Source organism: Actinia tenebrosa, unplaced genomic scaffold, assembly GCF_029948245.1.
Source record: "Actinia tenebrosa isolate PJP-AT-01 unplaced genomic scaffold, QUT_ActTen_1.0 PGA_scaffold1__47_contigs__length_23844297, whole genome shotgun sequence".
NCBI lineage: Eukaryota > Metazoa > Cnidaria > Anthozoa > Actiniaria > Actiniidae > Actinia > Actinia tenebrosa.
In genome coordinates, this window is record NW_028292578.1 from 12,440,578 (window position 1) to 12,541,689 (window position 101,112).

General features: G+C 37.5%; 13 protein-coding genes and 1 non-coding gene across 15 annotated transcripts; 5 read left to right on the plus strand and 9 right to left on the minus strand.

The window, feature by feature from the left end:
* Positions 1-2,309: 2,309 nt before the first annotated feature.
* On the minus strand, positions 2,310-3,392 carry LOC148909881 (neuropeptide FF receptor 1-like). Its single transcript, XM_089032446.1, has one exon. It carries the CDS (start codon positions 3,390-3,392, stop codon positions 2,310-2,312), a length of 1,083 nt encoding a protein of 360 aa, XP_088888572.1.
* A 2,377-nt stretch (positions 3,393-5,769) lies between these two features.
* On the minus strand, positions 5,770-6,393 carry LOC148909882 (apelin receptor-like). Its single transcript, XM_089032447.1, has one exon. It carries the CDS (start codon positions 6,391-6,393, stop codon positions 5,770-5,772), a length of 624 nt encoding a protein of 207 aa, XP_088888573.1.
* A 2,452-nt stretch (positions 6,394-8,845) lies between these two features.
* LOC148909883 (2-hydroxyacylsphingosine 1-beta-galactosyltransferase-like) lies at positions 8,846-11,927 on the plus strand. The gene is made up of 4 exons (XM_089032258.1): positions 8,846-9,015; positions 9,839-10,670; positions 10,991-11,279; positions 11,348-11,927. Exons 1-4 carry the CDS (start codon positions 8,854-8,856, stop codon positions 11,628-11,630), a joined length of 1,566 nt encoding a protein of 521 aa, XP_088888384.1. The 5' UTR covers positions 8,846-8,853; the 3' UTR covers positions 11,631-11,927.
* A 519-nt stretch (positions 11,928-12,446) lies between these two features.
* On the plus strand, positions 12,447-22,888 carry LOC116295243 (UDP-glucuronosyltransferase 1-2). Its single transcript, XM_089032257.1, has 5 exons — positions 12,447-12,609; positions 20,240-20,867; positions 21,151-21,357; positions 21,825-22,113; positions 22,464-22,888. Exons 1-5 carry the CDS (start codon positions 12,448-12,450, stop codon positions 22,744-22,746), a joined length of 1,569 nt encoding a protein of 522 aa, XP_088888383.1. The 5' UTR covers position 12,447; the 3' UTR covers positions 22,747-22,888.
* Positions 22,889-23,533: 645 nt separating this feature from the next.
* On the plus strand, positions 23,534-27,755 carry LOC116295245 (2-hydroxyacylsphingosine 1-beta-galactosyltransferase-like). The gene is made up of 5 exons (XM_089032256.1): positions 23,534-24,250; positions 24,909-25,533; positions 25,723-25,929; positions 26,665-26,953; positions 27,029-27,755. Exons 1-5 carry the CDS (start codon positions 24,095-24,097, stop codon positions 27,324-27,326), a joined length of 1,575 nt encoding a protein of 524 aa, XP_088888382.1. The 5' UTR covers positions 23,534-24,094; the 3' UTR covers positions 27,327-27,755.
* Positions 27,756-35,773: 8,018 nt separating this feature from the next.
* LOC116304251 (acetyl-CoA acetyltransferase, mitochondrial) lies at positions 35,774-48,138 on the minus strand. The gene is made up of 15 exons (XM_031713959.2): positions 47,992-48,138; positions 47,841-47,894; positions 46,253-46,370; positions 44,673-44,768; positions 43,834-43,934; positions 43,311-43,403; positions 42,603-42,653; positions 42,357-42,458; positions 40,901-40,952; positions 40,258-40,353; positions 39,711-39,824; positions 39,407-39,471; positions 38,695-38,784; positions 37,486-37,553; positions 35,774-36,076 (listed from the first exon to the last, which is right to left on the minus strand). The coding sequence occupies exons 1-15, from the start codon at positions 48,034-48,036 to the stop codon at positions 35,956-35,958; spliced, it is 1,266 nt and encodes a 421-aa protein (XP_031569819.1). The 5' UTR covers positions 48,037-48,138; the 3' UTR covers positions 35,774-35,955.
* A 963-nt stretch (positions 48,139-49,101) lies between these two features.
* Positions 49,102-50,757, plus strand: LOC116304257 (uncharacterized). Its single transcript, XM_031713966.2, has 4 exons — positions 49,102-49,354; positions 49,668-49,763; positions 50,052-50,328; positions 50,558-50,757. The coding sequence occupies exons 1-4, from the start codon at positions 49,235-49,237 to the stop codon at positions 50,755-50,757; spliced, it is 693 nt and encodes a 230-aa protein (XP_031569826.1). The 5' UTR covers positions 49,102-49,234.
* LOC116304254 (uncharacterized) lies at positions 50,505-58,142 on the minus strand. The gene is made up of 6 exons (XM_089032259.1): positions 57,041-58,142; positions 56,623-56,787; positions 55,706-56,098; positions 54,281-54,859; positions 52,531-52,654; positions 50,505-52,155 (listed from the first exon to the last, which is right to left on the minus strand). The coding sequence occupies exons 3-6, from the start codon at positions 55,932-55,934 to the stop codon at positions 51,627-51,629; spliced, it is 1,461 nt and encodes a 486-aa protein (XP_088888385.1). The 5' UTR covers positions 55,935-56,098; positions 56,623-56,787; positions 57,041-58,142; the 3' UTR covers positions 50,505-51,626.
* A 64-nt stretch (positions 58,143-58,206) lies between these two features.
* LOC116304253 (uncharacterized) lies at positions 58,207-77,573 on the minus strand. 2 transcript variants are annotated; one of them, XM_031713962.2, is made up of 17 exons: positions 77,249-77,573; positions 74,536-74,640; positions 72,746-73,549; positions 71,823-72,075; positions 68,193-68,341; positions 67,421-67,484; positions 66,695-66,846; positions 66,333-66,406; positions 65,070-65,144; positions 63,703-64,474; positions 63,324-63,364; positions 62,685-62,918; positions 62,109-62,148; positions 61,956-62,023; positions 61,474-61,586; positions 60,612-60,717; positions 58,207-59,989 (listed from the first exon to the last, which is right to left on the minus strand). In XM_031713962.2, exons 2-17 carry the CDS (start codon positions 74,633-74,635, stop codon positions 59,924-59,926), a joined length of 3,111 nt encoding a protein of 1,036 aa, XP_031569822.2. In that variant the 5' UTR covers positions 74,636-74,640; positions 77,249-77,573; the 3' UTR covers positions 58,207-59,923. The 2 variants fall into 2 exon arrangements, with proteins under 2 accessions (XP_031569822.2, XP_031569823.2); XM_031713963.2 differs by lacking the exon at positions 65,070-65,144.
* Positions 77,574-78,222: 649 nt separating this feature from the next.
* LOC116304256 (vacuolar protein sorting-associated protein VTA1 homolog) lies at positions 78,223-82,537 on the minus strand. The gene is made up of 6 exons (XM_031713965.2): positions 82,409-82,537; positions 82,148-82,242; positions 80,484-80,611; positions 80,341-80,416; positions 79,387-79,644; positions 78,223-79,021 (listed from the first exon to the last, which is right to left on the minus strand). Exons 1-6 carry the CDS (start codon positions 82,500-82,502, stop codon positions 78,812-78,814), a joined length of 861 nt encoding a protein of 286 aa, XP_031569825.1. The 5' UTR covers positions 82,503-82,537; the 3' UTR covers positions 78,223-78,811.
* A 313-nt stretch (positions 82,538-82,850) lies between these two features.
* LOC116304258 (U6 spliceosomal RNA) lies at positions 82,851-82,959 on the minus strand. The gene has a single exon (XR_004198036.1). It is a non-coding gene; the product is annotated as a U6 spliceosomal RNA (small nuclear RNA).
* Positions 82,960-83,738: 779 nt separating this feature from the next.
* On the plus strand, positions 83,739-85,101 carry LOC116304252 (parkin coregulated gene protein homolog). Its single transcript, XM_031713961.2, has 3 exons — positions 83,739-83,921; positions 84,044-84,133; positions 84,213-85,101. The coding sequence occupies exons 1-3, from the start codon at positions 83,838-83,840 to the stop codon at positions 84,828-84,830; spliced, it is 792 nt and encodes a 263-aa protein (XP_031569821.1). The 5' UTR covers positions 83,739-83,837; the 3' UTR covers positions 84,831-85,101.
* Positions 85,102-85,844: 743 nt separating this feature from the next.
* Positions 85,845-89,776, minus strand: LOC116304248 (protein lin-28 homolog). The gene is made up of 3 exons (XM_089032261.1): positions 89,589-89,776; positions 88,990-89,120; positions 85,845-87,294 (listed from the first exon to the last, which is right to left on the minus strand). Exons 1-3 carry the CDS (start codon positions 89,593-89,595, stop codon positions 86,842-86,844), a joined length of 591 nt encoding a protein of 196 aa, XP_088888387.1. The 5' UTR covers positions 89,596-89,776; the 3' UTR covers positions 85,845-86,841.
* Positions 89,777-90,551: 775 nt separating this feature from the next.
* Positions 90,552-97,189, minus strand: LOC116304247 (uncharacterized). The gene is made up of 8 exons (XM_089032260.1): positions 97,138-97,189; positions 97,014-97,061; positions 94,646-94,864; positions 93,889-94,183; positions 93,320-93,527; positions 92,815-93,015; positions 92,068-92,169; positions 90,552-91,699 (listed from the first exon to the last, which is right to left on the minus strand). Exons 1-8 carry the CDS (start codon positions 97,163-97,165, stop codon positions 91,433-91,435), a joined length of 1,368 nt encoding a protein of 455 aa, XP_088888386.1. The 5' UTR covers positions 97,166-97,189; the 3' UTR covers positions 90,552-91,432.
* Between the last annotated feature and the right edge of the window lie 3,923 nt (positions 97,190-101,112).

Sequence of the window (101,112 nt, forward strand, 5' to 3'; positions counted from 1 at the left end):
TAATTAAAAACCTTCAAATATTATCGATACACTGAAACAACCTCTGTGCTGATCTAAGTCAGGGCATGGCTAACTCACAGATCAAACCCTGAAACAACCTCTGTGCTGATCTAAGTCAGGGCATGGCTAACTCACAGATCAAACCCTGAAACAACCTCTGTGCTGATCTAAGTCAGGGCATGGCTAACTCACAGATCAAACCCTGAAACAACCTCTGTGCTGATCTAAGTCAGGGCATGGTTAACTCACAGATCAAACCCTGAAACAACCTCTGTGCTGATCTAAGTCAGGGCATGGCTAACTCACAGATCAAACCCTGAAACAACTTCTGGGCTGATTTAAGTCAGGGCATGGCTAACTCACAGATCAAACCCTGAAACAACCTCTGTGCTGATCTAAGTCAGGGCATGGCTAACTCACAGATCAAACCCTGAAACAACCTCTGGGCAGATCAAAATCAGGGCAACGCAGTTCATTCACAGATGGAATCGACTTCCTCGGCTTTGGCAAAATGTTTTCCCATTTCAGACCACATGACATTCCCTTGAGAATGAGATTCTTTGTTGGAGTCACATCCATATTCATGTGCCTTCTCATGTGCAACCGAGTGCAAACCTTAAACAAAGAAATGATATTCAAGGGAATGACACGTGGTCTGAAATGGGAAAACATTTTGCCAAAGCCGAGGACGTTTATCGTAATTTAGCGTGTTAGGTTTTCCGGGTACAGGAAAACCAGGCAATCCGGCAAAGGAAAACCCTCGAATCAAGGAAAGAGACTAAGCTCTTCTAAGAGTTTAGGCACATGAATAAAAAAGGCAGTGATTAATCAATTAAGTCACCCAAAGTCTATTTTATTATTTATTACAAAAATTTATTACAAATGCTCCCAGACCCTCTCTTGTGTTTTAACCGAGTAAGCTCCAGATCCTAGGTACTTTAGACTAAGCCACCAATAAATACATCTAATCTTCCTCTTTTAATTTTTTGATTCTTTTTTTTTTTTTTTTTTTTTTTTTTTTTTTTTTTTTTTTGTATGAATTTGTGCAATTACATTATTAATTATTGTTATTTTTGCCATAAATAATCTCATAATTTTATTTATATATATATATATATACACACAGCCATTTGCAAAAATTATGGCATATACAAGTGTAGAATTAATTTCTGTGAAACAGTGCTCAATACATGGGTGTAGAGCGTGATATACAGTCAATTCAAAAATGTTGTCGTCAACCAACTCAAGCCTACGCGACTGGACCGAAAGGAACTCTGGGTAGCAATCATTGAAGCCGAGTTGACTCCATAATTTTATCTGACTAGTTATGCCTGGTTTACAGCACGAACCTTCGTAGGCGAGCGGGAAGTGTTGAAGGAGACGTTTTTTAAATGCCTTCATACTTTCGGAATTGTGAACTGAATTATAACTACTTTGTTTTTCTTTCCCTAAACCCAAAGACATGCATTTGATGGATTGTTTCTCGCCATTATTATCTTATTACTAGCGGGAACAATTGATTCAGAACGAATATTTAACCGCTTCAGTGGTTTTTACCCATATTCCTTTCGGTCCAGTCGCGTAGGCTTGAGCCGGTCGACGACAACGTTTTTTGAATTGACTGTATATAGTAAGAAAAGAAAAAGGCAAATGAACTACAATTTCATCCCTACAAGCCTGTTTCGTGGTTGCCCACTCATCAGGGGATTTATATATATACATATATGTATAAATGCAAATATTTTACAATAAATTTTATTATTTTATTCACATCAGCTAATGATGTGTTGACATAAATTCGTGCCATACATTTGTACAAGAGAAATTGATATGTTTTTTGTTGTTGTTGTTTTTTTGTTTGTTTGTTTTTGTTAATATCTTATTTCTTACAGCATTGTTTATCATAAATATAGTGATGTAGCAGGAAGTATCGAAACGAAGTTACCTTTTCCTCTTTTATATTTCAGACATTCCATAACAAATCTTGAAAAGAGAGCATTGAAACACAAGTGAGACAAATATGTTACTTTACTATTAAACATCTTACAAAGCGTTAAATAAATTAATCTTTCCAATTGATAATATTGGGATATTTTGCACCTGAATTAACCGTCTTTCGTGCGTGTAGTATTGATATATGTTCATCCTAGACTGAACGGGTATATTGATGTGAGGATCTGATGTTCTGGTGCATCTAGTGTTGATGTTCATCCTAGACTGTAGTGGTATTGATGTGAGGTGGTGTACATGTTGGGTCCTGGTTACTATCTCCACCTGGTGTTCTGGTGCATCTAGTGTTGATGTTCATCCTAGACTGAAGTGGTATTGATGTGAGGTGGTGTACATGTTGGGTCCTGGTTACTATCTCCACCTGGTGTTCTGGGTCGTCCTGGTATCAGTTCATTTTCTGCTGCAGTTTTCCTGCAGCATAGACTCTTTAGTCCTTGTCTAAAGTCCCTCAGAAACACAAAATAGACGCAGGGATTGATGGCCGCTAGAAGGAACCACATATACCAAAACGAAAAGTACATTATACTGTAAGATTCCCAGTCCATTGAAAATAGTGAATGATGTTTGCTAAAGAGAAGAAACTCAAATATCTTTAAAGGACACCAACAGATGGTAAACATTACAACTATAGTTATTAACATGCTGAATATTCGTCTGTTTCTCCTCTGTCGAGAACGTATCGTTTCTTTTTGCATCAAGTTCATGACCATGTTAAAGTTTTTTTGTAGTTTATAAACTATAATAGTATACAAGATTATGATTATGATGAATGGAATAACAAAGCCAACCGCTGTTTCTATGGAAATCAGTATCATTTCAGCTCTCCAATAGTCAAATGCTGGTGACCATGAATAGTCGCACATCGTGTAGCCCCATTCATTTGTCAGACGATAGGTGTAAAAGTATGGAGAGACGAGAGCCATGGCTACGAACCAAGGGAAAGCAATCGCAATCCATCTTGTTTTACGACTTAAAATCTGTCGTCGAGTTGGATAAACAACAGCGATAAATCTTTGAAAGGCGATAATAACCAGACTGAAAGATGATACTGATGGTGATAATAAAATTAGGAAGTGTACTAATTTACACAGTGCCTCACCAAGTTGTCCATCCACTATCCACTCATCATTTTTTATCACAGACGACAAAATAAACGATGGCATTGCTGCCAACGGAACGAGTAAGTCTGATACAGCCATATTGACAATCAAGTAGTTTATATTTGTCCTTAAGTTTTGATTGCAATACACGACAGCGATAACGAGTACGTTACCAAGAAGAGACCAGACAAATAGAATAGAATACAAGGCTATTTTAATACTATGAGGAGGAATTGCATGTGTCCAATGAGAAGTTATATTTCCTTGTGTTGAGTTGTTCATGTTCGTTGTAAAAACTTATTATCTTGATGATATCTGTTAAAATACAATAAAATATTTGAAGAAGTTTAGAATACTTACAACCAGTTTGTGCTGGTACACAACTTTAAAAAGTGATCAACGTCAAGGTTTCAGAAGGTAATTTCAAGCAGCTCTCACACACCTGATGATCTTGATGACCAATAGTACTATGATATTATCAGTGCAGTAGGTTTGTGCTCGTACACAACTTGTACAATGATCAACGTCAAGGTTTCAGAAGGTAATTTCTAGCTGCTCTACAACACCTGATCATATCAATAACCAATTAATATTCATAGATAATCTTTGGACTTCCTGATTAAATTATTGAATTCTTATTATTCATTTTACAGAAGATTTTATATTATTTAATGTTCAGTCGTGTTTATTGCTAGTTTTAATTGACTTTGAGATCATGCACATCTAACATGACAAAGTTTTTAAGAAACTTCATACTGTCAGCACAGATCGCTAACTTTTAAGGCCACAGCTACCTCACTCGATAATCTTATTGTCTTGACACCCTTAGAGGTATCCACACAACTAAACTAGAAGGGCCTCAAAATGCATTAAGAGATTGAAAGTGAAAATTTCCCCTCATCAGAAACGCTTGCAATTAAACCAATGTGGTCAGCCATTAAACCAATGGAAGAACTCAAGACTCCTTCAGAATAAACGATTTTATGCATTTAGGAATTGTTTTTTCATGTCTCCTTAGAAATTATCACCAAATCATGATAAAAATCATCGTGTAAGTGCTATCCTTGCAGCTCGTAATTGACTAGTCCTTGGAAACACGTTTTGTTTAGTTTCTAACCTTTGTCACATACCACAGCTAGCCCAATCAAGACTATTAAATTTCACGATCTTTTTTTTCGTATCAGTTATTTTACTTGCTTAAAAGTTTGACAATAGACTTCTTAACCGCCTCATACAAAACGAGGAGAGAAATTTGAAACAGTTATTAACACGAAAAATATTTATTTATTTGTAGCACATTTTTCAGTAGCTCCAGAAAATTACAAAATGAAGACGATTTGTCTGCTTTTTATTATTGAATCTTTATTTATTTAATGTTAGTCCAATGATCTAACTGTTGGTAATTAGTCTTTATTAATTGGTCAAGTATTAGTCAAAACTTATTACTACTTAGTCACAGGAGACTGAAGTTGAAAGGGTTTTTCTTCTTGTTGTTCACGGCTTTCGTAGCCATCATTGGTTTATTAAACAGTACAAAAAACATGGCATGTCTTTTTTTTATTTCGTTCTGGCCAGCCAGTCATTAGCGTTACTACTATACCGTGTAAGAAAACTGCATACTCTATTTTCATTCCCCTCTCACCGTACAGCTGAGCGGTGGGCAGACAAAATGAGTTCAATTTCCATTTTGATCTGACAGTACATTCAGTATCAAACAGCGTGAGCAGCATTCTACTTGATTAGAGGTGCGAAGTCTCTTTTAATTATCTGTAGAAATTGTCTTCATTAAGAGATTTAATATCCGAGCAGATGCATCATGATCAAAATAACAAGACATAAAATATGAGATAAGAACCTCATCGTAAGAATAATAATCAGCGGAAAGAGAAAAATTAACTTCAAAAGGTGTGACTTATTTTTACAAATACTATACAGAATTAATTAAGATAACAGCTTCCTCATTTAATTCCTCATAGACATTACATTTTTATGCTAATATATACTTATATATATATACGCTGTGCTTTTTTCTTTTCTTCTTTTTTTTTTTTTTTTTTTTTTTTTTTTTTTTTTTTTGCAATGTTTTGATCACTCTTGTTCTTCGTCTTACAATGATTTTTGCACTTTTAAACATTTAAACCTTTTAATCTTCATTAAATTTTGTTCAATATGTATAGTAGGGTACACGGAATATCACAAGTTTGTTACTTCATGGTTGAGGAAGAGTCTTAAAATTTGTAGATGATTCCAACCTACGAAAACATGTTAGTAGACTTAACAATGCAAGTTAATTGTTTTTACATAGGCCTATTAAAACCTTTTTTCTAAGCAGACTTGTCTTCTTCAGCTCGTTAACTTACTGAGCAGAGTTTATCCTCATAGCTAAAAAATCAAATATGTTAAATTTGAATTTGTTGCATTTCCTCTTGGTTCATGTTCTGGTGTATATAGTGTTGATGTTCATCCTAGGCTGAAATGGTATTGATGTAAGGTGGTGTACATGTTGGGTCCTGGTTACTATCTCCACCTGGTGTTCTGGTGCATTTAGTGTTGATGTTCATCCTAGACTGAAGTGGTATTGATATGAGGTGGTGTACATGTTGGGTCCTGGTTACTATCTCCACCTGGTGTTCTGGTGCATCTAGTGTTGATGTTCATCCTAGACTGAAGTGGTATTGATGTGAGGTGGTGTACATGTTGGGTCCTGGTTACTATCTCCACCTGGTGTTCTGGGTCGTCCTGGTATCAGTTCATTTTCTGCTGCAGTTTTCCTGCAGCATAGACTTTTTAGTCCTTGTCTAAAGTCCCTCAGAAACACAAAATAGACGCAGGGATTGATGGCCGCTAGAAGGAACCACATATACCAAAACGAAAAGTACATTATACTGTAAGATTCCCAGTCCATTGAAAATAGTGAATGATGTTTGCTAAAGAGAAGCAACTCAAATATCTTTAAAGGACACCAACAGATGGTAAACATTACGACTATAGTTATTAACATGCTGAATATTCGTCTGTTTCTCCTCTGTCGAGAACGTATCGTTTCTTTTTGCATCAAGTTCATGACATTGTTCAAGCTTTTTTGTAGTTTATAAACTATTATAGTATACAAGATTATGATTATGATGAATGGAATAACAAAGCCAACCGCAGTTTGTATGCCAGTCAATATCGTTTCAGCTCTCCAATAGTCAAATGCTGGTGACCATGAATAGTCGCACGTCGTGTAGCCCCATTCATTTGTCAGACGATAGGTGTAAAAGTATGGAGAGTAAAGAGCCATGGCTACGAACCAAGGGAAAGCGATCGCAATCCATCTTGTTTTACGACTTAAAATCTGTCGTCGAGTTGGATAAACAACAGCGATAAATCTTTGAAAGGCGATAATAACCAAACTGACAGATGATACTGATGGTGATAAAAAAAATTAGGATGTGTACTAATTTACAGTGCCTCACCAAGTTGTCCATCCACTATCCACTCATCATTTTTTATCACAGACGGCAAAATAAACGATGGCATTGCTGCCAACGGAACGAGTAAGTCTGATACAGCCATATTGACAATCAAGTAGTTTATATTTGTCCTTAAGTTTTGATTGCAATACACGACAGCGATAACGAGTACGTTACCAAGAAGAGACCAGACAAATAGAATAGAATACAAGGCTATTTTAATACTATGAGGAGGAATTGCATGTGTCCAATAAGAAGTTATATTTCCTTGTGTTGAGTTGTTCATGTTCGTTGTAAAAACTTATTATCTTGATGATGTCTGTTAAAATACAATAAAATATTTGAAGAAGTTTAGAATACTTACAACCAGTTTGTGCTGGTACACAACTTTAAAAAATGATCAACGTCAAGGTTTCAGAAGGTAATTTCAAGTAGCTCTCACACACCTGATGATCTTGATGACCAATAGTACTATGATATTATCAGTGCAGTAGGTTTGTGCTCGTACACAACTTGTACAATGACCAACGTCAAGGTTTCAGAAGGTAATTTCTAGCTGCTCTACAACACCTGATCATATCAATAACCAATTAATATTCATAGATAATCTTTGGACTTCCTGATTAAATTATTGAATTCTTATTATTCATTTTACAGAAGATTTTATATTATTTAATGTTCAGTCGTGTTTATTATTAGTTTTAAATGACTTTGAGATCATGCACATCTAACATGACAAAGTTTTTAAGAAACTTCATACTGTCAGCACAGATCGCTAACTTTTAAGGCCACAGCTACCTCACTCGATAATCTTATTGTCTTGACACCCTTAGAGGTATCCACACAACTAAACTAGAAGGGCCTCAAAATGCATTAAAAGGTTGAAAGTGAAAATTTCCCCTCATCAGAAACGCTTGCAATAAAAATCAATGTGGTCAGCCATTAAACCAATGGAAGAACTCAAAACTCCTTCAATAAACGATTTTATGCATTTTAGGAATTGTTTTTTCATGTCTCCTTAGAAATTATCACCAAATCATGATAAAAATCATCGTGTAAGTGCTATCCTTGCAGCTCGTAATTGACTAGTCCTTGGAAACACGTTTTGTTTAGTTTCTAACCTTTGTCACATACCACAGCTAGCCCAATCAAGACTATTAAATTTCACGATCTTTTTTTTCGTATCAGTTATTTTACTTGCTTAAAAGTTTGACAATAGACTTCTTAACCGCCTCATACAAAACGAGGAGAGAAATTTGAAACAGTTATTAACACGAAAAATATTTATTTATTTGTAGCACATTTTTCAGTAGCTCCAGAAAATTACAAAATGAAGACGATTTGTCTGCTTTTTATTATTGAATCTTTATTTATTTAATGTTAGTCCAATGATCTAACTGTTGGTAATTAGTCTTTATTAATTGGTCAAGTATTAGTCAAAACTTATTACTACTTAGTCACAGGAGACTGAAGTTGAAAGGGTTTTTCTTCTTGTTGTTCACGGCTTTCGTAGCCATCATTGGTTTATTAAACAGTACAAAAAACATGGCATGTCTTTTTTTTATTTCGTTCTGGCCAGCCAGTCATTAGCGTTACTACTATACCGTGTAAGAAAACTGCATACTCTATTTTCATTCCCCTCTCACCGTACAGCTGAGCGGTGGGCAGACAAAATGAGTTCAATTTCCATTTTGATCTGACAGTACATTCAGTATCAAACAGCGTGAGCAGCATTCTACTTGATTAGAAGTGCGAAGTCCCTTTTAATTATCTGTAGAAATTGTCTACAATGCAAGAGACTTAATATCCGAGCAGATGCAGGATCAAAACTAGAAGAGATAAGATATGACATGAAAACCTAATTATAAGAATAATAATCAGAGGAGAATTAAAAAGAAGCATTAACTCCAAAAGGAGTGACACCATGCCTAATGTCATAAAACTAAAGAAAATAGGCGATATATTCTCACATAATTCTCGTAACCAGATCCTTCTCGCCCAAAAAATCGAAGTCTCTGGTAATCATATATACAAAGCTTTTTTAATACAAACTGCAGCTCGATGATGCTCAGAAGAGGTGAGACTGTAACCGGTAAAAGATTCGCAAGTCCATGAACAGTTATCAAGCGGTTGAACGTGATAAATGAATCTACTCATAATCCTTGTCGGCCTCAGCTTTATAGCTTTTCAGGTGACTAACTTTATTGAAATAAGTGTATTCATAATGAACAAATGCTGAGTCACGCACAACATGGGTGACAAACCGTGCGTGACAAAATATCCACGACATGGCGGATATCAGGTTCTTTCTCATCTCGTGTCTTAACTTTCTCCTTCTTGGTATCCAACCTGCACATACAGCTAAGATAGTTGGGTACCCAATGTTTGGAGGAAGCCAGTACATCGGAATGAAGAGAATAGCTGAAGAGTTAGTCAGCAGGGGACATGAAGTAAGTACCGTTATTAGCTTCATTTAACTTCATCAGCTACTTTGCCCCTCGGTTCGGCAAAAATATTTTCCAAATTTGCTCCATTAAATAAAAAAAATTAGAGTGGCAATAAGAAAAAGACGTAAAGAGGGTATGACATTAGCCAGTGGGCACGTCTAAGGGCCTTGACTTTCATTATATACTTATATAAGTCTTCTTAGTAGAGTGGAAACAATATAACCGTGAAACTTTAGTAATACTAAATAGCACAATTTCATGCAAGTTCTATTGTTTTCAATTGTTTAATTAGCACTATTTTGTACTATTTAGTACTTTGTGTTTCACGGATTAATTGTTTGCACTCTAAGTATGTTTCTTTTAATGATGACAAGTTTAGTCTAGTTTAGTCTCAGTGAGACCACTCGTGAGAGATCTTTTCAACACTCGAAGATAAATTTCGTATCTCTGCGCGCCCATGTAATATCCCTTATACGTTTCATGTGCAGTGAAGAATAACAAGCTAGCTATTGCATTTAGAGATGAGGGCAAAACAATTGTCATCTCACGGTACCCGATTTAGGGGGGAGGGGTGGTGTTACCTGGTACCCACCACCTCTGGAAGTGAAATATTAGATTTTGTCCCAAAATATCTCCAAAAACTAAAAGCCAAATCGCAGAAATGAATGGACTGTCTGTCTGCATGTATGCTACTGGTAACCACCACCTTATTTCATATAATCGGGTCCCTATTTTGGAACATTGTTTTGACCCTCGCCCCTTATGCAAAGTGCCCCTCAAATCTCGGGAACTAGAAAAAAAGCCAATTTGGTATATTCTTTTCCAGGTCACGCTTCTTGTCAGTTCAGCTCAAAAACTGAAACCATCCAAAGGAATCAACTACTCTGTCTACAAGGTTCCTTTCCAGGAAGGGTTCCTGGAAAAGAGTATGGCGAGCAAGATCATCAAGGAAGGAACTGTGAAAACAATCTTTACAAGTTCCAACACCAGTATGCCTGCCATGGTACAAATATTTTGTGAAGCCTTGCTAAACGACACTAAACGCCTTAACTCTCTCAAGAATTTTGACGTCATCATAACAGACACATCGATGTTCTGTGGTCCGATTATTGCTGATTATTTAAATATCAGGAGAGTTGAATACTGCCCTACGCCTCCTAGACTGGTCTCCCTGTTTACGCCTTATCATTCGCTTTTTACTCTTTCGTACGTCCCACAAGTCATGTCCCGAAATCCTACCAAGATGAACTTCCTCCAGCGAACTAAGAACTCTCTAGTCTTCATGGTTAGCTGTCTAGGTGTTCACTTCTTTTTAGTGAGGCGTTTTGACCAACTAAAACAGAAATACAATATCAAAATGCATAGAGGTTACCTGGAGTCTATGGCAGACAAAGAATTGACTCTATACCTTGGGGATTTTGCATTAGACTACCCACATCCAATTCTTCCAAATCAAAAGATGATTGGTGCATTGAATATCCAGCCCGTCGAACGCCTCTCCCCTGATCTCCAGCAGTTGATTGACAGTTCTGGTGACGACGGTTTCATTATTGTGTCTTTTGGATCGAACGTGGCTTCAGTGTTGGACAAGGATAAAGTAGACATTATGGCTGAAGCTTTTGGACGATTAAAACGGAAAGTTGTCTGGAGACTACAAGGTAGGAATGTCTTAACCAGGGTGCATTGCTAAAGTAAAAAATAAAATATATTTGTAACGTGCATATTTTAATATATTGCATATGCTCACATGCGCGCTTTCTAGATCGAATTAGAATTTAGAAGTGGATTTTTGAGGAGGGAGGAAAACAGGAGAACTCAGCAGAGAAAAACCCTCGAAGCGCAGGAGAGAACCAATAAACAGCTCGACTCACATACGACGAGGTTTGAACACGGGTCGCATTGGTGAGAGGCGAGCGCTACAAACCACCTTAATCAAGTTTTACCCGTGATGCATAGCGGTATTTAATCGTTGTTGCAGGTTATATCCCATCATCCCTCAGTCCTAACATAAAGCCCGTTGATTGGCTGCCCCAGAATGACTTGCTGGCTCACCCAAAGATACGAGTCTTTGTCTCTCATTGTGGTCTTAATAGTCTATACGAAGCAGCATATCGTGGAGTTCCTGTGGTGGCTTTACCATTATTTGGAGATCAGTTCGATAATGCAGGGCTGTTGGTAGAGAAAGGCCTGGGTCTGAGTTTAGACTACGAAACGCTAACGATAGATGCTATTTACAACACTATACAACGAGTCATCCAACAACCAAGGTAACTACTTTCTTTTCGTTTTCAATAGATAATCTGAATATTTGACCAACTTTTTCAACTTTTTTCAGTTTCAAAGAAAACTCTCAGCGAATTTCTGGTCTGCTTAGTGACCGCCCTCGTAGCCCAGCACAGGAGGCAGCTGATTGGATAGAATACACTGTTAGACATGGTGGTCTTGCACATCTACGACCCTACTCTTCTCAACTAGCCTGGTACCAGTATTTCCTGGTCGATGTGGTACTTTTCCTGGTCTTGATAGTTTTTGCAGTGATTTTGTTGATTAAGTACATGATTAGGTTTGTTTGTTGGCTGTGTTGTCGGTCAAGAAACAACAAAGTCAAGACTCAGTAAATGTCACATTATTTAATAGATAATTACTGAGGCACGCAGCATTCGTAGGTATAATGCAGGCAGCTGAGGGCGTAGTGCCGAAGTGATTATCTAGTATAATTATTGTTCTTATCAAAATCCAATTGTTTTCTTTCTAGCTTGTTTATCATAGAAACAAAGCCAATAATGAATGAACTAAATATTTCTGATTTTCCTCTATGCATTCGTTGGGATAATGCAGACTGAAAACAATGGATTTTGATAAGATCAGTAATTATAGTAACTGGTTCGTTGATCTTGGCTGCGCTTTTACAGTACATACGTTAAGTTAGTGATCTTTTTCTCTTCAAAATTTGGTACTTTTCTCCCTATTTGTTATCCCTAGTATTCCAATCCTCGATATTCGTTAAAATGTCATTGTTCTTATATATTTTTTAGTTTATTTTTCCAAATATTGATCTATGATGAACCATAGGCAGCCCAAAAAGAGTATTCTGAAACTTTGACAGCAGGCTGCGAAAACGTTACGAACTCCTATAAGGCTTGTTTGGGCTGCCTGTGTTACATATCTTTATCCTATCTTTGTGTCATATCATTATACTATCCTCCATCCTGCTATCCTATACATCCTCTCAAAAAAACATACACAGAAACCTTGTTTGGGCTGCCTAAGATTTTGGAGACTACGAGTCAATATCTCCATCCCCCCCGCAGAGGTAGTTATTATTGTATTCTAATTTAGGGCATATTATTTTACGGCATCAATATTCATGTTGAAAAAATGCCGAGTCACGCACAGCATGAGTGACAAACCGTGCGTGAAAAAAATATCCATAACATGGCGGATATCAGGTTCTTTCTCATCTCGTGTCTTAACTTTCTCCTTCTTGGTATCCAACCTTCACATACAGCTAAGATAGTTGGATACCCAATGTTTGGAGGAAGCCAGTACATCGGAATGAAGAGAATAGCTGAAGAGTTAGTCAGCAGGGGACATGAAGTAAGTACCTTAACTCCTTCATCATATTAGCTACTCTGACTCTCGTGTTGTTTGTAAAAAAAATCAAATTGATTTAAAATTTTGCATTTCTTTGATATCCAGGTAACCATTAAACTTTACGCATTTTATTGCCCTGCATTTTAACATCTTTTTCTTCAATATTATTTTAATGATTTTTGGTTAAAAGACCATTCAAGGCAAACTTGCTCGTTTTAGGCAAGACATTTCTTTGATATCCAGGTAACCTTTAAACTTTACGCATTTTATTGCCCTGCATTTTAACATCATTTACTTCAATATTATTTTAATGATTTTTGGTTAAAAGACCATTCAAGGCAAACTTGCTCGTTTTAGGCAATTATGCAACTTTATGAAATTTAAACACTGTATAAATGTCTTTGTAATGATGATTGTTATTCAAAATGCATGGCAAGATCATTCAGAAATTTAAAGAAAACAAGGATTTTGTAATATGTTGGCATAGAATTTCTGAAGTCACTGTATGACCTAAATATTTTATAATATGTCATGAATGCTAAATTAGAAGAAAAAAAGCACAATAGCGATCAGTCACTCACAGTCGGATACGGATTCTTAAAACTCAAAAAGAAAAATGGATGTATGGGCTTTAGAACGGCTTGGCTGCTCATATTGCAAGTATTACGACATAGCTATAGAATCCCTCCAGAATCCCACATGAGTCTGTACAGTGTCTGTACTGGCTGGCCTAAAAAAGGCAATTTCAAAGTTGATTGAAGTGTTTGATTTTCTGTAAGGATTAGAGGTATTATTCCTAGAGCTATAAGATAAAATTTGTCGCTAACATACATGTTGAAAATTGACCAAAGAGCTTGGTTAAGTTTTGAGTTTTGTCAAAGATTTTTATCTACCAAATTTGTTTTATTTCTGTAAATCCTTTTTTTTTTTTTTTTCTATAATGGTTTATTTGATTTACGACAACAGATTGTATAATAAATGATAATTATTCACTAATTGCAAATCATTAGTTGCACGCATTGAACCGATATATGTCTATCTTATCATGTATACAGACGATCAGTAACGCAATCACTATAGTATGGAGGAGTCACTGATGCAAAAGTTACATTATACTTATATAGATGATATTATGTAATAATAATGAATAATAATAATTATAAGGAAGATAAGATTTATTTATAATATTTATATTGATAATAATATAATAACGAGACGCATATCTGCGTGAACTCGGGCTTCATAGCAGAAAATCGAAAGAATTCTTCGTGAACACTGTCATCCTTCTGACGTAACCTTGAAAAATTCCGCCATTGCTAGACCATGTGCTTATGTGGCGCATGCTACGCACGCGCATAGAACTTGCGCATGCGCTTTGAACGCAACTGCGATTTGTGACAGAACGCAAATAAAGCCCAATTTATAACTCGGGCATTTCTTTGAAAGCCCGAGTAATAATAACAATAATAATAATAACAACAATAATAATAATAACAATAATAATAATGATAATACATATCATAAAAGTTTTAAGAGCGACTGTCCAGAAATATCGAGCAATTCAAAATCGAAAATTTGTGGCCACAATCAAAAAAATAAAAGTCCTTCATTTTTGGTCTGTAGACACTGTTTGATGAGTTTATGAACGTACTAGGGTCGGTTTTTCGATCTACGTGAAAAATCCGGATTTTTTTGAAAAAAACGATTTCACCCCGTGTCGGTCTAAAAATTGCTCAAGAAACGGCTGCGAATTACGCTTTCAAAAACATTCTCGCTCCAGGTGAAAACCCAAGTTACAATCAAATTTGCAACTGAATTCAAGAAAAGGGGTGTTGAACAATTGTTCCAGGTGATTTTAGACGTTTTAAACTAAACTTTAGATAGAAAAAATTGCATTCTTCCAGCACAGTTATTCACAGTCTCGATTTTACCTCACATTTATAAAAGCGATTTTTCGCATGTGGCCATTCTCCAATTTTTACAAAACTCAAGCTGTACAATGTTCAAATGATAGAATAACACGAACTACAAAAATTAGTTTGGGTTTTTCCACAGGCCGTATGAAAACTTTATGCGAAGTTGGAAAAATTTGCCATGTAAATATGCAAATTAGCAGTTTGTTTACATCTCCACACCACAGATCACGGCCGCGAAAAAAGTCATCTAAAATAGTTTTAACAGCTTATTAATCCACACATCAGCCTATCTAAGGACTATCTAAGCATGATTGGCCTTTGTTATTATTTTAAACGATTATTTGTTGAAGTTAAGCCTACACTTCCGGTGTTGAAGACACTCAGCTTGCTTGCCTCGGTAGCATTCCATCGGTGCGTAGTAAACTTAGTAATCATGAATGACTGTTAACATGCTCTATAAACGTTACTATTCCTCACTAGTGGTATCCAGCTTATCACAGTATTTTCACATACTGAGTATGCTTGAAAAATTGCATTACTTTGTAAATAAGCAGGGATCAAACCTGTCAAAGCGGATTATGTGAGCTGATGGCGTGACAAACGACAGTTTGCGCGGAGCCGGACGTGACGTCGTTTGGTACAGTACGTTTTTTATTGCCTGAACATCTTGTGATTTGGCATAAACTAAAGAGAATCACTCATTATCAAGATTTGTTTTTTTTTTAGCTGTCATATATTTTCTTGCTTGATCGAAGTCATGTTTAAAATTGGTTACATGTATAATGAGTGCAGTTGTAGCCTGATATACAATTCCCCCTCCCCTACCCCACTAGCTTCATGGCTGTACAATAGATCGAATGTATGATAGACTCGCCTGGTTTCGTGGAAGCGTAAATCTGATATAAGACTATGAGAAAAAAGAAAATACATTTTAAAGTATACATACATACATAACATTTTATGTCGATAGTGCGATTTGATAGAACTGTGATCTGAACATGACGCGTGTGTGGCCGAAATGTCCAGAAATTTGATACCCTGGTCCCAGAGGCTCGACGATTTTTCTCCCGGGCACGTATATTTTGAGCCGCGAAGCGGTGAGCGAGCTGCGAAGCAGCGAGACCTCGTCGGAGCCTCTGGTAGGAACCGCATACAACCTCATTTCCATGCTAAATCAAAGTGTCAATCAATCATTTAGAACTAACCAATCACACAAGAGATCCCCGTGGCGTTTTTGGTATTTAGGGAGGGGAGGTTGTAGTTGACCAAAATAACTTTGCGGAGTCCACCTAAGTGCTTTTGTCATGTACACGTGTCCAAATATGTCAAAGTGACAGTCTGGTGTTTACATTCAGCAACACGAATCGCAACCAATTGTGAACGAAATTCAAACAAAAATACTCCATTGAAAAGCGCAATCTCACATCCTTCAAAGTCCTGTCGACTTTGCAAATGTAGTATTACGTCTGGAAGACCAAGAATTCACCTCCTTGGCTTTGTGTTACTGATTAGTTGCCTAGGCCTTGTAGATATTTATTGTATTTTTTATTGTATTTTATCGGTAGTCAAAGGGAGAAACTCGTATAAATGACTACACACACTCACCAACTCTATAATGGATATTGATTTTAAAATCGGCTTTCAATGGTTATTGCGTGAAATTATCAAGCTAACCTCTGTACCCTGTTCAGTTAGTATCGTCAATGACCTTTGTTCTCCTTGTCTTTTGCTCTTCCGATAACGTTTCAATGTTCTCAAACCGTTTTTGAAGCGTTGTTGACAATATTTCGTCGAATAGCGCTTCGGATATACAATGTGGCATCGAGAAATGTTCACTGTAGCTAGAACTATAAAATAACACCTTGAAATCTCTTGACATTACAAACAAACTGACATAAGATAATGAGCAATGTATACTTGTACCTCCCTACCCTTCATTACAAATAATTTAGCCAATCACAAACTGGACTTCAAATCAGCCAATCAGTGAACCAGAACAATTTTGAGCAATCTGTAATTCTATTGGTGCGGCCTGATCAATCAACTATGCGGTTCCTACCAGAGGCTCCGACGAGGTCTCGCTGCTTCGCAGCTCGCTCACCGCTTCGCGGCTCAAAATATACGTGCCCGGGAGAAAAATCGTCGAGCCTCTGGGACCAGGGTAGAAATTTGATAGTTTCAATCAAATTCCAAAAATTTGTTGTACATTACCAGGTAGACAAAAATAAAAGCAACATTTAACAAAGTGTTTATAGTCAGTATAAAAAAAATTTTTAAATTATGGTGAGCATCAGTTATGGAGGCTCGTGAATCATGTTCTTTTCAAGCTATCATTGGTGGTCATTGTGGGTTTGACCCAAAAGAAAGAGGTAGATCTGTCACTAACGTTCCTTTGACAAGATGTAAACGGGATATCGCCGAGGACAAACGATGTTTTAGTATATTTGAAGTTGAAACCGAGGTCGAATTAATTCTCGCAAGAGTTTGTATTTTTGAGCCCTCTAGAAACATAGACAGCCTTACAATCTGTCGGAATCACCGTGCGTTTGGGCGTCAGCTGGAAACGGACATCAGCGAATTGTTCTGTACCCGTAACTCTTTCTCAGCACAAAGCCGATGTCAAAAGGAATCCAAAAGCAGAGTGGGGTTTGAGCAAAAGTGGATCGAAAACTGTGTTAAAAGAGACTGGTGTTTTTCTTACTGTTGGTTCAGGAAGGTTGGTGGATTGCTAGCATTACATTGACTAATATATACGGTCTATACGACGCCATGACTATTTGCGCAGTGCTCAGTCGTGAAATTGTGCAAGCTTGACGCTACTACATCATTGATTAGGGACTGGTCATAAAATATAGGGGGGGTGGGGGTTGGCAAAATCAGAATAGAATCAGTGTTTTTTATCGTGGCCCACATAAAATGATGCTGAAAATCCTGATGACCCAAAACCAGTTTAGAAGCAAAATTGCAGGCCCACCCATTTTAGTTGTCAAATTTTATCAACAGCCCGCCCCTTTTAAGGAGTTCAAAATTATGTGACCCATCCCCTGATTTTGCCCCCCAACCCCCCCCCCCCCCCCCCCCCCCAACCTACCATACTTTATGACCAGTCCCTTACACATATAGAAATAGTCTTGGGGAGGCCAAGGAAGAGAGTGAAGTTATCTTACGAATGGAAGAATTGACTTTGTTAAGTCGAACAACACGAGGGACGCAAGCTACTTGATTGCAAATCGATGTGGGATGTGGTTCGATGATTCCAGTTAACTTATTATATAAACTAGTTCTTTGATGTCTGAATTCCATGAGACATTAGGATGCGTTCATAATGTATTGCAGAGAGTGGTGGTGAGGGGGGGGGGGGCAGATGAAATTTAGGGGGGATCGGAAAACGTTTTACCAATAAAAAGGGGGGGTGGGTGGGTTGAAAAACTTTTTTCAGAGAAATGGGGGGGATGCAAAATTTTTAGAAGAAGCTACGAGAGTTTGCCAGGGGGGGGGGGTATATTATTTTTTGGGAGACTTTTGGGTGGTCTTAAGAATTGTTTTGTCATTTAAAGATTTCATCTGCCCCAACCCCTTCTGCTATACAATATGAACGCAGCCTTATTCAAATCGGGGTCTTTTTGTCGTAAAAAACAATTTCATTGAAAGCTCATAGAGAGTCTTGATAACGAGTGATTCTCTTTAGTTTATGCAAAATCACAAGATGTTCAGGCAATAAAAAACGTACTGTACCAAACGACGTCACATCCGGCTCCGCGCAAACTGTTGTTTTTTTCACGCCATCAGCTCACATAATCCGCTTTGACAGGTTTGATCCCTGCTTATTTACAAAGTAATGCAATTTTTCAAGCATACTCAGTATGTGAAAATACTGTGATAAGCTGGATACCACTAGTGAGGAATAGTAACGTTTATAGAGCATGTTAACAGTCATTCATGATTACTAAGTTTACTACGCACCGATGGAATGCTACCGAGGCAAGCAAGCTGAGTGTCTTCAACACCGGAAGTGTAGGCTTAACTTCAACAAATAATCGTTTAAAATAATAACAAAGGCCAATCATGCTTAGATAGTCCTTAGATAGGCTGATGTGTGGATTAATAAGCTGTTAAAACTATTTTAGATGACTTTTTTCGCGGCCGTGATCTGTGGTGTGGGAGATGTAAACAAACTGCTAATTTGCATATTTACATGGCAAATTTTTCCAACTTCGCATAAAGTTTTCATACGGCCTGTGGAAAAACCCAAACTAATTTTTGTAGTTCGTGTTATTCTATCATTTGAACATTGTACAGCTTGAGTTTTGTAAAAATTGGAGAATGGCCACATGCGAAAAATCGCTTTTATAAATGTGAGGTAAAATCGAGACTGTGAATAACTGTGCTGGAAGAATGCAATTTTTTCTATCTAAAGTTTAGTCTAAAAAGTCTAAAATCACCTGGAACAATTGTTCAACACCCCTTTTCTTGAATTCAGTTGCAAATTTGATTGTAACTTGGGTTTTCACCTGGAGCGAGAATGTTTTTGAAAGCATAATTCGCAGTCGTTTCTTGATCTATTTTTAGACCGACACGGGGTGAAATCGTTTTTTTCAAAAAAATCCGGATTTTTTACGTAGATCGAAAAACCGACCCTAGTACGTTCATAAACTCATCAAACAGTGTCTACAGACCAAAAATAAAGGACTTTTATTTTTTGACTGTGGCCGCCCCGTGCTCGATATTTCTGGACAGCCGCTCTTAAACTGCTTAAAAACAATGAAGATTATAATGCTATATAAAATTTTCAAGAGATCGGTTGTATATCGATTTGACGAGAATTCTCCCAGTTAGACCTAGCCAAGCACGATAGACGTTAACAGAGACCTTTAAAAGCTGCAGGACGGCAACGCGGGAAACAGCGTCGACGAAATCGAGGCGCTTCAACCTTCTATTGTATTATTATTTCGTGTTTACCTAGTATTTTACTCAATAAGCATCCCCGTTTTAGAGTTAAATGACGTCTTTTGGGAGCGCTTGAACGCGGAACGCGGGAAACAGCGTCGACGAGATCGAAGCGCTTCAACCTTCTATTGTATTATTACTTCGTGTTTACCTAGTATTTCACTCAATAAGTATCCCCGCTTTAGAATTAAATGAGCGCTTTTGGGAGCGCTTTACTTAAAACGAAAATTAGCAAACATGAGCATTTGGCGTAGCCGTTCTCTTTACTACGTAAAAATAGGACATTTCACGTCTTACTTTCAGTATAAGACGGCAATGATGTAGAGTATTTCGTACATTCCAACCAGAGTCTATTGAATAGCGCAAGTAGTGCTTATTGTTTGCTTGCCGTTGTCGTCGTCCTTGCCGTCCTGCATCTTAAGGTCCCTGTTTTCTACTGAACAACGCCGTGAAAAGTGTAAGCGCGTGCGCCAATGCGTCCGACACTGAAACAAACATGGCCGCTGTAAAAATGCATATCTAACACGAAAATAGGACGCTTGCACGATGGCGTCATTGACCTCTACTACCAGACTCCCTTGCAGACTTTCTTGTGTTCAGTTAATAGCACCCATTGTCTTACTATTCTCATGAGGGAATACAAATTGAGATAAGAAAGAAAATTCGCGAAGCATCTTGGTAGTGGGAGTCAAATGACGTCATCATGCAAACGTCCAATTCACCAGAACTAAAAGAATTCTTTGACAGTCTTGACTTCATGTTATTTTCAGGTGACCATTCTAGTCAGCCAGGTACAGAAAATCAAGCCAGCAAAGGGTATCACTCATCAAGTCTACCAAGTGCCTTTCCAGGAAGGCTTTCTGGAAAAACTGCTGGTCTCCGCTGTCATCAAAGGAGGCATCCTAAAATCCCTACTTTCGCACTCAAACAACAGTAGTATGATAACGATACAACGCGTCTTCTGTGAGGCCTTGCTTAACAATACGAAACTACTTGAACCTTTGAAGAATTTTGATGTCATCATCACCGATACATCGATGTTCTGTGGGCCACTAGTTGCCGAGTATCTTGGTATTAAAAGGATTGAATACTGTCCTATTTCACCAAGATTTTTGTCCATTTTTACTCCTTACGAATCAGTCTTCACTCTTTCCTACGTCCCACTCTATCTATCTCGCAATCCAGGAAAAATGACGTTCCTACAGCGAACGAAGAACGCTTTGATTTTCACTGTAGGACAGATTATTTTTCCTATTATCGCGCTTAGACCATTCGTAAAGATGAAAGAAAAATATAAGATCAAGCCAGAAAAGAGCCTAATGGAAGCCATGATGGACAAGGAACTGACGCTCTTTTTGGGAGATTTTGCAGTGGATTATCCTCATCCTATTCCACCAAGTAGGTGTGGTCGCAAGTAGGACCTTGAAATAACGACCTCTGGGCTGATCTAAGTCAGGGCATGGCTAACTCACAGATCAAACCCTGAAACGACCTCTGGGCAGATCTAAGTCAGGGCATGGCTAACTCACAGATCAAACCCTGAAACAACCTCTGAGCTGATCTAAGTCAGGGCATGGCTAACTCACAGATCAAACCCTGAAACGACCTCTCACATATGATAATGAGTGGGATAAAATTTAATTTCCACATTTGACTTTTCCAACATTTGATTTGTATTTAGGCTATAAGCTGATTGGTCCATTGAATATCCAGCCCGTCAAACCCCTCCCGCCTGATCTCCAGCAGTTGATTGATAGTTCTGGTGATGACGGTTTCATTATCGTGTCTTTTGGATCGAACGTGGCTTCAGTGTTGGACAAGGATAAAGTAGACATTATGGCTGACGCTTTTGGACGATTAAAACAGAAAGTTGTCTGGAGACTACAAGGTAACATTTTGGGGCAAATTTTGTATGATTGCCAAAATTTTTATGGCATCACAGGACAACCCGTTGAACCAATCAAATAGCGTTTTCCAAGGATGACGTCATAATTGTGCATCATGGAATTGAAATGCGGACAAGCTGAGCCAAGCGCACATGCTATGTTGCAACAATATTTCGATGTCTCGCTTTCAATTCAAGGAAGAACTTTGGTTTTGTCGACTGATATTTTCCTTCTTTTGTAATCAAAGCCTTTTTTCAATGTTTGTCCGCGTTTCGATCTCACAAGGCTTTGCGATGTCTATTTTTAGTAATCGCCAAACATTGCTATTGCTTGGACAATGTGGTTTCATGTTATGAACATAACCAACCTCGTCCTAGACGGTCTTCCCTTCGAGCGCCGCCATCTTGAAAAAAAGCGAGAAGAGAAGGCCCTGGGAATGAGGTTGGAACATAACTGATTTCCGTTGCAGGATATATCCCATCATCCCTCAGTCCTAACATCAAAGCCGTTGATTGGCTGCCCCAGAATGACTTGCTGGCTCACCCAAAGATACGAGTCTTTGTTTCTCACGTGGGTCAAAACAGTTTGTACGAAACAGCATATCGCGGGGTTCCTGTGGTATCTTTGCCCTTATTTGGAGACCAACCGGACAATGCTTTGTTGGTTGAGGAGAGAGGCATGGGATTGAGTTTAGACTACCAGACCCTCACGGCTGATGATATGTACAACACCATACAACGAGTCATCCAACAACCAAGGTATATAGATTGATTTGAAGTTCTATGACGTACTGGTGATTCATACATAGTGCATCCCACATGGACCAATCAAAAAAATGTGCTTGTCATAGCAAGAGCTTAATCAACTACGGTGTAGCTCCTAATCAATCTGTAGATCCTGAGATAACGGTGTCGGGGCCAAAATCCGAAGTCTGGAGGTACTGCTTTAAAAAAACACTAAAAATATAGCCATTATAAAGAAAATTGCAATTCTTAGAGAAATTCTGGTTTTGAAAACCAGTCAGACTTCATAAAGGGAGGACTTAGAGTATTTTTAACAGAAATCTAAAAGTGTTTTTTTATTTTATTTGCAAATGTATTTTTTTCAGTTTCAAAGAAAACGCTCAGCGAATTTCTGGTCTGCTTAGTGACCGCCCTCGTAGCCCAGCACAGGAGGCAGCTGATTGGATAGAATACACTGTTAGACATGGTGGTCTTGCACATCTACGACCCTACTCTTCTCAACTAGCCTGGTACCAGTACTTCCTGGTCGATGTGGTACTTTTCCTGGTCTTGATAGTTTTTGCAGTGATTTTGTTGATCAAGTACATGGTTAGGTTTGTTTGTTGGCTGTGTTGTCGGTCAAGAAACAACAAAGTCAAGACTCAGTGACCTTCCCACTCGTTTATTATACTGGAATGTTCCGATAATCTTTTCAATTTTTTCTGTAGAATTTGAATATCTTCCAAACCTAAGAACTGCATGTGATTTTTAATTGATTTTAATTTTTATCTATTAAATATTGTGCAATCCACTTGTGCTCTACCGTCATGTCATTTGTTACGATTATAAATGTCTAGCCTCGATTTATGTAAAAAGCTTATTACCTAGTTAAGTCATTAGTTAAGGTAAGTACACATTCCTACCAGCTGAATTGTCTCATTCGGTAAATACCGCTGTGTTTTATGACTGAAAACTCATCTGCACAGGCTTAGACTCGTTTAAGAGCAAACCATTTGCAAAAGTTAACTGTAATGTAAAGAATGTGCAAGCTGAACAATACCAATGTTTTGAAAGCTAAGCCTGTACGAATGAGCCTGTGGTCTTCAAAAACAGCGGTTTGCATTGAATACGAAATTGGTGTATGTATTGCGCAAGCGCAGCTTCCTGAAAGGTGTTGGCCAATCTCGTACCCAGAGCCTGCGTTTCTTCTGGCCTGCGTTGAAGAACGAGGGCTCTGCCATAATCCATTTTTTGAGACCAGGATCTTGGACTTCCGGTATAACAGCGCACGCGTTCAAAGACTTGCCAAAAATAAAAAATATTCCCCCCCCCCCCCCCCCCCCCCGATTTTCAATTTATACTAAGATTTTGACTTTGATTTTGACTTCGATTTAATGTTTACTTTGCTTATTTTGACCGTTTATATATCACTTTCCGAGAATTGCGCATGCGCCAAAATATGGATTATGCCAGAGCCCTCGTTCTTCGCCGCAGGCCAGAAGAAACGCAGGCTCTGAGTACGAGATTGGGTAATGGCACAGGCTTACCATTTTGTGTCAGTGTGTTGGTTGGGCTAGTTTTGAAGAATATACAAGAGGAATCTGTGAATTTGAAGCAAGGTGTAGACCATTTTCGAATTCCAAATTAAAAGGAACGGCCAAACCAACACACTGACACACAATGGTAAGCCTGTGGTGTTGGTCAGAGAAAAATAAAAGCAACTGAAACATTGGACAAAGGTCACAAAAGTTCCTTCAAACTAGAAATCATGTTTAAATATGTTTTCATCAGATCGCATGACAACAGCCATAGTGAACTCGTAAATTCTGCACGTATTGGGCACAGCAAATTAATTACGTTACTTCCGGTACATGCGTTGGTTCACTAACAAAAGAATTTCTACGGTCGAGCTGAGATTGCAATATGGCTCACTGCACGTACACTTGACTCAAATACCCTGCGACGCAGACGTAACGTAACAGTGTTTAAACGAACTCAACACGACACGTAAATTAAAATGCAAAAAGTTTTTTTGATCTCGTGTCTTAACTTTCTCCTTCTTGGTATCCAATCAACACAGACAGCTAAGATAGTTGGATACCCAATGTTTGGAGGAAGCCAGTACATCGGAATGAAGAGAATAGCTGAAGAGTTAGTCAGCAGGGGACATGAAGTAAGTACCTTAACTCCTTCATCATATTAGCTACTCTGACTCTCGGGTTGTTTGTAAAAAAAATCAAATTAACTTAAAATTTTGGAATTTTTTTAAAATATTCAGGTACCGTTGAACTTAACGCATACATACAATTGTCCTGTATTGTAGCATTGTTTACTTCAATATTGTTTTAATAATTTAATTTTGACTGTTTTACACAATTGTGAAAAAAAATACAAAATTGAAAAACATATTTTATAGATTTCACGCCTGGTAGGAAGTTTGTAAAAATAATAGTTGAGTCTTTTTGTGATTTTGTGGCATCACACTTTCAAAGCTGCGAATTTCAAATGACATTGAAACTAAATATAGAATCGTATTATGTCATTGATGATGTAAGATAACGTAACGCAATCAAATATAGAGTAACGTGGTATAGTCAAAGTTTCCCGTGAAAAAAGCAAGGAATGTCACGTTGGTCATTCAATTAGATTTCAGGCATTATACGACTGCCAAAAAAACACGGGTTATTATTCCTGGGTTGCCAATTTTTTTAAATTAAAAAAAGCCATTCTATCATGATGATGAGGGAAAATAGCATTTACAGCCTTTGTGAAGAAACCAAGGTGGTTTCCATGTTTTTTGACTCTCTTCTTAATATTTCTTTCTTTTCCAGGTCACTATCCTGGTCAGCCAAGTCCAGAAAATCAAACCAGCAAAGGGCATCACTCACGTGGTCTACCAGGTACCGTACCCTCAAGGCTTCCTGGAAAATCTGATGGTAGCGAGACTCATCAAGGAAGGTCCTGTTAAGGAGATGTTCTCAGGGTCGAACACCTCCATGCCAATGGTGCAGCGTATCTTCTGTGAGGCCTTGCTTAACGATACAAAACTACTTGAACCTTTGAAGAATTTTGATGTCATCATTACCGATACATCGATGTTCTGTGGGCCACTAGTTGCCGAGTATCTTGGTCTCAAGAGGATTGAATACTGTCCCATGTCGCCCAGGATTCTCTCCGTATTCACTCCTTATGAATCGATATTTACTCTCTCGTATATCCCACTACACATGAGCCATAATCCTGGCAAAATGAATTTCCTTCAGCGAATAAAGAACACTATCATGTATATTGCAGGGCGTCTTCTTTTTGATGCCTTTTTGACAAGACACTTCGATCATCTGAAACAGAAATACAACATCAGACCAGAGAGGAGCTTCCGGGATTCCTTGATGGACACAGAACTGACACTTTTCCTGGCAGATTTTGCAGTGGAATATTCCTACCCTATCCTACCAGGTAGAGGGAAAAATCCTTTATTAATTTCAATATTAAATTATTAACTTTTATTTAAATCTTAGGAAATCTTTAAAATACAACAAAAATCCTAAGCAAAGCATGCAAAAGAACAGAATGAATTTTAAGTGTCCCGTTTTGAATTTTGCTCTGCTCTTGGCTTAATTTCGAAATTTTTGACTTTTTTAACAGGCTTCAAACTGATTGGTCCATTGAATATCCAGCCCGTCAAACCCCTCCCTCCTGATCTTCAGCAGTTGATTGACAGTTCTGGTGATGACGGTTTCATTATCGTGTCTTTTGGATCGAACGTGGCTTCAGTGTTGGACAAGGATAAAGTAGACATAATGGCTGAAGCTTTTGGACGATTAAAACAGAAAGTTGTCTGGAGACTACAAGGTAGGAATGTATTAACCAGGGTGCATTGCGGCTGTGCAAGGTATTACCCAGGGTACACTGCCATCCTACCAGTTATTACCAAGGTGCATTGCGATAGTACCAGTTATTACCCAGGATACAATGCGATAGTACCAGTTATTACCCAGGGTGCACTGCAATTGAAAACTTCGGCGCTAGCCATTACGTGGTATAAATCTTATTGGATTGTGTTACGATCACTCAAAAGTTCGAACATTGTTCTCGGATTTCGTTACGAATGTACTTACTTTTAAACAAATTATTTACTTGATTTGTTTAGTTAGCTCTCTAAATACAAGCAAAATATCATTTTGATTGAAACTTTAGAGAAACAGATAAACAAACCAAGTAAATACGGGACGGGAATCCAATACGGTTGTCGGTACGGGAATCCAAGAACAATCCTTCTTGGTACCTCGGGTGCACTGTGATAGTACCAGTTATTACCCAGGGTGCACTGCGATAGTACCAGTTATTACCCAGGGTGCACTGCGATAGTACCAGTTATTACCCAGGGTACATTGCGGTAGTACCAGTTATTACCCAGGGTACAGTGTGGTAGTACCAGTTATTACCCGGGGTACATTGCGGTAGTACCAGTTATTACCCAGGGTACAGTGCGGTAGTACCAGTTATTACCCAGGGTACATTGCGGTAGTACGTTTTGGCCACGACTAATGATACATAATACATAACGACAAATAATCTCCTTTGCAGGATACATCCCATCATCCCTCAGTCCTAACATCAAACCCGTCGAATGGATGCCCCAGAATGACTTGCTGGCTCACCCAAAGATACGAGTCTTTGTCTCTCACGTGGGTCAAAACAGTTTGTACGAAACAGCATATCGCGGGGTTCCTGTGGTAGCCTTGCCCTTATATGCTGACCAACCGGACAACGCTGAGTTGGTGGTAGAGAGAGGCCTGGGATTGAGGTTAGACTACCAGACCCTCACGGCTGATGACATATACAACACCATACAACGAGTCATTCAAATACCAAGGTGAGTACTTTCGATTCGTTTTCAATGAATAGACAAACTGAATATTTGACCAAGTTTTTTGCACCTTTTTTTCAGTTTCAAAGAAAACGCTCAGCGAATTTCTGGTCTGCTTAGTGACCGCCCTTATAGCCCAGCACAGGAGGCAGCTGATTGGATAGAATACACTGTTAGACATGGTGGTCTTGCACATCTACGACCCTACTCTTCTCAACTAGCCTGGTACCAGTACTTCCTGGTCGATGTGGTACTTTTACTGGTCTTGATAGTTTTTGCAGTGATTTTGTTGATCAAGTACATGGTTAGGTTTGTTCGTTGGCTGTGTTGTCGGTCAAGAAACAACAAAGTCAAGCAAAGACACGATAAACTTAGTTGACAAACTTTATATGACCCACGAAGGCCATTGTTTGAAAGGAAAATGCATTGTTGTCTTGTTTGGGTACAGGTCAACTCATAGGAAGTGGAACAAAAGGGTTTAACAAAAACTAGACCATAATAACGTATTCACCGGTTCTAAATTCCAGGACACATCTTAACAAGTTGTAAAAGAGTACATCCTCGGCTACTGAAGGCTGTTTGGTTATAACATTATTTATATCCTGCACAACGATACTACGAACAAAATATTTTTAAACTAATTCAAATTTATCCACAAAAAAGATTGAAACAATACATAAAGTACAAATCTGTAGACGAACTTTAGTTATAGCATTAAGACATCATTGTAAGATCGACAATCCCTTTAAATTCCCTTTCATTAGATTTTATAGTATATCATTTTTCTTAATAACCAAATAAGTAATGTGAATTTAAAATATGCGTGTTTTACCAATAAAATATTATAACCCATTTTCACACCTTTTGAAAACATATGCATTATTCATAAAAGATGCAAAATAGGTCATTTTTAGTCAAAAAGCATTGACTATAGCCCATGTTTTTGGTCGATTTTGACCCATTTTAACACCTTTTGAAAAAATATGCATTATTTATGAAGGGTGCAAAATAAGTCATTTTTGGCCATTTTCAGCCCAAAAGCATGGATTATAGCCCATGGTTTTGTTCGATTTTGATCCATTTTCACACCTTTTGAAAAAATATGCATTATTTATGAAGGATGCAAAATAGGTCAATTTAGGCCATTTTTAGTCAAAAAGCATGGACTATATATAGCCCATGGTTTTGGTCGATTTTGACCCATTTTCACACCTTTTGAAAAAATATGCATTATTTATGAAGGGTGCAAAATAAGTCATTTTAGGCCATTTTCAGCCAAAAAGCATAGACTATAGCCCATGGATTTGATCGATTTTGACCCATTTTCACACCTTTTGAAAAAATATGCATTATTCATGAAGGATGCAAAATAGGTCATTTTTGGCCATTTTCAGCCCAAAAGCATAGACTATAGCCCATGTTTTTGGTCGATTTTGACCCATTTTCACACCTTTTGAAAAAATATGCATTATTTATGAAGGATGCAAAATAGGTCATTTTAGGCCATTTTTAGTCAAAAAGCATAGACTATAGCCCATGTTTTTGGTCGATTTTGACCCATTTTCACACCTTTTGAAAAAATATGCATTATTTATGAAGGATGCAAAATAGGTCATTTTTGGCCATTTTCAGCCCAAAAGCATGGACTATAGCCCATGCTTTTGGTCGATTTTGACCCATTTTCACACCTTTTGAAAAAATATGCATTATTTATGAAGGGTGCAAAATAGGTCATTTTTGGCCATTTTCAGCCCAAAAGCATGGACTATAGCCCATGGTTTTGGTCGATTTTGACCCATTTTCACACCTTTTGAAAAAATATGCATTATTTATGAAGGGTGCAAAATAAGTCATTTTAGGCCATTTTCAGCCAAAAAGCATAGACTATAGCCCATGGTTTTGATCGATTTTGACCCATTTTCACACCTTTTGAAAAAATATGCATTATTCATGAAGGATGCTAAATAGGTCATTTTTGGCCATTTTCAGCCCAAAAGCATGGACTATAGCCCATGGTTTTGGTCGATTTTGACCCATTTTAACACCTTTTGAAAAAATATGCATTATTTATGAAGGATGCAAAATAGGTCATTTTTGGCCATTTTCAGCCCAAAAGCATGGACTATAGCCCATGCTTTTGGTCGATTTTGACCCATTTTCACACCTTTTGAAAAAATATGCATTATTTATGAAGGGTGCAAAATAGGTCATTTTTGGCCATTTTCAGCCCAAAAGCATGGACTATAGCCCATGGTTTTGGTCGATTTTGACCCATTTTCACACCTTTTGAAAAAATATGCATTATTTATGAAGGGTGCAAAATAAGTCATTTTAGGCCATTTTCAGCCAAAAAGCATAGACTATAGCCCATGGTTTTGATCGATTTTGACCCATTTTCACACCTTTTGAAAAAATATGCATTATTCATGAAGGATGCTAAATAGGTCATTTTTGGCCATTTTCAGCCCAAAAGCATGGACTATAGCCCATGGTTTTGGTCGTTTTTTACCCATTTTCACACCTTTTGAAAAAATATGCATTATTTATGAAGGATGCAAAATAGGTCATTTTAGGCCATTTTTAGTCAAAAAGCATAGACTATAGCCCATGTTTTTGGTCCATTTTGACCCATTTTCACACCTTTTGAAAAAATATGCATTATTCATGAAGGATGCAAAATAGGTCATTTTAGGCCATTTTTAGTCAAAAAGCATAGACTATAGCCCATGTTTTTGGTCCATTTTGACCCATTTTCACACCTTTTGAAAAAATATGCATTATTTATGAAGGATGCAAAATAGGTCATTTTAGGCCATTTTTAGTCAAAAAGCATAGACTATAGCCCATGTTTTTGGTCGATTTTGACCCATTTTCACACCTTTTGAAAAAATATGCATTATTTATGAAGGATGCAAAATAGGTCATTTTTGGCCATTTTCAGCCCAAAAGCATGGACTATAGCCCATGTTTTTGGTCGATTTTGACCCATTTTCACACCTTTTGAAAAAATATGCATTATTTATGAAGGATGCAAAATAGGTCATTTTAGGCCATTTTCAGCCCAAAAGCATGGACTATATATAGCCCATGGTTTTGGTTGTTTTTGACCCATTTTCACACCTTTTGAAAAAATATGCATTATTCATGAAGGATGCAAAATAGTTCATTTTTGGCCATTTTTAGTCAAAAGGCATGGACTATAGCCCATGGTTTTGATCGATTTTGACCCATTTTCACACCTTTTGAAAAAATATGCATTATTCATGAAGGATGCAAAATAGGTCATTTTTGGCCATTTTCAGCCCAAAAGCATGGACTATAGCCCATGGTTTTGATCGTTTTTTACCCATTTTCACACCTTTTGAAAAAATATGCATTATTTATGAAGGATGCAAAATAGGTCATTTTAGGCCATTTTTAGTCAAAAAGCATAGACTATAGCCCATGGTTTTGGTTGTTTTTGACCCATTTTCACACCTTTTGAAAAAATATGCATTATTCATGAAGGATGCAAAATAGTTCATTTTTGGCCATTTTTAGTCAAAAGGCATGGACTATAGCCCAAGGTTTTGGTCGATTTTGACCCATTTTCACACCTCTTGAAAAAATATGCATTATTTATGAAGGGTGCAAAATAAGTCATTTTAGGCCATTTTCAGCCAAAAAGCATAGACTATAGCCCATGGTTTTGATCGATTTTGACCCATTTTAACACCTTTTGAAAAAAATGCATTATTCATGAAGGATGCAAAATAGGTCATTTTTGGCCATTTTCAGCCCAAAAGCATGGACTATAGCCCATGGTTTTGATCGTTTTTTACCCATTTTCACACCTTTTGAAAAAATATGCATTATTTATGAAGGATGCAAAATAGGTCATTTTAGGCCATTTTTAGTCAAAAAGCATGGACTATAGCCCATGTTTTTGGTCCATTTTGACCCATTTTCACACCTTTTGAAAAAATATGCATTATTTATGAAGGGTGCAAAATAAGTCATTTTAGGCCATTTTAAGCTAAAAAGCATAGACTATAGCCCATGGTTTTGATCGATTTTGACCCATTTTCACACCTTTTGAAAAAATATGCATTATTCATGAAGGATGCTAAATAGGTCATTTTTGGCCATTTTCAGCCCAAAAGCATGGACTATAGCCCATGGTTTTGGTCGTTTTTTACCCATTTTCACACCTTTTGAAAAAATATGCATTATTTATGAAGGATGCAAAATAGGTCATTTTAGGCCATTTTTAGTCAAAAAGCATAGACTATAGCCCATGTTTTTGGTCCATTTTGACCCATTTTCACACCTTTTGAAAAAATATGCATTATTCATGAAGGATGCAAAATAGGTCATTTTAGGCCATTTTTAGTCAAAAAGCATAGACTATAGCCCATGTTTTTGGTCGATTTTGACCCATTTTCACACCTTTTGAAAAAATATGCATTATTTATGAAGGATGCAAAATAGGTCATTTTAGGCCATTTTTAGTCAAAAAGCATAGACTATAGCCCATGTTTTTGGTCGATTTTGACCCATTTTCACACCTTTTGAAAAAATATGCATTATTTATGAAGGATGCAAAATAGGTCATTTTTGGCCATTTTCAGCCCAAAAGCATGGACTATAGCCCATGCTTTTGGTCGATTTTGATCCATTTTCACACCTTTTGAAAAAATATGCATTATTTATGAAGGATGCAAAATAGGTCATTTTAGGCCATTTTCAGCCCAAAAGCATGGACTATATATAGCCCATGGTTTTGGTTGTTTTTGACCCATTTTCACACCTTTTGAAAAAATATGCATTATTCATGAAGGATGCTAAATAGGTCATTTTTGGCCATTTTCAGCCCAAAAGCATGGACTATAGCCCATGGTTTTGGTCGTTTTTTACCCATTTTCACACCTTTTGAAAAAATATGCATTATTTATGAAGGATGCAAAATAGGTCATTTTTGGCCATTTTCAGCCCAAAAGCATGGACTATAGCCCATGCTTTTGGTCGATTTTGACCCATTTTCACACCTTTTGAAAAAATATGCATTATTTATGAAGGCTGCAAAATTGGTCATTTTTGGCCATTTTCAGCCCAAAAGCATGGACTATAGCCCATGGTTTTGGTCGATTTTGACCCATTTTCACACCTTTTGAAAAAATATGCATTATTTATGAAGGGTGCAAAATAAGTCATTTTAGGCCATTTTCAGCTAAAAAGCATAGACTATAGCCCATGGTTTTGATCGATTTTGACCCATTTTCACACCTTTTGAAAAAATATGCATTATTCATGAAGGATGCTAAATAGGTCATTTTTGGCCATTTTCAGCCCAAAAGCATGGACTATAGCCCATGGTTTTGGTCGTTTTTTACCCATTTTCACACCTTTTGAAAAAATATGCATTATTTATGAAGGATGCAAAATAGGTCATTTTAGGCCATTTTTAGTCAAAAAGCATAGACTATAGCCCATGTTTTTGGTCCATTTTGACCCATTTTCACACCTTTTGAAAAAATATGCATTATTCATGAAGGATGCAAAATAGGTCATTTTAGGCCATTTTTAGTCAAAAAGCATAGACTATAGCCCATGTTTTTGGTCCATTTTGACCCATTTTCACACCTTTTGAAAAAATATGCATTATTTATGAAGGATGCAAAATAGGTCATTTTAGGCCATTTTTAGTCAAAAAGCATAGACTATAGCCCATGTTTTTGGTCGATTTTGACCCATTTTCACACCTTTTGAAAAAATATGCATTATTTATGAAGGATGCAAAATAGGTCATTTTTGGCCATTTTCAGCCCAAAAGCATGGACTATAGCCCATGCTTTTGGTCGATTTTGATCCATTTTCACACCTTTTGAAAAAATATGCATTATTTATGAAGGATGCAAAATAGGTCATTTTAGGCCATTTTCAGCCCAAAAGCATGGACTATATATAGCCCATGGTTTTGGTTGTTTTTGACCCATTTTCACACCTTTTGAAAAAATATGCATTATTCATGAAGGATGCAAAATAGTTCATTTTTGGCCATTTTTAGTCAAAAGGCATGGACTATAGCCCATGGTTTTGATCGATTTTGACCCATTTTCACACCTTTTGAAAAAATATGCATTATTCATGAAGGATGCAAAATAGGTCATTTTTGGCCATTTTCAGCCCAAAAGCATGGACTATAGCCCATGGTTTTGATCGTTTTTTACCCATTTTCACACCTTTTGAAAAAATATGCATTATTTATGAAGGATGCAAAATAGGTCATTTTAGGCCATTTTTAGTCAAAAAGCATAGACTATAGCCCATGGTTTTGGTTGTTTTTGACCCATTTTCACACCTTTTGAAAAAATATGCATTATTCATGAAGGATGCAAAATAGTTCATTTTTGGCCATTTTTAGTCAAAAGGCATGGACTATAGCCCAAGGTTTTGGTCGATTTTGACCCATTTTCACACCTCTTGAAAAAATATGCATTATTTATGAAGGGTGCAAAATAAGTCATTTTAGGCCATTTTCAGCCAAAAAGCATAGACTATAGCCCATGGTTTTGATCGATTTTGACCCATTTTAACACCTTTTGAAAAAAATGCATTATTCATGAAGGATGCAAAATAGGTCATTTTTGGCCATTTTCAGCCCAAAAGCATGGACTATAGCCCATGGTTTTGATCGTTTTTTACCCATTTTCACACCTTTTGAAAAAATATGCATTATTTATGAAGGATGCAAAATAGGTCATTTTAGGCCATTTTTAGTCAAAAAGCATGGACTATAGCCCATGTTTTTGGTCCATTTTGACCCATTTTCACACCTTTTGAAAAAATATGCATTATTTATGAAGGGTGCAAAATAAGTCATTTTAGGCCATTTTCAGCTAAAAAGCATAGACTATAGCCCATGGTTTTGATCGATTTTGACCCATTTTCACACCTTTTGAAAAAATATGCATTATTCATGAAGGATGCTAAATAGGTCATTTTTGGCCATTTTCAGCCCAAAAGCATGGACTATAGCCCATGGTTTTGGTCGTTTTTTACCCATTTTCACACCTTTTGAAAAAATATGCATTATTTATGAAGGATGCAAAATAGGTCATTTTAGGCCATTTTTAGTCAAAAAGCATAGACTATAGCCCATGTTTTTGGTCCATTTTGACCCATTTTCACACCTTTTGAAAAAATATGCATTATTCATGAAGGATGCAAAATAAGTCATTTTAGGCCATTTTTAGTCAAAAAGCATAGACTATAGCCCATGTTTTGGTCGATTTTGACCCATTTTCACACCTTTTGAAAAAATATGCATTATTTATGAAGGATGCAAAATAGGTCATTTTAGGCCATTTTTAGTCAAAAAGCATAGACTATAGCCCATGTTTTTGGTCGATTTTGACCCATTTTCACACCTTTTGAAAAAATATGCATTATTTATGAAGGATGCAAAATAGGTCATTTTTGGCCATTTTCAGCCCAAAAGCATGGACTATAGCCCATGCTTTTGGTCGATTTTGATCCATTTTCACACCTTTTGAAAAAATATGCATTATTTATGAAGGATGCAAAATAGGTCATTTTAGGCCATTTTCAGCCCAAAAGCATGGACTATATATAGCCCATGGTTTTGGTTGTTTTTGACCCATTTTCACACCTTTTGAAAAAATATGCATTATTCATGAAGGATGCAAAATAGTTCATTTTTGGCCATTTTTAGTCAAAAGGCATGGACTATAGCCCATGGTTTTGATCGATTTTGACCCATTTTCACACCTTTTGAAAAAATATGCATTATTCATGAAGGATGCAAAATAGTTCATTTTTGGCCATTTTTAGTCAAAAGGCATGGACTATAGCCCAAGGTTTTGGTCGATTTTGACCCATTTTCACACCTTTTGAAAAAATATGCATTATTTATGAAGGGTGCAAAATAAGTCATTTTAGGCCATTTTCAGCCAAAAAGCATAGACTATAGCCCATGGTTTTGATCGATTTTGACCCATTTTCACACCTTTTGAAAAAATATGCATTATTCATGAAGGATGCAAAATAGGTCATTTTTGGCCATTTTCAGCCCAAAAGCATGGACTATAGCCCATGGTTTTGATCGTTTTTTACCCATTTTCACACCTTTTGAAAAAATATGCATTATTTATGAAGGATGCAAAATAGGTCATTTTAGGCCATTTTTAGTCAAAAAGCATAGACTATAGCCCATGTTTTTGGTCCATTTTGACCCATTTTCACACCTTTTGAAAAAATATGCATTATTCATGAAGGATGCAAAATAGTTCATTTTTGGCCATTTTTAGTCAAAAGGCATGGACTATAGCCCAAGGTTTTGGTCGATTTTGACCCATTTTCACACCTCTTGAAAAAATATGCATTATTTATGAAGGGTGCAAAATAAGTCATTTTAGGCCATTTTCAGCCAAAAAGCATAGACTATAGCCCATGGTTTTGATCGATTTTGACCCATTTTCACACCTTTTGAAAAAATATGCATTATTCATGAAGGATGCAAAATAGGTCATTTTTGGCCATTTTCAGCCCAAAAGCATGGACTATAGCCCATGGTTTTGATCGTTTTTTACCCATTTTCACACCTTTTGAAAAAATATGCATTATTTATGAAGGATGCAAAATAGGTCATTTTAGGCCATTGTTAGTCAAAAGGCATGGACTATAGCCCATGGTTTTGATCGATTTTGACCCATTTTCACACCTTTTGAAATAATATGCATTATTTATGAAGGATGCAAAATAGGTCATTTTGGGCCACTTTTTTGTGGGGAAAAGGATGATTCATAGTTTCTTTTACAGCATAAATATTATTCACAAGGAAAAAACTCTTTATTCTTTCACTCTATTACATAACGTACCCTATTTTGGGCAATTTTAATGCCCTATAAAATGAAAGCACTCTGAGTGCATTGCAGTTTTTTCAGGATTTTCTTCCCATTAATTAAAAATATACATGAACTCGTACAAGATTTTGATTTTGATTGAAATTATAATTTCCTGATAATCATAGCGGAGGCTCCGCCTCCTCCATTACAGATGCCAGCCAATCCGAGTGCACCAGGTGCTAAATTATGAACCAGATGGCAGATGAGACGCGCGCCAGACATACTGGAACAAAATAGATTGGTAGATGGTTGTTAGTATTATCAGCATCATTAGCATAATTATTAATTAAAATTGTCATCATTGTAATGACATCATCAGATGATAAGCAATGACTCTAACATTACCATCGTGATAATCACATTCATCACCATCATTGATTGACATCATCATCATCTTCATCCTCAACATCATCGACAACATCATCATAATCGACACTCATTATCATTACGATCATCGACACCTTTATCATTTTCATCATCATTATCATCATGATTACCATCATCATCATCATCATCATCAATTTCACCATCATTGTGACCAACATTGTTGTCACTACATCATTATCATCATCATCGACACCTTCATCATCATCATCACACTTTCATCATCATCATCGACACCATCATCATCAACACCTTCATCATCACCATCATCAACACCATCATCATCATCATCAACACCTTCATCATCATCATCATCAACACCTTCATCATCATCATCAACACCTTCATCATCATCATCATCAACACCATCATCATCAACACCTTCATCATCATCATCATCAACACCTTTATCATTAACATTACATCATCATCATTGTTGTTACCATCATCACTGTCGACATCATCAAGATCAACATCATTATCAACATCATCGTCATCACAAACATCATCACCATCATCATCCCAAAGACAAACAAATCTTATCCACACCTACAAAATCATCTCCCAACACTCACTCCAACCCCCACAACTAAATCACCATCATCATCACCACCATCAACATTATCCCTTCTCCAGCATATTCCAGCAACATATCAAATGTTACAGTATACAGCTAATATAAAACAGTTTGGTGAAAGTTCTGTTGCATGTTGCGCCAAAGTTCGGATTGCATAAAGGCAATGTGGATTCAATCAGCGAAAAGTCACGACAATATGATCATTTTCCTTAACTTTGTCTGCAAATATTTTCTTTGGTGCTGAGATTATTTACATATAAATAAAATACATTCTAAGCTTAGCAAGCAACAAGCAAGATGTAGCATGAGGCGTGTGACAAAACCTTCACCAACCCTATTTATAAAATAGCTGTTATAAATGTTGCGTTCTGATTGGCTGGGAACACATGCTTCATGAGAGCATGCATCACACGCACACACTTTCAGTTGCGTCATTCCTATCTATAATAATGGTTATTGTAATTTGTATTTCATATTAAAAAAATAACTTGCTGTGCTGTGTGGAGTTATTAAGCACTTGGGGATTGACAGAACATTTCAGAAGTGTCGAGAAACACCCCGCTATGCGTCTTTCTTCTCCTAACATTTCTCTCGTGTTCTGCCAACCCCCATGTGCTTTATGACTGCACAAAGCATGCGCACCCATGCATATCAAATATACATGTACTTACCCAATAGGATGTCCCAGAGAGACAGCCCCTCCATGGATATTCACTTTACTGGGATCCAAGTCCATAATCTGGAACAACACACAGTAACGTCAAGATGATTCTTCTCATGGTGCCCTTCACATCAATTTATTGTCATGGTCCAAAAACATCGACCTGCGACTTGAGAGTTGTATGTATAGGAGTTCAATTCATGGTAGCGTGTGAAAGAAAGGCCAATTCAGTGTGAATTAGACAAAGGTCAAATGTCGGACTTCACATGAGCCGAACCTAATGAAAGAGACTGCCTTGTTATCAATTGTTTTTAATGCATATGACTAATGTAGTTCAATGTTTGACCTGAGTCTAATTCACACCAATTTGGCCCATCTTCACTCACACACACACACCACCATAAATTAAACTTTCATAAATACAACTCTTAACTCCAGAGGTTGAATTTGATTAGCGGCCTTTTAGCCCCAAGCTCACACTTGTTCTAATAGATTTCTGACTTATTTTCTTTTAATGAAAAAGGGGATGAAATATACTGTAATTGTTTTGGAAGTATGGTGTTCCATAAGGGTTACAACATCAATTAATGAACACGTTCATTTCCCGTGTACATGAGACCTTGTTAAATTGGTACTGTTAAATTTACATTAGCCATTGGCTGATGAAGGCAGTAGTATGTGACCGGACACGATAATAACTTATTATTATTTGTTGTGAAGTGTTCAGTGTGAAGTGTTTCCTCCCTCCATAAAAATCAACATGTAAGTTGAGCGTTGTGTGCATAGAACATTAAATGTAGTGGTAGTGCGTGTGAGTGAAAAGTGTCCCCAATTAGTGCGAAAGCGCTAGAACGACTAGACACTTAAATGAAAGTGATTTATTTATTATTTTATTTTCAGGTTGTCCAGGTGAGTGCAGTCCTGAGAAAGAATGTTGTTGGTGGTGACTGACGTTTCGAGAAAATGATTTCTCACTGGCTCTGAACATAACTTCTGCTCAGGTTGTCGAAACGTCAGTCATGCACCACCAACAACAGTCTTTCTCAAGACTACACTCACCTGGACAATCTGAACACTTACTTCATAACAAACTTCAACACCTAGGTTCAAATCATTTACTTTTATTATTTTTGATCAGTGTCCACTATAATTTTCTGTATTTTAATGCTATGCCTCATTACGAAACCTTAATTATAAACACTATAATATTCATATTTACCTTGATGTTAGCCAAGGTGACAGCACTGAATGCTTCATTGATCTCCCACATAGATATATCCTCCTTCTTAAGGTGTGTTTGCTTTAATACCTGCAAAAAAAAAAAAATTTAAGGTATAATTTATTGAATCACAGAAATATTAAAAAGATAAGCCCTGAAAGTACAACATCAAATACACGCTTCTTAAAATTGTCTCGAATGTGAGACTAACATGGAAATACAAAAAAAAAGCAAATTCGGTCAAAAATTAGTGTGATTTAATTGAGTTGCCATCTTGGATTCAAATCGAAAAGTTTTCACCAGATAAATTCTACTTTTTGTTATTTTTTAAAAATCAAAAACTTTCAAAATGAAAATCCATTTCCAATGAAAAAGCAATTTGAACGTTATATGTAACAGCCTCATATGTTAAATAGGCAAATTTATGCGTGGACAAAATTGCATAAGCAAAAATTTTCCGTGTGCGAAAATACTGTAATTCTCTTGGGTAACCACCTTGGTTTCGTTTCCAGTTGTCGTTATCCCACGAAGGGTTTTTGCACTGATTTATACCTCTATTTAGCAGCCATATGTCAATTCCCCCAAGGGTGGCCAGAAATACAACCATGACTCAGGTCAACTTAATCAAATTGAAGGCATATGGAAGTGCAGCGGTAGCATTTATGCCTGACCCCAGAGCAAAGCTCTAACAAGATCCAGGTAACTACCTTACCTTAGGCATGGCAGCTGCTGGTGCAATGGGGAAATCTATTGGAGCAACTGCTGCATCAGCAAAACCTTAGAACAGAGATTATGGATTATATTAGGAAGAATTAAGAAATATAAAAGATCGCTCATGTCTAACCCTTCCCTCCCTCCCCTTCCCGTCATACTGCCATCATCCTCTGCTTACCTATGATACTTGCAAGAGGCTTGACATTGAGTCCAACCCTTCCCTCCCTACTCCACCCTCCCTACTCCACCCTCCCCTCCCTCCCCTCCCCATCATACATGTACTGCCGTCATCCTCTGCTTACCTATGATACTTGCAAGAGGCTTGACATTGAGTCTCTCGGCAGCTTCTCTGGTCATCAGGACAACAGCAGCTCCACCATCGTTAAGTGTGCTGGCATTACCAGCTGTGATGGTGCCTGGAACACAAAAAAAAATGGTGGCCTTCTTACTAACTTGGCCCACTTGCATTTGGTTTTAAGAGGCCACATTCCAGGTAAAATATAGAATGGTTGAATTTATTACCATTATAGTTGAAGTGCTACAATGGAAGTTTGATGTCTAACTCACCAACTACCATTTCAACGACTGTCAAGCAATATCTTCTGGGAGATTTGAGATTTGAAAATGTTGATCCTCTAATAGATATAATGATGAAAAAAATGCTAGTCGTTGAACGAGATATCAAAATTCACTGGCTGCACTTCATCAATAAAGGTAGTAATTAGTTTTTATTGGGGTTTGTATAACACTATCCAACATGGCTGCTATGCCTTTTGTCGTTTCATTGTCTTAGGAATGTCAATAAATAGATGTAAGCAAGGTTTTAAGCACTAGTTGAAGTTTTCTTACCATTTTCCTTTTTGAAGACAGCTCTCAGGGTTGGTAATTTGTCAAAGTTGACATTTTTGTATTCTTCATCTTCTTGAAATACAACATCAGGTTTGCCTGATAGGGGTCAAAAGGCACTATTATTATGGGTATAAACTTATATAATTTATATATAAACTTATATTTTACAACCACCACTCTCTGTAAGGGCTCTTACGTAAGGTTCCCTCCACACGCACTACCACTACATTCTATATTTACAACTTACAACACTCAACTCACATGTTGATTTTTACAGAGGGAGGAAACCAGAGAACCCAGAGAAATCCCTCGTGGCAAGGGAGAGAACGACACATCAAACAAACTCAATTCACATATGAGCCAAGGCTTGAAACCAGACCACTTGGAGAGAGGCAAGCATAAACCACTACCCCCACCCATGCCTCTCATGCCTTACCTCTCACCTTTGGGGTCTCAGGTTTGATTCCTGGACTCAGCGTCACATACGAGTGCATTTATTCAATGAAATTGCGAAACTGAATTTTCAAACTGAAGTGCTTTAGGATTTAATTTTTTGCAACATCGTGAAATTAAAGCCTTGCAAAATATGCGACCTCCAAAATCTCAACATTGACAAGTTGTTAAAATTTTATGTAATAATTACCTCTCTTTTGAGGAATACTAACAGGTACGATTTCATTTTTGAACTTTCCAGCCTAAGACAATAGCATTATGTTAATGGACTTATCCCGAATTTGCTTGACTGGTCACGAAACAATGGTTTCAAGTTGAGGTTGAACTTGAGGAATAAAAGAATCAAGTTCAGTTTCAACTTCAAACCATTGTTTCGTGGTCAGTCAAGCGAATTCGGGATAGGTCTATTATATATATCACCAGCAACCCAGTGAAACCATGATTAATGATATACATACATATATACAGTGTGTAACAGCGTAAGAGAGAAATATTGATCACCGATCACAGTTACAGTGCAATTCACATTACTTCACCCCGGCGGGTTGGGAAGTTCGTTCGCAAGTTCCCAAGTTGATAACGAACTTTGGAACTTCAAGTGAACAAAGTTCAGTGAACCGTGAACTGTTAGCATCTATATTTTGATGAAGTTTGATTCTTATTTGAAAAGATTCACTTTTGGTAATTTTGAGAAAAATTGTATGTCAGCTCACTGCAAGGGCAGATCCAGGGGGGATCAAAGGGTCTGAAGCCCCTCTTTAGAAGAAAAGAGACAAAAAAAATTGAAGAATTAGATGCTTTTTTTATTGTTTTCTGTTGTGTTGACGGAAGAAACTCAATTAGTCCCCCTAAACTCAATAAGCCCCACCCAAAATTTTGGCTAGATCCGCCCTTGTGCCAGGTTTGTTGCATTAAGTTGTCAGTACAATAGCAGTGTTGGTGTTCTTAAGGTGGAAAATGTAATTTTGCTTTATGAGTTACTTGATGTTTCTAGCTCTAAAAAACGTTCCAGAACAAGGAAGTCTTTGATTAGTCATGGATTTTTAACAGGTAGAGTGAGTAATCTGTGAAAAATTTAACTTACAAAATTGTACAAATTAGTGCAAAGTTTTGTAGGTCCACATGTACGGTCTACTGAGGTCTACTAAACTTACCAATTTGTACAAACTTGTGCATTTTCTATGGGGTTGTTTTTTAGGGATGTATGGTATCCCGGGTGGGGGGGGGGGGGTACTCCCCTATATTTGCTATACGGGTATGTGCCGCCCTATAGGGTATGGTTTTTCGGCTTTTGGGTCTGGGGTAGGGTATCATTTTTGGACATTTTGTCTGGGATAGGGTATCATTTTTGTCTGGGATAGGGTTAACGATTTGGTCGTTTTTGTCTGGCGAGTAGGCTACACTTTCTGACGGCACAAAAACAATTAAAACGTTAATAAATATTGATTACAATCTATTGAATAGCTGTTTTTCCCTCTATTAGTCTAGGGTATGTAAAATCAAAATTTTAGGTCTGGGATAGGGTCAGGGTTTTGAGGTCCTGGCGGCACACCCCTACCCAAGTTGGGGGGTAGTACCCCCCCAGGGTATGGTATGAACTCTGCTATCAGGTAATTTAGTAGATATGAAATTATTAATATACTGACCTCCCAAGCTGCCGTAGACCTTCTGTAGGAAGAAAGAGCATACTCATCTTGCTCTTCTCTCGTTATGTTGTACTTCGATGCTGTGTTTTCTGCACAACTTCCCTTCAAAGGTTAATAAGAGTTATGCAAATAATTGCTAATTATCACTTCGTAAAAGTGTTAAAGCTGCACACAAGTAACTCTACTAACTTGGAAGACTTTTTCTTATTACACTGTGTTACTTATTCCCTCTAGTTGTTGGCTTACCATATGGATTTGATTGTACACGTCCCACAGACCGTCTTTGACAATAGCATCCTAAAAATAAAATGTATAATTATGTGAAGCAAAATACATGCACATCTTTCTGCAATGCAAGCTGTAGAAATGTACATGTAGAGGCTGATACTACTGTAGGTAGACAGAACAATAAACCGTAGGAATGACAGTCATGCAGGCAAGTGGGAAGTAGGGAAGGAGTAAGCTGTAGAAATGTATGTAGAGCCTAATACTAGGTAGACAGATCAACAAAGTGACAGAACGACAGCTATGCAAGCAGTTGGCAAGTAATAGATCAAAAACAAGTGCGAGTGTTTGATCAGGGCATCCAAACACTGAGAAACAGATGAAAGCATGAGGCCATTTGGCGAGTGCTCTTATTGTTTCCAGGTGTTTGGATGCCCTGATCAAATACAAAGCACAAGTTTTTGAACTGACTTCTCAAACTTGTTATAATTCATTTTTTCTTGCATCTTGTGAGGCTAAAAATTCCTTTGCAATTATTCGTTTATTTGTTAGTGTTTTGATAGGTGTCTTGATCCATTTTTGATCAAGTATCAAGGTGCGTGCATGTGACTACATTGCAAAGTCGCCATTGGTCATTGACGTTATGAATTATTAATGAGTTTGAGAAGGAAGGAAGGAATGAAGGGAGATGGATAGATGGACAGACAGACAGACAGTTAACGAGCTCACCTCCATCAAATGGCCACCATAAGTAGGTGCATCCCTGGATACTAGAAATGGAACATTCGACATGCTCTCCATACCCCCAGCTACCATTACTTCCTGGAAAAAATAAGGAGTGAATAAATGAAAGAGTGAAAAATGGATGGACGGATTGAGGGATGAAGTGATGGAGGGATGAAAGATGGATCGAGGTATGGATGTTCAGATAGACAGACAGAGGGATGGAGGGAGGGAGGGAGGAAGGGAGGGAGGAAGAGGGGAAGGGATAAGAGGAGAGTGGAAAGAAATGAAATCACTATATATAGAAGAGTAAAGTCTTTCAATGTCAGAGAGAATGTTAATGACAAACATCATCATAACATATTTGCCAACCAACTACTCCATCTCTTTACTCTTGCATTTCTCCTATCAAATGATCCAACAAATTACAGAACCACTTGTACTCTAAGAAATGCTCTCTGCTACAAGATATTTGTAAGCTTCTTAGCAGAAAATCTTAAAGACATTTGATGGATAGTCCTGTACGAACCTGGCTGCCACACTGCAAGCTTTGAGCCGCCATCATGATGGATTTCATCCCAGATGCGCATACTTTGTTTATGGTTGTACAAGGAGTAGAGGTAGGGATTCCTGTAAACGATATATCACTATTTTAGTATAACAGGATGTTAATAACAAGGTAAAGCTGTCAATGTGTTGTTAATACAGTGTTGGTAGGTTGGTGGGTGCTTGTCGGTAGGGTATTGGTAGGTTGGTGGGTGCTTGTTGGTAGGGTATTGGTAGGTTGGTGGGTGCTTGTTGGTAGGGTATTGGTAGGTTGGTGGGTGCTTGTTGGTAGGGTATTGGTAGGTTGGTGGGTGCTTGTCGGTAGGGTATTGGTAGGCTGGTGGGTGCTTGTTGGTAGGGTATTGGTAGGTTGGTGGGTGCTTGTTGGTAGGGTATTGGTAGGTTGGTGGGTGCTTGTTGGTAGGGTATTGGTAGGTTGGTGGGTGCTTGTTGGTAGGGTATTGGTAGGTTGGTGGGTGCTTGTTGGTAGGGTATTGGTAGGTTGGTGGGTGCTTGTTGGTAGGGTATTGGTAGGTTGGTGGATGCTTGTTGGTAGGGTATTGGTAGGTTGGTGGATGCTTGTTGGTAGGGTATTGGTAGGTTGGTGGGTGCTTGATGGTAGACTGTTGTTAGGTTGGTGGGTGCTTGATGGTAGACTGTTGTTAGGTTGGTGGGTGCTTGATGGTAGACTGTTGTTAGGTTGGTGGGTGCATCTTCATTCAGTTTTTAGGTAAATTCAGAACCACCTTTATCTAAAATTCTGAAAGCATCAGAAGAACACCCATTATGGCATGCTTGGAGCTGTTCAACTGTTTATCTTACCTGCACCAAGTGCTGCTTGTCTTGTCGGAGCTTGCCCTTCACCTGCAGTACATACATTACCCATATACACCTCTTGTACCTGTTCTGGAGAAATCCCTGTTGCAAACAAAACACAACCATTCATTAGCTTCTTAGTTAGAGTTAATATATTTTCAGCATTACTAGTCTGTAGAGTATGTTGAGTCTCTCCCTTGATTTGATAGCTTTTCCCCAGCAAAGTGTAACAAACTAAATTCCATGTTGTGAGTAGAGTTTGTTAGGGCTTTCCTTATGATTGAAGTGTATTTCTCCAGATTCTACCATTTTACTCCCTATGCAAAACCTAACCAATTCCAATCTGATATATGAGTTAGCCATGCCCTGACTAAGATCAGCCCAGAGGTTGTTTCAGGGCTCTATCTATGAGTTAGCCATGCCCTGACTTAGATCAGCCCAGAGGTTGTTTCAGGGTTCAGACAATGAGTTAGCCATGCCCTGACTTAGATCAGCCCAGAGGTTGTTTCAGGGTTCTATCTGTGAGTTAGCTGTGCCCTGACTTAGATCAGCCCAGAGGTTGTTTCAGGGTTCTATCTGTGAGTTAGCCATGCCCTGACTTAGATCAGCCCAGAGGTTGTTTCAGGGTTCTATCTGTGAGTTAGCTATGCCCTGACTTAGATCAGCCCAGAGGTTGTTTCAGGGTTCAGACAATGAGTTAGCCATGTCCTGACTTAGATCAGCCCAGAGGTTGTTTCAGGGTTCAGACAATGAGTTAGCCATGTCCTGACTTAGATCAGCCCAGAGGTTGTTTCAGGGTTCTATCTGTGAGTTAGCCATGCCCTGACTTAGATCAGCCCAGAGGTTGTTTCAGGGTTCTATCTGTGAGTTAGCCATGCCCTGACTTAGATCAGCCCAGAGGTTGTTTCAGGGTTCAGACAATGAGTTAGCCATGTCCTGACTTAGATCAGCCCAGAGGTTGTTTCAGGGTTCTATCTGTGAGTTAGCCATGCCCTGACTTAGATCAGCCCAGAGGTTGTTTCAGGGTTCAGACAATGAGTTAGCCATGTCCTGACTTAGATCAGCCCAGAGGTTGTTTCAGGGTTCTATCTGTGAGTTAGCCATGCCCTGACTTAGATCAGCCCAGAGGTTGTTTCAGGGTTCAGACAATGAGTTAGCCATGTCCTGACTTAGATCAGCCCAGAGGTTGTTTCAGGGTTCTATCTGTGAGTTAGCCATGCCCTGACTTAGATCAGCCCAGAGGTTGTTTCAGGGTTCAGACAATGAGTTAGCCATGTCCTGACTTAGATCAGCCCAGAGGTTGTTTCAGGGTTCTATCTGTGAGTTTGCTATGCCCTAACTAAGATCAGCCCAGAGGTTGTTTCAGGGTTCAGACAATGAGTTAGCCATGCCCTGACTTCGATCAGCTCAGAGGTTGTTTCAGAGTTCAATACGTGAGTTAACCATGCCTCATTGATAAGCCTAGAGGTTGTTTCAGGGTTCAATCTGTGAGATAGTGTGGCTTGCCTTTTATCAGCCCAGAGGGGCTCAATAAATTGAAGATGTTTGAAGGTACCAAAGTATAGAATCTTTATATTTCTATTTACCTGCTCTCTCAATAGCACCTTTGATGGCTACAGTACCAAGTTTAGTAGCTGGTACACTTGCTAGTTTGCTTCTAAAAGACCCAACCGCAGTCCTGGCCGCACTTACAATGACAACTTCCTAAAGAAAAAAAATTCCAGTTCAATGACGTGAAAACAAAATCCCTTTGCTTACTTCTAACAAAAAATATCAGAATGCATTTAAAGTCTGAACTTGAACCTAAATCCAAGGTTTCTTCACAAATAAAGTACTAAGTCCCTCCCCACCCCTTGAAAAACAAACCCTTTCTGTGGGGGAGGTATGGAGATTTTACAGACTACATAACTACATAATATACCCTCCTCAGACTCCCCCCCCACCCCCCCCCCTTCACCTTGGAAATTCCAATTCCTTTCTGTGATAGAAGTATGAGAGTTATTTGGAATGTTCTTTGAAAGAAGATTATAAAGATCATTAAACTCCTCCTTCAACAAGAACTTTCCAATCAATGTTGCATTTCACCCTTCTAAGTGACAGATGATTGACAGCCACTCGTACACTTGAAATGCATGATATATTTACACCACAGGGAACCAAATCTCAGTTTTTGTTTCAAAATATTTAAAGCTAATGTACATTGTTAGTGGTTAAAACAAATCATTTTTCTAATTTTTTTTTTTTCGGAAAAGAAAGTGGCACTTTAACAGCGCACACTATTCATGTATCTTTAAAAAGGCCATTTCACAGATCCCGTTACTCAACCTCAGCCTTGTCAGCATGTAATATATTCTTTAGAAATTGCCTACAACCTGTGAAATTTTTAAGTGTTTCAATTGTTCACTGATGTGTAAATTCCTTTCATTACTGCAGACTGTAGTCAAATTGTAAAGAATAATTACACGATGACGAGGCTGAGGTTGAGTAATGGGATCCGTGAAATGGCCTATTAGTATTATCATACTAATGATTTAGATGATACTTCATCTTTACTAACAAAACCAATGTAATATGCCAATCATTTTTACAAGAGCTTGCCACAAGTTGCTTTGTGTCACCAGTCAATCACTTGCTGGTCGACACATAAATAACAAAGGCTTACATGTATGTCACATGAAGTGTGGCTATAATATGTGCTTCGTTTGCATGCCATGATTCTTTTACACCTTAACATATCTATTTATCGTTCTAACCTCTATTTACATGTACCAAGTTTTTCCACAGCTACGAAGAGTTATTATAAATATTTAATAAAAATAACTAGATCATAAAGTAAGCTAACAAATTAATTATGAGACTTCAAGACCAAAAAAAAAAAAATATTTAAAAACAAAATATTGATGAACACACAAAAAAAGTTTTTAGAACAAAAGAAAAAGACAAAAATCACACGTCCGACGTGTACAGTAAGCCACAGTAATAGAAACTTGAAAGCTAAAAAATATTTAATTCTGTTTAAATTTTGAACTCTCAAGAAGCCATATCGTCTATAAAAACCTATGCTTGAGTACTACAATATTCATTCCCTTCAAGTATGAACATTTATTCTGATCTTATTTAAAGTTTAAACTATTTCATATTTTTAAAAAATTTTAAATTTATGATCGTACTCACGTGTAAATGAGGATGGGAAGAGTTGTTAGAAAATCTCCTAGAATGCGTAAATAACTATAATTTATGTTAAGAAAAAACAAAAATTATGTGTAGGTGCTAGAATGAAGACATATTTGTGGTTTAAAGGTGTTTTTTGTTTAAAAAAGGATACAAAATTCCGAGGAACTCTAGACATTTTTATCATCGTGGCCGCCATCTTGAATCCCAAGGAACTATGGATCAAATGATTAGCATATTTTGATTCGAATCCCTCACGGTCCTATATGATGATATACATCCAGGGAACCCGCAACTTCGGGGTTCAATATACGATATACTGATCGACACTCTTGTGTTTTTATGTTTGTTTCCTCGTCAATTTTCCTATTGATAGACACTTTGGGGAATTAACGGAATCGACTGAAATTTTCCTTCCAAAATCATAAGAGTCCTTTTGTGTGTTGTGACCTCCGCAAACCTCGCTACTCGGCACTCCTTCACACGCTTCAGAAGACGCCTTCTGTCGATGTAATTTCTAAAATAAATTTACTTTGGTGTCCTTTTGAGTGTGTTGATATCATTGTAAAACTCGCTACTCCGCACTCCTTCACACGCTTCATTTACCAGCCCTCATTTTGACCAAATCACAGCCTTTATTTTGCTCAAACCTTAATTCAATTCCCAATTTTTGTTTGTTTTTTGTTTTGCTTGTAAATCCCGTTCCCAGGCATTAAATCCCATTTTCCCAGCCCAAAAAAAGACGAATCTCAGTGCCCGTCACCTCACCCCTTCAGGACCCTCTTTCAAAGGAATTAGCTGGATGACATACTGCATTCAAATATTTCTCCACATAATAAATAATACTCAAAAAAGTCTACTAATAAAGCAATTAAAACGCGAATTTTTAAAAGGTCAAATTGTGGTTGTTTGTTTTCAAAAGATATTAGTAATATTATGTACTTAGTTTTGTAATATTCTAAAATTCATTTTTTTGACTTTAAAAAGTCAAGAGTCAAAACTTTTTTTACACTCAAATGGCTTCCCTATTCAAGCAATGTGATTGGTTCGTACGAATTTTCGTGCATTCTCATTGGCTCTTTTCCCATTCATATAAAGCATTATTTTTTAACGTTAACGTGACTCCACATGATGTCTAAAAGTTGAAATATAACGAATAAATACTTTCACGGTTCACATGCAGAATTCGCATGATATGTTTTGAAAACGAATAATTTACTTTTAAAGACCTTATTTATTCAACAATATATCATTTCCTTACGGAAATATTTCGGATAAACCCCCCGGAAAAAGCTATACTATAAGTTATTTCAGCTTTAAAAAAATATAAGACTACATTTTTAAAGCTTTTAAAACATTTTACAGAATTTTTCGCCTGAGGAAGGAGGATTTTCAATATGGCTGCGTCTGCATCGATTGAAGATGAAGTTGAAGTGATTTACTATCTTCGAGATAATGAACCGAGAATGATTACGGCTTGGAAAGATGCTTTCAAATATGTTGGAAACGTCTTTAAGGTATAAGACAGGATTTGCTTTGCTTAAATCTGCATGAATGTCAAATAATTACGATTTTTTGGGAGGAATCGAAATTTTGCTTTGGTACAGACCTCGACTTTCAAATGGCTTCCACTAATACAGTTTGACCAGTCAAAAGTCAAGCATATTTAATTTATTTAATTAAAATACTCGAGTGCATGGCAGATACCATGTAAATGCCACAGATCCGTCAATCCAATTATTACAATTATTATGATATTAGCTCTAATGTTGAATTATTATGATAAAGTTTTGAATGAGTGGTTCAGTAATTCATGCAGTTTTTCTTTAGATATCAGCGGGAGACATCTTCAAGGATGCACCAGCAGCAGATGCCATAGTTTCTCCTGCTAACAGCTTTGGTTTTATGGTGGAAGGGATCGATAGAGTAAGTGTTTTCTTGTTTTTGTGGTTGTTGTTGTTTTTGTCTTGTCGTCTGTTTTTGCTTTACTTTTCTTGTGTGTGTGTGTGTGTGTGTGTGTGTGTGTTTGCTTGTTTGTTCCCTCGCTCGTTCGTTTGTTTGCACGTTTGGTCATTTGATTGTTTGGTGGGTTGGTGGGCTGGTTGGTTGGTGAGTGGGTAAGTTGGTGGATTGGTGCAGGGTTGGTGGGTTGGTTTCATTTTCTATTCATTTCCCATCCATTTATTTTCCTTTTTCCTCATATCCATTTTCAAGGTTTACTCACGTCACTTTGGCTGGCAGCTTCAAGAGGGACCACGACACCTCATGAGACACAAGCACGGGGGTGAACTTCCAGTCGGTCAGGCCATCATCGTACGAATGTTCGAGCCTGGGGTGACGGATGTATCAAGTCTATGGTGGTATGGTAATCCATACTTCAATAAAGGCCAGCCGATACAGTACTTGATTAGTGCTCCGACTATGAGGATTCCGATGGATGTATCCAATACTGTTAATGCTTATTTAGCTTTTAGAGCTGTCATCCGCGCTGGTAAGTTAGTGGATGGATGGATGGATGGAGGGAGGGAGGGAGGGAGGGAGGGAGGGAGGGAGGGAGGGAGGGAGGGAGGGATGGATGGATGAAATTCATGAAGTCATGAATAACAAACAACATTAAAAAAATACAAAGTAGTCAACGCATGTAACAGTAAAAGATGACTCAACAAGTAAACCTTCCCATTTTTTCAACTTTTAATCCCATTTTTCATTTATCTCTTCAGTAAAAGACCATAACTCCATCCAAGAAGACAAGATAAGAAGTGTCTTGTGCCCAGGCCTCTGTACTCTCAACGGTCAGATGCCTTACGAAAGAAGCGCAAGACAGATGCGTGAGGCGTGGGACATATTCGGCAGTGGTATAAACGAGGCTCCATCATCTTTATCAGAGGCATTACAACAGCACACACGACTAACAAAATAAACACACAGAGCCGTGATGTACCGTGTCTGTGACGACGAACTGCACCATGGGATATGGGTTGTTTTTTTCCTGCACTTCCCAGTCAATAGGTTACTATCAATAGACGTCACTTCCGGTAATAGCTCTTTTTTTGATGATTTGTAGAATCCTGGTGGTTGTTTTGATCTCTTGTTTTCTGGTTTGATTTCGCGAAAATAGTCAAATGCAATAGTTTGAGGACTTATTTTGATATGTTTTGACTTAGCATCCGCTAGTTGCCCCCCAGCAGTCAACCGCTTGTTTGCCCCCCAGTCAACTCCAAAAAGTCACGTGATTGATAGTAAGCAATAGACTAAATAAAAACTGTAAATATGATATATGAAATACTATCTGAGAAATATAAAAAACCTTGAAATCTTGATAAGGGGGGAATCTAATCCCATTTCCCAGCCCCTCATTTTGACCAAATCCCATCGTCCCAGCCTATGTTTTGCTAACACTTATTCCCAGTGCATAAATTCCCATTTTCTCAGCCCAACAAGGCGAATCAAAGCTCCCTCTTGGTGGAGGAGAAAATGGTGGGCCCTCAAATTTTTTTTAGTGGAACATGGAGGCCTTGAAAGATCAGAAGGAGGATTGAGAGGATTCTTTAAACGAGTGGAGTGCTATTAGGTTGGGGTCTGGAAAATTTTGTGAATCAAAAACATTTTCTCCTCCACCCCCCTCTCCGACTTAAATAACGACTGGTCCTTAACGAGAACACTAGTCTTATCACTTAATCCAAACACGAGCTTCGTTCTACAAGAAGCTAGTAGATTAACTGACGGAATAAAGCAGCAATACATTTTCCAAAACCTTACTTTCTTTTTAAGTGTCATTTTCAATGTTTTCTAATTTGTCAGAAACTCTTTTTCGTCATCTAAGTATCCTTCTTTCTTAGCTTCACTCCAATCATAAATCCTAATTCTTCTCAACTCCACCATCGCTCCTCCACTGACCAGTTTCTTTATATTAATCTTGACTTCCTTGAGAGTCAGTCCATAAAGTTCTTTAGGAAATGGATGAATTCTTTTATGACCAATAGAGCTACCTTTCTCCTTAACGGTCTTGTTTTCTACCGTGGAGTAATAAACGAGATATTCCTCTACCAACTGACCATAATCTATGACATTCTCCATCATCACGAGAGAGCCATTTATAACTTCGAGAGGGTCTGAATTCACCGTGTAATTGTTTCCAATTTTCAATAGAGGGGCTGTGATTTTGACTACCGGGGATTTGTACAGAAGCTGGATCCCTTGGCCAAATATCCGGTACACCTTGAGGTCAATATCGGGTACCAAACCTCGGGTATCGGGGTTAAGGTTGAGTATTAAGTTGCATCCTCTTCCGACACTGGTGAGGTACTCTTGTATTAATCTGGGTGTTGAGATAAAAAAATAACACTGGTATCAATCAGGTGAATGAATCTCATTTCCAGCCTACAATGACAGGCAAACACTGCCCGTCATGTGCTATCAACCAGAGAATATTCCATTGCTTGCTATCAATCAGCTGAATGCATCTCATTATCAGCCTACCATGACAGGCAAGCACTGCCCGTCATGTGCTATCAACCAGAGAATATTCCATTGCTTGCTATCAATCAGCTAAATGTATCCCATGAATGTCATTACCATTCTCTTATGAAGAGTTCATTAAATATCGCGCCCTACGATTGGTTCAAAAGGTATTGCATGTCACTTCCGTACCGTGACCGTTGCTGTGCCGTAAGCATCTCCTTTAATACTTTACCTTTGCGGGGTCTTCACTTTGTATTCCGTGTCTTTATGCCAGAACCAGTAATGCTCCCTAATTACCGTGTCACAACTGGCAGGACAAAATACCTCCCCTAGGGGGTCCCCTGGAGTTACGTCACCTGTAGTAAAGAAACAACATCAAAACAGAAATCACAATGCTGCAAGTTTTTCGTTGAAAAAATAGCTATCAAAAATATTCCCTCACCCCTCCCCCACACGCACATTCAGCTACCCGTACGTGAGTAGGAAACGTACAGTACTGACTTAAAATGACGTATACGGTACCACCGCAACAATGGGAAGCCATTTCAATGTTACAATGCTGTAACATTGAAATGGCTTCCCATAAGAATGGTTATCCTATGAGCGTGAAACATAAACTGTACTGACTTACAGCACGTATACTGTACGAAATGCTGTAACATTGAAATGGCTTCCCATAAGAATGGTTATCCTATGAGCGTGAAACATGAACTGTACTGACTTACAGCACGTATACTGTACGAAATGCTGTAACATTGAAATAGCTTCACAAAAGAATGATCATCGTATGAGTGGGAAATATACGGTACTCAGCACGTATACGGTTCGACATGCCTTAACGTTGAAATGGCTTCACAAGAGAATGGTCATCGTATGAGAGGAAAACGGCACTAACTTACAGTAAACTGTTCCCAGGCAGCATTTCATGGAAAATACACTCGATTTTTCCAATCGATAATACTTACTTTTTGAATATAAGCAAAAAGAAATTAGATAGTCAAATTGATGATAATATGCTTTTAAAAAAGTTAGGAAATCTTAAGAAAAAAAAAATTAATCGATTCAACTTTGCCATACCCCCGAGACATCCGCAGAGCTGAGACGTCGTATGGACTTCGGACCTGACGGCGATTAAATCCTTCTGCCCTTGGGTGTACGAATTACGCAAGAAAATGTTCTAGCCGAAGCATCAGGGGAGAGACCAGCCGGCCCCCAGACCATATCGGCTAATCCCTTGCATCTCTGCCACGCACGGAATCGGTTGAAAACTTGACGTTAAAAAGTCTAGTGTATTCGGTGCATTGTTTGCACTGCTATTGTTATGCTGATTTGGCTGGGACCGTGGTCCAGTGGAAAAAACTACTTGGGCTTTTATATCATTACAAAAAGTCAAGTCCGGTTGAGGGAAGTTAGTACCTGGATGGGTGACCTGAAACTTATGCCTACTTAACTTCTTTGCAAGTTTTTTTTTTTTGTATTAAAAATTCGACATAAATTTTTTTCTCGCAATTCGAATAATTTGACGAGAGTTCGTTTTATAGTTTAGAAATCATCGAAAATTAAACTAAGCTCAGTTCCAAATCCTCCACTACATTCTCATGATCAGTTCCAACCGGCGAACTGCGCGCGAAATGTTTCTCGTGCTAACATGCAGCAACTCGTCTAACATGCAGCAACTCGTCTAATATGCAGCAACTCATCTAACATGCAGCAACTCGTCTAACATGCAGCAACTCATCTAACATGCAGCAACCTTCATGGACCCTGCACCGTAGGTCGACTGTTTGACTTACAGTACTAATACCCCGCGGTACGAAATGCCGTATTGAAATGGCGTTGTTACGGCTACGGTAAAATGGCTATAGTAAAGCTACGACTTGATATTCGGTATCGTTTCCCACTCGTATCAAAACCGAATCGAACAAATGAAATAAATAAATAAAATAAAATAAATTACTTTATCCTTTAGACACAATACTCACATTTTCCAGTCTGTACGGCGTACCAATTTGGTAAAGGCGCCAGCGCGTTTTCATTGCCCACCCAACGAACACCCTGATTTCCTGCAAACGACTTGCATTCATCGCATATAGAATCCTTAGCTAAGGAACGAATCAGTGGACCAATAGAAGGATTCACCTTAGGTTCAGTTCCGGCATCAAACCAAATATAGAACGGATCCGAATACTTTGAGCTGTTTTGAAATAACTCTTTCAACTGCTGAAGGACAATCCTGTTATACGTTTTTTGCTTCTTTGGAGATTTTGTTTTAAAATCCTCTACGTTCATGAACCAGTTTTTTTTTACACTATAGAAAAACCCATATTCGACGTTCATTTTTTGACAGGATTTGATAAAATCGCTGGCGATGTCTCCTCGACCTTCCCGCCATTTTGTGCTCTTGACAGAATAGTTGTAGGTTTCACTCGACCAAAGCAGGAAGCCACTAAAGTGATCCAACGTCAGCACGATGTACTTGGCGCCAAAACTAGAAGCTGCCTTCACCCATTGGTCGGTTGATAGATTACGTGGGTTGAATGTGTTAGGGGGGACAACGTCACCTGGAAATATATCATTCGAAATTAAATTTGAAATTAATCATTGTAGGCCTTTTCTGGGATAGTAAGCATGGTGCATTCCGGTCTTGCTTGGGTACATAGACCTTTTCTGGGATAGCGAACATGATGCATTCTGGTCTAGCTTGAGTACATAGACCTTTTCTGGGATAGCGAACATGATGCATTCTGGTCTAGCTTGGGTACATAGGCCTTTTCTGGGATAGCGAACATGATGCATTCTGGTCTAGCTTGGGTACATAGGCCTTTTCTGAGATAGCGAACAAGGTGCATTCTGGTCTACCTTGGGTACATAGGCCTTTTGTGAGATTGCAAACAAGGTGCATTCTGGTCTACCTTGGGTACATAGACCTTTTGTGAGATGGCGAACATGGTGCATTCTGGTCTAGCCTGGGTGCATAGACCTTTTGGGAGATGGCGAACATGGTGCATTCTGGTCTAGCCTGGGTGCATAGACCTTTTCTGGGATAGCGAACATGATGCATTCTGGTCTAGCTTGGGTTCAAACTTTATATGGCGTTGCTTGTACGCAAGCTAGCAAACGAACAAACCCACGAACTAACCAACGAACCGAAGAAACAACGAACCAACGAACCGACGAACTAACGAACCGACGAACCGACGAACCGACGAACCAACGAACCCACGAACCCACGAAACGACGAACCAACGAACCAACGAATCGACGAACCAACGAACCAACGAACCAACGAACCAACGAACCCACGAACCCACGAACCAACGAACCAACGAACCCACGATCCGACGAAACGACGAACCAACGAACCGACGAACTAGCGAACCGACGAACCGACGAATTAATCTACGTACCTCTTTTCATATATTTATTGAAAGTCTGCATATTGAAGTGTATCGATGCTCCAACCTCAAAATCCAACCATCTCGCTTGTGTTTTGCTTGGTTTGGCGATCTTAAACGTCGACGTCGACGAGGCATGGAGATTACTAGAGTTGTGCTTCTTTTTCAACAGCACTTTATGTGAAAGACTTAGATGCAACATGTACAGAAGCACCGCAGAATTGAAAATATTTGCCAGCATTTTGTGTGGTTAATGATTGCTTGAAGTCTTCTAGTTGTTCTTCTATAATTGCATCGTCGAGAACGAATAACTGGAAGCGAATTTGCAGGCTCTTCTGATTCTCTATTACGCGTTTCCTCTTTGAATTCCAAGCCAAACAACAGCATACAGCAGGAACATAAGTACTTCAACAAATAGATAAAATATTTGAGTTGTATTTCGTAGATTTAATTTTCAATATCACAAATGTTGTTGTCTCTGGCATGGCTTTTTAGTCTCATGAACGCTGTTGAAATTCAATGACAAAAGTGCCTTTCTTTTTGACCGTGGGAAATTGAGATTCCATGTATTGGGACACTGGGATTTAGCCATTCATTACGGATCGGATACAAAATCGCCAAAATGGGAATAGGATTCAATTCAATTTTCTATCAGTTGCATGACAGAATTACGGCTTAATAGCCTCCGAGCATGTCCCCTTCTTCCACGAATCTTTTAGTCAGAAGTTTGTATATTGATAACATGGCGGTGCGAGCGATTTAGGCGAGCGATATGGCATGGAAAGCGAGTGAATAAAAAAGATAACAGGCTCTTAGCATGTGGTAATATTTTTTGCCTCAAAAGCCTTTTGATTTCTAGAAACCTCCTCGCCATGTAACATAAATACATATATACTTTGTGGTGTAAATTACTATTAATTATTTATCACCTGGGTATTACGCAGCTGTGCTAAGTCATCCAATAAAGGCAGGTGCTATCTATATCACAAAGAAGGGTTGTTACTTTTTACTCAGTACTCAGGCTCGACAGTAGGGTTCCCTGTGATTTTACGTGTGTTAAACGTCGACAAATCGCGATTTCCAACGTCTTTTTTCTAAAATGGCGAAAAGAAATTCTGATTGTTATCAATGAGAGGGATTCTCTTCGCAACCTGCCACACGTGCTGGTAAATCTTGTTAAAAATCATTATTTTTGTCTATCATTAGACAATGGAAATTAACAATTGTTCCAAGAAATTAAATCATAGGTATTGTATAATTAGATGGTAAAGAGAATTCTGTTATATTTGTTCTGACAGGGAATGTCTATAAGCGTTTGAATCAACACGATCTTTGAGCTGTACTTACTTTCCCTATTGCTTTGTTGAAGTCCGCTCGATCCTACGCGTGATGATACTAACAAAAAAAACCAACACTCTTTACAGTTTCTTTCCAAAGTTTCTTGTGTGATTTCTTCTCCGTTAATAAGTGTTATTTTCGAAGAATTACATGTACTTTAAGATTCGTACAGTGTATCTTAATTTGCTAAATTACTCGTTGTTTTGGTTGGGCAGGTTGTGGCACGAGTCATACATACATTATGGAAATTGCCGCTGTACTTCTTTCGGGCTCTCCACAGGGAGTCCAATCTAAGATGTTTTCAGTATAAAATTAAGATCCGGAAAAAACTCCCTTGAACTTTTAGCACATTTTCTTGGTCTCAAATACTCTTACTTTTTTTAGTACTTTTTACATTTTTTGATACTTTTTCTCGGATCATATTATTGTCTAAGACTTTTATTCTAACTAGGTTCCCTGTGGACCACCAACGTATAGTTGAATAGACCGTTTTCTCAAGGTTGCGTGCGCATCCAACTCTCATCAAAGAAAAATTCATAGCAATGCTTGATAATACTCGTGTGCTGTTATCGTGGCCTGTCAAGTTCCTTAAATTTTGATGCGCACGCAACCTTGAGAAAACGGTTTATTAGCCGGCTTGCGAATTTATTTCGGAAAACAGTCAGGGACGTTTCTATTCTTCTTCTTTATAGTGCCTTTGAAATTGAATGAAATGGTGTCTAAAAATAGACGTTTTTAGCAATCTTAATTATGAAACCAACTCGTTTTTGCAGCAGCTCGTCTAACTTGCTGCATGTTCCTTATAGGCTAACGTAAAAAGACTACCAAAAACCATTAACTATGAGCTTCAAGCCGCTGCTTTAAGCCTTTGTTATGATAAAAATAAATAGGTCATATAATGGGCGCGCGTTGTAAGAAGCTCGTAGCGCGCGCATATCTCCGTTTCCTTTGTATTTTGTTAACATAATCTTTGCGTTTCCATAGATTGTTTATAAATAACATGTTTAACCGCCATCTCATTATTCCCTGAAAATGGACCAATTAGTCCGAAAGCTTGGATCTCTATTAAGATGTTGAGGTTGAGGAAGCGTTCTTGTACATAAAGGAAATGATTCCAGCCTACAAAAACAAGTTAGACTTAATTAAACCAACAAACTTTAAAGTACCATAAGCAATAAACTTCTCATCCTTTAATTATCCTATTCTGTATATTTTATAATTTTGTCTATGTATTTATAATTATAATAAAAAATGTGATGCAAATCAAATCAAGGCGCGCACAACAAGCGTGTAAAAGGAGATTTTTAACCGATAACTCGATGAAAAATAAAGAGCACCATATAATAGTCTTTAATTTCTTTATATAAAAAATTCTTAGTCTGCTGGGTACCAGTAACTCTCCATGCAGCAAAGCGCAAAGGACTAAACACTAGTTCAATTTTATTCTCGTACTCAGATCCTACTCATTACACTGAAAATCGTAGGATTTGGCTAATGATTAGGGTCCGAGTGCGAAATTGATTTTGATTGGAGCACGTTTTGTGTAGCGTGGACGCATAGCATCGTGACATTTAAATGGATTCCAAAATTTAAAGCTGTGATTGGACGATGCATGTTTTTTGTGCTTTATGACTGGTTCAGATGGGAAGCCCAAGCCATTAAAAAGTCACCGTATAATACGAACTTAAATGGCTTCCCTGAATAATGTGGTTTGTTTCTGATTGGTTCAGAGAGGAAGCCATTTAAGAGTCAACGTACCGCATCTCTCATTTTTCCTGTTTGCCGCAAACGAAGAACATTTTTTGATACCAATAACGTTAAAATGAAATTAATCATAATATATTATGAAAGTTTGATATGATTCCAAGTGGAAAATGCTAACCAACTTGTTGCATGAACTTTTAAATTGTGACGTATTTCCAGTTCCAATCACACAAAAAATCGCTAAAATCTTGCCACAACTTATTCCCAGGATTTATTCTCTACCTTTATTGATTAGATATATGAACAGAAAGTCCTACTTTGAAGAAAAAACGCCGAAAAATGTCTGTAGAAGTAATTATTAATTTGGACCCGAAAGTGTTTTTTCGTTCGAATTTCTATAACATGTTGACGTGATTTGCATAGATCACTTCCGCTTCCGGGCTTACTCGAGCATTTGAAATACGATTATTTTATCTCCGTTTGATTGACTAGTAGCATAAATATTATTTAGATGCAGTTGAATTCAGGGGAAAGAATCCAACAAATTTCCTCCAGCTTTCCATGGTATTAATTATTTCGTGGTCTTATTTACCACGATTTTTGTCATCTGACCGTCAAAATGTTTTGGACTCACCAGGCGTAGCCGAGGTGGTTTTTTACTACAAAAAAGAAAAAAAGAAAAATGGGGTTCCAAGCGCGTGCGTGATTTGCTGACGTAATTTATCGGTATGTCCTCCTATTTCCCCGGCTCTAGACCAATCAGAAAGCGAGAAAATTCACAATTGTGATGAAATTCGAAATCTAGTGAACGTATGACGAAACTGGAACCGGAAATACGTCACAAGTTGTAATAAAATTTGAATAATTTGAAAAGAGACTTTTGAGCTTGAAATGCAAGCATTATTTTCTAGACTTTTCTAACCTAGAATGTGTTTGTTTTTCGTATATTTGATTTCTACTGGATAGAAATGAACTTTAAGATTTGTTTTAGTAGCTTTTCATTTTAAGTCTTTTCAACCGGAAATACGTCACAGGACGTCGAATGAGCAGAACTGAACACTTTTTGGGATCCCTGTGTGTTTATGGAGGGAAAGGCTCTCCCCTGAGGCTCTCCCTAAAATATAGTTATTGTGATTATAGTATTTCACCGATGGGATCCCTGTGTCGCACGAGGTTTTTTGTTATATTCTACTTTGAAGTGAAAGGCTTCAGACGCTCTAGTTTGAGCTCCAAGCTTATTCGTTGTTCCATAGCCTGAAATGATAATGAAAACAGAACTAGATGAAATATGAAAAATATATATAATAAAATAGTGAGCTTTGAGAGAAATATCGAAATAACCCTCATTCAAGTCTACGAGAAAAGAGCAAAGTTAAGCGAATAAGAAGAGATAGCAAAAAGAGTCCAAGATTGGGAAAAAACGTAAACAAAGGTAACTTCCGTAAATCAGGGAAAGAGATCTCTTAATTTTACTACCGTAATTGAATGAATTCAGCTTTTCGGCGCCAGCCGTCACGTGGTATAAATTGTGTTGGATTGTGTTACGGTCACCAAGAAGTTCGGACATTGTTCTCGGATTTCCGTACAAATGAACTGACTTTAAATGAACTATTTACTTGGTTTGTTTAATTAGTTCTCTAAATACAAGTAAAATATCATTTTTCTAACTTGATTGAAGCTTTTCTTACTGCTGTTAAGAGAGCTAACTAAAGAAGTCTGTATATAAATTTTCTCTTTAAAGTCAGTGAATTTGTATGGGAATCCGAGAACGATGTCCGACCTTTTTGGTGACCCAAACACAATCCAACACGGTGTTTACGACGTGACGGCTATCGCCGAATTCAATAAAACATTGATACTTTTGTTTGGTTCTCACCTCTTTACATTCTTGTTGTAGCTCGCTATTTAGTCTTGACAATAAATGGTTTTTATCCTTTAAGTCACGTATATTATTTTGCAGCTTTCCTTTTTTGGTAAGCGGTCTGCATAAGAAAAAGTTGATATTGGATTCAAAATTCTGGGAGTTCGAGCGCAATTATCACTTTGTTCTCGCGCGTAATCAATTTGTCCCCGCGCACAATGACTTTGTTCACGTGTCCAATTACGTTCACGTTTTTTTTAGCACCGTCGCTTTGTTCTCACAATCATTTTGTACACGTGCACGATCACTTTGGTCACGTGTACGATCACTTTGTACTCGTGCACAATCAATTTGGTTACGTGCACAATCAATTTGGTCACGTGCACAATCACTTTGTACTCGTGTACGATCAATTTGGTCACGTGCACAATCGCTTTGTACTCGTGAACAATCACTTTGTACACGTGCACGATCACTTTGGTCACGTGTACAATCACTTTGTACTCGTAAACAATCACTTTGTACACGTGCACAATCACTTTGTACTCGTGAACAATCACTTTGTACACGTGCACGATCACTTTGGTCACGTGTACAATCACTTTGTACTCGTGTACAATCAATTTAATCACGTGCACAATCACTTTGTACTCGTAAACAATCACTTTGTACACGTGCACAATGACTTTGTACACGTGCACGATCACTTTGGTCACGTGTACAATCACTTTGTACTCGTGTACAATCACTTTCTTCACGTGTACAATCACTTCTTGCACGTGCACAATCACTTTGTACACGTGCACAATGACTTTGTACGCGTGCGTAATTACTTTACTAGCGTCCAAAATTACTTTGTCAAATCAACTGGACTTACTTGACAATAACTTTGGGGGGCTCTGTTTTAAGTTTTCTCTCCTCGGAGCCTTCTTTCTTCGGTGTTCTATCAGGAAGCTTTAATAGTTTTACAGGAGGCGATCCAGGCGGCTTCTACAAACATGATGTTTACATTTCACTTATTTCAAATGATTTTTGAAACACAGCTTGATAGTTAATGATTAGTGAAGGGAAAATGTTTAGGGCAGCTAAAGAGCTAGAGAAACAGAAGGAAGAAACGAAGGAACGAAAAAAAACAAGAAAAAAAACCCCGAATGATGGAACGAAAGAACAAAAGTAAAAAGAAACACAGAAAGAAACGAAAGAAGGATTAAGAAAGGAAGGAATAAAGGAACAGGGAGGGAAAGAAGAAGGACGGACGGATAAAAGAATGAAAGAAAGGAAAGAGAAAGGAAAGAGATGAACAAACGAGGAAGGAAAAGGAAAGAAAAGCAAAAAAATAAGAAAACATTTTGCACCAACCAGCTTAGGTACAGGTCTAGGTAGAGCTTCCTGTACTTTAGCAGGACCGTTATTTGTTCTTGTCACAACTGAAATAAAGAAAATAAACTTGATGTTAGAAAAAAGCGTTGGGTGATTTTAAAAAATTGATAAAGAATATAGTGATAAACATGCCTTCATTGTTGTTGGGTTTTGTGGCCTTTGGCAAATAATCCTGGAAAAAATTAGAAAGTATAAACAGCAGCGACAACGCAGCAGCAGCAACGAAAACTACAACACTAGGAGAAACAACGACAGAAACACCAACAACAGCAGCAAAATCAACAACATCACCAGGAGGAACAAACAAGAGCAATAGCATGCAATAGCCCTGCAATGTACTGCAATGCTATCTCGACCAAGGTTTTTCCTCAAGCTCTGAATGGCTAATTGCTGGGTTGACGTGATTTCCTATCCCGTGGGGAATGTTCACGAGCGGCATCTCAAGTTTTTACTAGAATTCTTTCTTAATGACAGCACATGGTGGCCAGTGTTTGATCACCATTTGAAGCAGATATGAGATTCTTAGGCTTTAAGGCTTTTATCAGGTGATTGAAACCCAGCAATTGATGGGTTGCAAGCATTCCCAAGAGAGTCAAAAAACAAAAACATTTTGGTGCCGTTAACAATGGATGCTAATAAGAAATCTTTTGTTAAATGCCACCAACCTCCCCCGAGATACGGCGTAACGTTCAATCGAATAATACAGACCTGGCATTGATCAAGAGAAAGCGAGCGCCTATGAGTACGTCCACCAGTCGGTACATTCATCTGGGTCTCATCAACAGTACTCTGTGCTTTGACCAATGTTTCAAAGTTACTGAAATCTGCAAAATTCTCTTCCTTGGCGACATCTTCTTTGGACTTTTTGATTTCTCCATCTTCTTCTTCATTCTTTGGCTCCGGGGTCTTGGAAGATATGGCTATATCGCTATTCTGACTATGCTATGAATGATAAAATAATAATAATAATAAGAGTAACAACAACAACGATAATAATAATAATAATAATAATAATAATAATAATAATAATAATAATAATATCTTTATTTATTCTGATTTTAAAAAACCGATCAGCTGGACACGATAGAATGGCTGGTATAAACCGGTGATCAACAATATAAAATCTATGAAAATCTAAATTAAAATCTATATTTAAATCTGCGATTAAGAACCTAAAAGTATAAATGTAAGAAAGGAGAAAATGAAGTATAACACATACATCATCTGGAAAATATGTCCCCTAAGACAGCCCCACAATGCATTGCAATGTTAACTCGACCCAGTTTTCCCTCAACCTCGGAATGGCTAATACAAGGGCATAGTAGCATTGAAAGCAATCTATTTTACCTGGCTAGAATGACTTGAGCTAGGAGATCCAATCGTATTGGCTGAAACAAGAAGACAAGACTTATAAGCTTAAACCAATAAACATCGATTCACAAGAAAGTCAAATTGGGGTTCCTGTGGATCATCAGTATCAACCAATGAAATTCAAGAATTCTGATTCTGATAAATATGCGTCAGGCATTGAATCTTTGCATTTTCATTTTCAACAGTGTACTTCTCGTGGTACACCATGCAATATCTCAATTGTCATCTGTATTTTCTTTATATACGCACTCGCCTAAACGCTCATGTTTATACTAGAAAATGTGTGGTATATTCCATGGTATACCATTCTAAAGCATTCTATAACTGGTATATATAACAAAAACGTTGATCTCACCTCTACTCTCTTTTCCTTTCGAAGCAAACAGTTTATTCAGATCCAATGAAGATGACCTGGAATGACCTTTTTTGTTCCTAGGGGGTGGTGGTGGGGGTGGTTCCTTCTTGCCGTCAGACCCAATACTACTATTAGTGGGTGTTGAACCAGCACTACTATCATTTGGTGACAGCGGCTTCACGTCATTTAAATCACCAGCAGACCTTGGTCTCTCGTTACTTTTCTTGCTTAATCTCCGAGTGACTTGGGCAGAATCTGGGAACACTGGTTTGGGTACTTGAGATCCTTGTAGGGGTGATGAGGGTGGGGTGCGAGGAGACTCTGAGGTACTGTCTTCAGGGACAGCCGGCATTGGCCCTGGCATGGCCTGACCGGGTGACAATGGTCTTGATTCTTCTTCTGCTTCTTCAGAGTCTTCATCTGTATCCTCATCAGACTCTCCAGAATAGGAATCTTTTCTGTCGGGCTTTGACTGTGTCCAGCCACCAAACTTTCCAGACGGAGGTGGCAGAAGCTGTCCAGGTTGAGCATCCAGTAAGCTGAACTTAGCTACTGCTCTCGGCCTCTCAATACTGACTGTAGGCCCAGGACCAGGACTGAGTGTGCCATCAGCATTAGGCTTGGAGACATTAGAGGACGGCATTGAGGTTTTACGAGACACTTCTGATGGTTGGTCCTCGTTGATTGATGGGTCTGACAGTGAGCGAGGTCTAACATCATCGGTATCTTCTTTAGAGTCTCTGTAAGTTATTGGTTTACTAACAGAATGATCCTACGAGAAGAATGAGTACATCCAATGATTATTTCAACCCTGCCATGATATTGGTTCCTAGTATTAATAATAATAAAAAATGAAACTACAGCTGTATTGCCCTATTTCACTATGACGTCACATCAAAACAATCTATTGTTTAAACGCAAAGGATCATGATCGTCGGAGGGGATCAAATCGACGCAGATTCACCGAAAATTGTTCTAAAACCCGTATCAATCCACGAAGCAAAATAGAATAGCCAGAAAACTCTCAGAATATTTTTTTAGTACATATTAACACATATTACATCTGAAAACCAGGCCATTTTAGATTAAACTGTTTCGCAAGGAGCAAATTTTGTTGAATTTTCTATTGGATTTGGCGATTCTATCCCCCACATAAACAAGCAGTGACGTCATAGCGAAATAGGGCAATTGGCATCGCTTTTTTTTTATTTCACTCACTCACTGACCTAATTTTTTTCAACTCACTTCTCGGTTTTCGGAAATCAGATGAAACACTCTTTGATGTGTTAGATATATTACTTATAGTGTATACCAGACCAACAGATATTACACACAGACGTATAGAACAATGGTATGAATGGACTTACGAAAGAGATGTGATTGAGAATCTTTGATCTATCAGAGTAAGATGATGGTCTAAATCGTGCCCATGGCTTTGAAACCTTGAGAAAAGTGCAGTACACAGTGCAGTTGAGTGCAAACAATCATGCAGTTATCTTAGCAATAGTGTAGTTATATTTAATCATGCATTTAAACATCATGTAGTTAAGATACTGGTGAGGATTTACAGTTATAAAGATATGGTGATGATGCTGATGATGGTGTTGGTGGTGTTGGTGATGATAGTGATGATGATGATGATGCTGATGATATTCATGATGATGATGTTGGTGTTGTTGTTGGTGGTGTTGGTGTTGATGATGATGCTGATGATGATGTTGGTGGTGGTGGTGTTGGTGATGATAGTGATGATGATGATGTTGATGATATTCATGATGATGATGTTGGTGTTGTTGTTGTTGGTGGTGGTGTTGGTGTTGATGATGATGATGATGCTGATGATATTGATGATACTGATGATGTTGGTGTTGTTGGTGGTGGTGGTAACGATGAGGGTAATGGTTGGTGTTGATGATGATTATGATGATGGTGGTGGTAACGATGAGGGTGATGGTTGGTGTTGATGGTGATTATGATGATGTTGGTGGTGATGATGCTGATGCTGATGATGTTGGTGGTGTTGGTAACGATGAGGGTAATGGTGGGTGTTGATGATGATGATTATGATGATGGTGGTGACGTGATGAGGGTTGGTGTTGATGATGGTAGTGGTTTGTGATGATGTTGGTGGTAGTGGTGGTAATAATAATGAGGGTTGGTGATGCTGCTGCTGCTGATGATAACAGAGAATGGTTTCAGCAGTGTCAGATTGTGCTCAAATGAAGATGATTTTGTTGATAAGAGAAGACATCAAAGATGGTGAAAGTGATGATGATGATGGTGGCAATGATATAGTATAATGATGATAATAATGATGATGGTGGTGGTGATGATGAGGATGATGATGGTGGCAATGATATAGTATATAACAAATGATGATAATAATGATAATAATAATGATGATGATAAAAGTGATGATGATGATGATGGTGGTGATGAAATAGTATAATGATGATAATAATAATGATGATGATAATGATGGTGGTGATGATGATGATGGTGATAGTGGTGATGATAATGATGATGATGGTGATGATGATGATAATGGTGATAATGATGATGATGAGGAGGAGGATAATGATGATGATAATGATGATAATAACGATGATGATGATGTTATTATCTCCTACCTCATGTACTGTATCCATATTATCTTGTCGAACATTTTCTGGTAATGGTGTAGTTCTATCACTAGACAAATCATCTTCATGGAAAAACAAAAAAATAATAAAGAAATAAAAAACATTCATTCTAATCTTTGTCAATTACAGTGCACCTAACCCCCTGATACAATACTTTCAGTATTGATTCTACATAAAGTGAATAGTTGAATGGTGAAATATTTCTTCATTTTCAAAATGTTGTGACTTTAAGTCATAAGAGTTTATAATTTCAGTATATTATTGACTGCGACGTCACCCCAGGCTTTTGACAGTAATTATTATTGTTTTTAAAACTTCACTAGCCATCATACGTTTATTTCACGACATACCATTAGCTGTTTCCTGGCATCTGTGATATAAAAGTACATCTGGTAATGTTGATGGTAATTCTAATCCATGTCTTATGGCCACCACGAGGTGCATGGCTATGCAGAATTCATTTAGGTCTAGAGCATTATCTTTATTGATGTCCGATAGGTGCCTGTTATGGTAAAGAACACATTAATGAGGGACTGTTCATTAATTAACAGGATGGGAGGGGTGGGTAGGGGTAAGAAAATAGAAAAAAATACATCCCCCAACCCCCAATTAGTACTACCCATTCAGGTGTGGAGAAAAAAACTGGGTGCAGTTGGCTGGTCAAGTTGGCAAGGCAGTAAATTGTGGGGCTATTTTGGGGACATTATTATTTTCAAGACATCTTTATTGTCCTGTAAAACAGTCCCAAAATGCATTGCAATGCGAACTCAACCCAGTTTTTGCCTCAACCTTGGAATGGCTAATTTCCAATTTTTTGGGGGGACATATTTCCCCCCAAATATTTTGAAGTATCCCCTATATACCCTCATTTTCATGGTCACTAAATATACAATATATGATATTCACCTATATCCATATAGGCTTTACAATGGGTCGCATCTGGGTAACCCTTGTTAATGCCCATTCAAATTTGCCTCTCATATTGTATGTAATCACTTAAATACCACAGGTATTGTATACTAAAATAAGTACTGTCTTGCTAGTCTATTTAGAGGAATATAAAGATCTTGTCTTACCAAATCTTTGAAAGGGTTTCTGTAGGCAGATTGGATTTTAAAAAGAAATCTCTTGCCTTTGGACCTGCATCAAAAATCAAGAAAATGAAAGTAAAAAAACCTGATTATTTGAAGAGCAATGGAATACTGTACTTTGAGGATATGGTGGCCATCTTGAATCACTAGACATCATAAGTTGCCCGGGGAACAAAACAAAACAAAGACGATAAAATAATGGCCCCACAATATTTGAGAAATTTTCTCAGTTGTGGAGCTCTCCATTTTTTAAATTCATCTCTTGTCACGGTACATCTCCTCAGCTTCCAACCAATGCATTTGTTTGTTTTCACTAGTCTATGACCTTCAGACCTCTTGCTTTGCTGACATCACACTTACCAATGGCTTAGCCAGTGGGCCAAGGGAGCCCTGCCCCCCCTCCCCCCCACTATGTAGAAACCTAAACACTCTGTAGAAACCTAAACATCTAAGTAGTCACATGATAAGGCCACAAGACTTGGGAGAGCCTATGCAAGCAGTTGATGTAACGTGTTCATAAAAATACAATGAATCATACCTAATACAATAGATAGAATGACAATAGAATACAATAGAATTTCTGAATACATTACATCAACTGAGTGCTATGTAGGTTCTCCCCACTTGACTTACAGATGTTCTGAAAATGAGTTTTGTCCCCCCCCCCCCCCCCCCCTAGGGCAAAATCCTGGCTACGCTCATGGTCATTGACCTAGTCATGATTTGCTTTTATGAAAACGTAGTAACAAGATCATACCTTTAATAACACCGCCGTCATCAGGCTGCAATCTTTTGAATTGTTTAGTGTAGTATTCCTGTTGTTCTAGTTGTATCTTCCAAGGGTTGTCTTCACCTTCTTCCTCGATACTACTGGTGCTTTCTGCGAAGCTTGTCAGAGAAGGAGCTCTGGAAATATTAAACAATAATTATTGAATGAGGTTGAGCATTATATTGTAAATTATCAAGACTGTTATCTGCTGAAGCAGTACACTTATTATTAAGGAATATAAAGAATTGAAAAATATATCTCAACATACTTCAATCTCTGCAGTGACCTTGAGTGAACATGACATAAAAATAGCAAACATATTTCAATCTCTGCAGTAGAGCATTGTGTGAGGAAACTAATAGTGCCTGCGTAGTAGACTATCTCTGCAGTAGCCTTGAGTGAACATGACATGATGAATAAATAATCAGTAGGTGTTTATGCACATAATGCATTTATCATATCCAGTTCACATGGTACATTTATTAGGGATTGCCTGAAGGCTTTCGGTCAATTAGAAGTGAGTAAAATGCATAATAAGTAAGTTATCAGTAAAGCAAGTCAAAGATAAAGCTCTAGAATTATAACTACAGTCATTTATTTATTTACTACAATTTAATGGCAATAAGAAAGTATATATAATAATAATAATAATAATAATAATAATAAATTTGCATCATCATTCAAAATATTTTTTCTGTCATTTTGATTGGCCGAGACACAGTAATGGCAAATTACTATCTACAAATAATATTCTGCTCATGCGCATTACGATGCAAAGCCGCTTTGCTGCAAACAATACTCTGCTCATGCGCAGTAACGATGCATGTGTCAACACGGCTCACTTCCCTGTGACTTGGTATGTTTGATAGACAGCAGTAACGGCAAATTACTACCTACAAATAATATTCTGCTCATGCGCATTATCATGCAAAGCCATTTCACTGCAAACAATACTCTGCTCATGCGCAGTAACGATGCATATGTCAACATGGCTCACTTCCCTGTGACTTGGTATGTTTTATAGACAGCAAAAACGACCAAAGCACAAAAAGAAAAAGCCTGCAAACTGCAAAGTTTCGATAAAAATTTTCTATGTACAGTTAAAACAACTGTAAGTCACTCAAGAATTAAATCAAAATAAACATTTGTTAAACAAGTGAGTAAAAATTCTACAATTCATTTTGATTTCAACATCAGATTACAAACAATAATAAAAATATATTTTCAAGAGATTATTCTGTATGAATATTTGTTAACAGGTCCAACTATCTGACAATATCATGAAGAGAGAATGACCTAAATATTTAGAAATAAACTTAGTTAGAGATCATTCTGTAAGATTATTTATTAACAGTCCAACTATCTGACAATATCATGAAGAAAGATCTACATAAATCTTCAGAAATAAACTTAGTTAAGAGATCATTCAGTAAGATTATTTATTAACAGGTCCAACTCTCTGACAATATCATGAAGAAAGATCTACATAAATATTCAGAAATAAGCTTAGTTTAGTTAACAGAATCTTTGGTTATTCGTTTTCTAACGAAAAATAGTATTAAAAAATATTAGTCTTTAGGAAATATTAGGAAAAATATTTTGAGTATTACTGATAGAAAAAATGTCATTTAACATTTTTATACTGTATAGTATGGAAAGTATATATCAAAAAATCTGAGAAAAGTTCTCATGTTGAATGAGACATAATGGTATTCTTTTAAAAGTCGAAGCGTCTGATTTACCCATGCAAATCGTACAACTTATAAACCCAGCTTGAATATGTTGCAGAGTTGTAATTAAAACTATTTAAAAAAAAAAAGTTAGCATAAGATTATGTTCTCACATTGAACGAGGCATGATACATTCTATTCCAACAGTTTCATCCGGATGGTGTTGTAAAGATTTACAAATGTCCATTGATTGTGCCAAAAAATAATATCCAGCTTGAATGGATTCACACTTAATTCTGAAACTACATGACAAATCTTATGAATGAACCTTAAGAAATCCTGAAGAATACAATCCTTGTTCTCCATCCAGCAGGTCTAGAAATCTAGGATACTATTTTTTGAAGAGCTGATGGTTGTTGAATACAGTGAATCATATGGTAATTTTACTCCAGAAAAACAAAGAACATTCTATGGTTCTCTTATTGTCTTTGTACTAAAAACAATTATACTGACCAATGACAGGTATCAAAATATTAACATAACAAGTAATAAATAATTCATGTGTAACGCAATATTTTTCTTTTTGTACAGAGAATTTAAAAATTAATCTTTTTCTGACTATTCTTTAGCTGATATGTGCAAAGGAAAAATAAAAACTATATATATAAAATTTTGTGAATCATATACTCAGTGTAACTTTTGAATGACTACATATTTTTGAAGCAAAATGACACCCAGACGATTAGATTTATAATTTTCGGTACAGTACAAGTATGTTTTAAACTTACTTAATATTCTTATATTTTATTGAACAATTATGAAATGTTTTCTAAGCTTATCTAAGTCAAGCATGGCTAAATCATACATCAAACCTAGAAACAACTTATGGTTAATATCCTTGAATCAAGTTAGAAACTTAACAAACTCCACTCACGTACTGGTAATATTTCCAAGTTAAGTTTCAGTTTCAGTTTAAGTTTATTTCATAAAATTTAATACAATATATGATAGAATACATGAACCCGCAAATAGCACAGCTAGTCAGGGCAGGCTCATCTTTACAAAGCAAAAACATTACATTATGTTAAAGTACAATAAATTAATAGAGAAAAAGCTATCATATGACGTGGATATACATGAAAAAAATGACAAATTACAATAATTAACAAATATTCATAACAGAATAACGAATACAGTAAGAGAGTTCTACGTTAAATTCTTCCAAAAATTGTTGTTGAAGGAGATAAGAGGTCACTTTACTACTCCCAGACAAACATTGGTTCCTTTAAAGTGTGACCAATATAACCAGGGCAACCTAAACAGCCAGAACCAATAGCACAGTGCAGTCATGACGTCATAAAAACGAAGACAAAGGCGAAATTCGGACAAACAAACTTACAAGTTTACTTTCAGCAGATAATTTTCACAGCTGATCGCACTTGATCTTAGCTTACATGGGTTATTATTGTATCTTTAAGTAAAAATAATAAAATCGGTTCGTATAATCCTCGTAGCGGTTAAACAGAATGCTATGTTTGTCCGAATCTTTAAGCTATTTTTAGAATCAGTGCGCTGTTATTGAATTGTAAAATGAAAACAGTACATTCCAACTTTTGGTAGTTGTGCCAAGCAGAGACCAGGAGAAACAAATTGCCGCTAAAGATATCTTTTTATTCCCACAAGAAAATGAAGGCTATCTAGTCATTTCAAATAACGTCAGCCGGTCAAATAACCATTCTCCTGCAGTCTATGTTTTGATTAGCTGGACAACCCAAAGTTATAATAATAATATTGTTTTCATTCTAGATTTCAAGTGGTTCTCTTGTCTAAGTTGCCCTGGTTACAGAAGTTGAGCTGTAAGACCTGTACAAACCAAGCAGAATGTATTTGTATATGTGTGTATTTGTAAGTGAAATCTGCTTTAAATAGTAGTTATAATGCAGCTTACCTCAAAAGACCTTCCCCCTCCTCGCCAGCCAGCTCTGGTGAACTACTGCGCTCAATTTCTTCATCACTTGAGCTGTTGTCAGGACTTTCTTTCCATGTTATTTCTTTTCTATTGGTTAATTGAGCTTTGGTTTCAAATGGAGGGCTGCCGTCAAATGCCGCCCAGTTTCCTTCTCTTTGTTGATCCTGTGCTGGGACCATTCCTGGGCGCCAGTTGGGATCAGCAGTACCAGGTGGTTGTCCTGCCCAATTTCCTGGAAAAACCAATGTAAAAGGGTATTTACTACTTCACGAGTGCATGTATTCAGACTGCTTTATCAGTCTTTCCACTTTCCTGGAAAAATAAAATTCTCAGAATTTTCAATAATCAAATTCCATTTCCCCCCATATTTTTACTCCAAAGGTAACCCAAGCCACAAAAGGGGCTTTCTGCTGGCCACTTTTGGCCGCTCTAGTAGTGAAAGGAAGGCATTGCCAAGTGTGATAAGTTCCACAGAGGAAGAATGGGAAAATCCGAGGGAGATGCTGAGTCCAAGAATCAAACCCAAGACCCAGAGGTGAGATGCGAGTGCACAACTGTACACCACCCTCAACTCCCAAACAGTAGGCAGCCAATCAACACACGTTATTTCTAATAAATAATTATGGATATTATGTAATAATAATAATGGGATTAACAGTGGATTCCACAGAGGGGCTCTTCTTCCACTGGATTCCATAACTGGAATTTAGAAATTGATTTTTGCGAAGAGAGGAAAGCAGGACAGAGAACCTGGAAAACCCTCGAAGCACAGGAGAGAACCAACAAACAACTCAACTCACATACAATACCGAGCTCGTCGGGACTCAAACCCAGGTCGCATTGGTGAGAGGTGAGTGCTTTCACCGCTATGCCACCCATGCTTCCCCTTCCATTGATCTCACCTTCGGGATGTTGTGGCCAGGTTCCCTCATGTTGTATCTGTCCCTGATTGGTAGGGCTCTGAGGAGCAGTAGGTGTCCAGACATTACCCTGGTCATCAGCAACCATTCCAGGATGTACGGCAATAGGATGTGTTTGGTATGGAACTACTTGTCCAGGCACTTGATTGGGACCCCTTGCCACCCCATGGGGGTACTGTACTACAGAGTAATACCCTTGCTGTGGGGGTTGGGGATGGTACTGAACTTGTTGCACTTGGGGTGTAAATTGGACCTGGGGGTGGGGTTGCTGGGGGGACTGTATTTGCTGGAATGGTTGTTGCAAAATTTGAACATGCTGTGTGCTAGGCGGGGGTAGAATTCTTTGAGGTGCGGCCTGCTGCTGCCAGTGTCCTGCAGCAACTTGCTGGTTATGTATTTGTTGTACTCCTGGTATCTGTTGTACCCCGACCTGTCCTGGCACACCTTGTTTTTGTTGTACTCCAGGTATCTGTTGCACACCAACCTGTCCTTGGACGCCTTGCACAGCATATGCTTGCGCATTAGGTGAGATCTGTGATACAGCGACATTGTAATTCTGTTGTGCTACATGATGTCGGTGACTTTGATGAGACTGAGGGGGTGGTTGTAATGGTGGGGGGATGACTGCCGAGGGTTGAGTATGTACTGGTGATGTTACCATTTCTGCACTTGGATTAACTGCAGCGGTACTGATGGCAGTATTTTGCTTTGTTGACATGACGTCATTGTAATATCCTTCACTTCTTTCCACCCCTCCTTTCTTGTGAGATTTCTTCTTCTTTTCTACTATAAAAACGAAAATGAAAGAACAAGTCAGTGACAAAAGCTACAAAGATAAAATAGGAACATAATGATGTTTCCAGTGGAAAGAAAATCAGTGAGCCCTGGGGGTTTCAGGTTCGATTAATATATTAGAAAATAATGTTATATTATAAATAAGAATTTATTCCTGATTTTGACATCACGTGAGCAGAATTTGTTAAGAAAATCAGAGAGCCCTGGGGGTTTCAGGTTCGATTAATATATTAGAAATTAATATTATATTAGAAATAAGAATTTATTCTTGTTTTTGATATCATGTGAGCAGAATTTGTTAAGAAAATCAGAGAGCCCTGAGGGTTTCAGGTTTGATTAATATATTAGAAATTAATATTATATTATAAATAAGAATTTATTCCTGATTTTGACATCACGTAAGCAGAATTTGTTAAGATTTCCCTTTTCATTCAATTGCATTCCTCCAGGTTCTACAGTTTTACTCCCTCTGCAAAAACTCTTTGAGGAGGCACATGGTTGAATGGTCATAGCGTCAGTCTCACAATCCAGTGGTGCAGCAGGTTTGAGTCCCGCTGTGGCCACTAGCTGAGACTGTATTTGACCTGATTCCTGATTAGTTCAGATTCAGTTTCTCAACCATGCTTGTAAATAGCTAACTAGTGTGCATCCATGCCAGTTGGGATTCTTAAAATAAACACTTTATGTTTCTTTATAGTTGTAGATACACGACCACATCAGCAATGCTTTAATTTATTATTGTGTTTAAGTAAAAGCCATTATTATTATTATTATTATCATTATTATTATTATTATCATTATTATTTTTTAAGTAATTTGTACATATATTTGTTATTTTATATTCATAATCTCTTTTTTATTGTTTTATTATTAATATCATTGCTGTTATTTGAAAGTATTTTTGAATAAATTATTACTATTACTTATCATTATTAACATTATTTGATAAATTTAAAAGATTTTTGTTTCTGTTTTACCTCCTTCTTTCTCTTTCTCTCTTTTCTTCTTGTCTCCACCTGATCCCTCCACTTCATCATCTATTTCTTCCTTTAATAGTGTACTGTGTTTTCTTGACATTATGCCTTATAAATAAAAAACAATTAAGTTCATAACACAATTGACATCTCTTTAAACTCCAGTGCATGTGCCATTAGCTTTGAATCTAGGATTTGCTTGTTTTCTTATTCTGATTATTCTGAAAATATCATCATTTCTTTGAGTTTTCTTTTGACTACCTTGACTACCCACAACTCCACTATTACCCCTCCTCCCCCTGACTACCCATAACTCCACCATTAATGACCACCCCTTCCCCACACTACACTGACTACCAACAACTCCACTATTACCCCCCCCCTGACTCCCCCGACTCCTCATAACTGCACCATTAATGACCACCCCTCCCCTGACACTACCTTGATTACCAACAACTCCACTATTACCCCTCTCCCTCCCCTCCCCCCAATACTATCTATTATTCCAGCATTGACCATTCCTCCTCACCCCACACTAATCCCACATTGCCTTCAGCTGCAATAAATGGAATCTAAAAAGGGAAATTAACAATCTGGTTTCTTAAAATTTATTAAGATTTTATCCAATGAAATGTTTTAGTTAATTTGATATTATGACAGTCTGACTGGTTCCTTAACTTATCTTAGTGCAATAATAGAAAGTAAAAACTAATGGAAGTGTGTGCAAAGTTCTACTCAATCATACTTTGCCCTGAGGGTAGAGAGCTTGATACTGATCAATGCTTTTAAACCATATGATTAATATCCACAGGAATGTATGTATACTCTGTTGTGGGAAGAATCCACCTCCTCACTCGTTTTCCATTTCAGACCAAATTAGCCAAATTTTAATTAAATAAAATAATACTCAAGGGAATGATGCATGGTCTGAGATGTCATTCCCTTAATAATGAAAAGATTCTTCAAGCTATATTTATATGATGTGGACTTCCTCTCATGTATTGCGGGTAAATAAAAATAATAATACTCAAGGGAATGATACATGGTCTGAAATAACTTTCCCTTGATAATGAAAAGATTCTTCAAGATTATATATATTATATAATGTGAACTTCTTCTCGTGTATTGCGGGTAAATAAAAATAATAATACTCAAGGGAATGATACATGGTCTGAAATAACATTCCTTGATAATTTAAGATTATTCAAGCTAAAGTATATTATATAATTATGTTTGTTCTTATGCATTGATGGCAAATGACAAATGGTAAGAAATATGAGAACAGTTGCTTATTCTAATATACATGTAGCTGTAAAAATACTGTCACAAATATAATTATTATTATCGAGATGTTTTATTTAAATATATGCTTATTCTAATATACATGTAGCTGTAAAAATACCGTCACAAATATGATTATTGAGATTTTCTATTTAAATATATAAACTGGATTTACTCCAAGTATTTCACAATAAAAACGTTTTTGTTCAAGATAGCCTATGGCTTCCTAAACAGAATAAATTCACGATAAAAGTACTTATAGGAAATCCATAATATTAACCGATCCATGGCACAATATATATAAGGTATCAAACTAAAGAAAATTCATGTTTCGTAGATCCTACTGTACCATTTGTACCTCATATGAACAAAAGCATATCTATAGATCGTACATGAAATATAATAATGCCACTATTAAAGATGCGATTTGTGTTTCTTCAAGAATATTTTTCTCAGAAATTTTTTTTTGAGCTTGAAGAAACGCCATTTGCATCTTTCATAATTATTACCCAAGAAGCAAATATACTTTTAAAAAAATTGCTTCACAGACATTTTAAAATCATAGCCTATAATTTACCCAACAGAATAATTTATTCCAACAAAAAAAATATCAAAAGAATCGGTCAGGAAGGATTTTGATTAAATTGAGTTGCAAATAAGGTCCACATTAGAAGTTAATTTTCACACTTTCAATTTCAATTTTAAATTCATTAGTAATTCCAGACGACCAAATTCAGGGAAAAAATTGGAACTGATGTTAATCTAAGAAGAGTAAATAAATCAAGTTACTTGAAGATTCGTATACTGTTGGTTTGAAATCCCATGAAAAAAGAATGTGCTTTAAAAGAGATTTAACATCACGACAATGATCAGAATTATTTCTAATTATAAGTTTTGGTTATTATGTAAAAACCGTGAACAAAAACAATCTTTTACGATCAGCTCTCATAACGTTTTCATTTCTCTACGTACTTTTCGTTTTATTTTGTTTGATTACAATACATGATAAGATTTTCTCAAGGATTCAGAGCAAGTATTTTATAAGTAAATGTTAGAAAATGCTTAAGATAATTACTTTGGAATAACATAAGTCAAAATAAATAAAACAAAAAATAAAATAACCATGCTTAAAGAAAAAGTGATGACAGGAAAGGAAGTCTTTTTTAAATGTCTTCCAAATAATGTAGTTTAGTAGTAAAATTTTGGCTGTCTATCTGCGAGGTAAAGACCAAAAAGGCCTTTTATAGGAGTGGAAATTAAAAGGAGGAAGTTTGAGAGGATGGAGGATAAAAGTCACACTGAAAAAAGCGTAGGTGTTTTTGAGTTTAAAAAATCCCCTCAGCAGAAAGTGCAACTTGAAGCATAACTCACTGCATCTCCTACGCTAGCTCAAACTCACTCCTAAAAGTCTAGAATTTCAAGCTGTATTCCTTACCTTTAACAGAACAAAAGGGATATCTTTAGAGTCTTTTTCGGTCGAAAAGAATTCCCCGAAAACCCAAAATGACCAGCTCTTCTCGAGCCAAGTTGTGGTCAGAGCTGACTTCAAGCTTCAGTCAGTTATTCTCACTCGCTAAAATCTTGAAATTACAAACAAAACGCGGTGTAATTTGTACCATTTCAAAGTTCAATATCCTACGAGAGGTGCTTGGAGATTTTCATCCTGGTTTTCCTGCATTTTGGAGGTAAATTTTACGATTTTTGGTGCACGTAGCTCCCATCTTGGCTCAACCAGGCAGCCATGTTGATGGTATAGTCACGTGGTCTTATCATCATGAACATCGATCTCACTGCCCGCATTTCCGTACAGAGGACTCGGCCGAATAAACCCCCCGGAACCGGAAACGCTCCGAATATTTGAGGAAAATATTAAAAACTAAGAATAGATGATTGTCATTTAAGAGAGATCTTTTACTTTAATTAATTCAAAGTAAGTCGGACAAAAAATCCAAACTTTTACCAGATGTTTCTTGCTGTCCTTCCAATAATAGTACACAAGAGTAAAAATAGGCAGTTTATGTAATTCAATATAGACTGCAAGCAGACTCGGTAAAAACCAGTGTTTCAGGATTGCTGTGGACTCTCATAGAGATTAGAGCCAAGTAAGCAGGGGGGAAAGGAGGAAAAGTAGGGACTGCCGACAACACTCTAAGAACTGAGTCCCAAGAGGAGTTGTTTTTGGGGACAAAGCAATGGATTTGTTTGGATTGAGAAAAGGCAGCGTCTTGTTTTGTCCCCCAGAACAATTCCTATAGAAAATCAATGCCAGGCCAGGTCTATAGAAACATATCATAGAACTAATGCTAACACAGAATATGATATAATTGATTTGGGGCTCATGCAGTAGGACCTAATATTTTTTGCATTTTTAGTACACTGGGTAAAAAGTATTTCTTGATTAAGAAGATCTTTTACTCCATTGGATTTTATTTTAAAATGTGATATTTTCCTTAAGTTTTATGTTAACAATAACAATTGCAAGGTATGGTTGTAATACTTAGCAAAATCCAAAACGTGAATTAAAACCTTGGTAGAAATGTTTGCGAAGTTGATGTTAGCCTAAGTAGCAGCACTTTAGGCTAGGAGGGGGAGGGAGGGGAGTTATAAGGTGATACGAGTAAGAGCCTACTCATAGTGTGCATACCTGGTTTTACTGTGGGTGTCATGGTGACCACAGGAAACCCACCACACAGAAAGGATATTTTGTTACCTGATGTTTCATTAATTATTTTCCATTATTATCAGTAATGTCTCCAAAACTGTAGTCATGCTAGTCTGTCTGGACGTTGCTTCTTACCACAACTCCCTTGTATACAAAATGAATCTTTGTGAGAGCCCAATTTTGATAAATATATTTCCCAATGTATTCTAGGCTTTAAATGCAATAAGCTCAACAAAGGTTATTTTTTACATTATACTTTTGTCTAATACGTTTATCTAAATTGCGCTCCCTGTGGTAAACTCACAAAAAAGATTCATTAACCAAATATAGTATTCATTAATGAGGCTGCAAAATAGCCAATGCTTTCTGTAGGTTGTCTACTGCTGTTTTAACATCTTCATATTGTAATGCACTTTGGGCATATCGACAGCATTTTTGTGCCTTGTCTAAATCTTCTGAGGTAATGCCGCTGGAAGATCCTGTGTCACTAGTGGATGGATGAGGTTCTGGGGGGGCTGGTTGATGGGTCGCTGCTGGCACAGAAGGCTGGTGAAACATTATCAAGCAAAACATCAAATTTAAATTGTTGGACCAAACTAAGTAACAAAATTAAGACAGAAATAAGAAATAAATAAAATAATATGAATATGAAAAGAATATGAAAAAATCGAATACAAAAAAGCAGTTAAAAATAACAAATTATCATTCCATCTGACCAAATATGGTAAACTGCTAAAATCTTTAAGGTAGTTGCTATGGGCATGTAAATCACTATATTTGTAAATAACTATTTTTGTCTATGTTATATTTATGATTTATAATCCAAGTCATTTAAAATATTGTAAAAAATGGTTGTGTGTGAATAAAAAAAAAAAAAATTAAGGCAAAAATTAAGGCAACGCAGGACACACCTGATGATAACTTGGTGGCTGTGCTGGTGGCTGGTTAGAAAAGGGGTAGCCAGTTTGATGTGGATCAGGGGGGTGACCACTTTCTCCACTCGAGGGATGGGAGGGTGGTGGTGCCTGCATATCACTAAAACCAAATTCATCTCCAAGACCAGCAGCATCATCACCCCCCGGAGGACCAGGGACTGGAGCAGTACCATCTTTTAAGCACTTGTTGATGTAGGTGGCTTTCCATTTTGAGTATTTTTGTCTTTGTACAGCCTGTATGAAATAACAACAGAATCATAGACTAAATCCTGTTTAAAACACTCTTCCTGATTATATCTTTGCATTGTATAGAATAGTCTGAACCCAGGTGAATGAATGCTTATTGAAGTAACAACATTTGCATCATGATTGTCCGGGTTGATGTAGTCCTGAGAAGGATGGTTTGATGGGACTGACATTTCGACAACCTGAGCAGTAGTCATCTTCAGAGTCAAGTGAAGAATAAAGTGAGTGTATCTTTGCACTCAAATCCTCAGACATTCTGCGCTTGGCTGTTCAAGAGCTTAAAGCTTATTTTTAATCTCATTAATAATCAATGAGGAAAAAGCAAAGTTAATCACTACCAAGTGAGTATGTTATCCTAGTTATAATAATAACTACTGGCCATTTCTCATGCTTTGATTTACTCCATATTTATACTTTTAGAAGCGATATCAAATACATGAAATAGTGTACCATGGGCTATAGCCTTTTAAAGGTTATTTCCTTCTTTAATATTTGCAAAAAGTTTCAGACTTAGAGGTCTAACCTTGAGGTGTTTGGATAGAGAATGAAAATCTCTTTCAAGTGATTAATATTATTTCAAAAACCATTAATAATTCTTGGAGAAATTCCCACATTTCCATACTTCATGCTAGTGATTTTCTTTGTTTTGTTCTCACAAATTATTGAGTTAGAGAAAAGAATTACCTCCTCGGAAGGCTCACCAAACTGTGCAAGCGTATCATACAGCAGACTAGCAGTGTAGAAAGATTTGACCACATTCCTAAAAACAAAATACATCAGTTATCAACAGAAAAATCTAGAGAGACTGGACTACATTTTAACCAAACCTGTTGAATCTTGCAGCTCTGTCTTCAGTGTCAGCCCATAGAAACAACTGTGTAGCTTTCTCATCCATGTATGTTTGTCCCATTATTTCACTAGTTATAGCTTCTTCATGACCAAATTCTTTCTTACACTGGAAAATATATATATTCACCACATTGATTGAGAATTTCTTAGGGTCCTTTCACAGAAAGATAGGCTGCTTTTATAATATATGGCAGAGGGGGGGAGGGAGGGCAGGCAAAATTGAGGGGGGATCAGGAAAATTTTGGTAGGAAAAAGGGGGGATGGGCAAATTTTTATCAGAAAAATAGGGGGGGGATGCACAATTGTTGAAAGAAGCTACATGCAAGCCTTGCTTCGGGGGAATTGTATTTTTTTGCATGACTTTAAGGGGGTGTTAAGAATTATTCTGGACATTTCAAATTTTCACCTGCCCCCCCTCTGCCATACATTATGAACGCAGCCTTATTTCAATGAAGGTTGGTGAATGTGTTGTCGCATGCTTAAATCCAAGCCCGAAATGCAATATGTGTGACGTAAATCCAGTCAGCCAAAGGACACAACCATATGAGATTTCACCAGAAACTTTATCTGCTCGTTTTTCTGGAATATTTTTTCCCTGTAATTTATGCTGACATCATTTAAATATATATGAATAAAATGATACTATCGTTGTGTACGGATTAACGAAGTATGTCATAGGTTTCCGAACACTCATGAGTGGGACTCCTCACTTAAAAAAAAAAAAGTGAAGACACCAAGAATCGAACTCGGTACCTTCGGCACCAAAGAACTACTACAATGCCAACCCCAACCCTAACCCTAAACCTAACCCCTAGACCACGAAGTGAATTCCATTTGGTGGTCTCATTTTTTAGTCATATTTAAACGATGTATCATCAGCGCGTGCACATAAATATTTATTATAATTTAATTTATGCTATCGTAGGGTACGATTACTAGCCGATTACTTGAAATTTGAATTTGAATAGAATTCCCCTGACAATTCCCGAACACGACGATACAACCAATAAAATACATTTCAAAACATACAACATGCGACAAAACCTTAACAAACTTTTTTTGAAATAGCTGTAGATGTGAAGATACATTTACATATCACAGGCAGGGAAAAGACTCTAATTCCATACAAACATATCCTTATCATTTAAGACATCATTCAGGAGAAGCCAGACAATGCTAAGATTTCTTTACTTTCAGTGGTTCTTTTACATCCCTTTTGTTGCAGAGTAAGGTCTAGTGTGGTGATGCATGTCATGTCATCTTGGCCATGTTGGCAATATTTACTGCAGTTTTCCATATTCTGCGAATTCAGACATTTCAACAGCTCCTTGTGAAATTAGTACCAAAGAAAAAGGTACCGACTGATTATTTTTGATTGACTGCAGCAAAAAGCAGAATTTCAGCGTGCAGCTCACAGCTACCAAGTGTGCAACAACTTCTCATTACCATTCACTGTTTATACTACCAACATGGCTGCCATGTCTTTGTGCCCATTAATTGTTAGAATCATTCACTACACCTGATAGACCTTTATATTGGAGATATGGAAAACAGAGGGGAGCCTTGTATTGCTTATTGCAAAAAAGATGCCTTTTGCATGCTTCAATCTATTCTTCCTATCTCTTTTAAACTTACAGTATACCTTTTCCAACAAGTCCATTTGCTGAAATAGGAAGCTCTTGCCTTCTTTGCTCTTGCTATCAGTCTTAATACCTTTTTGAACTGCATATAGCCTGCCTAAAAAAACGGGAGAGATATTAGGGGGGAAAAACATAAAACTTAGAACTAAAATCATATATATGATGTCATGTCAAAATTTAGAACAATTTTCCATATCACTTCCCACTTTAAATTCTTCAGCTAACGACATCAAAGATCCCTGAGATTTTCTCAAACTACTCACAGTAATAAGCTACAACTGGATCTCTCTTTTCATATTCTTTTGCTACTTTAAAATAAGGCTGAACCAACTTCAAACTCGCAGGAACGGCCGCCATCTTTGTTTGTGATGAAAATTGCAGGTTCAAGTGTTCTCCACCCCACCCTAGTGAGTCAAAATTTGCACATCTTTACTTGTCGCTGCTGACCAAGAGGAACGTAGACTCTGAGTAAGATTGACCTCAAAAACGCACAAAATACGTCGGGTTTTATATCAACATATGTATTAATTCTATCAAGTGTTGAGTAGTTAGATTTCTTTTCATATTTAATTCTTCTGGTAAAATAATAACAGTCTCATATAAATATATGGTCCAAAAAAATAAAAAATAAAAAATTTTCAGAAGGTAAATGAAAAAATGACAGAAATATTCTGTATCTTATTAGTTAAGCTTGGACTGAAGAAAAAAAATTTGGAACGCTTCACGAATTTGCGTGTCATCCTTGTCGCATGGGCCATGCTAATCTTCTCTGTATCATTCCAATTTTATTATACGTGCAAGCCGAAGCTAGCACATCTAGTATAGTATTGATAGAATATTAGTATCAGGAAAAAGCTATCTGATCCTTACATGTGGGAGCACTTTCCCTTAAAATTTGCGCATGTGCATTTTTGTTGACGTCACATAGAATGAGATGACTTTTCAAGTAGCTTAATATTTGTATTCATTAATTCATTAGAATAGCTTGGGCGTAATGTCTTATGATTCAGAGATCAAGTGTCATTCCCATTACCATTCTCTGTGTCGTTCCCAAGAGTTTTATGTCTTCCATCTGAAATAGTGACTTAGAAACGACGTCACTGCAAAACCTAGGGTTTCATGCATGTACTGCGAAACTTGGCCAACGAAAAATAAAAACATGCACGCCATTGCAATAAAAATATATAACTCATTAATTATTTGCCACTGCACTGTTATCAAACGCTTATTGGCAACATTGTTTTTTCGTTTTGCGGCCTAGGATTACACAATTTCAAGAGGAAAAGTGACACCGAGTGACCACCTCAGTTTTGCAAATTTTCTGGTCTCTAGATAGGCTAACATTTTTTCAGAGACCAACTAACTTGTTTAAACTTAGGCAGAGTCTTTCAAAAGACGATTGTCGTAAAAATATGTTTATGATATTTGAAGTTGTGTACTCAATTTTAGAGAAGAAAACTTTAGAGAAAAAATGAGAAAAAAATGAGAAATGTGACTCTAGGAACGAAAGAGACTGGTAACTAATTTACCACATATGGAATGGCGTCCGGAAAACACACTGTTGCTATGGTAACTCTGAAGGGAAAAGATTTGTTTAGTCGTCACATCAACCAGATCAACAGAACAGCATTTGAAGAAGGAAAAGCAGTCTTTTTACACGTCTTTTTTGAGCTGGTTTAATAATTCTACACTATGGCTACGACACATGCTATGAGGACGAGAACGGAGCATGTATTTGGGCCGACAACTGAGGGGATAAAAACCAAAAGTTCGCATGTAAGTTGAGAAAAACGTTAAGAAATTTGACGACATGACGCTTGTATGAACCTACATGGTGACCAATTGCTCAGATAATAATTTTGTTTCGTGTTGTAAAGTCCTACTTTCAATATCCACAGGAAAAGTCACATTCGACGGTCAGGGAGGAAAAGACTCGTGCTTTAACAGCAGATGGATTCACCACAAAATCCAGGCTTAAAAACTCGAAGGTAAATAAGATAAGATCAAAAGTACAATCGGCCATGTTGTTTGGTTCGTTTAAGTAACATCGTTGTCCTAATCTTCCAGGTTGTACAACCTCCATCAGCCAGAGCTTTCAAGGAAAGACCAGCAGAGCCAACAAACTTCAGGAAATGTTACGAGAGAGGCGACTTCCCGATCGCTCTAGAACACGACACTAAAGGGAATAAAATTGCTTGGAAGGTAGAGATTGAGAAACTCGACTACCACCATTACCTTCCCTTGTTCTTCGAGGGGCTCTCCGAAACTTCACACCCTTACGAATTTTTCGCAAGACAAGGAGTCCACGACATGCTTGAACACGGAGGCAAAAAAATCTTGCCTGTAATTCCACAGCTTATCATTCCGATCAAGAAAGCGTTGAATACTCGAAACGCTAAAGTTATATGCACCTCGCTGAAGGCACTCCAGCATCTTGTGGTAGCAGCAGATCTCGTCGGCGAAGCTCTCGTCCCATACTATCGTCAAATCTTACCGATTCTTAATCTCTTTAAGAATAAGAATCTCAATTCAGGCGATGGGATTGACTACAGTCAACAAAGAAGAGAAAATGTTGGAGATCTGATCCAAGAAACGCTGGAAGGATTCGAACGACGTGGTGGTGCAGATGCGTTCATTAACATAAAATACATGGTCCCCACATATGAATCATGTATGCTAAATTAAAATCGCTAAATTTGAGATTAAAATGTCCTTGATTTTTTTAGAAAGTGTGGATTTATTTTAAGAAATTAATTTAGAAAAATTATGTATTACATTCGGTAAAATTGCTGTACTTTATTGCTCTCGGTCTCTTTTACATTGTAAATATTTTTGAACAACGAATTTTTTTTACTTCCTATATCAAGTTTGAAGCTTGATTGAAACCCTGACGTTATTACCGTATGTGTTTTCTTCGAGGTAAATTAAACTTCCATTAAAAAATTTTAAAACTTCAGTGGTTGATTAATTGTTTATCAGAGTAGTTTATAATGTAAACAAACTAAATCCAGCATTCTGATTGGCTATATTACAGGAGTTCTATTAGGGATAGACCATGAAAAGCCTGGATAGTGCTATCCAGTAGATAAATCCTTATCCAGTGGATAAGTCGATGCTGTGTTTCAATAAATTTATCCCCTGGATAAGATTTATCTGTCGGATAGCGCTATCCAGGCTTCGTTCAATCAGGCCCAGATAATTGAGGGGGAGGTTACAGAAATATATGTTGCACAATTTTTTTTTTTTTTGGTAAAAACCCCGACTCACAATTTTTTTGTGTTTACTGTATATTTCTTTACTGAAAGGAGAGGTTGCGAGATATTTTTTAGGTAGGTAAAGTACTTTTTTTGGAATTTATGCATCCCCCTCCTCAATTATCTAAGTCCATCCCTTAGTATAGGGAAATGAAGGGTGTTGGTAGGATACAGAATAATGTTCAGTGGTATTAAAACTATTACAAGATGAAATTTCCAGCATTTTTCTAGCAAAATTGAGGGTACTTGGACAAAAATCTGAAACCCTGATTGGAATTGAACCCATGGCCTTCCATATATTCTAGTGGGCAGATGCTTAACCACCTATCATTACTTTCTTATACAGAGGGTGGCTAACTCAAAGAATTAGTTAGTTTAGCCACCCCATGCATCACATTCTATGTATGGAGGTTAAGATAGGAAAGACAAAGACTGGCCATTTATTGCCCGGTTTATTTGCTTATTTTATTAGGTATTTGTAAATTTACAGTCAGATTCTTTGGTCAATCTATTATTTGAGATTTTTTTGGCAATCCTTCATCCATTTATCTGGTTGACAGAGCAATAATCTAAACACACTATCAATCCCTATCCAAGCCCCACCAAGCACCAAACAATGTTAAACATTTTCAATAGAGTGACCACAGTAATTCCGTGAAACACTAATTACTGAGTACTAAATAGTACAAAATAGTGCTAGTTAAACAATAGAAAACAATGGAATTTGCATGAAATTTGTGCTCTTTAGTATTGCTAAAGTTTCACGGATTTACTGTTATCACTCTATATGATAATCTTTCAATATTTTAATAATATCTTATTAACAGAAGACAATCAATACTGACTTTTTTTCAACAGTCAAAATATATGATATCACATGGTACTACTCGATACCCCTCCCCCGCTTCTTGGGAAAATGTTTTTTCCCTTCCCCAAACCTCTTCCCCCTCTGTGTTTCTGACACGTTCATTGTCACTTTCCTGCCAATCTAACTTTTCGAACCTGTGTAGCAGTCTGTTACTCAGTATAGACAATCAAGTTTTAACTGGTATATGCCTTATAGACCCAATTGTCACGCGATTGGTGACATGACACATGCCACCTCCATTGCTTATAATTGTCACGTGATCGGTGACATGACACATGCCACCTCCATTGCTTATAATAGTCACGTGATTGGTGACATGACACATGCCACCTCCATTGCTTATAATAGTCACGTGATTGGTGACATGACACATGCCACTTCCATTGCTTATAATTGTCACGTGATCGGTGACATGACACATGCCACCTTCATTGCTTATAATTGTCACGTGATCGGTGACATGACACATGCCACCTCCATTGCTTATAATTGTCACGTGACTGATGCCGCATCGTATATCTCCCCTTTGTCACGTGAATGATGACGTAATTTTTCCACGTGACAGCTCCCATTATCACGCTACCGTAGCGGCATTATGATTGTCCATAATTTTCCCGATTTCAATTTTTTCTAAAGAATGTTCTTTGCCCGAATCCATTTTTCCGCATTCCTTTTGGTGCTGCTGCTCCTCGGCTCTGTTTTCCGAATGTTCCATCGCGTGAGCCAAGACCAGTGGACATTTACGAATAATATGCATGTTAGATCCGCATTTATGGCAAAGTCTATTTGTGGTCCTCTCGTACGGGCATTTCTTGGCTTTGTGCCCGCCTTTGTTACAGTTGAAGCATAAAGAGGTGTATTTTCTAGCACCTTGTTTTGTACGGGTTTTGCGCGTCGCGCTTTTAATTTTGCCTCCATCTGTAGAGGTCACACAAACTGCTATTCGTCCTTTATCACTGTCTGTGATCTTGAATGAGACTTGTTCTCCCTCCACTAAGGTGCGGTAGCCATTAGATTTAATTGCGCTCTGAAAAGAAAGATAAACAATGGGATTGAGTTAATGAGAAATAAATGGAAAACTTTTGCTGGGTCAAGCGAAGTTGTTTTCCATGTTTAAAGAAAAACATCAAAAATTGGTCTATAAAGGTTTAGATGACAGGTTTAGATGACAGAAACAATACAATCTTTTTACATAAGAGAAAATTCAACTCCCAAAGAGCACGAAGGGATCTCATTTTGCAATCTAACCACAGGCAGCCCAAGCTGTATTATGAATTATTGGAAAATATATCCTTGAAGTGCAATCACGTAACTCACAAAATTCCTCGAGATACAAATAACGATGAAACAGCTACATAGCGGCTAGCTATGACGTAGCATGCACCCCAAGAATTTAGCGTCTGCGCACTCTGGCGTCTGCGAAAATTCTAGTAAACCTATACAGTGTCAGCCGGTAAAGATAATCAAACGTCACACTGTCGAGCATGCATTTACTGTCACCCTGAGTGGAAATGCGTAAGTTAGAAACCTTTAGAGTGTTGGTGGAAGATGATAAAATAAAATTTGGTGTAATTTATAAAGAACATATTTGAGAATCTTTCTTATGAGTGGGCGCGACATTGAATTGGCTTCCCAAATGATTAAGCAATATATGGCTTCACATTCACTCATCAAAGTTCCGAGAGTTTAATTGGAAAAAAGTACGCGTAATAAATTTTCGGCTTACATTCAAAATCCCATATTTAAATTCGTAAAAATTCTTGAGCCACGCATTTTACTTTTTACGTCAGTTTTTGTTATAGTATGGTAGTCCAATCCAATTTGTCTCCTGCGAGTTTTGAAAGCCAATTGAACTCACAAATGTCTTTTTTTTTTCTGACAGAATTTGCATGAAAAGCAGAGCAAACTTTCACAAAAATTAGATGGAAACTTAAAATGAAAACACAATCAGTATAGACAAGGCAAACTTTTTCCCCGTACATTGAAAGATATTTCAGTTTTAAAAGTATAACGTTTTTTTGTTCTCTCAATATAATCTCGATTACTGTATACGCTACAGCGTATTGTCAAACGGCAGCTGGCACATGCTCAAAAGTCAAAAAGAGAGAAAGAAAAAAAAAAGGAATAAACCAAAAAAAAACAAAAACAAACAAACAAAAAAACAACAACAACAAAAAAACAACAACAAAAAATAAACAACAAAAAATAAACAACAAAAAAAAACAAACAACAACATTAAATTAATATAGAAAACGCGTACGGCTCACTAAAAATAGACGTGTTTTAGATATTAAATTTACCTCATTATAAAGTGTTTCATATGGGTTTTAGGATTTGTTTAAGGTGGACTTTAATGTATATCGTTATGAAATAATTAGTAGGCGAAAAAACACGTTTAAGATCACAAGAGTTGGGGTTTACCGTAAGATGAACCTTGAGCAAACGAGGCCGCAAAAATGAAGGAAAGTATTTAGAAATCCGGAGTAATTTTTAAACGCATTTGTTTTTGCTAGGTAATCATCTTGTTTTTAGGTCTCGAGAAAATAAAATTAAAAATACTCAGTAATCCAATTCAAATGAGTTTGAAGTACCGAGGGTCGGCTCAAACAAAAAAATACTGAAAAAGCGACTTGAAAATACTGTTTTTCTTGTGAAAGAGCGGATAAAAAAATATACTATTTTTCTTGTGTAATTTAAAGTATTTATTTAAGTTATTGCTTACCTGATGAACAAAGAAGTCTTCGCCTCCATCATTCCTCGTTATAAAACCAAATCCTTTGGCAATATTGAACCATTTTACGAATCCGAAAAATTTAGAATCCTCACTGTCGTCCGCGTTCAAATGATTCTCGTCTAAAAATCAATTCAGAAGATATAGACAATAGAATGAAATATTTGCGGTATAAAATGCTGTTGTTTATAATGTACGTAACGACAAATATTTCTTTCATAAAAATTTAGTAGGAAATAAAATAAACCTGATTTCAGAAGAGGTCTTATTTTCAGTTATAAAATTATTCTGAATTCGATTAAATCGTTCTTTCGCCTCGAACAAAACAGAACGAAAATAAATGATCGAACTAATATTTCTTTGCGAATTACTCGAGTTTATCCGAAGGAATCTGAATTCATGAGAAGTTAAAGAAAACATAGGTTTTACATTTTATAATGAACTCAGAAGGCTTAACCACACAATATTGATTAGGAGAAAAATTCCTTTTTTTAGTCCAAAAATCGCGATATAACTCGCATATACTACACAAGATTGGCTTATAATAAGAATAACATTTAGAAAGTAGAGGTTCTTTAGCGTGGCCTTACCTGTCATCTTCAATCGCTGATAACCCCGGTTTTTGGCTTTTAAAAAAACCAGTCTTTTTATAGTTTGAAGGAAGCAAAACGCTAAGAAAACAATTTCTTCGAGTCTTTGCCCGTAAATATCTGTCCGAAGCCGTTGCTTTCCCTTCGAGCCAATGTTTTTTTCTGTGTTGAGAAAGTCCTCGCTACCGGCCATCTGCAACAGTGTATTGAAAAAACATTCAGGAAGCCCTATTGTTTTTAAGCTGTACTCGGAACTCAATTACCATTGAGAATTTCCTCGGCCAATCAAAATTCAACAACCATATAGAACGTAATGAAGAATTGGAAGGTAATTAAAATATGTACCGTACAAAGAAACGAGATAAGAATTTAAAGTTTACTTCGAAGATGGAAAACAATGTTGATAACGTTGACGGATTGGACAACTCGCGCAGCAGCCTGCAACGTTAGCTTAGTATTTTGAAACAAAAAAACAAAAGCTGGCTATAAACTTGAATTCAAAAACTACATAATTTATAAAGGAATTTTCACAAAAGGTTTTATGTCGAGCCGGTGTATGATACACTCTGGGAAGCAAAACGTTTTGAAAAACTAGCCGTTTGCTTTATATTTTATGTAAATCTTGATTACTCGGACATCTGTTCGGAATTTACAAAAAATTATTTGTAACTTTTTCTAATCGACGAATTCTTTTTAGAATTTCAGTCTTTTTCTTTGATGTAAGAAATATCTTTAAAATGTCTTAGAATTTTTAAGGAGAAAAGAAAGAGGAATAGAGAATTGAACACGTTAAACGAAAGTAAAAGAAAGATAGGAAACAATGGGAGTAGTGGGCGAGATAAGAGAAAAGAAGAGCCAAAAAAAAGAGAAACTAATGCTGAGATGGGAAGAGCAAACGAGTATTGAACTAGTTTGGTTTTCTGTACTATTTCACGTTTCTTTTTTCTTTCCAAAAAACGTAAGTTTTGATGAATTAAAGATTTATTTGATGTGGAATTCTTTAAGTCCTGGAAGACATGGCTTTGCGTCTAGTCTAATTAGGAACAATATTTATTTTCCCCCATTTTTACGAAAATAATTTTTTTTTACAAAACTCATGGCTTTTGTACAATATTCACATTCCAAACATTTTACTCGCAAATAAATTACATGTTTTTATAAATTATGTTTCAGTTTCAGTTTAAGAATGAGCGGAATGCAAGAGAAGGAAAAGGGTGTCACGTGACGACGTTCCAATGGCTTCCAATCGTAAGCCAATCACAGACCAGGAAAACTGCTATCTTTAAACCCACGCAAAGTCGAGGGAAAAAAAGTTCCATGCAGTTTCCCAAAATAGCAACGAGCCATGAGTATGGAATGACGCCAATCACACTCAAATGGCTTCCAGGTCTATAGACTGAAATGTTGTTCCTGGCATTTTAATGGTTCTCAGGCGTTTGGTATCTTAGTAAAATTGAAATTGCTTCCTTTTGTTTTCGTGTGTCTAGACTGAAATGACGTTCCTGACAATCAAATGGCTTTCAGGTGTTTGGTGTCTATAGAAAAATGACGTTACCAACGTTGAAATGTTTTGTTGCTTTCGGGTCTATTGACTGGAATGACGTTCATAACACTGAAATGGCTTCAAGGTGTTTGGAGTGAAAATAAATTGATGTTCCTTACACTCAAAAGGCCTCCTGTTTTTGTCGGTTGACTTGGAGAAGGAATTGAGAGGGGAGGGGGTGGGGGTGCACCTTTATTGCTGTCACCCAGCCAGTCCATCTACGTCAGCCGCAAGCATACTGTCATTCTTAATAAAGACTCGAGAGCGGCATAACACACATCCACTTCAAGATGTGGTTATGCTACCATAACATGGCTGCTTTTATCTTCTTGTAATCACTCTCCACAGCACTCATCGATTCCATTGCCATTGCAACAGCTTCCCGTATTCTGTTACAGTTCGCATCGATGTTTGCTAGGGCGGCTTTAGCCCTTCGTTGGGACAAACCCGCATCCATTGCTCGGTCAAAGGCAGACACTCTAAGTGTACTGATCTTTTCTTCTATTTCCTTTAGTTTGTTGTGTAAACCAGGACCTTGAATCAAAACTTTCTTGGACGCTGTACAGAGCTAAAGAGAAAGATAATTTCAAATTAATATTTTTTATCTATAACCTCGTTCAGGCGGAGCGATCTTGTTTGAGTGTCCCTGCACAGGTGTAGTAGCCCAAGCTTGGTTTCTGTGGTGTCATTTTATAAGGAAATGTATGGGGATTCATCAAAAAATTCAAAAAATAACCACACAGAGCGAAAGAAGTGTTATTACTCAACGATCGGGTAAAGTTTCGAGGCTTTATTTCACGTTTCAATAATTCTATTGAAATTTTTGAAGAATCCCCATACATTTCCTTATAACACGACACCATAGAAACCAAGCTTGGGCTACCTGTGGTCCCTGCAGTAATGAAAATGTGAGTAATGAAAATAATCAGTGAATACCTCATTGTGGAACGTCCTAAGAACTCTTTCTACGGGTCCTGAAACGTTCTTTACCTCGTCCTCTTTGATGATAAGCTTGAGGTAACATCCATCATCGTGGACCTGTTTTTGTAAGAATCTTAGTAAATGGTACTACTATTTCACCATCATTATCATCATCATCATCATCATTCATCAATATCACTAGTACTATCGTTATTATCACCACCATCATGAACATGACAATCTTCATCATCAATACGATCATCATCATCAATCCCCACCACCATCTATCTTTAGTCATCAGCACCTTCATCACTACCATCAGTACCATCATCTCCACCATCATTGTCAGTCTTTGTCACCACTACCATTGTCATCAGTCATTATCATCATCACTTTCATCATCAATTATCGTCACCGTGGGCCACCTTCATCATCAACTTCTCCACTGTAGGCATCATCAACACCACCATCACCACCATAAACATCGTTGATTGCCATCTTCTATGTCAATACTACATCATAACCATTACCATGAATATCTCCACCATGCACCATCATCAACTTCATCACCATCATTACCATTACCATCAACACCATCATCATTATCACCATCACCACCATCATTAGTATCTTCACCATGCACCATCATCAACATCACCATCATCATCACCATCTTCAGCCTCAATAACATCATTACCACCAACACCATCACCATCATCATCAGTTAATCATCACAACCATCAGATACTCTTTCAGTCTTACCTCGAGTCCATCCTCATCATCGTCTGTTCTAATAAGCTCCTTTAATCCCCCAATACACTCCTCTAGTGATGCTTTAGTGCTGTTTGTCACTCCAGCTACTGAACAAGCTCGTTTGAAATTAGCCATGGCTTCTATCAGTGCCATGCTTGTGTTCTCTACTCTCTCTATGGATTCATTGCAGTCTTTGAAGAACACATCGAACTGCAAGACAAAATGACCTTTAGACACGTAGAAATTTAGAAAAGAGTGGTGGGGTTATGTTTTCAAAAAATTTGAAGCCTTGGCGTTTCACATATCGTTCCAACTACCAGCAAATTCAATTGGTTTTTAGATGTGCTTCTCATTGAAGAGCGTAAAGTTATATAAAAAGACGTTCTTACAGCTGTGCAGTCTATACATTTTCCATTAGTTGCCCCCACCGCATCCAATAATGTCTTAAATAAAACAATAGACTTCAAGATGGCCACCGTATCGGTAAAAAGGTCTCACTGCACAATGCTCTTACCTCAGAGATCTTGACCACGAGGAGGGGAACAAACTCTTTCTTTTCCTCTTCAAATGGACTCAATGTAACAAACTTCTTTTCCTCAATAGTTTTGTCTCCAGAAAAGATTCCTTTCTTTTGTTGTCTGCGTTGTTGGAGCATGTGACGTACAAGGGATTGTATAGCTGCATGAACGCTTCCGTCACTTTCTTTTGCAGACACTGTAACACTAAAAAATATACGTGCCAGAGATAAGTATAGACTTTATTCATTTGGAAGCAGTGGCTTTCTATTTCAGGCACTATGACCATTCCCTTGAGTATTGTATAAGCAATAGACTCATTCAACTTGGCTCAATGTTGTCCCATTTCAGACCACATGACCATTCCCTTGAGTATTGTATAAGCAATAGACCCATTCAGCTTGAATCAATGTTGTCCCATTTCAGACCACATGACCATTCCCTTGCGACAGTGAAGGAAGCAGGATTAGATCTCCCTATTCTGTCTTGTCCCTAGTCCCCCTCAGCCACCTTACCACAGGGATCCCAAGCATATTCTTGTACAAAGCATCACTTACAAGTTCCTTACCTTCCAACAAAGCCATGTTGAGTAGCCACCTGCTCTAATATTTTAAAAACTTCCATGGGCAAATCCTCTTCTTGCGACTCCACTTCACTTATCATTTTCAGTTTATCTACTTTATTTCCCACTAATAATATTGGCAATGACCTGACCTCTTTTCTCTCATTCTGAAGATTTTTGTTCTGTGTATTTGAAATACCCTGAAAATCATGCTTGTCTGAATATGTGGCATTGTTGACAATGTCCTGTTTCCACGTCCCAGCCATTGTAATGCTGTCAAGATCATCCATGTCAACTACCACTGAAATTTGGAAACATTTTAGTCCCAAAAATATCCATACTCTACCACAGAGGTGGATTGGAATTTCCAAGGGGTGGGGAGGGTCTGAGGAGGGTATATTGTGTGGTTCCAGAAAATATCCATACCTCTCCCACAGAGGGGGATTGGAATTCCCAAGGAGTGGGGAGGGTCTGAGGAGGGTATATTGTGTAGTTCCAGAAAATATCCATACCTCTCCCACAGAGGGGGATTGGAATTTCCAAGGGGTGGGGAGGGTCTGAGGAGGGTATATTGTGTAGTTCCAGAAAATATCCATACCTCTCCCACAGAGGGGGATTGGAATTTCCAAGGGGTGGGGAGGGTCTGAGGAGGGTATATTGTGTAGTTCTAGAAAATATCCATACCTTCCCACTGAGGGGGATTGTAATTTTTCAGGGGGTGGGGAGGGTCTGAGGAGGGTATGTTGTACCAGAATTCACCTACCCATGGCTGCATCCACATCCTTGTAGTAACTCTTGCGCAGATCCATTTCTTCTCTTCCTGGTAAATCCCATAAAGTAACTGATACAATAGCCTCATATGGTATATTGACCTTGCGCACAACATTACCTATGCTTACAGATATACTGGGCTGGTAACTGTAATCAAACTGGTTCTTGATGAATCGGAGGAAAATACTTGTTTTACCAACCTCTGGGTCACCTGGAATGAAACATCAAGTCAAACCAGCTGTGAAGGTTGTTTTTCTTTGGTTCTCAAGTTTTTCCTCTCTCCATAAAAAAAAAAACAAATTCTAAATACAAAGAGTTTGTTAGTGACTGACTTTAAATTGCTAATCCAAAGGACAGCAGAGAAACCTAAATAGTGGGGGGGGGGGGGGGGGGGGGGGGGGGGGGGGGAGGGGGGGAGCTAAGATTGTAAAATATGTAGTAAGGGAAAAAATGGGACTAAAACTAGAAAATATGACACTAGTATTGGAAAAAGAAAGAAGTTGCAAAGGGGGAGGGGGAGGGGGAGGGGGGAGGGGGAGGGGGATCAGGAGGGGCTATAGTTCCCCCTGCAGTCCTTGTAATCTCATAAAACAAGGATGATTTAAGTCTGTTGCCATCATCCTGGTATTGCTTTCCTCAATGCTTGGTGTTATTCTTTTAAAAGGTCTCTATATAATATATCAGATAAATTACAGCACATCAGTCAATATTGTCAGCTCTGTACTAGAATCCAATAAAGCAAAGTGACAACAGGTATTATCTTAATAATAGTTGGCACATTAGTATCATATTACAGATGTTTATTAACATCAATGGCACCTATTTGCTTACATAGGTTCAAGGCCATAGTCAGCACTTGGATAGTGGCTTAGTACGTTTTTAAAAAAGGTGGTCCTTTTCTTTTTATTTACATGTGTAATAAATATTTTTTCAAGGGGGAAAACGGTTCTGAAGGTACAGTAGTGGGGTTACAACTGGACCAACTGTACTGGTGGCTACGGTCTCTTAGAATAATAATAATAATAATAATTTAATGAATTTCAATAGTGTTATATTTTACCCCTATAATGCTTTACAATGAATTGCCAAACATAAAATATATATATATATATATATAAAACCTCTCACTCTGTCCAAGCTGGCCCATCAGAGCCCCAACTATGGCTACTGCTAGTGCCAGCCAAGCCGATTCAGACAGAGTACCTGGGTTTCACAGAAACTTAAACTCTTCTTTAAGTTATATAAACATGCACCTACAAAATGTTCAAAATTGTTCAAAATTTTCAAAAATGTTTAAAATGTTCAAAAATGTTCAACATTTCTTGAAGTAACAAATGCTATTACATTTCTTAAATGATGATAAAAATTATCAATATTATGATAGCAATAATTGAAAAAATATTAGAGTCTCTATATGTAGTTATCATATATCTTTGTAAGCTTTCCTGAATAGGAATGTTTTAAGATTTTTCTTTGTCATTACATCTCTTTAGTTCTTTAGGGAGTGTATTCCCTAGTTTTCCATAGAATTCAATGATATTATAATCTTTTATATCAGTAATATGAAATGTATGGCTGTATTTTGTGAGATTGACTATTGTAACATTGTATAATCTTTTAGTCAATCAGATAATTTATAAAATGCCAAATATACTGGGGTCCAAAGATTATCACCATGGAAACCATATATACAATATAAGTGCCTCCTTAAATCACAATGACAAGGAATCTGCATATGAAGACACAAAAATATCAATCAAGCTTATATTTGATATTAGTATAAGAAAAATCCACAAAAGAGTGAATATTATTCTTTGAAAGACAAATTCATTGTAAAACGCCAGGAATATAAAGATGTTGAGACGATATGGCTCTTCTTCCATTGACACAAATTAATCAAATTTCTGAATATTTACAGAATTGGAGTCCGGAAAATTATATAATTTGAAGGTGAAAAAATACATGTATCGAAAATAATCTCACACCGAGAGCGATTGATACTGCTCTTAAAGGGAAGATAAAATCAAATATCAAGCTGTTATAAAAATTAAGAATTGAGCAAAGAATTCTAAGAAAAATTTGCAAAAATTTTGTGAATTGTTTGTAATCAAAAATTTGACAAAAGACAAAATATTTGAGTAACGAAGGTAACGAGTTGCAAGAGAAATGCAAGTTTTCGATAGCTTATCCCCTTGATATCTTTATGTCTCTTAAAACCTGTAAAATGCTTTCAGGTATAGCTCTTAAGCTTTTCGATTTTTTAGGAGAAAATTATAATTTTTTCTTTGACGTTGTAGTATCCGCAGACAAATATATCAAACGAAAACAATATTTACCCTACACACTGGTTATAAACTTACCGACAAGGACGATTTTAAACGAAGGAATTTGGTCAGAAACTTCTTTTCCTGTTTAGTAGAAGCATAGTGTGTTAATAAGGCCTGTTTTTCGAGAATTTAAAAGGGTATTTTTTGGATAATTTACCTGAACCACAGCTCCCGGCTGCCCCCATCTTTGCTTGGCAACTGATTCTAGTTCCTTCCTGTAATTCGAGGGATTCCCGAGGGACTGGCACAGGAAATCCAATACGATAAAAACAAACGGGATATTTGACGGGGTTGTGTAGACAGGAATAGGTTACTCAAAAATAGAAAGTTTCATTATTCTATATTATATTATTTTAAAAATCAACAAAGAAAAAGGAAAAAAACGAGCAAAAGCGTGAGTATAAATAATGTTTAAGGTCACCCATCCAAATGCTAACCCTCCCCAGACGAGCTTGACTCACTATCTTGAAACGACAACGATTTATCCACTGGACAACGGCTCTAGGTTAATCAGCATAACAATAGCCGTGAAAACAATGCACCGAATAGACTAGACTTTTTAACATCAATTTTTCAACCGATTCCGTGCGTGGCAGAGATGCAAGGGATTAGCCGATATGGTCTGGGGCCCGGCTGGTCTCTCCCCTGATGCTTCGGCTAGAACATTTTCTTGCGTAATTCCTACACCCAAGGGCAGAAGGATTTAATCGCCGTCAGGTCCGAAGTCCATACGACGCCTCAGCTCTGCGGATGTCTCGGGGGTATGGCAAAGTGGAGTCGATTTTTTAAATTTTCTTTTGGTCATGGGTTCGAATCCCGTCTTATTCCCACAAAATTTTTCCCTTTTTTTTTTTTTTTTTCAATTCATTTTTCATTAGATTTAAATTTTCAACGATAACAATTTTGAATAAATTAGATGCGAGAGAAAATAAGTGTTCGCAAGTTCTGAAAGAAAAATACAACTAAGATGTTCCAAAGTAACCCCTCTCCCCAAATAGCGGTACGTAACAAAGATTAGGTGTTAACAGCATACCAGCACATTGGGCAACCCAGTGCACGCTCCAAGAACGTCTTGTTCATTAAAAGTATTTCTCATTTTAGATAAGATATTAAAAAGATAAATAGGTAAGCCAACAAAGCAACTTTCGCAAATCAGTGAGTTAGCGTTTGTGAATCAAATCTAGAGCTTACTTTTAAACCCTTTTTTATCCGATACCGATACGAAAAAGCAACGTAAAACAAAGGTATTTCTCTTTAGAATCTTAATGTTCTAAGCATTAGAAAAAGGATAACTTTTTCCATCAAAAAGAAAGTAAGAATCGATTATTACTCAATTCATTTAGTGTCGATTTAATTTTTTAATTTCTTAATGTACGTCACAATGATGGCGTCATAATTATCACAATTTAACGTCACTCTGTGACGTCATCAATCGCAAAATCCGAGTCATCAGAAGCCAAGCTATTCATGACAGATGTAGCTTTCTAAACCAGTAGAATCATGGGTTTTAAAACCCCTTGGTTCCAGCTTTTATCTGTGTGTCTTTTCGTTTCTACCGTTGCCTACTCAAAGCCTCTTCCCTTCAAGTTGACTTCAGAGGGTAAGGTCTCGCTTGTAGCCAGTAGACTAGTTTAGGATTCTGCGCGCGCGCGCGTTCTGCGCAGAGCGTTCCACTTGCCACGCGTCGACCACTAGAGCAGCTTTCTCATGACAGCGAAAAGCTCAGTGCCGTAAGCGTGTTGTGCCGCGAATGCGATGTTTTCTAGAATTTTAATTGGCTGAATTTTTTCTTGCTTAATGTGTGCTCCGCTACGCGTCGTTCTACTTCTCGGGTGCTTTATGATTTTATTGTATGCACGCGCGTTTCCTATTTCTTTGGCTTAAGGCTTAAAACAATGTAATATAGGAATCGGACCAACGTTACACGTCTGTATATGGCTTATGATGATTAGGACATTGAACTCCAGTAAATTTATTAATTATATCATCACTATATAATCCCATATAAGCAACTATTGCATCATTTTCAAATTATCTTTTCTGTCCAAATTAAAGATTAATTTGAATCGTTTCCATTCGCATTCTTTCGAGGGAAAATTATGACTTATGGAATCAGTCTAGTATAGGTTGGGATAATATATTTAATCTGCAATATAGGACTACCTGTCTGTCCAATTTAGAAATATAGTTGAATTCAAAAAATTCCCTGACTGCCAAATTGGACTCGGTCTATCGGCCTCGCCTAATTTTGTCAGTCCTCGGAATTTTTTTCATCCAATTTTTCCAAATTTGACAGCATGTAGTACTATTGCCTATACCAATGCTTCTTTATTATTATGTCTAGATTGTGCCGAATCTTGCAACACTGCCAAAGAAGGAATCGTACACAAAATAGTAGCCAGAGATTTGAGGGAAGATCAAAAGCCTTCTGAATATCAGAGTGATTCAGATATAAATCACGAAGAACAGAATATTGCCTCACTTAGCGACTTTGACATCGAAGAAATTGATGGCGATGATGGTGGAGCACAGGATGAGTCGGCCAATTCAGGTGATGGTTTTATTGACATAGGTGGGGCACACTTGGATAAGACTGTTGATGATGAAGATGCTGATGATGATGCTGATGACTGGACGACTCACCTCGAGCTACCCATTAAGGCTATTAATGACAGTGTGGATGACACTTTTTGGGGGAATGATGTTGTCATTGATGAACTATCTAAAGAGACGCATAAAGATGATGAGGATGATACATCTGGAACTGATGATGATGATACATCGGGTCGTGATGATGATTATGCAGCCGATAAAGTTGATGATGATAAGAGCAACGCTGAAATAGATGATGAAATTCTAGACAGTGACGACGATGATGACTCTTATGATGATGACGATGACACATTTGATGTCGACGATGATGCTGATGATTACGAAAGCAACGCTGAAGAGACGCAAGACGAAGATGATGGCGACAGTTACGATGATGTTGTCAACCTTGACCACGCGACCAACTCGCCTGATGATGACGACACTTATGATGATGTTGTCAACCTTGATCACATGACCAACTCACGTGATGATAATGACGCTTATGATGATGTTGTCAATCTTGACCACGTGATCAACTCGCCTAAGGATGATGATGACACATTTAGAGTTAATAATGTTGTCGATGACAGCATCAAATTGCCTGACCAGACGACCATCGATCCCACCAATGGCAATGGAGTTGAGGGCCCAATACAAATCCTTGAGGAAAACCATCCGCACGATCCTAAACCTGGTCATAAATCCAAATTTACTCAACATCATAACCCCTTAAACAAACACCGAGACTCAAAACTAGGTCGTCTGCTGACGAAACACAAAGACAATGGATTGACAAGCATTAAGTCTGGCAAAAACAATCATCATAAAGACATCTACAAAGACGAAGATGATTATAACGACTTTGAAAGTCAAACAAGGAAACACAAGTTCCCAAGACACAAGGGAAGAAGAACGCTTTCTGTAGACGAAAATCCAGACTTCGAACACGTAGGTAACCGCGACGACGTCTCCGGTACTGAAGATCAAGAAAATTTAGGGAATTATGTTGAAGGAAGCGTAGACAACTATGACAAAGCAGAGACGATAGTTGATGACAAAGAATCTCCAGCTCTTGTTCAAGAAGATCAAATCGAGGGCGAAGAAGAAGAAGAAGAAGAAGAAGAAGAAGAAGAAGAAGAAGAAGAAGAAGAAGAAGAAGAAGAAGAAGAAAAACAAAAGATCAAAGCCACTGTGGGCAGTTCTGATGATGACGAAGGAATCAAAGCTGTTAATTTCTCAACATCTGAAAATGCTACTGATGAAATTGGTCAACAATATGAAGAGGACAAGGAGAAGAAGAAGAAGAAGAAGACGAAGTGAAATTCGATGATGAAAATGTCCCTCATTCTCGACGAGAAGCGGCGATTACCACAGAAGATTTGTTGACCGACAGTGGAGATCAGGACAATATGGTTTTATGAGCTTAATCCTTAAACAGGAATACGATTACAGAAGACAGCATTCATTTTGACTGAAAACTAAAATATTAAACATAATTGGAGTTGGACAAATTCCTTTTCTGAATGGGAATATATGTCGT

Excerpts from the sequence above, each read along its gene's own strand:
- LOC148909881 (XM_089032446.1), bottom strand. The coding sequence starts at position 3,392 with ATGAACAACTCAACACAAGGAAATATAACTTCTCATTGGACACATGCA.
- LOC148909882 (XM_089032447.1), bottom strand. The coding sequence starts at position 6,393 with ATGGCTCTTTACTCTCCATACTTTTACACCTATCGTCTGACAAATGAA.
- LOC148909883 (XM_089032258.1), top strand. The coding sequence starts at position 8,854 with ATGGCGGATATCAGGTTCTTTCTCATCTCGTGTCTTAACTTTCTCCTT. Across the intron at positions 9,016-9,838 it reads TAGTCAGCAGGGGACATGAA|GTCACGCTTCTTGTCAGTTC; the intron begins GTAAGTACCGTT and ends ATTCTTTTCCAG. Across the intron at positions 11,280-11,347 it reads CGAGTCATCCAACAACCAAG|TTTCAAAGAAAACTCTCAGC; the intron begins GTAACTACTTTC and ends AACTTTTTTCAG.
- LOC116295243 (XM_089032257.1), top strand. The coding sequence starts at position 12,448 with ATGGCGGATATCAGGTTCTTTCTCATCTCGTGTCTTAACTTTCTCCTT. Across the intron at positions 20,868-21,150 it reads TCCTCATCCTATTCCACCAA|GCTATAAGCTGATTGGTCCA; the intron begins GTAGGTGTGGTC and ends ATTTGTATTTAG. Across the intron at positions 22,114-22,463 it reads CGAGTCATCCAACAACCAAG|TTTCAAAGAAAACGCTCAGC; the intron begins GTATATAGATTG and ends TATTTTTTTCAG.
- LOC116295245 (XM_089032256.1), top strand. The coding sequence starts at position 24,095 with ATGCAAAAAGTTTTTTTGATCTCGTGTCTTAACTTTCTCCTTCTTGGT. Across the intron at positions 24,251-24,908 it reads TAGTCAGCAGGGGACATGAA|GTCACTATCCTGGTCAGCCA; the intron begins GTAAGTACCTTA and ends TTTCTTTTCCAG. Across the intron at positions 25,534-25,722 it reads TTCCTACCCTATCCTACCAG|GCTTCAAACTGATTGGTCCA; the intron begins GTAGAGGGAAAA and ends CTTTTTTAACAG.
- LOC116304251 (XM_031713959.2), bottom strand. The coding sequence starts at position 48,036 with ATGGCGGCCACGATGATAAAAATGTCTAGAGTTCCTCGGAATTTT. Across the intron at positions 42,654-43,310 it reads ATGGTGGCCATTTGATGGAG|GATGCTATTGTCAAAGACGG; the intron begins GTGAGCTCGTTA and ends TTTTATTTTTAG. Across the intron at positions 39,472-39,710 it reads GCCTCTTGCAAGTATCATAG|GTTTTGCTGATGCAGCAGTT; the intron begins GTAAGCAGAGGA and ends CTCTGTTCTAAG.
- LOC116304257 (XM_031713966.2), top strand. The coding sequence starts at position 49,235 with ATGGCTGCGTCTGCATCGATTGAAGATGAAGTTGAAGTGATTTACTAT. Across the intron at positions 49,355-49,667 it reads ATGTTGGAAACGTCTTTAAG|ATATCAGCGGGAGACATCTT; the intron begins GTATAAGACAGG and ends GTTTTTCTTTAG. Across the intron at positions 50,329-50,557 it reads TAGAGCTGTCATCCGCGCTG|TAAAAGACCATAACTCCATC; the intron begins GTAAGTTAGTGG and ends TTATCTCTTCAG.
- LOC116304254 (XM_089032259.1), bottom strand. The coding sequence starts at position 55,934 with ATGCTGGCAAATATTTTCAATTCTGCGGTGCTTCTGTACATGTTGCAT. Across the intron at positions 52,655-54,280 it reads CGCCGTACAGACTGGAAAAT|GTGACGTAACTCCAGGGGAC; the intron begins GTGAGTATTGTG and ends TCTTTACTACAG. Across the intron at positions 52,156-52,530 it reads AAAGTGAAGACCCCGCAAAG|ATTAATACAAGAGTACCTCA; the intron begins GTAAAGTATTAA and ends CTCAACACCCAG.
- LOC116304253 (XM_031713962.2), bottom strand. The coding sequence starts at position 74,635 with ATGTCAAGAAAACACAGTACACTATTAAAGGAAGAAATAGATGATGAA. Across the intron at positions 67,485-68,192 it reads TGACGGCGGTGTTATTAAAG|GTCCAAAGGCAAGAGATTTC; the intron begins GTATGATCTTGT and ends TTTTTGATGCAG. Across the intron at positions 66,847-67,420 it reads GAAACCCTTTCAAAGATTTG|GCACCTATCGGACATCAATA; the intron begins GTAAGACAAGAT and ends TTACCATAACAG.
- LOC116304256 (XM_031713965.2), bottom strand. The coding sequence starts at position 82,502 with ATGGCGGCCGTTCCTGCGAGTTTGAAGTTGGTTCAGCCTTATTTTAAA. Across the intron at positions 80,417-80,483 it reads AGAGCTGCAAGATTCAACAG|GAATGTGGTCAAATCTTTCT; the intron begins GTTTGGTTAAAA and ends TTTTGTTTTTAG. Across the intron at positions 79,645-80,340 it reads TTGGTGAGCCTTCCGAGGAG|GCTGTACAAAGACAAAAATA; the intron begins GTAATTCTTTTC and ends TATTTCATACAG.
- LOC116304252 (XM_031713961.2), top strand. The coding sequence starts at position 83,838 with ATGGCTACGACACATGCTATGAGGACGAGAACGGAGCATGTATTTGGG. Across the intron at positions 83,922-84,043 it reads TAAAAACCAAAAGTTCGCAT|GAAAAGTCACATTCGACGGT; the intron begins GTAAGTTGAGAA and ends CAATATCCACAG. Across the intron at positions 84,134-84,212 it reads CCAGGCTTAAAAACTCGAAG|GTTGTACAACCTCCATCAGC; the intron begins GTAAATAAGATA and ends CTAATCTTCCAG.
- LOC116304248 (XM_089032261.1), bottom strand. Across the intron at positions 87,295-88,989 it reads AAGACTTCTTTGTTCATCAG|AGCGCAATTAAATCTAATGG; the intron begins GTAAGCAATAAC and ends CTTTCTTTTCAG.
- LOC116304247 (XM_089032260.1), bottom strand. The coding sequence starts at position 97,165 with ATGGGGGCAGCCGGGAGCTGTGGTTCAG. Across the intron at positions 93,528-93,888 it reads CAACATGGCTTTGTTGGAAG|TGTTACAGTGTCTGCAAAAG; the intron begins GTAAGGAACTTG and ends TATATTTTTTAG. Across the intron at positions 93,016-93,319 it reads TCGTGGTCAAGATCTCTGAG|TTCGATGTGTTCTTCAAAGA; the intron begins GTAAGAGCATTG and ends TTTGTCTTGCAG.